Genomic DNA, 128,584 nt, shown 5'->3' with positions numbered 1-128,584 from the left:
AAGTGCATGTTCAGCTACAGCTGATTTTTCTGGCTGAAACAAGCGACAGTGTCTCTTGTGTTCGGTGAGACGGGTGTTGATACTGCGTTGAGTAGTGCCAATGTAGACTGCACCACAGGAGCAGGGTATTTTGTAGACTCCAGGGGTTGAAAGTGGCTTGTTGTTATTGTTACTTACTTCTACTACTACATTGTAATATATCAGGGGTGGCCAAGGGTAGCTCTCCAGATGTTTTTTGCCTACAACTCCCATCAGCCCCAGCCAACACAGCCAATGGCTGGGGCTGATGGGAGTTGTAGGCAAAAAAACATCTGGAGAGCTACCGTTGGCCACCCCTGTAATATATAATGAAAGAATTATGCAGCTCAAAGCCCGGTTGCTAACAGGCCGCGGACCGGTACTGGTCCACAGACCGCGGGTTGGGTATCCCTGGTTTTTAAGGCTAGGATGATCACATCAATTGGTGCCAGGGCAGGGGGAACTGGAATTGCCAGGGAAATTAGCTCTGGGCTTCTGAACCCTCCAGGGCAATGGTAGGTTAAAATCTCGAGAATTCTAGTTTTCAGTTCTTTTCACAAGGCAAGTTGATAGTCCTCATGGTTAGGGCTCTTTTGTAGCAGGACCTCCTTTGCATATTAGGCCACACCTCCCTGATGTAGCCAGTCCTCCAAGAGCTTACAGGACTCTTCCTACAGGGCCTACTGTAAGCTCCAGGAGGATTGGCTACATCAGGGGGGTATGGCTCCGACACTCTGAGATTCAGAGTATCAGGTGGGATATAAATCCCATATAATCTTCTTCTTCTTCTTCTTCTCACCGGCATAGGGGTTGAGGGGTTGGCCTTACAATGGCTTTCCTCCTTCCTCATGGGCCGGGGACAGAGGGTGGCGATTGGGGGTGAGCGATCCCAGAGGCGCGCACTAGATTGCGGGGTGCCTCAGGGAGCAGTTCTCTCCGCGATGTTATTCAACATCTATATGCGCCCCCTCGCCCAGATTGCCCGGAGATTTGGGCTGGGTTGCCATCAATATGCAGATGACACCCAGTTTTATCTACTAATGGACGGCCGGCCCGCCTCCGCCCCAGAGAACCTGGACCGGGCTCTGCAGGCTGTTGCAACGTGGCTTAGACTGAGTGGGCTGAAGCTGAACCCAGCGAAGACAGAGGTTCTCTATGTGGGTCGTGGCATTCTGGGGAAGGAAATATCTCTCCCGGCCTTTGACGGTGCGCCACTGAAGACGGCGCAGCGGGGTAAAGAGCCTGGGTGTTTTACTGGAGCCTTCATTATCAGTGGAGGCCCAGATAACAGCCACTGCCAAGTCAGCATTTTTTCATCTGAAGCGGGCAAGGCAGTTGGCCCCTTTCCTAGAGCGCCCGGACCTAGCAATGGTGATCCATGCAACGGTCACCTCAAGACTGGACTACTGTAACGCTCTCTACATGGGGCTGCCTCTGTGCCGGACCCGGAAGTTGCAGTTAGTGCAGAATGCGGCGGCCAGGCTGCTACTTGGTCTCCCAAGATGGGAGCATATACGGCCGAGGCTGCGCGGACTGCACTGGCTGCTGATTGTATACCGGATCCAGTACAAAGTGCTGGTCATTACCTTTAAAGCCCTATATGGCCGAGGACCGACCTACCTGAGGGACCGTCTCTCCCCATATGAGCCCCAGAGAGCACTGAGGTCAGTAGGAAAAAACAGATTGACTATCCCTGGGCTAAAAGAAGTTAAACTTCAAAGCACCCGCACTCGGGCCTTTTCCGCTGCGGCCCCACAACTCTGGAACCAGCTCCCAGAGGAGGTGCGGGCCCTGCGGAACTTAGACCAGTTCCGCAGGGCCTGCAATACCGCCCTCTTTAAACAGGCGTTTATCAACGACTGAATTATAGGTGCACAACAAAGGAAACGCCAAAATGGTCTGGTCTAGGGATCCACCACCATTACCTCATCTGACAGACATAGCGTCAAACAATAATGTTTACTACCAGACTTAATAGTGTTAGATTTAGAAATGTTTTAATTAATTATTGATTGGTTTTAATGTGACTTTAATGCTTTATTATTGTATTGTTCACCTTTAAATGTTGTTAGCCGCCCTGAGCCTGCTTCGGCGGGGGAGGGCGGGATACAAATAAAATTTTACTTACTTACTTCTTCTTCTTCTTCTGGGGAAGGGGAGGGTATAAAATGATGTATACAAATATGACAATTCCCACTCTTGCACGATGTGGGCAAGCAGTGCATGGAAAACACAGAAATTGCTGACTGGAATTCTGGTCTTGTTCTCGTAACACGTTTCAAGGCGTGCCTGAATGCCAGTTGGAAGAGATGCGAGTATGCTTGCTGTTTGGCCCTCCCTTACAAGACTTGGTTTGAAAGCGTTCTTGGACGGGACACAATTTTCGGCAGCTGCGGCCTGTCACGGTCCATTTATTTAATTCATTTGTACACAGCCTCTCCCCCCTGTGGGGACCCAAAGTGGCTCACGTCCTTCTCCTTTCCCCTGTTTTATCCTCACAGCGTTCCCGTGAGATAGGTTAGGCTGAGGGAATGTGACAGGCCAAAGTCACTCAGCAGTGTTCCCTCTAAGCTGAGTTAGCGTGAGCTAGCTCACAGATTTTTAGCCTCTAGCTCACACATTTTTTGTCTTAGCTCAGAAAGGATGACTCCAGAGCACGATAATTTATGCAGCAGCTCACAACTTTTAAGGCCAGTAGCTCACAATTTTAATACCAGTAGCTCACGAAGTCGGATTTTTTGCTCACAAGACTCTGCAGTTTAGAGGGAACTTTGGTGGCAGGGTAGGGGATTTGAACCCAGCTGTCCCCAGATACTAGTTTGACACTTTTAAATGTTGAAGAGTTTCCGGTTCAACATGAGGAAGAACTTGCTGACCGTTAGAGCGGTTCCTCACTGGAAGAGGCTTCCTCAGAAGGTGGTGGGCTCGCCTTCCTTAGAGGTTTTTTAAACAGAGGCTGGATGGCCAACTGACAGCAATGAGGATCCTGTGAATTTAGGGGGAGGTGTTTGTGAGTGGCGCAGAATGGTAAAGCTGCAGTACTGCAGTCGGAGCCCTCTGCTCACGACCTGAGTTCGATCCCAGCGAAAGCTGGTTCAGGTAGCCGGCTCCAGGTTTTTACCTTCCATCCTTCCGAGGTCGGTAAAATGAGGACCCAGCTTGCTGGGGGGGGAAGTGTAGATGACTGGGGGAAGGCAAATGGCAAACCACCCCGTAAAAAGTCTGCTGTGAAAACGTTATGAAAGCAACGTCACCCCAGAGTCGAAAACGACTGGTGCTTGCACAGGGGGACTACCGTTACCTTTTTATTTGTGAGTTTCCTGCATGGTGGTGGACTAGATGACCCTAGGGCGTCCCTTCCCACTCTGTGATTTTATTATTCTACGTCTTCCCCCCAAAAAAACAAAAAAAAAAACCTTGCTTACAGAGATCTAACCTAACAGAGAAGCTAGATTCAGGTGGGGTTAGGGTTGCCAATCCCCAGGTGGGGGCAGGGGATCCCCCGGTTTGAAGGCCCTCCCCCCGCTTCAGGGTCGTCAGAAAGTGGGGGGAGGGAAGGGAAATGTCTGCTGGGAACTCTTTATTCCCTATGGAGATTTATTCCCATAGAAAATTGTGGAGAATTGATCCGCAGGTATCTTGGGCTCTGGGGGGGCTGTTTTTGGGGGTAGAGGCACCAAATTTTCAGTATAGCATCTAGTGCCTCTCCCCAAAATACCCCCCAAGTTTCAAAAAGATTGGACCAGGGGGTCCAATTCTATGATCCTCAAAAGAAGGTGCCCCTATCCTTTATTATTTCCTATGGAAGGAAGGAATTAAAAATGTGTGCCATCCCTTTAAATTTGATGACCAGAACTCCCTTTGGAGTTCAATGATGCTTGTCACAGCCTTGATCTTGGCTCCACCCCTAATATCTCCTGGCTCCACCCCCAAAGTCTCCTGGCTCCACCCCCAAAGTCCCCAGATATTTCTTGAATTGGACTTGGCAACCCTAGGTGGGGTAGCCGTGATGGTCTGAAGCGGCAGAACAAAACTCAAGTCCGGGGGCTCCTTTAAGACCAGCAATACCATTTGGTTAGTCTTAAAGGTACCACTGGACTTCAACCCACGGAGAAGACTAGAACTTTCCACCCTTCCTTCCGTCTGCTCTTCAGCACGCAGAAGGTGCTTCTGATAGAGAAATATTCAGCCATGCATTCTCACCCTTCCTCCACTCTAAAACGATACATTCCCCCAATTATTTCTCTGTGTGACCCTTTATTCTGTGTTGACACTTCTTACCATTTATATGAAGCCAGCGCTGTAGGAAGATCTGTGACACGCAGGGATGTCAAACATGCGGCCCAGGGGCCAAATCAGGCCCCCAGACGGCTTCTATCAGGCCCCGGAACAACTGGCTGTCATCTGCTTCCTCCGCCCTCTCTCTTGCTTCCTTCTCCATCACAGCGCTTTGCAAGGTTTGCTCAACCGCACAGGAGCTACAGAGCGAAACCTCTATTTTCTCCATTGGCTGAGGCTCCTCCCTTGGGGAGGAAGAGGGGAAGGCAGAGCTTGTTTTTCCAGGCTCTCTCAATCACACAGCAGAGCTACTGAGCCCCCTCCAGGTCCCCTGGGGAAGGAAGGAAAGAGCCAGAGCTTCCTTTGCCCGGTTCCCTGGATCCCATGGGAGAAATACAGAGAAAACACCTTTAAGACCAATGAGTGCTAACATTTTAAGCATGTTCTAAGGATTTTTTTAAAAAATTAATTGTGTTTGTCTGTGTCCTTTATAGTTTATTTTTCTGCTACCTAATCTTAAATAGGTACACACATGGCCCGGCCCAACAAGATCTGATTTATGTCAGATCCGGCCCTCATAACAAATGAGTTTGACACCCCTAATGCATACAAAAAGGGCTTTAGTCTGACTCTGTTTGCAGCGAAGATTGTTGTGGGGGGGCAAGGGAGAGACGCGGGAAGCCTGGGAACTGTTCTTCAAGGCACAAACCCTAGATCCAATCTGGTTTCTTGGAGAGGTTTATTCTTAGAGCTCGTCTGGCGGCGTCTCGATTTCATGGTCCCGCGTCGTTCTGTAGAGATTGTGGCACGTGTTTGTGATTTTGGGAAGAGTTCTGTTTGGTTACCCTCTGGCATGTTTTGGAAAAATCAACACAAGGAGAAAGAGATGGTATGGGGGGGGCAGTCTCGGAGGACGGAGATGGATTTGAAAGGGCCATGCTAAACAGTGCAAAGTGGTGTAGTGGTTAAGTGCGCGGACTCTTATCTCGGCGAACCGGGTTTGATTCCTCACTCCTCCACTTACAGCTGCTGGAATGGCCTTGGGTCAGCCATAGCTCTCTTATCTGGGAGAACCGGGTTTGATTCCCCACTCCTCCACTTGCAGCTGCTGGAATGGCCTTGGGTCAGCCATAGCTCTCTTATCTGGGAGAACCGGGTTTGATTCCCCACTCCTCCACTTGCAGCTGCTGGAATGGCCTTGGGTCAGCCATAGCTCTCTTATCTGGGAGAACCGGGCTTGATTCCTCACTCCTCCACTTGCAGCTGCTGGAATGGCCTTGGGTCAGCCATAGCTCTCTTATCTGGGAGAACCGGGCTTGATTCCCCACTCCTCCACTTGCAGCTGCTGGAATGGCCTTGGGTCAGCCATAGCTCTCTTATCTGGGAGAACTGGGTTTGATTCCTCACTCCTCCACTTGCAGCTGCTGGAATGGCCTTGGGTCAGCCATAGCTCTCTTATCTGGGAGAACCGGGTTTGATTCCCCACTCCTCCACTTGCAGCTGCTGGAATGGCCTTGGGTCAGCCATAGCTCTCTTATCTGGGAGAACCGGGCTTGATTCCTCACTCCTCCACTTGCAGCTGCTGGAATGGCCTTGGGTCAGCCAAAGCTCTCGCAGGAGTTGTCCTTGAAAGGGCAGCTTCTGGGAGAGCTCTCTCAGCCCCACTCACCTCACAGGGTGTCTGTTGTGGGGGGAAGAAGATAAAGGAGATTTGTAAGCCACTCTGAGACTCTGATTCAGAGAGAAGGGCGGGGTGTAAAGCTGCAGTCTGCTGCTTCTTCCTCGAAGGTTCCTCTAAGAGAGTGGCTAAAATTTCCTTGAGGACGCACCTGGACAGAGGATAGCAGCACCACAAATTCTCTGGGTGACCTTGGCCACAGCACTCAGCATCCAGAAGTAGAGTTGCCAGCTCCAGGTTGGGAGATTCCTGAAGATTTGGGGAGGAGCCTGAAAAGGGTGGGTCAGCAGGGGAGGATAATGCCAGAGACTTCCCAAAGCTGCCATTTTCTCCAGAGGAATCTCTGGGTTCTACCTGGAGGTTGGCAATCATTTCAGAAAGGCTCATTATTTGTTTGCTTTTGTAGTATTCAAATTGCTGGACCGTCTTTGTCTCCCTCAGAGGTGGAATTCTAGCAGGAGCTCCTTTGTATATTCGGCCACACTCCCCTGATGTAGCCAATCCTCAAGGAGCTTAGAAAAAAAGAGCCTTATAAGCCAGGGGTGGCCAACAGTAGATCTTCAGATGTTTTTTGCCTACAGCTCCCATCAGCCTCAGCCAGCATGGCCAATGGCTGGGGCTGATGGGAGTTGTAGGCAAAAAAAGATCTGGAGAGCTACCGCTGGCCACCCCTGGCTTATAAGGCTCTTTTTTCTAAGCTCCTTGAGGATTGGCTACATCAGGGGAGTGTGGCCGAATATGCAAAGGAGCTCCTGCTAGAATTCCACCCCTGGTCTCACTCACCATTACTCAAAGCCTGGGAAGATGTTTCTTGGTTTTCCCATTTTGCCAGTAAGCCATCCCCTAGTCCAGAGGTGGCCAACGGTAGCTCTCCAGATGGTTTTTTGGCCTATAACTCCCATGAGCCCCAGCCAGCATGGCCAATGGCTGGGGCTGATGGGAGTTGTAGGCAAAAAACATCTGGAGAACTAGAAGAAGAAGATGATATTGGATTTATATCCCGCCCTCCACTCCGAAGAGTCTCAGAGCGGCTCACAATCTCCTTTCTCTTCCTCCCCCACAACAGACACCCTGTGAGGTGGGTGGGGCTGGAGAGGGCTCTCACAGCAGCTGCCCTTTCAAGGACAACCTCTGCCAGAGCTATGGCTGACCCAAGGCCATTCCAGCAGCTGCAAGTGGAGGAGTGGGGAATCAAACCCGGTTCTCCCAGATAAGAGAGCTATGGCTGACCCAAGGCCATTCCAGCAGCTGCAAGTGGAAGAGTGGGGAATCAAACCCGGTTCTCCCAGATAAGAGTCTGCCCTTTCAAGGACAACCTCTGCCAGAACTATGGCTGACCCAAGGCCATTCCAGCAGGTGCAAGTGGAGGAGTGGGGAATCAAACCCGGTTCTCCCAGATAAGAGTCCGCACACTTTACACCAAACTGGCTCTCCTATTGGCCACCCCTGCCCTAGTTTTAAGCAGGTCTCCTCAGAATCTTACTCAGGCCTCTTCAGTGCGGCTTACTCCCAGGAAAGTCTTCTTTGCATGGCATTAGATTCCGGTGGATAGCTGTATTGGTCTGAAGCAGCAGAGCAAAGTTTGAGTCGTGATGGGCCGTTGGCCTGATCCAACATGGCTTCTCTTATGTTCTTATGAGTCCAGCGGCTCCTTGAAGACCCAACAAAATTTTTATTCTGGAAAAAACAGTGGACTTGAACTTTGCTTTGGAGAGGGCACTTTAAGACTGATTTTCCCAACTGGGAATGAGGAGTCTTGTTCTTACTGGAAGAGCATTCAGTTGTGTAAATTGCCACATTCTTGTTTTATTCCCTTCTTTGAGGAGAAAGTGTACATATTTCTCCCCTGCTCTGTGGTAAAAACCGTAGCGATGGGTAAAAACGATAGCACGGGGAGGGTGTGTGTGTGAAATCCTAGAGTGTTGTGATGTCGCTTCCAGATGTAAACCAGAAGTGACATCATGCCCCCCCCCCAAATACTCCCACCAACCCGGGGGGGTGGGCAGAAGTGGGTTGACATAGGCAGAACACAGAAAAGTACCTCAGTACCACAGAAAAGAGATGAGGAGCACATAAGAGCAGTGCCCTAAATCAGTCAAGGATTGTAAACTGAGAAAGTTAAGATCTAGGAAGGAGAAGTAAAGATCTGAGGTGATATCTGGTGAAGTTCCCTTGCGGTGGGAATGGAGTGTCCTGAGGAGACCAGTGGTGACCTGAAGTGGCATTTAGTTGAACCAGAGAAATGTGTCAACATGTCCTAAACCAACCTGAGGGAATATTTTCCCCTCAGCTGATCCCACAACTCCTGGATCAGTGTTAATATTTACCTCAGTTGTGTGTTTTTCTGAATAAACCTGAGTCCAATGGCAGCTTTAAGACCAACAAAGTTTAATTCTAAGTATAAGCTTTTGTGAGTGCGCCCTCTTCTTCGAATAAATGTGCATACACATAAAAGCTTATATCTAGAGTTAAACTTTGTTAAAAGTGCCACTGCGCTCAAATTTCATTCTTTTGCTTCAGACCAACATGGCTGCCCACCCGAAATAAACTCGGTTCTTGTTCAGTTTTAAAAAGAAACCATCTTGGTGTCTGTCAGTTTTACCTGGGTTCTCATTCCAGGCTTGGGTGGGCCACACTGATGCTTTTTGAATCTATCCCCTCAAAACCAGTTTTTTTTTCCCTTTTGTATTTTTCGTGTGTGTGTGTCTGCACCTGGACGTCATGCCAACCTCTGGTGACTGATCCATACTGGGGGGGCATCGGTTTTCTTTTTTGATTTCGATCTGGGAATGCCTTGACTGTGGGATTGGCGGGAAACCGTGTTGTGAAGGAAGGGGGAAGAAGAATTCTGCGGGCGGGCCAGGAAATCCCCTCACGTAGAGATCGAATGGAAAGGAGTTTTCACTGAAATTCTGAGAAAAAGACATGGGGACAGGTGGGCCTAATTTGAGAGGGACACACTGGGCTGCTTCCCACTTCTCCTCGACAGTGTGGCCTAGAGGTTTGAAGGTCTGGGAGACCCCGGTTCAAATCCTGACTCTGCCGCGGATAAACACACAAATAAATGATTCATGCTTTGTAGATGTTTGTTGGGATCCCAGTCAGGTATCGGTGACAGATTTGTAGCCTCCAAAAAACGTCAGAAACCACTTTTGTAGTCCACAGAGATTTCAAGCAACTGGCTGTGTGTATGGAACTGTGAACGCTGCATTTTTGAACAGGCAGGGGAAGTGATCGACAATTTTTTTTCCCCAAAAATACAAATATTACAAAAGTCTTTCTAATAAGCAGTCATGGAGGCATTCAGAGTAATATTCCAACCTTGCAAACAGTTATTGAACAAGCAAGCAAACAAAGATGATGTTGTTAGCCGCCCTGAGCCTGCTCCGGCGGGGAGGGCGGGATATAAATAAAATTATAAAAAAAAAAATAAAAATAAAAAAAAATAAAATAAAACAAAGCTGCCAGACTTTACTGTCAAAAACTAACTCTTGGTTGATGGACACGCTCAGTCCCCAGTTCTCAAAGATATGTGCCTTGTCTCTCTCTTGCAGGATATGCGAAAACATGTCACCCTGACTCTCTTGGACACAGAGCAGTCGTACGTGGAGTCGCTCCGGACCCTGATGCAGGTAAGTGAGCTCTGAGACAGGAGATGATGTAGCCCAGGGGTGGCCAATCTGTGGCTCAGGAACCACATGTGGCTCTTTCAAACATACTGCGTGGCTCTTGAAGCCCTCACTGCCCATTGGCTGGCTTGAAGAAGAAGAATTGCAGATTTATACCCCGCCCTTCTCTCTGAATCAGAGTCTCAGAGTGGCTTATAAATCTCCTTTATCTTCTTCCCCCCACAGCAGACACCCTGTGAGGTGGGTGGGGCTGAGAGGGCTCTCCCAACGGCTGCCCTTTCAAGGACAACCTCTGCCAGAGCTACAGCTGACCCAAGGCCATTCCAGCAGCTGCAAGTGGAGGAGTGGGGAATCAAACTCGGTTCTCTCAGATAAGAGTCGGCACACTTAAACCACTATACCAAACTGGCATTTATCTCTTTAAATTACTTCTCCAAGCCAAGCCAGCTGGCAGAATGGAGAACACATTTAAAGTTAAAATTGTTTCTGTAATGTACTGAGTGACGAGACGTGTGGAAGGCAACATGCTTTATTAGCGACTACATCACAAGGCAAGGCAACGTGGGCTGGGTCCCGATTATATACATACCCCGGAACAACCTTCAGTCTGGCCAGGTCCAATCCTGGCCAGTTAAACTTCCTGCCACAGATCTTGATTGGCGGAGTGTATTTGCGGAGCTACATCCGGGGACCAGTGGACTTCCACTGGTCACCTCCGTAGTGTCCGCTGTGTTGTAATTTCGGGACTGAAATGCAAGACACAACAGTTTCCTTTCCACGTCTCCCTCCCCAATCTATTTTCCTTCCTTCCTGCCTGCTTGTCTTCCTGCCCTCAACATCTGATGTTCATGTTTTGTGGCTCTCAGTCATCTGATATTTATTCTATGTGGCTCTTACGTTAAGCAAGTTTGGCCACCCGTGATGTAGCCCAGATTGCTCTGAAATCTGATATGGTTTACTCGTTGCATTTCCAGCTGCTGACCATCTCCCAGAGCATCTCACATCAAATTTAAAACCAATATGAATATTATTTAAATATAACCGAAGAAAATGTGCTTGGGGAGGGGAATTGCAGTGAAGTCTGGAGGCGGGTATGATCAAGGACTGATCGGTGATGTTGGGTCTGCGTGTCAGTGATTTTTGCTGCAGTGGTTAAATGCGTGGACTCTTATCTGGACGAACCGGGTTTGATTCCCTACTCCTCTGCTTGCACCTGCTGGAATGGCCTTGGGTTAGCCAGAGCTCTCTTATCTGGGAGAACCGGGTTTGATTCCCCCACTCATCCACTTGCAGCTGCTGGAAAGGCCTTGGGTCAGCCATAGCTCTCTTATCTGGGAGAACCGGGTTTGATTCCCCCACTCCTCCACTTGCAGCTGCTGGGATGGCCTTGGGTCAGCCAGAGCTCTCTTATCTGGGAGAACCGGGTTTGATTCCCTACTCCTCTGCTTGCACCTGCTGGAATGGCCTTGGGTTAGCCATTAGCTCTGGCAGAGGTTGTCCTTGAAAGGGCAGCTGCTGTGAGAGCCCTCTCAGCCCCACGCACCTCACAGGGGGTTCTGTTGTGGGGGGAGAAAATATAGGAGATTGTAAGCCACTCTGAGTCTCTGATTCAGAGAGATGGGCGGGGTATAAATCTGCAATTCTTCTTCTTCTTGAATTCAGCAGGAGCTCACAGGAGCACAGCTCCTGAACCTTTCTAACAGCCCCCCTCCTCCTCCCCACCTACCTTGTCCATTGAATAGGAGGTGCAGCTGCATAACAATCCCTGGATTAGGAGGCCAGCCAGCCAGCCACTAGGAGCTTTGCCACACCCCCAACAGCCCTTATTAAGCCCCGGAGAAGCCCACACCACCCTTTCTACGTTTCTTATGTGATTTTGGGCGGCGGTTAGCTTGCTGACCTTTTGACTGGGGGGGGGGCGGCCAAGGAGAGCCCCAGGTGTGTGAGGCCTGCTTGGCCAGCCCAAGCAGGCCTCACTCACCGAGGGCTCTCCTTTCTTGCGTTCGGTTGCTTTTGGCTGGTGGGGGGGGGGCAGCATACGCTAAGGAGTTCTGCTAATGAGCTCCACCATCTATTTTTCTACTCAACGACCCCTGATAGTCCTTCGCATAGTAACTTGTACAAACAGATTCCCTGGTTGTGTATGGTGCTCGAGACAGTTCCTAGTCCCTGCATGGGGGAAAGGGGCTCAATTGTGGGGCACCTGCTTGGCATGCAGAAGGTCTAGGGGTTGCCAGGTTGACTTACCTGGCCAGCACGGGTCTCCTGATGCCCTTCCAGACCAGAAGTAATGTTGGGCATTTTCAGGCCTATTAGTGGCCGGGGTGACACTCTGGTTTTGGGGCAAAACTTTGTGGTAAATTTGGCTTCAAACAATAGAGTTTTGCCCAAAAACCAGAGCGTCGCCCTCACCTCCCCCCCCCGGAACTGGAAGTAGGCCTGAAATAGGCCGAAACGGGAAGTAGGCCCCAAAAGATCAATTGGGGGTGGGATTTCCCTTGGCCTGCCACTTGACTGGGGGCAGGCAAGAGCCCGGCTTCCTCCACTCCCACCAGGACGCTGGCAGCTCTAGGAAGGTCCCAGATTCAATCCCAGGCAACTCAAGAAGGTGGGAGAGGCGGGAATGAAGGGTACATGCAGTTAGGTGGGGGTAGAATAGTGTTGCCAAGTCCAAGTAAAGAAATATCCGGGGACTTTGTGGGTGGAGCCAAGAGACTTTGTGGGTGGAGCCAAGAGACTTTGTGGGTGGAGCCAAGAGACTTTGTGGGTGAAGCCAGAAGACTTTGTGGGTGGAGCCAAGAGACTTTGTGGGTGGAGCCAGGAGACGCTGGTGTGGAGCCAGGAGCGAGGGTGTGGCAAGCACAGGTGAACTCCAAAGGGAGTTCTGGCCGACACGTTTAAAGGGACCGCCTTTTAAATGCTTTCCCTCCTTTGTAAATAATGAAGGATAGGGGCACCGTCTTTTAGGGCTCATAGATTTGGAACCACCAACCCCCCCCCCCCCCCAGTCCAATCTTTTTGACACTCGGAGGGTGCTTTGAGAAGAGGCACTGGAGGCAGTGCTGAAAATTTGGTGCCGTTATCTCAGAAAAACGGTTGCCCCAGATACCCACAGACCAATTCTCCATTATCTCCTATGGAAATGGGTTGCCACAGGGAATAATGGAGTGTGCCCAGCAGATCTTTCCCTCCCCTCCCCACACAATTTCTGATCACCCTGAAGCAGGAGGAGGGTCTCCAACTGGGGGGATTCCCTGTCAACCCTAGGGTACATATGAACATATGAAGCTGCCTTATACTGAATCAGACCCTCGGTCCATCAAAGTCAGTATTGTCTACTCAGACTGGCAACGGCTCTCCAGGGTCTCAAGCTGAGGTCTTTCACACCTATTTGCCTGGACCCTTTTTAGTTGGAGATGCTGGGAATTGAACCTGGGACCTTCTGCTTACCAATCAGATGCTCTACCACTAAACCACAGCCCCTCCCTGTGTCTCTCCAGGGTCTCAAGCTGACGTTTTTCACGGCTTATTTGCCTGGACCCTTTTGAGTTGGAGATCCTGGGGATTGAACCTGGGACCTTCTGCTTACCAAGCAGATGCTCTACCACTAAGCCACAGCCCCTCCCTGTGTCTCTCCAGGGTCTCAAGCTGAAGTTTTTCACGGCTTATTTGCCTGGACCCTTTTTTAGTTGGAGGTGCTGGGGATTGAACACCTGGGACCTTCTGCTTATCAAGCAGATGCTCTACCACTGAGCCACCATCCCTCCCCTATTTTGTTCATATATATATATATATGAGTCTTTTGAATCGTTTTAAATCCTATTGTGCTAGTTGTCTCTAGGACTGTGGAGATTAGGGCTGCAAAGTTCCTGCCAGGGACGGGGGATTCCCCCGGTTTGGTGGGCCCCAACCTGCCAGCAGTGGTCACCAGGGCCATCCGCGCCCCTCTAAGAGTGCCACTACGATACGAGGCACAACGACATCACCCGGAAGTGATGTATCGCGCCAGGCACATTGCGCAGGGATGCTCTAGGAAATAGCAGGAAACTCTATGGTTTTGCATGGGGACGACGCTCTAGCAATTTGGGGGGGGGGGGACTCTGCGGTTTCCCCCAAATTGCTAGAGTGTTCCCGCGCGAAACCAAAGAATTTTCTGATATTTTTCTAGAGCAGGGGTGCCGAATGCATTTGCTATGAGGGCCGAGCCAGGCAATCAATCAATCAATCACTTTTTATTTGTATCCTGCCCTCCCCACCGAAGCAGGCTCAGGGCGGCTAACAACAAAATTCAATATACATTGTACAGTACAACATTTTAAACTACAATTAATTACAATCTATTAAAATTCTAAAACAATAAAATTAATATTTTGTGTTGGGCCGGGCTATGTGTGTACCTATTTAAGATTAGGAAGCAGAGATATAAACTTTTTAAAGGACGCAGACGAGCATGACTGAAGATTTTTTTTTAAAAAAAAACTTAAAACATGCTTAAAACGTTAGCACTCGTTGCTCTTAAAGGTGCTTTCTTTCTGTCTCTCCCATGGGATCCAGGGAACTGGGCAAAGGAAGCTCTGGCTCTTTCCCTCCCTCCCCAGGGGACCAGGAGGGGGAGGAGCCTCAACCAATGGGGGAAATCGAAGTTTTGCTCTGTAGCTCCTGTGCGATTGAGCAAGCCTTGAAAAGAAAATCGAGATGCAGAAGGAAGCAGGAGAGAGGGGAAAGGAAGCAGGCAAGGGCCAGTTGCTCGGGGCCCCATGATAGGAGCCCTCCGGGGGCCTGATTCAGCCCCCAAACTGCATGTTTGACACCCCTGTCCAAAATGAGGCCTGGTGACACTTGAGCATCTTCTGAAACGTCTATTAATCCCGTCTAGCCTCCTGTCTCACACGGTGGCCAACCAGCGATTCTGGCGGGCCAACAGTGGGGCGCAGAGACTGAGGCCTTCCCCTAAGGTTGCCTCCTGGCCAGCGTTCCCTCTTAAGCCAGGGGTGTCGAACTCATTTGTTAAGAGGGCCGGATCTGACATAAATGAGACCTTGTTGGGCCGGGCCATGTCGGGTTGGGCCCAGTCATGCTAGGGCGGGCCACGTGTGTGTACCTATTTAAGGTTAGGTAGCAGAGAAATAAATTTTATAAAGAACGCAGACAAACACAAATATATTATTAAAAAACTTAAAACATGCTTAAACACTCATTGGTCTTAAAGGTGCTTTCTTTGTATTTCTCCCCTGGGATCCAGAGAACTGGGCAAAGGAAGTGCTGGCTCTTTCCTTTTTTCCTCAGGGACTTGGAGGGGGAGGAGTCTCAGTCAACTGCAAAGAGGCTTGGCTCAGTAGCTCTGCTGTGCGATTGAGAGAGCCTGGCAAAGCAAGGTATTCCTCTCTAAGGAAGGGGCCTCAGCCAATGGAGAAAATAGACATTTTGTTCTGTAGCTCCTGTGCAAGCCTTGCAGAGCAAGCTGTTATGCAGAAGGAAGCAAGATATAAGGAGAAGGAAGCAGATGACAGCCAGTTGCTCGGGGGCCTGATAGGAGTCATCAGTGGCCTGATTCGGCCCCTGGGCCACATGTTTGACACCCCTGTTCTAGAGCAGTCCCACACGCCTTGCCCAGTGTGATAATCACTTCCGGTTGATGTCATTGCACCATGCGTGAGAAGGGACGGTGGATCAGTGGTTGAGCGTCTGCTTCATAAGCAGAAGGTCCCAGGTTCAATCTTTGGCATCTCCAATTGAAAAAGGTCCAGGCAAGTAGGCGTGAAAAACCTCAGCTGGAGAGCCATGAATGGGGCTGTGGCTCAGTGGTAGAGCATCTGCTTTGTAAGCAGAAGGTCCCAGGTTCAATCCCTGGCATCTCCAACTAAAAACGGTCCAGGCAAATAGGCGTGAAGAACCTCAGCTTGAAACCCTGGAGAGCCATGAATGGGACGGTGGATCAGTGGTAGAGCATCTGCTTGGGAAGCAAAAGGTTCCAGGTTCAATCCCCAGCATCTCCAACTAAAAAGGGTCCAGGCAAGTAGGCGTGAAGAACCTCAGCTGGAGACCCTGGAGAGCCATGAATGGGGCTGTGGCTCAGTGGTAGAGCGTCTGCTTGGTAAGCAGAAGGCCCCAGGTTCAATCCCCGGCATCTCCAACTAAAACGGGTCCAGGCAAGTAGGCGTGAATAACCTCAGCTTGAGACCCTGGAGAAACATGAATGGGGCTTTGGCTCAGTGGTAGAGCATCTGCTTGGTGAGCAGAAGGCCCCAGGTTCAATCCCCGGCATCTCCAACTAAAAAGGGTCCAGGCAAATAGGCGTGAAATACCTCCGCTTGAGACCCTGGAGAGCCACTGCCAGTCTGAGTAGACAAGACTGACTTTGTGGACTTAGGGTCTGATTCAGTATAAGGCAGCTTCATATGTTCATAAAATGTCCCTTGCTGGCAGCCAGTGGGGACTTGGCAACCCTAGTGGAGATCCGGGTTCAAAATCCTCACTTAAATGGCCACGAAGCTCATAGGGGAATGCTTGGCCCGTTCGTTTTGTCCCTAAGCATCACCTTCTCTGCAGAGTTGTGAAGATGGTTGGAGGAGCGGAGATCTATGGATGCTGCTGTGAGCTCCTGGGACCTTGGGCGTGCTCTGGTCTTTTGAGGCTTTCTCAGTTGTACCAGTAATTACGAGATTAGCTTCTCATTCCCTCTCTTCTTCTCTTCCCTCATGGTGTTTAATGTGCCCCGTGAGAGTAGGGAGCGGATCCTGCTCAGTTCTAAAGCCAATCGCTTCTTTAATTACTGCAATTACCGCTCTCCACAAAAGGTACACTTTGGGATATGAAGAAAAAAAAAACCCAGTCACAACAAAAGAATTATTTAATTTGTTTTCTGGCTTCTGTGAGAAGGGGCAAAGAGCTACACGGAGCACTGGAACCCCAATAAAACACACACATCCCCTGTCAGGATTTGGATGGGCGGCTTCCGAGGAAGTCCAGAGACTCTGGAGTCTCTGAGAGCCAGTTTAGTGTAGTGGTGAGGAGCGTGGTGTCTAATCTGGGAGAACGGGGTTTGATTCCCCACTCCTCCACATGCAGCTGCTGGAATGGCCTTGGGTCAGCCAGAGCTCTCTTATCTGGGGGAACGGGGTTTGATTCCCCGCTCCTCCACTTGCAGCTGCTGGAATGGCCTCGGGTCAGCCAGAGCTCTCTTATCTGGGAGAACCGGGTTTGATTCCCCACTCCTCCACTGGCAGCTGCTGGAATGGCCTTGGGTCAGCTAGAGCTCTCTTACCTGGGGGAACCGGGTTTGATTCCCCACTCCTCCACTTGCAGCTGCTGGAATGGCCTCGGGTCAGCTAGAGCTCTCTTACCTGGGAGAACCAGGTTTGATTCCGCACTCCTCCACTTGCAGCTGCTGGAATGGCCTCGGGTCAGCCACAGCTCTCTTATCTGGGAGAACCGGGTTTGATTCCCCCACTCCTCCACTTGCAGCTGCTGGAATGGCCTTGGGTCAGCTAGAGCTCTCTTACCTGGGAGAACCAGGTTTGATTCCCCACTCCTCCACTTGCAGCTGCTGGAATGGCCTTGGGTCAGCCGTAGCTCTCTTTTCTGGGAGAACAACATGGGCGTCAACATGGCAGATGCGGTTCAATGTGGCCAAGTGCAGAGTAATGAACATTGGGGCCAAGAATCCCAACTACAAATACAAGTTGATGGGGTGTGAACTGGCAGAGACTTACCAAGGGAGAGATCTTGGGGTCGTGGTAGATAACTCACTGAAAATGTCAAGGCAGTGTGTGTTTGCAATCAAAAAGGCCAATGCCATGCTGGGAATTATTAGGAAGGGAACTGAAAACAAATCAGCCAGTATCATAATGCCCCTGTATAAATCGATGGTGTGGTCTCATTTGGAGTACTGTGTGCAATTCTGGTCGCCGCACCTCAAAAAAGGATATTATAGCATTGGGGAAGGTGCAGAAAAGGGCAACTAGAATGATTAAAGGGCTGGAACACTTTTCCTATGAAGAAAGGTTGAAACGCTTGGGACCCTTTAGCTTGGAGAAACGTCGACTGCGGGGTGACATGATAGAGGTTTACACGATAATGCATGGGATGGAGAAAGTAGAGAAAGAAGTACTTTTCTCCCTTTCTCACAATACAAGAACGCGTGGGCATTCGATGAAATTGCTGAGCAGACAGGTTAAAACGGATAAAAGGAAGTACTTCTTCACCCAAAGGGTGATTAACATGTGGAATTCACTGCCACAGGAGGTGGTGGCGGCCACAAGCATAGCCACCTTCAAGAGGGGTTTAGATAAAAATATGGAGCAGAGGTCCATCAGTGGCTGTTAGCCACAGTGTGTGTGTGTGTGTGTGTGTGTGTGTATAGAAGATGAAGATATTGGATTTTTTTTGGCCACTGTGTGACACAGAGTGTTGGACTGGATGGGCTATTGGCCTGATCCAACATGGCTTCTCTTATGTTCTTAACCAGATTTGATTCCCCACTCCTCCACTTACACCTGCTGGAATGGCCTTGGGTCAGCCATAGCTCTGGCAGAAGTTGTCCTCGAAAGGGCAGCTGCTGTGAGAGCCCCACTCAGTCCCATCCACCTCACAGGGTATATGTTGTGGGGAGGAAGGTAAAGGAGGTTATAATCCGCTCTGAGTCTCTGGTTCAGAGAGGAGGGCGGGGTATAAATCTGCAGTTCTTCTTCTTGAGGCACGACATGGCAAACTACCGCGTATGTCTGTTGTCCTGACCTGGATGCCCCAAGCTAGGCCAGTTTCATCAGATCTAGGAAGCTAAGCAGAGTCAGTGCTGGTTCGTACTTGGATGTTGGACCACCAGGGAAGTCCAGGGCTTGCTACGCAGAGGCAGGCAGCGGCCAACCGCCTCTGAGCCTCCCTTGCTTTGAAAACTACAGCGTGGCCATCAGTTGGCAGTGGTTTGACAGCACTTTCCACCACAAATAGAATCCCTAAATAGGTCATGTCACCCCATCATGTCACGGCCAACCTTTCATCTCCGGGGCACCACTTTTTCCAAGGCAGCTCCACCTCTGTCTTGTCCAGATTCAGCTTCAGCTTTCTCCTCTCTGGCCACATGCTATGACATCATTTTTGAGGTGCGGTGACCGGAATTGTACACAGTGCTCTCCAGTTGAGGCCGCGCCATCGATTTAGACGGGCGTTATGGTACCGGCTGATTGGTTTTCAGTTCCCTTCTGAATCAGTCTCCGTTCAACAGGATGCCTTTTGAGCTGCGTGGCCAATCAGAAGCTCTGCTGAGCACACATTCCGTAAAAACACTCGATGGGCACCAGAAAACGTGTTGGCGGATATCTTGTCCCCCGTGGGCGCCGTGTTGGGGACCCCTCGCTTATGCAATCGGTGGTCTGACTCAGCATACGCCGGCCTCCTCCTCTTTTTCCAGACTGCAGCTCAACAATTCTGTTTGCTCTCCGATCTGGCGTTCGGAGCTTTGCCAGGGCAACCGAAATCTGCCTGTGTCTCTTTGGCAACTGCATCACGTTGCCGGGTGCTTCAGGAGGGAAGCACTCGGGCTGAGCGTGGCAGCCTGCAAGATTGAGATGTCAGAGGAGCACGTGCTCAGGACTTAAGCGCCTCCGCCCCCATAACGGCGGGGTGTGTGTGTGTTTCCGTCAGTCAAGAAGGTCTGTTTTTTGTCGGGCTGCATCACAAGAACTCCAAGGTGTTTTTGCTCCTTTTGCAGCAGGGATATCTTTAGAGATGTGTGTTTCCAGAGGGGCAGTCGAGCAAGAAAGGAAGACTCCCATTTGCATCATCCACCCGGTTGCTGATATCTTCCTTGGCCCCTTCTCATCTAGGAAAGAATCTCTGCATTGTAGATGTAGAGTCACAAAAGCAGAGAGTTGGAAGGGGCCTCCAGAGTCATATAGTCCAACCCCGCAGGAAATTCACAAATATCTCCCCCCCCCACTCTCAACCAGGGGTGGAATTCTAGCAGGAGCTCCTTTGCATATTAGGCCACACACCCCTGTTGTAGCCAATCCTCCTGGAGCTTACAAAAAAGAGCCTTCTAAGCTCTTGGAGGATTGGCTGCATCAGAGGAGTGTGGCTACATCAGAGGGCCTTGGGTCCGTCAGAGCTCTCTTGTGTGGGAGAACCGGGTTTGATTCCCCACTCCTCCACTGGCAGCTGCTGGAATGGCCTTGGGTCAGCCAGAGCTCTCTTATCTGGGAGAACTGGATTTGATTCCCTACTCCTCCACTTGCAGCTGCTGGAATGGCCTTGGGTCAGCCATAGTTCTCTCATCTGGGAGAACTGGATTTATTCCCCACTCCTCCACTTGCAGCTGCTGGAATGGCCTTGGGTCAGCCAGAACTCTCTTATCTGGGAGAACCAGGTTTGATTCCCCACTCCTCCACTTGCAGCTGCTGGAATGGCCTTGGGTCAGCCAGAGCTCTCTTATCTGGGAGAACCAGGTTTAATTCCCCACTCCTCCACTTGGCAGCTGCTGGAATGGCCTTGGGTCAGCCAGAGCTCTCTTATCTGGGAGAACCAGGTTTAATTCCCCACTCCTCCACTTGCAGCTGCTGGAATGGCCTTGGGTCAGCCAGAGCTCTCTTATCTGGGAGAACCAGGTTTGATTCCCACTCCTCCACTTGCACCTGCTGGAATGGCCTTGGGTCAGCCATAGCTATCGCAGGAGTTGTCCTTGAAAGGGCAGCTTCTGTCAGAGCTCTCTCAGCCCCACCCACCTCACAGGGTGTCTGTTGTGGGGGAGGAAGAGAAAGAAGATTGTGAGCCACTCTGAGACTCTGAGATTCGGAGTGGAGGGTGGGATAAAAATCCAATATCTTCCTCAGATGCGGCCTTTATCTGAACCATCGTTAGAGAGTGCATTAATTAGTGCAGAACAGTGGTGGCCAAACTTGCTTAATGTAAGAACGGCATGAAGTAAACACCAGATGTTTGAGAGCCTCAAGACATGAATGTCAGATGTTTAAGGGAGGGAGGGAAGGAAGGAAGGAAGGCAAATAGATGAAGGGGGCCGAGATGGGGAAAGAGCAACTTTATTTAAATGCATTCCCCAAGCTACTAGCTGGCTTGGCCTAGAGAAGTGATTTAAAGACAAATGCCTTCTCCAACCTGGCTAATGGGCAGCGGGGGCTTTGAGAGCCACACAATATGTGTGAAAGAGCCACACAGTTTGGCCACCCCTGGTGCAGAAAAAGCAGCACTAGGAAGCCTGATTCCAATTCTTGCTGGGGGAAAAAAGCTCTTAGAAAAAGAGTCAGTTTGGTGTAGTGGTGAAGTGCGTGGACTCATATCTGGGAGAACCGAGTTTGATTCCCTGCTTCTCCACTTGCAGCTGCTGGAATGGCCTTGGTACAGCCATAGCTCTTTTATCTGGGAGAACCGGGTTTGATTCCCCACTCCTCCACTTGCAGCTGCTGGAATGTCCTTAGGTCAACCATAGCTCTCTTATCTGGGAGAACCGGGTTTGATTCCCCACTCCTCCACTTGCAACTACTGGAATGGCCTTGGGTCAGCCATAGCTCTCTTATCTGGGAGAACCGGGTTTGATTCCCACACTCCTCCACTTGCACCTGCTAGCATGGCCTTGGGTCAGCCATAGCTCTGGCAGAGGTTGTCCTTGAAAGGGCAGCTGCTGTGAGAGCCCTCTCCAGCCCCACCCACCTCACAAGGTGTCTGTTGTGGGGGAGGAAGGTAAAGGAGATTGTGAGCCGCTCTGAGACTCTTTGGAGGGGAGGGCGGGATATAGATCCAATATCATCTTCTTCTTCTCCTTCTTAGAAGCCTATTTCAGTTTTCCACATTTATATCGGCTGGTATTCCTCTCCCGGCATTTGTCCGCTTTCCTTGATGTTTTAGGGGCACTGCCGATCCTCTGCGCCTCCAGCGCCTGTACGTTTAAGCCAGCTCCGTTTCCCAGCCCTCCCCAGAGAAACGAGAGGTTACTAACAGAAGACAAAGGCAGGCGAGGCGTCGCCCCCGCAAAGCCCAGAGCCGCTTCTGGGTTCGCGTTGAAGGACAGGAAAGCAGATGAGGATTTAGAAACATTTCATTTGGCACAGAGGAATTCCTGGAAATGCTCTTGACTTATGCACCCATGCTGTCCTTGAGAAAAGCTGGGATGGGAACACGTGCGATGAACGACCAGAGCGGCTGCGTTTGAGAGAGAGAGAGAGAGAAATCCACAGCACGGAAAATTACCCCCAGCTCTGAACAGTTTGCAGTAAGGTCGCCAAGTCCAGTTCAAGAAATATCTGGAGACTTTGGGGGTGGAGCCAGGAGACATTGGGGGCGGAGCCAGGAGCAAGGTTGCGACAAACGCAATTGAACTCCAAAGGGGAGTTCCGGCCGTCCCATTGAAAGGGACCGCACACCTTTTCAATCAATCAATCAATCACCTTTTATTTATATCCCGCCCTCCCCGCCGAAGCAGGCTCAGGGCGGCTAACAACAAAATTCAACATACATAGTACAGAACAACATTTTAAACCACAATTAATTAAAATCTATTAAAATTCTAAAACAGTAAAGTTAATATTTGTGCTATTACCTAGATGGCGAACTTACTTAGCAGTCCTAGTCAGTGAAGGCCATTCGAAACAAGATGGTCTTGTAGGCCCTGCTGAATTGCTCAAAGTCCCGCAGGGCTTGCATTTCTTCTGGACGTTGGTTCCATAACTGTGCGGCCATAACAGAGAAAGCCCGAGTACGGGTACTTTGAAGTTTTACCTCTTTTGGCCCGGGGATAGTCAGCAGGTTCTTCCTCAGTGCTCTCTGGGGTTCATGTGGGGAGAGACGGTCCCTAAGGTAGGCAGGTCCTCGGCCATATAGGGCTTTAAAGGTAATGACCAGCACTTTGTAACGAATCCGGTAAGTAACTGGTAGCCAGTGCAGTTCACGCAGCCCCGGCTGTATGCGCTCCCACTTTGGGAGCCCGCATTTCCCGCGGAAATAATGAAGGACAGGGGCCCCTTCTTTGGGGGCTCATAAAATCGGAGCCCCTGGTCCAATCTTTTTCAAACCTGGGGGATGTTTTGAAGAGAGGCAGTGGATGCTATGCTGCAAATTGGGTGCCTCTACCTCAAAAAACAGACTCCCCCCAGCCCCAGATACCTGTGGATCAATTCTCCATTATACCCTATGGGAACCGATCTCCCTAAGGAATAATGCAGTGCCCAGCAGACATTTCCCTCCCCCCCACCGCCGCTTTCTGATGACCCTGAAGTGGGGGGAGGGCCTCCAAACCAGGAGATCCCCTGCTCCCGCCTGGGGAGTGGCAACCGTAGTTTGCAGTCAAATGCAGCTTGGAAGATACAGAGCTGGGTCACACGTTGCTGCTCCAACTGCCGCTTGAAGCTTCTACCAGGTCTTTTTTTTTTTTGTAGCAGGAACTCCTTTTCATATTAGGCCACACACACCCTGATGTAGCCAATCCTCTTGGAGCTTATAGTAGGCCCTGTAGAAAAAGCCCTGTAAGCTCTTGGAGGATTGGTTACATCAGGGAAGTGTGGCCCAGGGGTGGAATTCTAGCAGAAGCTCCTTTGCATATTAGGCCACACCTCCCTGATGCAGCCAATCCTCCCAAGAGCTTACAGCAGGGGTGTTGAACATGCAGTTCGGGGCCGAATCAGGCCCCCAGAGTGCTATCAAGCCCCGAGCAACTGGCTGTCTGTCATCTGCTTCCTTCTCCCTATCTCTTGCTTCCTTCTGCATCACAGCTTGCTTTGCCAGGCTTGCTCAATCGCACAGGAGCTACAGAGCAAAGCCTCTATTTTCTCCATTGGCTCGGGCTCCTCCCTTGGGGAGGAATAGCTTGCTTTTCCAGGCTCCCTCAATTGCTGAGCCCAGCCTCTCTTCCTTCTATTGGCTGAGGCTCCTTCCCCCCCCACACACACACACACACCAGTCCCCCGGGGAAGGAAGGAAAGAGCCAGAGCTTCCTTTGCCCAGTTCCCTGGATCTCAGGGGAGAAATACAAAGAAAGCATCTTTAAAACCAATGAGTGTTAATTTTTTAAGCATGTGTTTTTTAAAAATATATATATTTGAGTTTGCCTGTGTTATTTATAAAATTTATATCTCTGCTACCTAATCTTAAATAGGTACACTTATGGCTCGGCCCGACCCAACATGGCTTGTGTCACATAAGAACATAAGAGAAGCCATGTTGGATCAGGCCGGGGATTGAACCTGGGACCTTCTGCTTACATATGAACATATGAAGTTGCCTTCTACTGAATCAGACCCTGGTTCCATTGAAGTCAGTCTTGTCTACTCAGACTGGCAGCGGCTCTCCAGGGTCTCAAGCTGAGGTTTTTCACGCCTACTTGGCTGGACCCTTTTTAGTTGGAGATGCCGGGGATTGAACCTGGGACCTTCTGCTTCCCAAGCAGATGCTCTACCGCTGAGCCACCATCCCTCCTCTTTTAGACCCTCAGTCCATCAGTGTCAGAATTGTCTACTCAGACTGACAACGGCTCTCCAGGGTCTCAAGCTAAGGTTTTTCACACCTATTTGCCTGGACCCTTTTTAGTTGGAGATGCCGGGGACTGAACCTGGGACCTTCTGCTTACATATGAACATATGAAGCTGCCTTCTACTGAATCAGACCCTGGGTCCACTGAAGTCAGTCTTGTCTACTCAGACTGGCAGCAGCTCTACAGGGTCTCAAGCTGAGGTTCTTCACGCCTACTTGCCTGGACCCTTTTTAGGTGGAGATGCCAAGGATTGAACCTGGGACTGTCTGCTTACCAAGCAGATGCTCTACCATTGAGCCACAGCCCCATTCATGGCTCTCCAGGGTCTCCAGCTGAGGTTTTTCACGCCTATTTGCCTGGGCCCTTTTTAGTTGGAGTTGCTGGGGATTGAACCTGGGACCTTCTGCTTACCAAGCAGATGCTCTAACACTAAGACACAGCCCCATTCATGGCTCTCCAGGGTCTCAAGCTGAGGTTTTTCATGCCTATTTGCCTGGACCCTTTTTAGTTGGAGTTGCTGGGGATTGAACCTGGGACCGTCTGCTTACCAAGCAGATGCTCTAGCACTGAGCCACAGCCCCATTCATGGCTCTCCAGGGTCTCAAGCTGAGGTTTTTCATGCCTATTTGCCTGGACCATTTTTAGTTGGAGATGCCAGGGATTGAACCTGGGACCTTCTGCTTACAAAGCAGATGCTCTACCTCTGAGCCACCGTCCCTCCCCAATCTGTATTTTCATATTTTTACAATTGAGGTTTATATCGATACTGCTTTTTATATGAATTTTATGGAATGTAAGCCACCCTGAGCCTGCTTCAGTGGGGGGGGGGGGGCAGGATATAAGCCAAAGAACAAAATAAATTAATAAAGCAAGCGCTTAAGCCCTGGCTTCTGCTCTGGAGAAAAATTGTTGGCAGACCCCCAAAGTGCCAAACAGTATTTCCTTTAGCTGAGAGAAACGTCGACTGAGGGGTGACATGATAGAGGTTTGCAAGGTTATGCATGGGATGGGTAAGGCATAGAAAGAAGTCCTTTTCTTTCTTTCTCTCAATACAAGAACTCCTGGGCATTCATTGAAATTGCTGAGCAGACAGGTTAAAACGGATAAAAGGAAGTCCTTCTTCACCCAAAGGGTGGTTAACATGTGGAATTCTCTGCCACTTGAGGTGGTGGCAGCTAAAAGCATAGCCAGCTTCAAGAGGGGAATCGATAAGCATATGGAGTAGAAGTCCATCAGTGGCTATTAACCGCAGCGTATCCTTGGAATTCTCTGTCTGGGGCAGTGATGCTCTGTATTCTTGTGCTGGGACAGGGGACACAGTGGAAGGGTGTGTAACCCCACTGGTGGACCTCTTGATGACACTTGGTTTGGTTTGGTTTTTTGGCCATTTTGTGACACAGAGTGTTGGACTGATGGGCCGTTGGCCTGATCCAACATGGCTTCTCTTGTGTTCTTATGTCTGGAGCAGTGATGCTATGTATTCTTGGTGCTTGGGGGGCACAGTGGGGTGGCTTCTAATGTCCTGGCTCCACTGATGGACCTCCTGATGGCACCTGGTTTATGGCCACTGCATGACACAGAGTGTTGGACTGCATGGGCCATTGGCCTGATCCAACATGGCTTCTCTTATGTCTAGGGAAGTGATGCTTTTTCTTCTTGGTGCTTGTGGGGGGGCACAGTTGGAGGGCTTCTAGTGTCCTGGCCCCACTGGTGGAGCTCTTGATGTCACCTGGGTTTTTTTGGCCCCTGTGTGACACAGAGTGTTGGACTGGATGGACCATTGGCCTGATCCAACATGGCTTCTCTTATGTTCTTATGTCTGGGGGCAGTGATGCTCTGCCTTCTTGGTGCTTGTGGGGGGCACAGTGGGAGGGCTTCTAGTGTCCTGGCCACACTGATGAACCTCCTGATGGCACCTGGTTTATGGCCACTGCGTGACACAGAGTGTTGGACTGGATGGGCCATTGGCCTGATCCAACATGGCTTCTCTTATGTCTAGGGCAGTGATGCTTTTTCTTCTTGGTGCTTGTGGGGGGGCACAGTTGGAGGGCTTCTAGGTAGGTAGGTAGTTTTATTTAGGTAGTTTTATTTATATCCCGCCCTGATCCAACAGGGCTTCTCTTATGTTCTTATGTGACACAGAGTGCTGGACTGGATGGGCCATTGGCCTGATCCAACATGGCTTCTCTGATGTTCTTATGTGACACAGAGTGTTGGACTGGAGGGGCCATTGGCCTGATCCAACATGGCTTCTCTTATGTTCTTATGTGACACAGAGTGTTCGACTGGAGGGGCCATTGGCCTGATCCAACAGGGCTTCTCTTATGTTCTTATGTGACACAGAGTGTTGGACTGGATGGGCCACTGGCCTGATCCAACATGGCTTCTCTGATGTTCTTATGTGACACAGAGTGTTGGACTGGAGGGGCCATTGGCCTGATCCAACAGGGCTTCTCTGATGTTCTTCTGTGACACAGAGTGTTGGACTGGAGGGGCCATTGGTCTGATCCAACAGGGCTTCTCTGATGTTCTTATGTGACACAGAGTGTTGGACTGGATGGGCCATTGGCCTGATCCAACATGGCTTCTCTGATGTTCTTATGTGACACAGAGTGTTGGACTGGATGGGCCATTGGCCTGATCCAACAGGGCTTCTCTTATGTAAAAGTCCACAAGAAATATGCGCTGATGCGACCCTTCCCGCCCCCCCCTCTCACGATCTGCCCAAGTTCACAGAATCAGCATGGCTGTCAGATGGCCATCTAGCCTCTCTTTAAAAACCTCTCGACGATGGAAGTATTGGTTTATATTAGTCCTTTGTATTCATCCTTGGTTTATATTAGTCCTCCAAAGAAGGAAACCTTGGTTTATATCAGTCCATCTTCTCTTTTCCCCCCTCTCTCTCTTCCAGGGTTATATGAAGCCCCTGAAGCAGCCCGAAAACTCTATCCTCTGCGACCCTTCCCTGGTCGACGAGATCTTCGATCAGATCCCCGAGCTGTTGGAACATCACGAGGAGTTCCTGGAGCAGATCAGCGAGTGCGTGCAGAAATGGCACGAGAACCAGAAAGTGGGTGACATCCTGGTACAGTCTGTAAGTACAGGCATCTGACCCCGCAAAACGCACCACCACCCCCCGTTTCCAGAACGCTGACTGCAGCGGAAGAACCAGCAATGGGGTGGGGCAAAGGGAACTTACATAAAAACCCGGATGCGGGGCCCAGGAGGGAGACAAAATGAGACTTACAGGGCAATCCGATGCAATTTATGCCCAGTGATTTCAGAAGTCTAAGGTGTCAGGTCTATGATGAGCTTCAATAACAACAACTCTCTTCAACAATAACAAACCTCATCAGGATTAGTGTTTATTGTAAAACAGGATAGTGCCACTTACAAGGCCAGTGGCGAAATTAAGGCAGGATGCAGGAGGGGAGGGAGGGTGGCTCAGTGGTAGAGCATCTGCTCGGCAAGCAGAAGGCCCCAGGTTCAATCCCCGGCATCTCCAACTAAAAAGGGTCCAGGCAAGTAGGCGTGAATAACCTCAGCTTGAGACCCTGAATGGGGCTGTGGCTCAGTGGTAGAGCATCTGCTCGGTAAGCAGAAGGTCCCAGGTTCAATCCCCGGCAGCTCCAACTAAAAAGGGTCCAGGCAAGTAGGCGTGAATAACCTCAGCTTGAGACCCTGGAGAGCCATGAATGGGGCTGTGGCTCAGTGGTAGAGCATCTGCTCGGTAAGCAGAAGGTCCCAGGTTCAATCCCCAGCATCTCCAACTGAAAAGGGTCCAGGCAAATAGGTGTTGAATGTGACCCTGGAGAGCCGCTGCCAGTCTGAGTAAACAATACTGACTTTGATGGACTGAGGGTCTGATTCAGAAGAAGGCAGCTTCATATGTTCATATGTACGCAGAAGGTCCCAGGTTGAATCTCCGGCATCTCCACCTAAAAAGGGTCCATGCAAGTTAGCATGAAAAACCTCAGCTTGAGACCCTGGAGAGTTGCTGCCAGTCTGAGTAGACAAGACTGACTTTGATGGACCCAGGGTCTGATTCAGAAGAAGGCAACTTCATGCGTTGAGACAGATTGAGACCCTGGGGAGCCATGAATGGGGCTGTGGCTCAGTGGTAGAGCATCTGCTTGGGAAGCAGAAGGTCCCAGGTTCAATCCCTGGCATCTCCAACTAAAAAGGGTCCAGGCAAGAAGGTGTGAAGAACCTCAGCTGAAGACCTTGGAGAGCCATGAATGGGGCTGTGGCTCAGAGGTAGAGCATCTGCTTGGTAAGCAGAAGGTCCCAGGTTCATTCCCTGGCATCTCCAACTAAAATTGGTCCAGGCAAGAAGGCATGAAACCCTGGCGTGAAAAACCCTGGAGAGCCGCTGCCAGTCTGAGGAGACAAGACTGACTTTGGTGGACCCAGGGTCTGATTCAGTAGAAGGCAGCTTCAGATGTTCATGTGTTGGAATTTCTGATCGCTCCGGCATAAGAATGTGTGGTTTTACCATAAAGTCAAAAGAAAAATGGTGCTACACCAAGCAATGTGCCAACAAGCCAAATAAGGAAACGTAATATAAGAAACTTAATTGCTGAGGAAAAGTTCAAAACAAAGTGAATTCTTTGATTCCCCCGACAAAAATTTTACAATGAAACGTGCAGGGGTGTTGTATAAATGTGTATAAAGCTGCCACCTGGCATCTCTCTCCCTTTTTTGGCTTGCTTACCATAAAGTTTCCAACAATTCCTAGAGCTACCCTTTGTCACTTCCAGGTAGCTCTAGGACTCACCAGGAACTCTGTGGTCAGAACTTCCTTTAGGTAGATGAAGCTTTATTTTTCTTTCTAATTTTTCTCCTGGGATGCTGCCCTTCCAACTCTCCCACTGTCAGCTAGGCAGTGCCTGGCTACTTTAACTTTGTCGGACATCACTGGAATGAAATGTCTAGTTCTCTAATCAAAATCTCTTGGTCATTCCTCTAGTTTTCCAAAGAAATCCTGGTGAACATTTACTCCGCCTACATCGATAACTTTCTCAATGCCAAAGATGCTGTAAGGATCGCCAAAGAAGCCAGGCCAGCGTTTATGAAGTTTCTGGAGGTACGGCATGATTCTTTCTCCTCAGTGCTTATTTGGAAAATAGGTTGCAACTGAGTTCCGGCCACCTTGAATCTCCAACTTCCAACTCTCCTGTTTGAGCTGGAGACCAAGTCCTATGAGGAAAGGTTGAAGGAGCTGGGCACGTTTAGCCTGGAGAGGAGGCAGCTGAGAGGTGATAGGATCACCATCTTCAAGACTTGAAGGGCTGTCCTAGAGAGGATGGTGCGGAATTGTTTTCTGTGGCCCCAGAAGGTAGGACCAGAACCGATGGGTTGAAATTAAATCAAAAGAGTCTCCGGCTCAACATTAGGAAGAAGAACTTCCTGACCGTTAGAGCGGTTCCTCAGTGGAAGAGGCTTCCTCGGAAGGTGGTGGGTTCTCCTTCCTTGGAGGTTTCGAAACAGAGGCTAGATGGCCATCTGACAGCAATGAAGATCCTGTGAATTTAGGGGGAGATGTTTGTGAGTTTCCTGCATTGTGGAGGGGATTGGACTAGATGACCCTGGAGGTCCCTTCCAACTCAGGAGGTGGTGGGCTCTCCTTCCTTGGAGGTTCTTCTACAGAGGCTAGATGGCCATCTGACAGCCATGAAGATCCTGTGAATTTAGGGGGAGGTATTTGTGAGTTTAGAGCAGTTCCTCAATGGAACAGGATTCCTCCTTGGGAGGTGGTGGGTTCTCCTTCCTTGGAGGTTTTTAAAGAGAGGCTAGATGGCCATCTGACAGCAATGAAGATCCTGTGAATTTAGGGGGAGGCATTTGTGAGTTTCCTGCATTGTGCAGGGGGTTGGACTAGATGACCCTGGAGGTCCCTTCCAACTCTATGATTCTATGATTCCTCAGGAGGTGGTGGGCTCTCCTTCCTTGGAGGTTTTGAAACAGAGGATAGATGGTCATCTGACAGCAATGTGGATCCTGTGAATTTAGGGGGAGGCGTTTGTGAGTTTCCTGCCTTGTGCAGGGGGTTGGACTAGATGACCCTGGAGCTCCCTTCCAACTCTATGATTCTATGATTCCTCAGGAGGTGGTGGGCTCTCCTTCCTTGGAGGTTTTGAAACAGAGGCTAGATGGCCATCTGTCAGCAATGAGGATCCTGTGAATTTAGGGGGAGGCGTTTTGAGTTTCCTGCATTGTGCAGGGGGTTAGGGTTTGGACTAGATCAGGGATCCCCAACCCCTGGGCCGTGGACTGGTGCCAGGCCTTAGCTTGTTAGCAACCGGGCCACAGAGTGAGGCAGAGGCACTGCACTGCCCCTTTCACCCACCCACGTCCCAGACGGACAAAAGAGGCAGCGCAGCCTCAGTCCGAAGCGCTACCTCTTTCATTTGCCTAGGTCCCGGGCAGGCGAAAGGGGCAGCACAGTGGTGACCTTTGCCTACGCCTCATTTAAAGACCCCCACGGGGAGGGCAGGGATGGGGTGTGGTCGTGGGGGCACCTCCACCCCCACCAGTCCATGGAAAAATTGTCTCCCACAAAATCGGCCCCTTGTGCCAAAAAGGTTAGGGGCCAGTGGACTAGATGACCCCGCGGCTCTGTTCCAACTCTATGATTGTAAGACTGGCAGCTCTCCTAATGTAACAGGAACGCGAGGATAACAGTGTGCAGTAAGAATAACATACGACTGAACTTATGCACTTCTCAGTAACTGCAGTGTATATTTATCAATGGTCAAAAGACCTCAAGAAACTCAAACACAATCTATAGTGCCTTTGTCGATCAATATTATTTTATAGTCTAATCAAAAATATATCGGAGGGCAGGTTCAAAAGAGCCCCTAGGGAAGAAGAAGATGAAGATATTGGATTTATATCCCGCCCTCCACTCCGAAGAGTCTCAGAGCGGCTCACAATCTCCTTTCCCTCCCCCCCCCCCACAACAGACACCCTGTGAGGTAGATGAAGATATTGGATTTATATCCCACCCTCCACTCCAAAGAGTCTCAGAGCGGCTCACAATCTCCTTTCCCTCCCCCCCCCCCCACAACAGACACCCTGTGAGGTAGATGAAGATATTGGATTTATATCCCGCCCTCCACACCGAAGAGTCTCAGAGCGGCTCACAATCTCCTTTACCTTCCTCCCGCCCCCCAAACAGACACCCTGTGAGGTAGATGAAGATATTGGATTTATATCCCGCCCTCCACTCCAAAGAGTCTCAGAGCGGCTCACAATCTCCTTTCCCTTCCTCCCCCCCAACAGACACCCTATGAGGTTGATGAAGATATTGGATTTATATCCCGCCCTCCACTCCAAAGAGTCTCAGAGCGGCTCACAATTTCCTTTCCCTTCCCCCCCCCCCAACAGACACCCTATGAGGTAGATGAAGATATTGGATTTATATCCCGCCCTCCACCCCGAAGAGTCTCAGAGCGGCTCACAATCTCCTTTACCTTCCTCCCCCCCCCCAAACAGACACCCTGTGAGGTAGATGAAGATATTGGATTTATATCCCGCCCTCCACTCTGAAGAGTCTCAGAGCGGCTCACAATCTCCTTTCCCTTCCCCCCCTCAACAGACACCCTGTGAGGTAGATGAAGATATTGGATTTATATCCCGCCCTCCACTCCGAAGAGTCTCAGAGCGGCTCATAATCTCCTTTCCCTTCCTCCCCCACAACAGACATCCTGTGAGGTGGGTGGGGCTGGAGAGGGCTCTCACAGCAACTGCCCTTCAAAGGACAACCTCTGCCAGAGCTTTGGCTGACCCAAGGCCATTCCAGCAGGTGCAAGTGGAGGAGGGGGGATATAAATCCAAAATCTTCTTCTTCTACATGGGTTAGGGCCTTCTCAGTGGCAGCACCAATGTTATGGAATGCTCTCCCAGAGGCCACGAGAGCCCTGCGAGACCTCTCCCGATTCCACAAAACCAAACTTTTTCAACAGGCCTACAACAACTAACGTGGGAGGAGGCTGCCACTGTTACGTCGCTGAAGAAAATCATCTGTAGGACCGCTAATAGAGTAACAAAGGAACAGAGAACTGCAATATTGAGAAACCGCCTTTGTTATGAAATCTTTTTATAGCGCCTAATACGTAGTTTTTGCATTGTTTATATGTCTGATTCTTTTATAATTGTAATTTGAATTGTTTTTGCCATGATTGTTAGCCGCCCAGAGTCCGCTCGCGGAGTGGGCGGCATATAAATCTAAAGTAAAACTTTAAAAGTGAAGTAAAAGAGCCCCGTGGCGCATAGTGATAAAACTGCAGTCAGAGCCCTCTGCTCGCGACCTGAGTTCGATCCCAGCGAAAGCCGGTTCAGGTAGCCGGCTCCAGGTTGACTCAGCCTTCCATCCTTCCGAAGTTGGTGAAATGAGGACCCAGCTTGCTGGGGAGAAAGTGTAGATGACTGGGGAAGGCAATGGCAAACCACCCCATAAAAAGTCTGCCATGAAAACATGAAAGCAACATCACCCCAGAGTCGAAAACGACTGGTGCTTGCACAGGGGACTACCTTTAATAAAAAATATTTTTAAAAAATAGTCCTCAGATTAGCTGCAGAGTTTGTTTGTCTCAACAGCCCCGTGGCGCAGAGTGGTAAAGCTGCAGTACTGCAGTCGGAGCCCTCTGCTCACAACCTGAGTTCAATCCCAGCGGAAGCTGGTTCAGGTAGCCGGCTCGAGGTTGATTCAGCCTTCCGTCCTTCTGAGGTTGATAAAATGAGTCCCCAGCTTGCTGGGGGGAAAGCGTAGATGACTGGGGAAGGCAATGGCAAACCACCTCGTCAAAAGTCTGCCGTGAAAACGTTGTGAAAGCAACGTCACCCCAGAGTCGGAAACGACTGGTGCTTGCACAGGGGACCTTTCCTTTCCTATCTACACTGAAGGAGCCCCGTGGCGCAGAGTGGTAAAGCTGCAGTACTGCAGTTGGAGCCCTCTGCTCACGACCTGAGTTCAATCCCAGCGGAAGCTAGTTCAGGTAGCCGGCTCAAGGTTGATTCAGCCTTCCGTCCTTCCGAGGTTGATAAAATGAGTCCCCAGCTTGCTGGAGGGAAAGCGTAGATGACTGGGGAAGGCAATGGCAAACCACCTCGTCAAAAGTCTGCCGTGAAAACATTGTGAAAGCAACGTCACCCCAGAGTCGGAAACGACTGGTGCTTGCACAGGGGACCTTTCCTTTCCTATCTATACTGAAGGAGCCCTGTGGCGCAGAGTGGTAAAGCTGCAGTACTGCAGTCGGAGCCCTCTGCTCACAACCTGAGTTCGATCCCGGCAGAAGCTGGGTTCAGGTAGCCAGCTCGAGGTTGACTCAGCCTTCCGCCCTTCCGAGGTTGATAAAATGAGTCCCCAGCTTGCTGGGAGGAAAGCGTAGAAGACTGGGGAAGGCAATGGCAAACCACCCCGTTAAAAGTCTGCCATGAAAATGTTGTGAAGGTAAAATGAGGACCCAGCTTGCTGGGGGGGAAGCGTAGATGACTGGGGAAGGCAGTGGCAAAGCACCCCGTAAAAAGTCTGCCGTGAAAACGTCATGAAAGCAACACCCCAGAGTCGGAAACGACTGGTGCTTGCACAGGGGAATAGCTTTAGGGGGTTTTTTTTATTTGTCTCACAAGACCACTGCTTCCTGTTCACTCTTGCATGCATACAGCCTCATCCCGAGACATGCAGGCACAGATGTGGGGACGGTTTTACATTTTGGTTCCGCGTTTCATGGGACGGAGACAGTGCTGGTCGCCTTAGCGGATGACCTCCAGCGGCATCTGGATCGAGGCGGTGTGGCGGTGCTGATGTTGCTAGACCTGTCGGCTGCGTTCGACACGGTCGACCATTGGCTACTGACCTGCTGCCTCACCGATGTTGGGGTTGGGGGGTTGGCCTTACAATGGCTTTCCTCCTTCCTCGAGGATCGGGGACAAAGGGTGGCAATCGGGGGAGAGCTCTCCCAGAGACGCACACTACATTGTGGGGTGCCTCAGGGAGCAGTTCTATCCCGATGCTATTTAATATCTATATGCGCCCCCTTGCCCAGATTGCCAGGAGGTATGGGCTTGGGTGTCACCAATATGCAGATGACACCCAGCTCTATTTGCTAATGGATGGCCGGCCTGGATGCGTCCCAGGGAATTTGGACCTGGCACTGCAGGCTGTGGCAACTTGGTTAAGACTGAGTGGGCTGAAACTGAATCCAGCGAAGACAGAGGTCCTTTGCTTGGGTCGAGGCGCTCTGGGAGGAGAAATATCTCTCCCGGTCTTTGACGGGGCGCCGCTGAAGGCGGCGCACCGGGTCAAGAGCCTGGGAGTTCTACTGGAGCCTTCATTATCAATGGAGGCCCAGATAGCAGCCACTGCCAAGTCAGCCTTTTTTCAACTGAGGCGGGCGAGGCAGTTGGCTCCCTTCCTAGAGCGTCGGGACCTGGCAACAGTGATCCATGCAACAGTCACCTCGAGATTGGATTACTGCAGTGCCATCTACATGGGGCTGCCTCTGTGCCGAACCCGGAAACTGCAGCTAGTGCAGAACGCGGCCGCTAGATTACTGCTGGGGCTCCCAAAGTGGGAGCACATACGGCCGGGGCTGCGTGAACTGCACTGGCTGCCAGTTACTTACTGGATTCGTTACAAAGTGCTGGTCATTACCTTTAAAGCCCTATATGGCCGAGGACCTGCCTACCTTAGGGACCGTCTCTCCCCACATGAACCCCAGAGAGCACTGAGGTCAGCAGGGAAGAACCTGCTGACTATCCCCGGGCCAAAAGAGGTAAAACTTCAAAGTACCCGTAACTGGGCTTTCTCCGTTATGGCCCCACAGTTACGGAACCAACTTCCAGAAGAAATGCGAGCCCTGCGGGACCTGGAGCAATTCCGCAGGGCCTGCAAGACTACTTTGTTTCAAATGGCCTTCACAGACTAGAACGACTAATTAAGTTCGCCATCTAGATAATAGCACAATTTATTTTTATTGTTTTAGATTTTTAATAGTTTTTAATTCACTATGGTTAAAATGTTTTTGTTCTATGTATATTGAACTTTGTTGTTAGCCGCCCTGAGCCTGCTTTGGCGGGGAGGGCGGGATATAAATAAAAGGTATTATTATTATTAAAAAGGTATTATGTTTTTGTTTCTTCTCCAGCAAAACATGAGGGAGAACAAGGAGAAACAGGCGCTCTCGGACCTCATGATCAAACCAGTGCAACGGATCCCGCGCTATGAGCTTCTGGTCAAGGTGAGCTGAGATGGGGGAGAGGATGGGTTTGTGTCGCATTTGACACTGTTGCTACCGGGATGGGCACAAAGCGGTCCGCGAATGAAAGCTCGTCATGAATTTTGGGCGGTTCGCGAAGGGATGTTTGCAAACTGAAAAACCGCCACGAATTTCCACGGATATGGATGTGGTTTGTGGCAGTTCGTGAAGATGATATTGATGATATTGCATTTATATGCCGCCCTCCACTCCGAAGAGTCTCAGAGCGGCTCACAGTCTCCTTTACCTTCCTCCCCCACAACAGACACCCTGTGAGGTAGATGAAGACGTTGGATTTATATCCCGCCCTCCACTCCGAAGAGTCTCAGAGCGGCTCACGATCTCCTTTACCTCCCCCCCCCTCCACAACAGACACCCTGTGAGGTAGATGAAGACATTGGATTTATATCCCGCCCTCTACTCCAAAGAGTCTCAGAGTGGTTCACAATCTCCTTTACCTTCCTCCCCCACAACAGACACCCTGTGAGGTAGATGAATACATTGGATTTATATCCCGCCCTCCACTCCGAAGAGTCTCAGAGCGGCTCACAATCTCCTTTACCTCCCCACCCCCACAACAGACACCCTGTGAGGTGGGTGGGGCTGGAGAGGGCTCTTTCAAGGACAACCTCTGCCAGAGCTGTGGCTGACCCAAGGCCATTCCAGCAGGTGCAAGAGGAGAAGAGGGGAATCAAACCCAGTTCTCGCAGAAAAGAGAGCTGTGGCTGACCCAAGGCCATTCCAGCAGCTGCAAGTGGAGGAGTGGGGAATCAAACCCAGTTCTCCCAGAGAAGAGAGCTCTGGCTGACCCAAGGCCATTCCAGCAGCTGCAAGTGAAGGAGTGGGGAAAGGCGGTCCTTGAGGTAGGCAGGTCCAAAGCTATATAGGGCTTTAAAGGTCACGACCAGCACTTTGAACCGGGCTCGGAACACCACAGGCAACCAGTGCAGCGTCTCCCGTGCAGGTTGGATGTAAAGGCCAACCTGTCCACAGCATTCTACACCAGTTACAGCTTCTGGGTCCGAGTCAAGGGCAGCCCCATGTAGAGGGCGTTACAGTAGTCTATTCTCTTAAAACAATTTTATTGGTAACATATGGTAATAAATCTATATCTTACATCTTTAAAAACTTCTTTTATCTACCCCATATATTACTTTCTACCCACCCCTCCCCCCGATACTTGACCCCCACCAGTGTTATTTACTTAAAAAGCAAATATTTAAAGGTACCCTTAACTATTAAAACAAAAATTTATATTCTTCTTCTTTTTAACACTTAATTATTATCAAAAATTGTCCAGTGTCCTTTTATTTTCCACTCTTTTTCTGCATATCTTCTAAACTTTTTCCACGCCGTCTTAAAAACTTCCAAATCGTACTCTCTTAATAGTCTTGTTAATTTGTCCGTCTCACTCCATGTCATAGCTTTTATAATCCAATCCCATTTCTCTGGTATTTTTTCTTGCTCCCGCAGCTGCGCATACAATGTCCTACCAGCTGAGAGCAAGTACCAGATTAAAGTTCTATCTTCTTTTGGAAATGTTTCCATTTGTAATCCCGACAGAAAAGTCTCTGCAACTTTATTAAACTCATATCCCAAGATCTTAGAAAGCTCTTGCTGAATCATCTGCCAAAACAACTGCCAAAACATTCTCTATTCTCTTTACAGTAGTCTATTCTTGAGCTGACCGTAGCATGAATTACTGTAGCCAAGTTGCTGCGTTCCAGCTATGGAGCCAACTGTCTTATTTGCTTAAGATTAGATTTCAGAACCTAAGCAAGGTTGTCCCTGGTTACTACTTGGATGAGAGACTACCAAGGAAGTCTACGCAGAGGCAACAAGTGGCCAACCACCCCTATACGTATTTAGCCCTGACCTGGATAGAACCTATGAAGCTGCCTTCTACTGAATCAGACCTTTGGTCCATCAAAGTCAGTATTATCTTCTCAGACTGGCAGCGGCTCTCCAGGGTCTCAAGCTGAGGTTTTTTCACACCTATTTGCCTGGACCCTTTTTTGGAGAAGCCGGGGATTGAACCTGGGACCTTCTGCTTCCCAAGCAGATGCTCTACCACTGAGCCACAGCCCCATTCATGGCTCTCCAGGGTCTCAAGCTGAGGTTCTTCACGCCTACTTGCCTGGACCCTTTTTTGGAGAAGCCGGGGATTGAACCTGGGACCTTCTGCTTCCCAAGCAGATGCTCTACCACTGAGCCACAGCCCCATTCACGGCTCTCCAGGGTCTCAAGCTGAGGTTCTTCACGCCTACTTGCCTGGACCCTTTTTTGGAGAAGCCGGGGATTGAACCTGGGACCTTCTGCTTCCCAAGCAGATGCTCTACCACTGAGCCACAGCCCCATTCACGGCTCTCCAGGGTCTCAAGCTGAGGTTCTTCACGCCTACTTGCCTGGACCCTTTTTTGGAGAAGCCGGGGATTGAACCTGGGACCTTCTGCTTCCCAAGCAGATGCTCTACCACTGAGCCACAGCCCCATTCACGGCTCTCCAGGGTCTCAAGCTGAGGTTCTTCACGCCTACTTGCCTGGACCCTTTTTTGGAGAAGCCGGGGATTGAACCTGGGACCTTCTGCTTCCCAAGCAGATGCTCTACCACTGAGCCACAGCCCCATTCACGGCTCTCCAGGGTCTCAAGCTGAGGTTCTTCACGCCTACTTGCCTGGACCCTTTTTTGGAGAAGCCGGGGATTGAACCTGGGACCTTCTGCTTCCCAAGCAGATGCTCTACCACTGAGCCACAGCCCCATTCACGGCTCTCCAGGGTCTCAAGCTGAGGTTCTTCACGCCTACTTGCCTGGACCCTTTTTTGGAGAAGCCGGGGATTGAACCTGGGACCTTCTGCTTCCCAAGCAGATGCTCTACCACTGAGCCACAGCCCCATTCACGGCTCTCCAGGGTCTCAAGCTGAGGTTCTTCACGCCTACTTGCCTGGACCCTTTTTTGGAGAAGCCGGGGATTGAACCTGGGACCTTCTGCTTCCCAAGCAGATGCTCTACCACTGAGCCACAGCCCCATTCACGGCTCTCCAGGGTCTCAAGCTGAGGTTCTTCACGCCTACTTGCCTGGACCCTTTTTTGGAGAAGCCGGGGATTGAACCTGGGACCTTCTGCTTCCCAAGCAGATGCTCTACCACTGAGCCACAGCCCCATTCACGGCTTTCCAGGGAATCAAGCTGAGGTTATTCACGCCTACTTGCCTGGACCCTTTTTTGGAGATGCCAGGGATTGAACCTGGGACCTTCTGCTTCCCAAGCAGATGCTCTACCACTGAGCCACCATCCTTCCCCAGGCTAGATCTGGGAAATGGTTTTGTGTTTGGATGGGAGACCACCAAGGAAGTCCAGGTTCGCTATGCAGAGGCAGGCAATGACAAACCATCTCAGTTCGTCTTTCGCCCTGACTTGGATGGCCCAGGCGAGATCCGGGAAACTAAGCGGTGTTGAGTGTCGTGGAATAGAACATAAGAACATAAGAGAAGCCATGTTAGATCAGGCCAATGGCCCATCCAGTCCAACATTCTGTGTCACACAGCGGCCAAATATATATATATATATATATATATATATATATATATATATATATATATATATATATACACACACACACACACACACTGTGGCTAATAGCCACTGATGGACCTCTGCTCCATAGAGGGAATGCTTATGAAATTTGCAGCTGATACTAAATCGGGAGGGGTTGCAAATACAGTAGAAGACAAAAACAAGACACAGCATGATCTTGAAAGGCTGGGAAACTGGGCTAAAACCAGTAAAATGAATTTTAACACGGAAAAATGTAAAGTTGTGCATTTAGGTAGGAAAAATCCAATGCATGGTTATAGGATGGGGGAGACTTGTCTTAGGAGTAGTCTGTGCGAAAAGGATCTAGGGGTCTTAGTGGACCATACGCTTAACATGAGTCAGCAGTGTGATGCGGTGGCTAAAAAGGCCAATGCAATTCTGGGCTGTATCAACAGAAATATAGCGTCCAGATCACATGATGTGATGGTATCACTTTACTCTGCTCTGGTAAGACCTCACCTGGAGTATTGTGTTCAGTTTTGGGTGCCACATTTTAAGAAGGCTATAGACAAGCTGGAACGGGTCCAGAGGAGGGTAACAAAGATGGTGAGGGGTCTGGAGACCAAGTTCTACGAACAAAGGTTGAAGGAGCTGAGGATGTCTAGCCTGGAGGCAGCTGTGCTATGATCAGCATCTTCAAGTACTTGAAGGGCTGTCATCTAGAGGATGGTGCAGAATTGTTTTCTGTGGCCCCGGAAGGTGGGACCAGAACCAATGGGTTGAAATCAAAAGAGTGTCTGGCTCAGAGCGGTTCCTCAGTGGAACAGGCTTCCTCGGGAGTTGGTGGGCTCTCCTTCCTTGGAGGTTTTAAACAGAGGCTAGATGGCCATCTGACAGCAATGAGGGTGCTGTGAATTTAGGGGGAGGTATTTGTGAGTCAAAGCGATGGTATTCCCAGTAGTAATGTATGACTGTGAGAGCTGGACCATAAGGAAGAATGAGTGCAGAAGAATAATGAGTGCAGAAGAATAGATGCTTATGAGCTGTGGTGCTGGAGAAGACTCTTGAGAGTCCCTTGGACTGCAAGAAGATCCAGCCAGTCAGTCCTAAGGGAGATCAACCCAGACTGTTCCCTGGAAGATCAGATGCTGAAGCTGAAGCTCAAATACTTTGGCCACCCAATGAGAAGGGAGCACTCCCTGGAGAAGACTCTTGAGAGCCCCTTGGACTGCAAGAAGATCCAACTAGTCAGTCCTAAGGGAGATCAACCCAGACTGTTCCTTGGAAGGTCAGATGCTGAAGCTGAAGCTCAAATACTTTGGCCACCAAATGAGAAGGGAGCCCTCACTGGAGAAGATCCTGATGCTCGGAAAGACAGAAGGCAAAAGAAGAAGGAGACGGCAAAAGATGTGATGGCTGGACAGCGTGACTGATGTAACAATCACGAATCTGAGCAGATTTCGGAGGATGGTGGAAGACAGGAGGGCCTGGGGTGATTTGGCCCATGGGGTCATAAAGAGTCGGACTCGACTGTGCGACTGAACAACAGCAACAATTTGTGAGTTCCCTGCATTGTGCAGGGGGTTGGACTAGATGGCCCTGGAAGTCCCTTCCGACTCTATGATCCTGGTTTGTGTTTGGATGGGAGACCAGCAAAAGAAGTCCAGGGTCACTACGCAGAGGCAGGCAATGACAACCCACCTCTGCACATTTCTTGCCTTGAAAAATCTGATGGGGTTGCCAGCATTCGGCTGTGACTTTGGCAGAACTTTGCCCCACTAGATCTCACAGACATTGGGATGGGTGCATTCACACTACGCGAAACGATTTGTTTTGCAACTGGATTTTTACAGTGTAAGGATAGCAAAAATCCAGTGGCAAAACGCATTATTGAAGTGTAGTGTGAACCAGCGTTCCCTCTAAGCTGAGTTAGCGTGAGTTAGCTCACAGGTTTTTAGCCTCCAGGTCACACAGTTTTGTCTTAGCTGAGGAAAAATGGCCCCGGAGCACACTAATTTAGGCAGTACCTTACAACTTCAATGCCAGTTTGTTGTTGTTCAGTCACACAGTCACATCCGACTGTCTGCGACCCCGTGGACAAAGTCACACCAGGCCCTCCTGTCTTCCACCATCCTCAGAAGTCTGCTCAAATTCATGTTAGTTACATCAGTAACGCTGTCCAGCCATCTCATCTTTTGCCGTCCCCTTCTTCTTTCGCCTTCTGTCTTTCCCAGCATCAGGGTCTTCTCCAGGGAGTGCTCCCTTCTCATTGGGTGGCCAAAGTATTTGAGCTTCAGCTTCAGCATCTGACCTTCCAGGGAGCAGTCTGGGTTGATTTCCCTGAGGACTGACTGATTGGATCTTCTTGCAGTCAAGGGACTCTCAAGAGTCTTCTCCAGCACCACAGCTCGAAAGCATCTATTCTTCTGCGCTCGGCCTTCCTTATGGTCCAGCTCTCACAGCCATACATTACTACTGGAAATATCATCGGTTTGACTCACAAATACCTCCCCCTAAATTCACAGCAACCTTAATTGCTGTCAGATGGCCATCTAGCCTCTGTTTAAAACCTTCTCATTTAAATCCTTCTCATTTGGTGGCCAAAGTCTTTGAGCTTCAGCTTCAGCATCTGACCTTCCAGGGAACAGTCTGGGTTGATTTCCCTTAGGACTGACTGATTGGAGCTTCTTGCAGTCCAAGGGACTCTCAAGAGTCTTCTCCAGTGGGTGCTCCCTTCTCCTTTAGTGGCCAAAGTATTTGAGCTTCAGCTTCAGCTTCAGCATCTATCATAAGAACATATAAGAACATAAGAGAAGCCATGTTGGATCAGGCCAATGGCCCATCCAGTCCAACACTCTGTGTCACACAGTGGCCAAAAAAAAGTTATAATTTCTTTTTGGCCACTGTGTGACACAGAGTGTTGGACTGGATGGGCCATTGGCCTGATCCAACATGGCTTCTCTTATGTTCTGATGTAACTAACATGAATTTGAGCAGACTTCTGAGGATGGTGGAAGACAGGAGAGCCAGTTTGGTGTAGTGGTTAAGTGTGCGGACTCTTATCTGGGAGAACCGGGTTTGATTCCCCACTCCTCCACTTGCACCTGCTGGAATGGCCTTGGGTCAGCCATATCTCTGGCAGAGGTTCTCCTTGAAATGGCAGCTGCTGTAAGAGCCCTCTCCAGCCCCACCCACTTCACAGGGTGTCTGTTGTGGGGGGGAAGGTAAAGGAGATTGTGAGCTGCTCTGAGACTCTTCAGAGTGGAGGACGGGATATAAATCCAATATCTTCTTCATCTTCTATATATATATATACACACACACTGTGGCTAATAGCCACTGATGGACCTCTGCTCCATATTTTTATCTAAACACCTCTTGAAGGTGGCTATGCTCGTGGCCGCCACCACCTCCTGTGACAGTGAATTCCACATGTTAATCACCCTTTGGGTGAAGAACAGGGAACAGTCTGGGTTGATTTCCCTTAGGACTGACTGATTGGACCTTCTTGCAGTCCAAGGGACTCTCAAGAGTCTTCTCCAGGGAGTGCTCCCTTCTCATTTGGTGGTCAAAGTATTTGAGCTTCAGCTTCTGCATCTGACCTTCCAGGGAACAATCTGGATTGATTTCCCTTAGGACTGACAGACTGGATCTTCTTGCAGTCCAAGGGACTCTCAAGAGTCTTCTCCAGCACCACAGCTCAAAAGCATCTGTTCTTCTGCTCTCGGCCTTCCTTATGGTCCAGCTCTCACAACCATACATTACTACTGGAAATATCATCGCTTTGACTCTTCTCCAGTGAGTGCTCCCTTCTCCTTTGCTGGCCAAAGTATTTGAGCTTCAGCTTCAGCATCTGTCCTTCCAGGGAACAGTCCGGGTTGATTTCCCTTAGGACTGACTGATTGGATCTTCTTGCAGTTCAAGTTTACAACTTTAATACCACTAGCTCAGAAAGTAGAATTTTTGCTCGCAAGTCTGCAGCTTAGAGGGAACATAGGTGTGAATGCACCCCATGAATGCATTTTTTCCTCCTTGTGATGGAACATCCTCACACACACACACCGCCCAACACATCTCCTTCCTCAAACATAATGAAATTAGCACCAATTACCCGAGGTCACCGTGTTCTTTGCTCATTTTCCGTCTTCTCCCCAGTACTTGGAGCTTCGTCACAGGGAGCTTTCCCCAAGTAATCCAGTCCTGTTGCGTGGAGCACCCAGGAACGGAGCCAGCTGCTCATCTCCAGCTCGGGATTAGTGGGCCGCACGGACAGCTTGCTGCTCCAGCAGGCTGCATTCTTGGGATGACTCACATTTCTGAGTCAGAGCAATTGGGTTTGCATGGGATTCCAGGAAGGAGCTGTCACTCATGCCGGAACAATTGAGATGCCCGGAAGCCGAGAAGGGAAACTTCATTTGTGGAGTGGGCTGTTCTGCAAAGTACATACCATCCGGGGAATCAACTGCACCAGTTTGGTGTAGTGGTTAAGTGTGCGGACTCTTATCTGGGAGAACCGGGTTTGATTCCCCACTCCTCTACTTGCAGCTGCTGGAATGGCCTTGGGTCAGCCAGAGCTCTCTTATCTGGGAGAACCGGGTTTGATTCCCCCCTCCTCCACTTGCAGCTGCTGGAATGGCCTTGGGTCAGCCAGAGCTCTCTTATCTGGGAGAACCGAGTTTGATTCCCCACTCCTCCATTTGCAGCTGCTGGAAGAGCCTTGGGTCAGCCAGAGCTCTCTTATCTGGGAGAACCGGGTTTGATTCACCACTCCTCCACTTGCAGCTGCTGGAATGGCTTTGGGTCAGCCAGAGCTCTCTTATCTGGGAGAAGCGGGTTTGATTCCCCACTCCTCCACTTGCAGTTGCTGGAATGGCCTTGGGTCAGCCAGAGCTCTCTTATCTGGGAGAAGCGGGTTTGATTCCCCACTCCTCCATTTGCAGCTGCTGGAAGAGCCTTGGGTCATCCAGAGCTCTCTTCTCTGGGAGAACCGGGTTTGATTCCCCCACTCCTCCACTTGCAGCTGCTGGAATGCCCTCGGGTCAGCCAGAGCTCTCTTATCTGGGAGAACCGGGTTTGATTCCCCACTCCTCCACTTGCAGCTGCTGGAATGGCCTTGGGTCACCCATAGCTCTCTTATATGGGAGAACCGAGTTTGATTCCCCACTTCTCCACTTGCAGCTGCTGGTATGGCCTTGGGTCACCCATAGCTCTCTTATCTGGGAGAACCCAGTTTGATTCCCCACTCCTCCACTTGCACCTGCTGGAATGGCCTTGGGTCACCCATAGCTCTATTATCTGGTAGAACCGAGTTTGATTCCCCACTCCTCCATTTGCAGCTGCTGGCAGAGCCTTGGCAGAGCCTTGGGTCAGCCATAGCTCTCTTATCTGGCAGAACCGGGTTTGATTCCCCACTCTGCAGGGTGCGGATTTGAACCCTGGTCCCCAGATCCAATTTAGCACCCCAAGCCACGAAGCCACACTGTCTCCCTTCGGCCCACAGCCATTGCTTCTTGCCCCTTCCACTTCTGTACCCATAAGAACATAAGAGAAGCCATGTTGGATCAGGCCAGTGACCCATCCAGTCTAACATTCTGTGTCACATGAGAACATAAGAGAAGCCATGTTGGATCAGGCCAATGGCCCATCCAGTCCAACACTCTGTGTCACATAAGAGAAGCCCTTTTGGATCAGGCCAATGGCCCATCCAGTCCAACATTCTGTGTCACATAAGAACAGAAGAGAAGCCCTGTTGGATCAGGCCAATGGCCCATCCAGTCCAACACTCTGAGTCACATAAGAGAAGCCCTGTTGGATCAGGCCAATGGCCCATCCAGTCCAACACTCTGTGTCACATAACAACATAAGAGAAGCCCTGTTGGATCAGGCCAATGGCCCCTCCAGTCCAACACTCTGTGTCACATAACAACATAAGAGAAGCCCTGTTGGATCAGGCCAATGGCCCATCCACTCCAACACTCTGTGTCACATAAGAACACAAGAGAAGCCCTGTTGGATCAGGCCAATGGCCCCTCCAGTCCAACACTCTGTGTCACATAAGAACATAAGAGAAGCCCTGTTGGATCAGGCCAGTGACCCATCCAGTCCAACATTCTGTGTCACATAAGAACATAAGAGAAGCCCTGTTGGATCAGGCCAATGGCCCATCTAGTCCAACACTCTGTGTCACATAACAACATAAGAGAAGCCCTGTTGGATCAGGCCAATGGCCCATCCACTCCAACACTCTGTGTCACATAAGAACACAAGAGAAGCCCTGTTGGATCAGGCCAATGGCCCCTCCAGTCCAACACTCTGTGTCACATAAGAACATAAGAGAAGCCCTGTTGGATCAGGCCAGTGACCCATCCAGTCCAACATTCTGTGTCACATAAGAACACAAGAGAAGCCATGTTGGATCAGGCCAATGGCCCATCCAGTCCAACACTCTGTGTCACATAACAACATAAGAGAAGCCCTGTTGGATCAGGCCAATGGCCCATCCACTCCAACACTCTGTGTCACATAAGAACACAAGAGAAGCCCTGTTGGATCAGGCCAATGGCCCATCTAGTCCAACACTCTGTGTCACATAACAACATAAGAGAAGCCCTGTTGGATCAGGCCAATGGCCCATCCACTCCAACACTCTGTGTCACATAAGAACACAAGAGAAGCCCTGTTGGATCAGGCCAATGGCCCCTCCAGTCCAACACTCTGTGTCACATAAGAACATAAGAGAAGCCCTGTTGGATCAGGCCAGTGACCCATCCAGTCCAACACTCTGTGTCACATAAGAACATAAGAGAAGCCCTGTTGGATCAGGCCAATGGCCCCTCCAGTCCAACACTCTGTGTCACATAACAACATAAGAGAAGCCCTGTTGGATCAGGCCAATGGCCCATCCACTCCAACACTCTGTGTCACACAGTGGTCAAAAAACCCAGGTGCCATCAGGAGGTCCATCAGGGGACCAGGACACTAAAAGCCCCTCAGGCACCAAGAAGACAGCATCACTGCCCCAGACAGAGAGTTCCATTAATACCCTGCAGCTAATAGCCACTGATGGACTTCTGCTCCAGATGTTTCTCCAACCCCCTCTTGAAGCTGGCTATGCTTGTAGCCGCCATCACCTCCTGTGGTAGTGAATTCCATGGATTAATCACTCTGTCCGTGAAGAAGTACCCACAATTCCTTGCATCCGTGCCTTGCTTTCTGGCTACCCAGAGCCAAAATCATGCAAACTGAGCGCCAGTTTGGTGTAGTGGTTAAGTGCGTGGACTGGGAGAACCAAGTTTGATTCCCCACTCCTGTACTTAGAATTATAGAGTTGGAAGGGTCCTCTAGGATCATCTAGTCCAACCCCCTGCACAATGCAGGAAGCTCACAAACACTTACCCTAAATTCACAGTATCTTCATTGCTGTCAGATGGCCATCCAGCCTGTTTAAAACCTCCAAGGAAGGAGAGCCCACCACCTCCCAAGGAAGCCTGTTCCACTGAGGAATCACTCTAACGGTCAGGAAGTTCTTCCTAATGTTGAGCCAGAAACTCTTTTGATTTAATTTCAACCCATTGGTTCTGGTCCTACCTTCCAGGGCCACATAAAACAATTCCACCCCATCCTCTATAGGAAAGCCCTTCAAGGACTTGAAGATGGTGATCCTATCACCTCTCAGCCGCCTCCTCTCCAGGCTAAACATCCCCAGCTCTTTCAACCTTTCCTCATAGGACTTGGTCTCCAGACCCCTCACCATCTTCGTCGCCCTCCTCTGGACCCGTTCCAGCTTGTCTAGATCCTTCTTAAAATGTGGTGCCCAAAACTGAACACAATACTCCAGGTGAGGTCTTACCAGAGCAGAGTAAAGCGATACCAACACATCACATGATCTGGACACTATACTTCTGTTGATACAGCCCAAAATTGCATTTGCCTTTTTAGCCACCGCATCACACTGTTGACTCATGTTCAGCGTATGCTTCACTAAGGCCCCTAGATTCTTTTTGCACATACTACTCCTAAGACAAGTCTCCCCCATCATATAACAATGCATTGGATTTTTCCTACCTAAATGCAGAACTTTACATTTATCCCTGTTAAAATTCATTTTATTGATTTTAGCCCAGCTTTCCAACCTATCAAGGTCATCCTGAATCCTGTTTCTGTCTTCTTCTGTGTTTGCAACGCCTCCCAATTTAGTATCATCGGCAAATTTAATTCCCTCTATTCCTTCATCCAAATCATTGATAAAGATGTTGAACAAAACAGGTCCCAGGAGAGATCCTTGAGGCACTCCACTTGTCACTTCTCTCCAAGAGGATGAGGAACCATTCACAAGCACTCTTGGGGTGTGATCTGTCAACCGGTTACAGATCCACCTAACGGTAAGAGGACCCAAACCACATTTTACCAGTTTGTCAACAAGGATAGTATGTGGAACTTTATCAAAAGCCTTACTGAAATCAAGATAAACAATGTCTACAGCATTCCCCTGATCCAGCAAGGTAGTCACTTTCTCAAAAAAAGAGATCAGGTTAGTCTGACATGACTTGTTCTTGAGAAACCCATGCTGGCTCTTAGTAATCACATCCATTCTTTCTAAATGTTCCAGGACCGACTGTTTGTCAGTCAGTCAGTCAATTTAATACGGCTCTAGGCCAATCAACAACAACAACACAACACATCGATAACAATACAACAACAACACAACACCAAGCTAAAATATCACAAAACAATATAATAACTATGTACAACCATCAAAGTAGTAATAAAATTATCTGATATAGGCAATACTTAACTAAGGGCAACTTTCTTTCAAATACAAGCAGTGTTAAATTTCTTCCTGTCAAGGTCGGAAACATATAGGAACTTAGCAAGATCCAGGGAAAGTTGATCACACCCGTCCCCTAGGAGGAAGTGCAAGACTTGGGCCAGATTTAAAGATTCAGCTAACATTAAGTGGTTCCGCAGAAGTTTGTACCTTACCTCTGTATGGAAAAGACAGTTCAGAATAAGATGGGGAACAGTATCAACCTCCTCCAGGCCGCACGGACAGATCCTGTCTTCTAGCGGAATCTTATGAAAACGGCCCATCAGAACTGCTGTGTCCAGAATGTTCAAGCGTGCCAAGGACAGCATCCGCCTGATCTTAATTGGCTGTATCATTCCTAGATACCTGGCACTTTTAAGATCACTTGTAAAGAGGGTTGGGATACGTCCCCCCAACTTTGGCCAGAGATTGTTTCAACTCCAATTTCAGTAATCGGTCTCTGATAATTGCTTTTGCCCCGTTCTTAAACATGAGGGCTAGAGAATCAATATTCAGATCACTTTCCTCTAATTTAGAATTTAATTTCATCAACCAATTGCTAACGAATGATTCATAGAAAATTTGATGTGCAATATCATCCGGGTTCGCCAGCACCCTTAAAAGGACCGACTGTTTGATGATTTGTTCTAAAACTTTTCCAGGTATAGACATCAAGCTGATGGGTCGGTAGTTACCCGGATCATCTTTTTTCCCCTTCTTGAAGATGAGGACAACATTCGCCTGCCTCCAATCTACCGGCACCTCTCCTGATAAGAGAACATAAGAGAAGCCATGTTAGATCAGGCCAATGGCCCATCCAGTCCAACATTCTTTGTCACACAGCGGCCAAAAAATATATATATATACACACGCACACACGCACACACACACACACACACACACTGTGGCTAATAGCCACTGATGGACCTCTGCTCCATATTTTTATCTAAACCCCTCTTGAAGGTGGCTATACTTGTGGCCGCCACCACCTCCTGTGGCAGTGAATTCCACATGTTAATCACCCTTTGGGTGAAGAAGGGCTTCCTTTTATCCGTTTTAACCTTTCTGCTCAGCAATTTCATCGAATGCCCACAAGTTCTTGTATTGTGAGAAAGGGAGAAAAGTATTTCTTTCTCTACTTTCTCCAACCCATGCATTATCTTGTAATGTTTGCCAAGAATTCTTAAAAATAATAGCCAGAGGCTCAGAAATTACATCCGCAAGCTCTTTTAGAACCCTTGGATGCAATTCATCTGGCCCTGAGGACTTTGTTTCATTTAAAGAAACTAGGTGTTTATGTACTACCCCTATGCTGATCGTGAACTTCATACCCTCCTTATATGTTCTGTTTTTGCCACGCTGAGCACCGTTTCCCTCAAAAGAGAAGACTGAGGAAAAGTAGGAATTGAGCAGTTCCGCCCTCTCTTCATGACCTGTTACAATTTCACTTTCTTGCCCTCGCAATGGGCCTACCATGTCCTTGCTCTTTTTCTTACTCTGAACATAAGAAAAGAACCCTTTTTTGTTGTTTTTAGCATCTTTGTTCTTATCCCCAGTTTCTGGCATCATACGAGGCTTTGAATTATTGTCTCGCTTCCCCCATACAATTTAGTTTAAAGCCCTCTTTATTAGGTTAGCAAGGCACCTGCTGCAATGGCCTTGGGTCAGCCAGAGCTCTGGCAGAGGTTGTCCTTGAAAGGGCAGCTGCTGTGAGAGCCCTCTCCAGCCCCACCCACCTCACAGGGTGTCTGTTGTGGGGGGGAGAAGATATAGGAGGTTGTAAGCCGCTCTGAGTCTCTGATTCAGAGAGAAGGGCGGGGTATAAATCTGCAATTCTTCTTCTTCTTCATTGTTTGGCGAAACAGCCTGACTGAAAGGGGCCTTTGCACCCACAAATCCTCCATCCCAGTCTTTGTTTCTGTGACGATCGCTTGCGAGGTTAGAAAGCTGGAAGCTCTTGTGCTTATTCATGCAGCCAGAAGAAGAAACAGGAGGCATCTGCGTCTGGTTTGGATCGAGTCCAGTAGATTCTTCTTCTTCTTTAAGCAGTCGATGCTCTGATGCTGTGCAGAGCCAAGCGTGAAAGGCATCGGTTACCTTACCCACGAGAAGGGAAGTTTCCAGTGTCAAGGGCCAAAGGCTGGGGGAAGGGCGGGTTCCCCTTTCAAGGCTGCGGGAAGCTTTCTTCTCGTTGCAACAATCACAAGAGATGGGTGGGCGGGAACGTCTCGCGTTTTTCTGTTTCCATCCCAGACATTCCTTAGTGGGGTTGTCAGCTTGCTTCTGGCCACGATCCTGAAACTTGAACAGCAGCCTGAAGTGCAGACTTCAGAGCACTTTCCTGGAATGGATACCGGCTATGGGGAAAGCAACATTTTTGTGCTGGGGGAGCTGGAACGGTAAAAGGAGGCGGCCGCTCGTCTGTGGACCTGGCTGGCTCTCCGGTTGCGCGGGAGGAATTGATCTGGATCATGTTGGCATCTCCCATCCTGGGAAATCTCAGCGTTTGTTTCCTGACCAGCTCACCCTACTCTGTCTGTGCACTTGGCTGGGCTGTGCACCAAAGATGGTGGACCTCTGGACGGCCCCTGGGTTTTGGCCGCTGTGTGACACGGAGTATGGATTGGACGGGCCATTAACCTGATCCAACATGGCTTCTCTTATGTTCTTATGTGACACAGAATGTTGGATTGGATGGGCCACTGGCCTGATCCAACAGGGCTTCTCTTATGTTCTTATGTGACACAGAGTGTTGGACTGGAGGGGCGACTGGCCTGATCCAACATGGCTTCTCTTATGTTCTTATGTGACACAGAATGTTGGACTGGATGGGCCATTAGCCTGATCCAACATGGCTTCTCTTATGTTCTTATGTGACACAGAGTGTGGACTGGATGGGCCATTAGCCTGATCCAGCATGGCTTCTCTTATGTTCTTATGTGACACAGAGTGTGGACTGGATGGGCCATTAGCCTGATCCAACATGGCTTCTCTTATGTTCTTATGTGACACAGAGTGTGGACTGGATGGGCCATTAGCCTGATCCAGCATGGCTTCTCTTATGTTCTTATGTGACACAGAGTGGGGACTGGATGGGCCATTAGCCTGATCCAACATGGCTTCTCTTATGTTCTTATGTGACACAGAGTGTGGACTGGATGGGCCATTAGCCTGATCCAGCATGGCTTCTCTTATGTCTGGAGTAGTGAGACTCTGTCTTCTTGGAATTTTTTTGGTGGGGGGGCTTCTGAAGTTCTGACCCTGCTGGTGGACCTCCTGATGGCATGGGGTTTTGGACACTGTATGACACAGAGTGTGGACTGGATGGGCCATTAGCCTGATCCACCATGGCTTCTCTTATGTTCTTTTATCTGGGGCAATGAGAGTCTGTCTTCTTGGTGCTTGGGGAGGCACAGTGGGGGGGGGGGGGCTTTTATAGAACGGGTCCAGAGGCGGGTGACAAAGATGGTGAGGGGTCTGGAGAACAAGTCCTATGAAGAATGGTTGAAGGAGCTGGGCATGTTTAGCCTGGAGAGGAGGTGGCTGAGAGGTGATAGGATCACCATCTTCAAGGACTTGAAGGAATGTCCTATAGAGGATGGTGTGGAATTATTTTCTGTGGCCCCAGAAGGTAGGATCAGAAACAACAGGTTGAAATTAAATCAGAGAGAGTTTCCGGCTCAACATTAGGAAGAACTTTCTGACCGTTAAAGTGATTCGTCAGTGGAACAGGCTTCCTCGGGAGGTGGCGGGCTCTCCTTCCTTGGAGGTTTTTAAGCAGAGGCTAGATGGCTATCTGACAGCAATGAGGATCCTGTGAATTTAGGGGGAGGTATTTGTGAGTTTCCTGCATGATGCAGGGGGTTGGACTAGATGACTCTGGAGGTCCCTTCCAACTCTAGGATTCTATTCTGGAGTTGTGGCCCCACTGATGGACCTCCTGATGGCACCCGTTTTGGTTTAGCCACTGTGTGACACAGAGTATTGGACTGGATGGGCTATTGGTCTGATCCAACATGGCTTCTCTTATATTCTCATGCTTCTTAACTCTACATCCTGGGGACAGATATCTGAGGAAGTCTGTCTCCATGCTTCCAAAACACTCCCCAAAGATTACTGACTGACAATTATTAGGCCAGGATGCTGGCATAATTGTACTTTGGACCAGTACTTTTGACTGACTTTTATCTGCTCCTCTCTTATTTCCTGAGAACGCTGGGTTTTAGAGACTTACCAGTAAATGTCAGGACGTTCTTTCGTTTCCCTCTGGACCTCTTAAGAGTCCCCAGTAAATACCAACATTCACTAAATTTCTGACATCGACCGTAACACAGACACACCTAAAGTAGGCTTTTATGAACCCAACTCCCCCAGCGGTTGGGAAATTGGGAGGGGAGAGAGAAGTTTCCGTCCAGCGATGTTTGTTTAGCGAGAGACAGATCCCAGAACGACAGGATGAAAGCGGATGAGGGAACCACGTGGCAGCTCTGAGAAAAGACAGAGGGGCTTCTGGAGGGAGCGCTAATGTACAGTAGCAGACAATCAGGGACCTCCTAAAACGTTAGAGACGGAAGGGAGAAAACCGGCTGGCTGGCGCAGGTCTTCTGTGTCGGCCTCTGAATTAACAGTCCCCGGCTCAAATAAGGGATATGGGCTGTTTATCTCATTACATATATTAACCCATCTCCCACTATATGGTACCCTTTTTTCCTAATGGCAAGCTAGAATGTACATATGAACGTATGAAGCTGCCTTCTACTGAATCAGACCCTCGGTCCATCAAAGTCAGTCTTGTTTTCTCAGACAGGCAGCGGCTCTCCAGGGTCTCAAGCTGAGGGTTTTCACGCCTGTTTGCCTGGACCCTTTTGAGTTGGAGATGCCAGGGATTGAACCTGGGACCTTCTGCTTACCAAGCAGATGCTCTACCACTGAGCCACTGTCCCTCCCCTTAACATATGAACTTATGAAGCTGCCTTCTACTGAATCAGACCCTCGGTCCTTTCAAAGTCAGTATTGTCTACTCAGACTGGCAGCAGCTCTCCAGGGTCTCAAGCTGAGGTTTTTCACGCCTATTTGCCTGGACCCTTTCCAGTTGGAGATGCCGGGGATTGAACCTGGGACCTTCTGCTTCCCAAGCAGGTGCTCTATCACTGAGCCACAGCCCCATTCATGGCTCTCCAGGGTCTCAAGCTGAGGTTTTTCATGCCTACTTGCCTGGACCCTTTTTAGTTGGAGATTCCGGGGATTGAACCTGGGACCTTCTGCTTACCGAGCAGACGCTCTACCACTGAGCCACAGCCCCATTCATGGCTCTCCAGGGTCTCAAGCTGAGATTTTTTATGCCTACTTGCCTGGACCCTTTTTAGTTGGAGATGCCGGGAATTGAACCTGGGACCTTCTGCTTACCGAGCAGATGCTCTACCACTGAGCCACCGTCCCTCCCCAATGTATTTCTCTTTTAGAACAGTGTATCAGAATATTTTGGGTTTTTGTATTGAGATACTCAAATAGGGATATTGGCTGTTTATCTTATTACATATACTAACCTCTCTCTCATTATATTTTAATGTATTCTTTTTCTTCTAATGGCAAACTGTATGATGTTATAACCCCTTGAGATACTATGCCCTCCATTTAAACCCACGACTGAGGAAGCCAGAATGACACCCAGATTTAAGGCACTTCACACCTATGACGTGTCTGCTTTTCATCACCCTCCACTGTTGTTACAGCTCAGTTAGCAACACTAACAAACAAACAAACAAACAGACCTCAATTTGTGATTCTTCTAATCTGCTAAAAACATTCCCATGATTCTACATACCAGCTCGCTGCCCGCTTATATTAAGAACTGCTGTTTGCCGTTCCAGTTTTGTCTGATGAAGTCTGCTTAAGAGCATACGAAAGCTGACATTCTGAATAAAACTTGGTTGGTGTTAAAGGTGCGACTTGTCTCCTGCTTTGTTCTATTGCTCAGCTGTTTAACAATCACCGGGTGTTGGCTCGGTGTTGGTTTCTTCTGATTGATGCTCACTATGTACCACGGGAGCTGGCACTAAATTATGTCGATTACCCAAGAGCTCAGGCTGTTTTGCACTTGCTGCCGGCCAATTAACCAGCCAGTCTTGTTTGCTTTTTCGTGATGGATGGTCCAAGAGCTGGTAATAGGAAAGTCTCAGACAGCTCCCACGCCCAGCTCAAAATCCCTATCACTTTGAGAGTCTTTTTGAGTTTCTCAGAAACCCGTTTCCCTGGCACCGGTGAAAGCAGGGGAGGGTATGAGGTCCCCGCACTGCCTGATGCAAGGGAGGCTGGGAAAGGATCAATGGAGATTTATGTTCATGAAAGCAGCGGGCTTTTCTATAGCTCCTTGGCAGAACACATGCTTGGCGCACTGAAGGGGTCCTGGGTTCAGTCTCTGGCATCTCTAAGTTTAAAAAATGTGTCCAGTAGCAGGGTTGGGTAGGCCAGCGTCTGGTCTCACACAGTGGCCAGCCAGTTCCTCTGGAGGTCCAATAACAGGGCAGAGAGGCTGAGGCCTTCCCCTGAGAAGAACCTCAGAAGAGCCCTGCTGGATCAGACCAGTGAGGGTCCATCTAGTCCAGCCTCCTGTCTCACACAGTGGCCAAGCAGTTCCTCCGGAGGGCCTATAACAGGGCAGAGAGGCTGAGGCCTTCCCCTAAGAAGAACCTCAGAAGAGCCCTGCTGGATCGGACCAGTGAGGGTCCCTCTAGTCCAGCCCTCCTGCCTCAGTGGCCAACCAGTTCCTCTGGAGGGCCAAGAACAGGGCAGAGAGGCTGAGGCCTTCCCCTGAGAAGAACATAAGAAGAGCCCTGCTGGATCAGACCAGTGAGGGTCCATCTAGTCCAGCCTCCTGCCTCACACAGTGGCCAACCAGTTCCTCTGGAGAGCCAACTACAGGGCACAGAGGCCGAAGCCTTCCCCTGAAAAGAACATCAGAAGAGCCCTGCTAAATCAGACCAGTGGTCCATCAAGTTCTCCGACAGTGGCCAACCAGTTCCTCTGGAGAGCCAACAACAGGGCAGAGAGCCTGAGGCCTTCCCCTAAGAACCTCAGAAGAGCCCTACTGGATCAGACCAGTGAGGGTCCATCTAGTCCAGCCCTCCTGCCTCAGTGGCCAACCAGTTCCTCTGGAGGGCCAAGAACAGGGCAGAGAGGCTGAGGCCTTCCCCTGAGAAGAACATAAGAAGAGCCCTGCTGGATCAGACCAGGGAGGGTCCATCTAGTCCAGCCTCCTGCCTCACACAGTGGCCAACCAGTTCCTCTGGGGGGAGTCAACAACAGGTCAGAGAGGCCGAGGCCTTCCCCTAAGAACCTCAGAAGAGCCCTGCTGGATCAGACCATGGAGGGTCCATCTAGTCCAGCCCTCCAGCAGAATTGGTTGGCCACTGTTTGAGACAGGAGGCTGGATGAGATGGATCCTCCCTGGTCTGATCCAGCAGGGCTCTTGTGATGTTCTTGGGGAAGGTATCAGCTTCTGTGCCCTGTAGTTGGCCCTCCAAAGGAACTGGTTGGCCACTGGGTGAGACAGGAGGCTGAATTAGAGGGACCCTCACACTGATCAAGCAGGGCTCTTCTGTTGTTCTGCCGTGAAAACGTTGTGAAAGCAACGTCACCCCAGAGTCGGAAAGAATTTGTGCTTGCACAGGGATCCTTTCCTTGCCCCATTCAGTCCTAAAAGCTGGCTTGGTGTGAGAGCCAGTTTGGTGTTGTGGTGAAGTATGTGGACTCTTATTTGGGAGAACCAGGTTTGATTCCCCACTCCTCCACTTGCAGCTGCTGGAATGGCCTTGGGTCAGCCATAGTTATCACAGGAGTTGTCCTTGAAAGGGCAGCTGCTGTGAGAGCCCTCTCAGCCCCACCTACCTCATAGGGTGTCTGTTGTGGGGGAAGAAGATAAAGGCGATTGTAAGCTGCTCTGAGACTCTAATTCGGAGAGAAGGGCGGGGTATAAGTCTATGGTCTCCTCTGCTAGAAACATTTACTGAGTCTCTCTTGGTGCAGCCTCACCACCCGAAGTAACTTGGGCGGCTGCTAGAGAAAGCGTCTTTTCTGTAGCGGTCGCTTAAATTAGATCTTTCTCCCCATTGCTTTCTCCCAGTTTCACACAACACTATATTCCCCGCCGAAATCCATCCCAATACGCAGGATCCTGCTATATATAACTTGGAAGAAAACCGTGCTCAGCAAAATTCTTGTGTCTTGTCTCTGCCGTTTCGTTTGTGCTACTTTCTTTTCAGATTAATTAATTGCTTCCTCTTCTCTCCGTGCTCATTTATCAAAGGTTAATGATCAGGTTTTACTCCCTTGAGTAAAACAAGAGAAGGCTTGTTTTCTAACAGACGCAAATCACTGCTCCGTATTTTTATAAATTGATCATAACGGTTCGAGTATGAAATCTCTCTCTCTCTCTCGGCTTGACTTCGCGAACGAAGATTTAAGAAGGGTGCAGCAGTCCACGTCTGCTGCAGGCTCGCTGGTGGCTGACAAGACCAATGCGGGACAGGCAGGTCCGGCCACAGTGGCTGCAGGGAAAAGTCTGATTTGGGGTTGGGGCTGTAGCAGTGCGATTCTTCCTCGAGTATGAAATAGTACATATACATACATATACCAGGGCTTTCTTGTGGCAGGAATGCCTTTGCATATTAGGCCACACACCCCTGATGTAGCCAATCCCCCAAGACCCATATCAGGGACGTGTGGCGTAATATCAGGGCTTTTTGGTAGCAGGAACTCTTGCTCAGTTCCGCAGGGCCTGTAAGACAACCCTCTTCCGGTTAGCCTATGCCTGATTAGATAATGTAGCTACCAGATTTCTGTGATTATACTGTATAGTTTTAATGTTATAATTTTAAGGTTTTTAGGTTTTAATTGTCTGATTTTAAATGTAATAACTTGCTTTGATTTTACTGTTTTATTGTCGTTGTAAGCCGCCCTGAGCCACTTGTGGGAAGGGCGGGATAGAAGTCACCAAATAAATAAAATAAATAAATAAACTCCTTTACATATCAGGAAACACCCCTGATGTAGCCACTCCTCCTGGAGCTTACAGTAGGCCCTGTACTAAGAGCCCCGTAAGCTCTCGGAGGATTGGCTACATCAGGGGTGTGTGGCCCAGGGGTGGAATTCTAGCAGAAGCTCCTTTGCATATCAGGCCACACACCCCTGATGTAGCCAATCCTCCAAGACCCACATCAGGGGTGTGTGGCCTAATATGCAAAGGAGTTCCTGCTACAAAAAAAGCGCTGTAATTTATGATGGATTCATGAGAACCAGGCAGTCCACTGAAGAACGGGAAGTGAGGATGAGAGGGCCTTCTACTCAGGTTCGCAGTAGCTCCTCAAGGGCTCAGGTAGACATCTTCCACATCACCTATTATGAATCAGATCCTTGGTCCTACAAGGTCAGTAGGTTCTGCTCAGGTTGGCTGTGGCTTTAGAGATAAAGAGGTGTTCCACATCACCTAAGACGAATCAGACCTTTGGCCCATCAAGGTCAGTATGGTCTGTTCAAAGTGGCATGAATACAAACAGAGAATGTGTTGAATAACACAGCGAATGGACTGCGAAACACCACATAAAAGGCAGTCTGGCTATATTCTGTAAGCTAGCAATATCCATATTTCGTGAGAAGGAAGATTATTGTTAAAAAGTGCATTGTGAAGAGTGAACGGTAACAAAGAAGTGTACCAAAATATCCGCATTGATGTCACATATTCTATAGCTTCTTGATGAAGATTCTTTACATGAGTGACTTGTCCATTTGAGATTTGTACATCAGAGGTCTTTCAGTGGCCACAAGGTATATTGGAACTCTCTGTCTGGGGCAGAGATGCTCTGTATCCTTGGTTCTTGGAGCGGCGGGGGGGGCAACAGTGAGAGGGCTTCTAGTATCCTGGCCCAACTGATGGACCTCCTGATGGCACCTGGGGATTTTGGCCACTGTGTGACACAGAATGTTGGACTGGATGGGCCACTGGCCTAATCCAACATGGCTTCTCTTATGTTCTTATGTCTGGGGCAACTGATGCTCTGTATTCTTGGTGCTTGGGAGGGGGAAGTGAGAAGACTTCTAGTATCCTGGCCCCACCTGGGTTTTTTGGCCACTGTGTGACACAGAGAGTTGGACTGGATGGGCCATTGGCCTGATCCAACATGGCTTCTCTTATGTTCTTATGTGACACAGAGTGTTGGACTGGAGGGGTTGGCCTGATCCAACAGGGCTTCTCTTATGTGACACAGAGTGTTGGACTGGATGGGCCACTGGCCTGATCCAGCATGGCTTCTCTTATGTTCTTACGTGACACAGAATGCTGGACTGGATGGGCCATTGGCCTGATCCAACATGGCTTCTCTTATGTTCTTATGTGACACAGGGTGTTGGACTGGAGGGGCCACTGGCCTGATCCAGCATGGCTTCTCTTATGTTCTTATGTGACACAGAGTGTTGGACTGGATGGGCCATTGGCCTGATCCAACATGGCTTCTCTTATGTTCTTACGTTGTTTAAATGACACGTGTATGAATTTATAGCCTCTAACAGTTCAGGCATTCTTTTTAACGCAGTGTTCTTTTCATCGTAGTCAAACTGGCAGCGACTCTCCAGGGTCTCAGGTAGAGGTCTTCTGCGTCACCTGTCACCAACTCCTTGTTTTTAATTATTGGCAACGTCAGGCTTTGAACCGGAGACCTTCTCGTGGAGCAGATGCTCTATTCCCGAGCCGTCGGTCCCAGCGCCACGTTGCGGCGACTGTTCAGCGTGCGATTCCCAGCATGCACCCTGGTGCTCTTAATTCCTGCCGCAATCTCTCCCCGCAGGACCTCCTGAAACACACGCCGGAGGAGCATCCCGACCACCCCTTCTTGATGGAAGCGCAGAGGAGCATCAAGCAAGTGGCCGAGAGAATCAACAAGGGGATGAAGAGCGCCGAGGAGGTGGAGCGCAACGCCCGGATCGTGCAGGAGATCGAATCGCACATCGAAGGGATGGAGGATGTAGGTTCTGCTCTTACGTTCTTATGCACGCGCGCAAACGTATGTCAAGAGATTTATGAGAGGGGAGCTTTGACTCCCAAGAGCTTCTACCCGAAAACGTTGCTTGTCTCAAAGGTGGTGATAGACCAACATAACCGACGTGTTCCCTCTAAGCGTGCGAGGCCTGTTTGGGCGGGCTGGCCTTTTGACTGTGGGGAGAGCCCCAGGTGAGCGAGGTCTGCTGGGGGTGGCTGGATCTCTAGCCAGCCCAAGCAGGCCTCGCTCGCCTGGGGCTCTCGTTTCTCGCGTTGGGTGGCTGGATCTCTAGCCAGCCCAAGCAGGCCTCGCTCGCCTGGGGCTCTCGTTTCTCATTTCTCGCGTTGGGTGGCTGGATCTCTAGCCAGCCCAAGCAGGCCTCGCTCGCCCGCGGCTCTCGTTTCTTAGGTCGGGTGGCTTTTTGGCTTGGGGGGGCAGCAAATGCTAATGAGTTCTGCTAATGAGCTCCACCACCTATTTTTCTACAAAACCACCCCTGGGGACCTCTAATCCAGTGTATCTCTGTATTCTACTTACCTCCATGCGCTCCAGTGTTACGTGTCCATGCACTGTGTTAGTGTGTAAATCTTTTAATGCAGCTGGATTGTAGCCAGAGTCCATTGAAGAAGAGGCAGAGAGAGAGACACTTTACATCGGTGCCGAGGCAGGGAGCTCTCGGCTCTTTAATGTGAGACAACCTGTTGAGACCATGGCAGGGCTAAAACTGAAGAGCCGTTTTGGTGTAGTGGTTAAGTGCGCGGACTCTTATCTGGGAGAACCAGGTTTGATTTCCCACTCCTCCGCTTGCAGCTGCTGGAATGGCCTTGGGTGAGCCAGAGTTCCCAAATCTGGGAGAACGGGGTTTGATTCCCCACTCCTCCACTTGCAGCTGCTGGAATGGCCTTGGGTCAGCCAGTGCTCTCTTATCTGGGAGAACCAAGTTTGATTCCCCCACCCCTCCACTTGCAACTGCTGGAATGGCCTTGGGTCAGCCAGAGCTCTCTTTTCTGGGAGAACCGCGTTTGATTCCCCACTCCTCCACTTGCAGCTGCTGGAATGGCCTTGGGTCAGCCATGGCTCTTTTATCTGGGAGAACCGGGTTTGATTACCCACTCCTCCTCCTGCAGCTGCTGGAATGGCCTTGGGTCAGCCATGGCTCTCTTATCTGGGAGAACCGGGTTTGATTCGCCCACTCCTTCACTTGCAGCTGCTGGAATGGCCTTGGGTCAGCCATAGCTCTCTTATCTGGGAGAACCGGGTTTGATTCCCCCACTCCTCCACTTGCAGCTGCTGGAATGGCCTTGAGTCAGCCATAGCTCTCTTATCTGGGAGAACCAGGTTTTATTCCCCACTCCTCCACTTGCGGCTGCTGGAATGGCCTTGGGTCAGCCATGGCTGTCTTATCTGGGAGAACCGGGTTTGATTAGTCACTCCTCCACTTGCAGCTGCTGGAATGGCCTTGGGTCAGCCAGAGCTCTCTTCTCTGGGAGAACCAGGTTTGATTCCCCACTCCTCCACTTGCAGCTGCTGGAATGGCCTTGGGTCAGCCATAGCTCTCTTCTCTGGGAGAACCGGGTTTGATTCCCCACTCCTCCACTTGCAGCTGCTGGAATGGCCTTGGGTCAGCCAGAGCTCTCTTATCTGGGAGAACTGGGTTTGATTCCCCACTCCTCCACTTGCGGCTGCTGGAATGGCCTTGGGTCAGCCATGGCTTTCTTATCTGGGAGAACTGGGTTTGATTCCCCACTCCTCCACTTGCAGCTGTTGGAATGGGCTTGGAAAGGGCAGTTGCTGTGAGAGCCCTCTCAGCCCCACGTACCTGAGGGGGTCTGTTGTGGGGGAGATTGGGAAATTCCTGCAGATTTGGGGACAGAACCTGGAAAAAGTGGGGGTGAGGGGGGAAGAGATCTACAGGGTGTCATACCACAGAGAGAGCTTGGTGTTGTGATTAAGAGCAGCAGACTCTAATCTGGGAGAACCGGGTTCGATTCCCCACTCCTCCACTTGCAGCTGCTGGTTGACCTTGGGTCAGCCCCAGTTCTGTTAGGGCTGTTCCTCTGAAGAGCAGTTCTCTCAGAGCTCTCTCAGGCCCACTTACCTTACAGAGTGTCTGTTGTGGGGAGAGGAAGGGAAGGAGATTGTAAACTGCTCTGAGATTCCTCCTCTTCCTCCCTCTCCCCTCCCCGCTTCTCCCTCCCAAGTAGCCATTTTCTCCTGGGGAACTAATCTCTGTAGGCTGGAAATCAGTTTTCAGTCCGGGATGTCTCCAGGCTGCACCTGGAGGTTGGCAACCCTAGGTCCTGAAGAAATGGATCTGGGACAGTGATTGTAAGCAGGGGTGGAATTCTAGCAGGAGCTCCTTTGCATATTAGGCCACACACCCCTGATGTAGCCAATCCTCCTGGAGCTCACAAAAAAGAGCCCTATAAGCCCTGTAAGCTTAAGAGCCCCGTGGCGCAGAGTGGTAAAGCTGCAGTACTGCAGTCAGAGCCCTCTGCTCACGACCTGAGTTCGATCCCGGCGGAAGCTGGTTCAGGTAGCCGGTTCCGGGTTGACTCAGCCTTCCATCCTTCCGAAGTCGATCAAATGAGGACCCAGCGGTCTGTAAATACATTTTTAGTTCCATCCAGAAGATATTCTCATTGTCAGTTAGATGTTACAGGCCTGCCGGAAGAGGGCTGTCTTACAGGGCAGTTCCGCAGGGCCTGTAAGACAGCCCTCTTCCGGCAGGCCTATAACATCTAACTGACAATGAGAATATCTTCTGGATGGAACTAAAAATGTATTTACAGACCGCTGGTCTTTATTCTTACTTTTGTTCTGTTTTATTAATTATGGTTTTAACTTTATTATGTAAATGTTTTTAAGCTGAATTTATGTGAATTACAATGTTGTAAGCCGCCCTGAGACACTTCGGTGAGAAGGGCGGGATATAAGTCTAAATATAAATAAATATAAATAAATAGGGGGGAAATGTAGATGACTGGGGAAGGCAATGGCAAACCACCCTGTAAAAAGTCTGCCGTGAAAACGTTGTGAAAGCAACGTCACCCCAGAGTCGGAAACGACCGGTGCTTGCACAGGGGACTACCTTTTTTTTTAAGCTCTTGGAGGATTGGCTACATCGGGGTGTGTGGCCTAATACACAAAGGAGCTCCTGCTAGAATTCCACCCCTGGTTGTAAGAATGTAGAAGTGAACGCTACGGCACCAGTCAAGCCTTTAGTGGCGTCTCTAACTGTCTCCTCTCCCTCTCCAGCTTCAGGCCCCATTGAGGAAGTTTCTGCGCCAAGAGATGGTGGTGGAACTGGTAAGTATGACTTGTTCAGTCTACAAGCAATGGGGGTAGAGGGGGGTGCTAAAATGGAGGGGAGCGTTAGCAGCATCCTGACACACTGGCGTCACTCCCCACCCTCCCAGAAGTGGGCAAACTGGTGACGTGCTGACATCACTTCCAGTGTACACAGAAAGTGATGTCAGTGCATCGCCGGTGAGGGTTCCCACGACTCGGTAAATCTCTTCTCCCCCTCCCCGGTTTGTTGCCGGGGCAACATGGCAACCTTACCTCAGACCCTGTCAACATATATTTAAAGTTAGGCTTCCCTCCCCCTACCCCCGTTTTACATTACCTTATAATTAATTTGTCACATTGTTGTCCACTCCCTCAATTAGAGAGATCCTGGTTACAGTTCACTTTGGGCTTTCAATATAAGGTTGGCGAGTCCACTCCCAGAAATATTTGGGGACTTTGAAGGTGGAGCCAAGAGACATTGGGGGTGGAGCCAGGTTATGACAACCATCACTGAACTCCAAAGGGAGTTCTGGCTATCACGTTTAAAGGGACTGCACACCTTTTAAGTGCCTTCCCTCCGCTGGAAATGATGAAGGAGAGGGGCACCTTCTTTGGGGGCTCATAGATTTGGACTCCCTGGTCCAACCTTTTTGAAACTTGGAGGCTCTTTTGAGGAGAGGCATCGGATGCTGTGCTGAAAATTCAGTGCCTCTACCTCAAAAAACAGCCCCCCCTAGAGCCCCAGATACCCGCAGATCCGTTCTCCACAATACTCCATGGGAATCAGTCTCCATAGGGAATAATGGAGTGCCCAGCAGACATTTCCCTCCCCCCATCTAATGACCCTGAAGTGGAAGAAGAAGAAGATATTGGATTTATATCCCGCTCTCCACTCCGAAGAGAGAGTGGCTCACAATCTCCTTTCCCTCCCCCCCCCCCCACAACAGACACCCTGTGAGGTAGATGAAGATATTGGATTTATAATCCACCTTCCACTCCGAAGAGTCTCAGAGCGGCTCACAATCTCCTTTACCTTCCCCCCGACAACAGACCCCTGTGAGGTAGATGAAGATATTGGATTTATATTCCACCTTCCACTCCGAAGAGTCTCAAAGCGGCTCACAATCTCCTTTACCTTTTCCCCCACAACAGACACCCTGTGAGGTAGATGAAGATATTGGATTTATATCCCGCCCTCCACTCCGAAGAGTCTCAGAGCGGCTCACAATCTCCTTTACCTTCCTCCCCGACAACAGGCACCCTGTGAGGTAGATGAAGATATTGGATTTATATCCCGCCCTCCACTCCGAAGAGTCTCAGAGCGGCTCACAATCTCCTTTACCTTCCTCCCCCACAACGGACACCCTGTGAGGTAGATGAAGATATTGGATTTATATCCCGCCCTCCACTCCGAAGAGTCTCAGAGTGGCTCACAATCTCCTTTCCCTCCCCCCCCCCCACAACAGACACCCTGTGAGGTAGATGAAGATACTGGATTTATATCCCGCCCTCCACTCCAAAGAGTCTCAGAGCAGCTCACAATCTCCTTTACCTTCCCCCCGACAACAGACCCCTGTGAGGTAGATGAAGATATTGGATTTATATTCCACCTTCCACTCCGAAGAGTCTCAAAGCGGCTCGCAATCTCCTTTACCTTTTCCCCCACAACAGACACCCTGTGAGGTAGATGAAGGTATTGGATTTATATCCCGCCCTCCACTCCGAAGAGTCTCAGAGCGGCTCACAATCTCCTTTACCTTCCTCCCCGACAACAGGCACCCTGTGAGGTGGATGGGGCTGCAAGTGGAGGAGTGGGCAATCAAGCCCGGTTCTCCCAGATAAGAATCCGCACACTTAACCACTACACCAAACTGGCTCTCCAAACCAGGGGATTCCCTGCCCCCACCTGGGGATTGGCAACCCCATTTCGCCATCCTTGAATACTTTGCTCTCTTCCGCAAACGCGACTGCTTCTGCCTAACGTGCACAGTGAGATTTTGTTTGGGGGGGGCACCCTTTAAAACAACCTTCTCTCCTCCCTTCCAAGCAAGCCCGTGCATTCGATATGGTACAGCCCCCTGAACAGACTGTACCACATTCCCCTTCCCCCTCCCGGGGATGTAAAATGGCTCTTGGCGGGCTCCAAAGAGGAGATAACCATCCGCATACCCTCAGCCAAGCGTGTGGTGTCTGGCGTTTCCATGACTACCAGAGAGCAGGCCAGGCAAATAAATAGGCCCTTTTCCACACAAAAGGCCTCCCCCCCTTGGTCTTCCCGGCTCACACTGGATTTTCAATGTTGTTGTCAGCACTGTCTTCTCCCCACACACACACACAACACTCGATCTGCCAATCCTGCCCTTTCTTGGGTGTTTTGTGCTTCAACTTACAGAGCCTCAGGTGGCGAAAAATAGCCAGTAATTGCAAACTTAAGACAGATTAAAAACCAGAAACGGCACAGTGAAGGCGTACCTGCCTCTGTGGTTGGGGCTTTCGTGTTGTGCCACTGAGGTGGGCGTGGGGGGGGGGGGTGTTAAAGCCCGCTTAACTGGAGGCTGAGTTAAAAGATAATTTAATGGCATCGCCGTTCATAAAGCCTGTGGTACTTCGGCGTTCGCCTTCTGTATCGGTCGCACGGATATGGGCTGAGTTAAATGCGTTTGAACAAAGTAGGAGTCAAGGGAATGCTTATTAAATTTGCCGATGATACTAAATTGGGAGGGGGTCGCAAATGCAGTAGGAGACAGAAACAGGATACGGGATGACCTTGACAGGCTGGAAAGCTGGGCTAAAATCAATAAAATGAATTTTAACAGGGATAAATGTAAAGTTTGATGTGGAGAGCCAGTTTGGTGTAGTGGTTAAGTGTGCCGACTCTTATCTGGGAGAACCGAGTTTGATTCCTCACTCCTCCACTTGCACCTGCTAGCAGGGCCTTGGGTCAGCCATAGCTCTGGCAGAGGTTGTCCTTGAAAAGGCAGCTGCTGTGAGAGCCCTCTCCAGCCCCACCCACCTCACAGGGTGTCTGTTGTGGGGGAAGAAGATAAAGGAGATTGTGAGCCGCTCTGAGACTCTTTGGAGTGGAGGGCGGGATATAAATCCAATATCTTCATCTACCTCACAGGGTGTCTGTTGTGGGGGAGGAAGGTAAAGGAGATTGTGAGCCGCTCTGAGACTCTTTGGAGTGGAGGGCGGGATATAAATCCAATATCTTCATCTACCTCACAGGGTGTCTGTTGTGGGGGAGGAAGGTAAAGGAGGTCGTGAGCCGCTCTGAGACTCTTCGGAGTGGAGGGCGGGATATAAATCCACTATCTTCATCTACCTCACAGGGTGTCTGTTGTGGGGGAGGAAGGTAAAGGAGATTGTGAGCCGCTCTGAGACTCTTCGGAGGGGAGGGGCGGGATATAAATCCAATATCTTCATCTTCATCTAAAGTTCTACATTTAGGTAGGAAAAATCCAATGCACGGTTATAGGATAGGGGAGACTTATTTTAGCAGTCGTATGTGCGAAAAGGATCTAGGGGGCTTAGTGGATCATACGCTGAACATGATTCAACAGTGTGATGCGGTGGCTAAAAAGGCAATGCAATTTTGGACTGTATCAAAAGAAGTATGGTGTCCACGTGATGTGATGGTATCACTTTGCTCTGCTCTGGTAAGACCTCACCTGGAGTCTTGTGTTCAGTTTTGGGCACCACATTTTAAGAAGGATCCAGACAAGCTGGAAGGGGTCCAGAGGAGGACGACAAAAATGGTGAGGGGGTCTGGAGACTGAATCCTATGAGGAAAGGTTGAAGGAGCTGGGGATGTTTAGCCTGGAGAGGAGGCGGCTGAGAGGTGATAGGATCACCATGTTCAAGTACTTGAAGGGCTGTCATAGAGAAGATGGGGTGGAATTGTTTTCTGTGGCCCCAGAAGGTGGGACTAGAACCAATGGGTTGAAATTAAATCAAAAGAGTTTCTGGCTCAACATTAGGAAGAACTTCCTGACCGTTAGAGCGATTTCTCAGTGGAACAGGCTTCCTCCTTGGGAGGTGGTGGGCTCTCCTTCCTTGAAGGTTTTTAAACAAAGGCTGGATGGCCATCTGACAGCGATGAAGATCCTGTGAATTTAGGGGGAGGTGTTTGTGAGTTTCCAGCATTGTGCAGGGGGTTGGAATAGATGACCCTGGAGGTCCCTTCCAACTCTATGATTCCTCAGGAGGTGGTGGGCTCTCCTTCTTGAGGTTTTTAAACAGATGCTAGATGGCCATCTGACAGCAATGAGGATCCTGTGAATTTAGGGGGAGGTAGTTGTGAGTTTCCTGCATTGTGCAGGGGGTTGGACTAGAAGATCCTGGAGATCCCTTCCAGCTCTAGGATTTGATGATTCCTCAGGAGATGGTGGGCTCTCCTTCCTTGGAGGTTTTTAAACAGATGCTAGATGGCCATCTGACAGCAATGAGGATCCTGTGAATTTAGGGGGAGGTATTTGTGAGTTTCCTGCATTGTGCAGGTTGTTGGACTAGATGACCCTGGAGGTCCCTTCCAACTCTAGGATTCTATGATTCTATGACTGTTAAGAGCAGTTCCTCAGTGGAACAGGCTTCCTCGGGAGGTGGTGGGCTCTCCTTCCTTGGAGGCTTTTCGACAGAGGCTAGAAGACCATCAGACAGCAATGAAGATCCTGTGAATTTAGGGGGAGGTGTTTGTGAGTTTCCTGCATTGTGCAGAGGGTTGGACTAGATGACCCTTGTGGTCCCTTCCGACTCTTATGATTCTTAGTGCACCTTTAAGCTGATAGGCAGTGGTTTAGAATGCAAAATGGTACAAATTTAAGATCCAATGACAGAATGTCTGTCAAACGCTCTATTATATATATTATATTATATAAGACCCCGGCTTATATAATGGAGTGATTAACAGACATTCTCACGTTTTGGCATATTACTGTTTTATTGCTTTCTCACGCTCATGCGACCCAGATCAAAGGTTCGCTCAATTTGTTAATTTTACTCTTCTGTCACTGGATCTTAAATTTGTACCATTTTGCATTCTCAACCACTGCCTAACAGCTCTATGTAGCTCTGCTCATTGTACCCGATCCCTCATCCGATGAAGTGGCTTGGAACACACGAAAGCTTACGTTGGGAATAAAACCTGGTTGGTCTTAAAGGTGCCACTTGACTTCTGCTTTGTTCTACCGCTTCAGACCAACACAGCCGTCCGCTTGGATCTGTTTAAATGCGTTTGGCTTGCTTTTGCATTCTCTGGAGCGATTAGCCAGTTTTATTGCCTTATAATTATGCATTAAGCAAACAAATGGGCACCCCCCCTAGCAAACGCACAGATCTAGCTGGGTTTGCGGCAATATTCTGGGCTGCTTGCAAACAGGCCAAAGGGAGAGGTTCGGTCATGGAATGTTGAGAGACGGTACAGTTACAGTGAAAGAGGGGAAGAAGATAAAGGCTGCTGCCGGTAGGGGAGTTGAGGACAAGGCAAGGAAGGAGTTAAGGTGCGTGGGAAAAGGGCCAAGATTCAGGTTATCACTGCCCCAGACCTAAGAAGAGAAGAGAAGCCATGTTGGATCAGGCCAGTGGCCCCTTCAGTCCAACACTCTGTGTCACATAAGAACGTAAGAGAAGCCATGTTGGATCAGGCCAATGGCCCATCCAGTCCAACACTCTGTGTCACACAGGGGCCAAAAAACCCCAGGTGCCATCAGGAGGTCCAACAGTGGGGCCAGGACTCCAGAAGCCTCCTCCCACTCTTGCCTCCCACAAGCACCAAGAATACAAAGCATCACTACCCCAAAGATAAGAACATAAGGGAAGACATGTTAGATCAGGCCAATGGCCCATCCAGGCTAATACGCTGTGTCACGCAGTGGCCAAAACCCAGATGCCGTCAGGATGTCCACCAATAGAGCCAGGACTCCAGAAGCTTCCACCCACTCTTCCCCCCACCAAGCACCAAGAATACAGAGCATCACTGCCCCAGACATAAGAACATAAGAGAAGAAGCCCTGTTGGATCAGGCCAATGGCCCATCCAGTCCAACACTCTGTGTCGAACAGTGGCCAAAAAAAACCCAGGTGCCACCAGGAGGTCCATCAGTGGGGCCAGGACACTAGACGCCCTCCTACTGTTGTGCCCCCCAAGCACCAAGAAGACAGAGCACCACTGCCCCAGACATAAGAACATAAGAGAAGCCCTGTTGGATCAGGCCAATGCCCCCCCCCCCCAGTCCAACACTCTGTGTCGCACAGTGGCCAAAAAAACCCCAGGTGCCATCAGGAGGTCCATCAGTGGAGCCAGGACACAGGAAGCTCTCCCACTGTGCCCCCCACCAAGCATCAAGAAGACAGTGCACCACTGCCCCAGACATAAGAACATAAGAGAAGCCCTGTTGGATCAGGCCAATGGCTCCCCCCCAGTCCAAAACTCTGTGTCACACAGTGGCCAAAAAAACCCAGGTGCCATCAGCTGGGCCAGAACTCCAGAAGCCTTCCCACTGTAGCCACCCCCCAAAGCACCAAGAGCATCACTGCCCCAGCCAGTGTGTTCCAGCTATACCAGTGATGCTCTGTCTTCTTTATGCTTGTGGGGAGCAAGAGTGGGAGGGCTTCTAGTGTCCTGGCTCCACTGGTAGACCTCCTGGTGGCACCTGGGTTTTAGCCATACAGAGTGTTGGACAAGGTAGGTGAGGAGGAAGAGTGTTGGAGGTAGGTGAGGAGGAAGAGTAAGAACATAAGAGAAGCCATGTTGGATCAGGCCAGTGGCCCATTCAGTTCAACACTCTGTGTCACAAAAGAACATAAGAGAAGCCATGTTGGATCAGGCCAGTGGCCCATCCAGTCCAACACTCTGTGTCACATAAGAACATAAGAGAAGCCATGTTGGATCAGGCCAGCGACCCATCCAGTCCAACACTCTGTGTCATACAGTGGCCAATATATGTGTGTGTGCATACACACAGACAGACAGACAGATAGATAGATAGATAGATAGATAGATAGATAGATAGATAGATAGATAGATAGATAGATAGATAGATAGATAGATAGATAGATAGATAGATAGACAGACAGACAGACAGACAGACAGACAGACAGACAGACAGACATACATACATACATACTGTGGCTAATAGCCACTGATGGACCTCTGCTCCATATTTTTTATCCAGAGTGTTGGACAAGGTAGGTGAGGAGGAAGAGGCTGTGCTCCTGTGAGCTGCTGCTGAATCCGAGGCCTCCGTGTAGCTCTCAGACATCTGATCTTCATGCCTTATATCTCAAACCTCTGGTGTTTGTTCAGTGTGGCTCTTTAGTTAAGCAAGTTTGCTCCCCACCCCCGGCTCTAGGCTGATCCGGCATTGAGCACAGAGGGTTGAACTAGATGGCCTCGAAAGACCTTTCCAGCTCTGGGATTCTCTGATAGAAACGGGCTCCTGAGTTTGTACCCTTCCCTGATGCCTCTTTTGCAGAAAGCCGTCGGTGGCAAGAAGGAGCGTTCCCTGTTCCTCTTCACGGACCTGCTGGTTTGCACCACGCTCAAGCGGAAGTCTGGGTCTCTGCGGCGAAGTTCCATGAGCCTGTGAGTGAGCCGTCTTCAATACATTATTTAAGGGTGGTGAGGAGGGATTTTTTTTCAGGCAAAACGAAAATATCCCTTGAAGCAGCCCTTCGGGTGTGTAAGTCCCAACAGGTCGCACAAAGACTGCAGGTAGACGTGGGAGAGGAAAAGGGAAATGAAGTGTTCAGAAATATGCCAGCAATGCCACCCAGTGGTCACATTTAGTGTTGCAAGGCGTCTCTGAAGAAATGAACAGAAAGAACGTAAGAACATAAGAGAAGCCATGTTGGATCAGGCCAGTGGCCCATCCAGTCCAACACTCTGTCACACAGTGGCCAAAACAATTATATATATATGCTTGTAATCACCACCACCTCCTGTGGCAGTGAATTCCACATGTTAATCACCCTTTGGGTGAAGAAGGACTTCCTTTTATCCGTTTTAACCTGACTGCTCAGCAATTTCATCGAATGCCCGCGAGTTCTTGTATTGTGAGAAAGGGAGAAAAGTACTTCTTTCTCTACTTTCTCCATCCCATGCATTATCTTGTAAACCTCTATCATGTCACCCCGCAGTCGACGTTTCTCCAAGCTAAAGAGCCCCAAGCATTTTAACCTTTCTTCATAGGAAAAGTGTTTCAACCCTTTAATCATTCTAGTTGCCCTTTTGCTGGACTTTTTTCCAATGCTATAATATCCTTTTTGAGGTGCGGTATTGCACCAGAATTGTACACAGTATTCCAAATGAGACCGCACCATCGATTTGTACAGGGGCATTATGATACAGGGGCAGTTGACATTTTTTCCAAGCTAAAGAGCCCCAAGTGTTTTAACCTTTCCCCATCGGGAAAGTGTTTCAACCCTCGAATCATTCTAGTTGCCCTTTCCTGTACCCAAAGATGCCTCTGTTCTCAATGTGCTGATGAAGTGTGCGTGCACACAATATCTAGAATCAGGGCCTTTTTTTTGTAGCAGGAAAAAAACTCCTTTACATATTAGGCCACACCTCCCTGATGTAGCCAGTCCTCCTGGAGCTTGCAGTAGGCCCTGTATGAAGAGCCCTGTAAGCTCCAGGAGGATTGGCTACATCAGGGAGGTGTAGCCCAGGGGTGGAATTCTAGCAGAAGCGCCTTTGCATATTAGGCCACACACCCCCATGATGCAGCCAATCCTCCTGGAGCTTACAGTAGGCCCTGTTCTAAGAGCCCTGTAAGCTCCAGGAGGATTGGCTACATCAGGGAGGTGTGGCCCAGGGGTGGAATTCTAGCAGAAGCGCCTTTGCATATTAGGCCACACCCCCATGATGCAGCCAATCCTCCTGGAGCTTACAGTAGGCCCTGTTCTAAGAGCCCTGTAAGCTCCAGGAGGATTGGCTACATCAGGGAGGTGTGGCCCAGGGGTGGAATTCTAGCAGAAGCGCCTTTGCATATTAGGCCACACCCCCATGATGCAGCCAATCCTCCTGGAGCTTTCAGTAGGCCCTGTACGAAGAGCCCTGTAAGCTCCAAGAGGATTGGCTACATCAGGGAGGTGTGGCCCAGGGGTGGAATTCTAGCAGAAGCGCCTTTGCATATTAGGCCACACCCCCATGATGCTGCCAATCATCCTGGAGCTTACAGTAGGCCCTGTACGAAGAGCCCTGTAAGCTCCAAGAGGATTGGCTACATCAGGGAGGTGTGGCCCAGGGGTGGAATTCTAGCAGAAGTGCCTTTGCATATTAGGCCACGCCCCCTGATGCAGCCAATCATCCTGGAGGTTACAGTAGGCCCGGTACTAAGAGCCCTGCAAGCATTTGGAGGATCAGCTACATCGGAGGGTGTGGCCTTATATGCAAAGGAGTTCCTGCTACAGAAAAAGCCCAGAATAAACCTCGGTCTTGAAAGGTGCCCCCGGACTCAAACTTGGTTCTGTTGCTTCGGACCAACAGAGCTGACCCACCCGAATCTGTTTCTTTCCAGTTACACGGCAGCCAGTGTGATCGACACCACCAGCAAGTACAAATTGATCTGGAAAGTGCCCCTGGAGGATGTGGACATTGCGAAAGGTTTGTGAAGCCGCTGGGCCGCGTAACTCAGAGCGGTGAGCGACGTCCCCTCTAAGCTGTGGAGCCTTGTGAGCAAAATTTCTACTTTGTGAGCTCCCGGCGTTGAAGTTGTGAGCTGCTGCAGCAATTAGTGTGCTCTGAGGGCCATTTCTCCTGAGCTAAGACAAAAATGCGTGAGCCGGAGGCGAAAAATCCGTGAGCTAAGCTAACTCAGCTTAGAGGGAAACGGTGGAAGTGAGTCGGGAGCGACGTTTTCTCGAAGCTGCAAAGTCTTGTGAGCAAAAATTCGACTTTTGCGATCAGGTGGCATGAAAGTTGTGAGCTATTGCATAAATTAGTGTGCTCTGGGGGCCGTTTCTCCTGAGCTAAGGCGACAGTGTGTGAGCTGGAGGCTAAAAACCTGTGGTCTAGCTCACGCTAACTCAGCATAGAGGGAACACTGGTTGGGAGTCAGATGTTTAGGAGCACCTCTGATTCACCCAAAGTGGTCTAAATCGGGTATGGCACCAGGCAGAATATACCTTAACGAACCTCAACGTTGGTGGTGGGAGATGCCATCAAGTTGCAGCTGACTTCTGGGGACCCCCGTAGGGCAGGGGTGGCCAGCGGTAGCTCTCCAGATGTTTTCTGCCTACAACTCCCATCAGCCCCAGCCAGCACGGCCAATGGCTGGGACTGATGGAAGTTGTAGGCAAAAAAACATCTGGAGAGCTACCGTGGGCCACCCCTGCCGTAGGGTTTTTGAGGCAAGAGGACCTGCCTACCTTAGGGACCATCTCTCCCCACATGTTCTCCAGAGGCTACTTCGATCTGGATCTCAAAATCTATTCGTAATCCCCGGGCCGAAGGAGGCCAGATTGAAGATCACCAGAGACAGGGCCTTCTCGATTGCAGCCCCCTACTGGTGGAATCTACTACCGGAGGAAGTGAGGGCCTTGCGAAACCTTGTCAAGTAGTTTCGCGAGGCCTGTAAGACCGCTCCCTTCTGGTTGGCTTTCCATTTGACGCTGAGCCTGTATCTTAGGGAAACTGAAAACATATAATAGCAAAGAGATAAGCACCAAATTACTCTGAGGGTTTTAACTGTTGAGTGCGTAATTTATAATGTGTATCGTTTTTTAAACTGTTAGTTGTGATTTTATGCTGTGAGCCGCCCTGAGCCTGCTTCGGCGGGGAGAGGCGGGATATAAATCAAATCAATCAGTCGGTAAAAGACAAGCCAAAGTAGTTTTCCGTTGCCTGCCTCTGCGTAGCAACCTTGGACTTCCTTGGTGGTCTCCCGTCCCAAGTGCTAACCAGGGTCACCCCTACTTAGCTCCATGGTCTGAGAAGATCAGGCTAGTCTGGACCACCCAGGTCAAGGCTAATAACATACAGAGGTGGTTTGCCGTTGCCTGCCTCTGCGTAGCAACCTTGGGCTTCCTTGGTGGTCTCCCGTCCAAGTGCTAACCAGGGCCACCCCTACTTAGCTCCATGATCTAATAAGATCAGGCTAGTCTGGACCATCGAGGTCAAGGCTAATAACATACAGAGGTGGTTTGCCGTTGCCTGCCTCTGTGTAGCAGCCTTGGACTTCCTTGGTGGTCTCCCGTCCCAAGTGCTAACCAGGGTCACCCCTACTTAGCTCCATGATCTGATAAGATCAGGCTAGTCTGGACCATCGAGGTCAAGGCTAATAACATACAGAGGTGGTTTGCCGTTGCCTGCCTCTGCGTAGCAACCTTGGACTTCCTTGGTGGTCTCCCGTCCCAAGTGCTAACCAGGGTCACCCCTACTTAGCTCCATGATCTGATAAGATCAGGCTAGTCTGGACCATCCAGGTCAAGGCTAATAACATACAGAGGTGGTTTGCCGTTGCCTGCCTCTGCGTAGCAACCTTGGGCTTCCTTGGTGGTCTCCCGTCCCAAGTGCTAACCAAGGTCACCCCTACTTAGCTCCATGATCTGATAAGATCAGGCTAGCTTGGACCATCGAGGTCAAGGCTAATAACATACAGAGGTGGTTTGCCGTTGCCTGCCTCTGCGTAGCAACCTTGGGCTTCCTTGGTGGTCTCCCGTCCCAAGTGCTAACCAAGGTCACCCCTACTTAGCTCCATGATCTGATAAGATCAGGCTAGCTTGGACCATCGAGGTCAAGGCTAATAACATACAGAGGTGGTTTGCCGTTGCCCGCCTCTGCGTAGCAAGCTTGGACTTCCTTGGTGGTCTCCCGTCCCAAGTGCTAACCAGGGTCACCCCTACTTAGCTCCATGATCTGATAAGATCAGGCTAGTCTGGACCATCGAGGTCAAGGCTATTAACATACAGAGGTGGTTTGCCGTTGCCTGCCTCTGCGTAGCAACCTTGGACTTCCTTGGTGGACTCCCGTCCAAGTGCTAACCAGGGCCACCCCTACTTAGCTCCATGATCTAATAAGATCAGGCTAGTCTGGACCATCCAGGTCAAGGCTAATAACATACAGAGGTGGTTTGCCGTTGCCTGCCTCTGCGTAGCAACCTTGGGCTTCCTTGGTGGTCTCCCGTCCCAAGTGCTAACCAAGGTCACCCCTACTTAGCTCCATGATCTGATAAGATCAGGCTAGCCTGGACCATCGAGGTCAAGGCTAATAACATACAGAGGTGGTTTGCCGTTGCCCGCCTCTGCGTAGCAAGCTTGGACTTCCTTGGTGGTCTCCCGTCCCAAGTGCTAACCAGGGTCACCCCTACTTAGCTCCATGATCTGATAAGATCAGGCTAGTCTGGACCATCGAGGTCAAGGCTATTAACATACAGAGGTGGTTTGCCGTTGCCTGCCTCTGCGTAGCAACCTTGGACTTCCTTGGTGGTCTCCCGTCCAAGTGCTAACCAGGGCCACCCCTACTTAGCTCCATGATCTAATAAGATCAGGCTAGTCTGGACCATCCAGGTCAAGGCTAATAACATACAGAGGTGGTTTGCCGTTGCCTGCCTCTGCGTAGCAACCTTGGGCTTCCTTGGTGGTCTCCCGTCCCAAGTGCTAACCAAGGTCACCCCTACTTAGCTCCATGATCTGATAAGATCAGGCTAGCTTGGACCATCGAGGTCAAGGCTAATAACATACAGAGGTGGTTTGCCGTTGCCCGCCTCTGCGTAGCAACCTTGGACTTCCTTGGTGGTCTCCCGTCCCAAGTGCTAACCAGGGTCACTCCTACTTAGCTCCATGATCTGATAAGATCAGGCTAGTCTGGACCATCGAGGTCAAGGCTATTAACATACAGAGGTGGTTTGCCGTTGCCTGCCTCTGCGTAGCAACCTTGGACTTCCTTGGTGGTCTCCCGTCCAAGTGCTAACCAGGGTCACCCCTACTTAGCTCCATGATCTGATAAGATCAGGCTAGTCTGGACCATCCAGGTCAAGGCTAATAACATACAGAGGTGGTTTGCCGTTGCCTGCCACTGCGTAGCAACCTTGGGCTTCCTTGGTGGTCTCCCGTCCCAAGTGCTAACCAAGGTCACCCCTACTTAGCTCCATGATCTGATAAGATCAGGCTAGCTTGGACCATCGAGGTCAAGGCTAATAACATACAGAGGTGGTTTGCCGTTGCCCGCCTCTGCGTAGCAAGCTTGGACTTCCTTGGTGGTCTCCCGTCCCAAGTGCTAACCAGGGCCACCCCTACTTAGCTCCATGATCTGATAAGATCAGGCTAGTCTGGACCATCGAGGTCAAGGCTATTAACATACAGAGGTGGTTTGCCGTTGCCTGCCTCTGCGTAGCAACCTTGGACTTCCTTGGTGGTCTCCCGTCCAAGTGCTAACCAGGGCCACCCCTACTTAGCTCCATGATCTAATAAGATCAGGCTAGTCTGGACCATCCAGGTCAAGGCTAATAACATACAGAGGTGGTTTGCCGTTGCCTGCCTCTGCGTAGCAACCTTGGGCTTCCTTGGTGGTCTCCCGTCCCAAGTGCTAACCAAGGTCACCCCTACTTAGCTCCATGATCTGATAAGATCAGGCTAGTCTGGACCATCGAGGTCAAGGCTATTAACATACAGAGGTGGTTTGCCGTTGCCTGCCTCTGCGTAGCAACCTTGGACTTCCTTGGTGGTCTCCCGTCCCAAGTGCTAACCAGGGTCACCCCTACTTAGCTCCATGATCTGATAAGATCAAGCTAGTCTGGACCATCGAGGTCAAGGCTAATAACATACAGAGGTGGGTTTGCCGTTGCCCGCCTCTGCGTAGCAACTGTGGTCTTTCTGAGTAGTCTCCCATCCAAGTCCTAACCACAGCTGACCCTGCTTAGCTTCCAAGATCATGCAATCCTGGGCCATCCAGGTCAAGTCAGGAGATGCTCGGAGGTGGTTTCCCATTGCCTGCCTCTGCATAGCAACCGTGAACCTCCTAGAAGAAGAAGAAGAATTGCAGATTTATACCCCACCCTTCTCTCTGAATCAGAGTCTCAGAGCGGCTTACAATCTCCTGTATCTTCTCCCCCTGCAACAGACACCCTGTGATGTTGGTGGGGCTGAGACGGCTCTCACAGCAGCTGCTCTTTCAAGGACAACCTCTGCCAGAGCTATGGCTGATCCAAGGCCATTCCAGCAGCTGCAAGTGGAGGAGAGGGGAATCAAACCCGGTTCTCCCAGATAAGAGAGCTGTGGCTGACCCAAGGCCATTCCAGCAGCTGCAAGTGGAGGAGTGGGGGAATCAAACCCGGTTCTCCCAGATAAGAGAGCTCTGGCTGACCCAAGGACATTCCAGCACGTGCAAGTGGAGAAGTGGGGAATCAAACCCGGTTCTCCCAGATAAGAGAGCTATGGCTGACCCAAGGCCATTCCAGCAGCTGCAAGTGGAGGAGTGGGGAATCAAACCCGGTTCTCCCAGATAAGAGAGCTATGGCTGACCCAAGGCCATTCCAGCAGCTGCAAGTGGAGGAGTGGGGAATCAAACCCGGTTCTCCCAGATAAGAGAGCTCTGGCTGACCCAAGGCCATTCCAGCAGCTGCAAGTGGAGGAGTGGGGAATCAAACCCGGTTCTCCCAGATAAGAGAGCTATGGCTGACCCAAGGCCATTCCAGCAGCTGCAAGTGGAGGAGAGGGGAATCAAACCCGGTTCTCCCAGATAAGAGAGCTGTGGCTGACCCAAGGCCATTCCAGCAGCTGCAAGTGGAGGAGTGGGGAATCAAACCCGGTTCTCCCAGATAAGAGAGCTATGGCTGACCCAAGGCCATTCCAGCAGCTGCAAGTGGAGGAGAGGGGAATCAAACCCGGTTCTCCCAGATAAGAGAGCTCTGGCTGACCCAAGGCCATTCCAGCAGCTGCAAGTGGAGGAGTGGGGAATCAAACCCGGTTCTCCCAGATAAGAGAGCTATGGCTGACCCAAGGCCATTCCAGCAGCTGCAAGTGGAGGAGAGGGGAATCAAACCCGGTTCTCCCAGATAAGAGAGCTCTGGCTGACCCAAGGCCATTCCAGCAGCTGCAAGTGGAGGAGAGGGGAATCAAACCCGGTTCTCCCAGATAAGAGTCCCCACACTTCACCACTACACCAAACTGAGTGTCTTGGTGGTCCCCAGGGGTGGGATTCTAGCAGGAGCTCCTTTGCATATTAGGCCACACACTCCTGATATCGCCAATCCTCCAAGAGCTGACAAAAATTTTAAACGTTTGGAGGATTGGCGACATCAGGGGTGTGCGGCCTAATATGCAAAGGAGCTCCTGCTAGAATCCCACCCCTGGTGGTCTCCCATCCGAGTCCTTACCAGGGCTGAGCCTATTTCGCTTCTGAGATCTGGCAAGATCGGTCTAGCCTGGGACTTCCGAGGCAGGGCGTTGCAAACGCCAATCAAAATCCGTATATTCCTGCCCACCGCCTCGTCTTACGTGCTGCCGCGTGACGCGCAATTCCGCTCTGGTTTCAGGGGCCTCTCAGTCCACCAACCGCGAGAGCATCCAGAAGGCCATCTGCCGCCTGGACGAAGACCTCAGCACCCTCGGCCAAGTCAGCAAGCTCTCCGAGACCCTCAGCTTTCCCCATCAGGTGAGAACGGACCCCCCGCGGGTGGCGCAGAAGAGTTAGGGGCAAAGTGGTTTGAGTCCCAGGGACTAGAGATCTACAGCTTTGCCAGGCCCATAGCCACGGGGGGGAGGGGGGCCTCCCCATCAAAAACCCCCTTTGACCTGTATGGCCCCTCCTGGCAGTCCTGCTCTCGTGGCCCCCCCTCCGTGGCATCTCTCCCCTCCCTCCCACCCACCTGGTGAAGCGCCAGCTCCAGGGGCTCTTTCAAGACCCGCCTCCCGTCGATCAGCTGATCAGCGGGAAAAGCTGCGCTGAGGCCAGTGCTCCTATACTGGCCTTTGGGCACTCTCCAGATCAGCAAGCTACTTTTATTGAATTCATTACAGCAAACGACATTCGACCACACAGACCAGAATTTCTTGATCTTCTTTATTTATAAGTTATTACTATACAGTATATATATACATATCTTTTTAATTATTATTTTCTCTCTCTCTTATATTTCTTTTCTTACCTTCATTTGACCTTACTGCGCTAGTCGTGTGGATCATACCTAATAGTAATTACCTTATAATAATTACCTAATAATAATTTTTGGTTTAACCTGCATAGTATGTATAAAATATAGTTAGGCAGTTAGGAATTCATATCTGTGAATTATTAATATTTTTTTACACAACATTATAATTTATTTTGGATTGATCGTATCTTGTTAAAAGGTCTATCTATCTGTCTATCTATCTGTCTGTCTGTCTGTCTATCTATCCATCCAACCATCCATCCATCCATCCATCCATCCATCCATGGGCTGTTTCAAGACTCCGCAGTGCCGATCAGCTGATCTATCTCTCTATCTATCTATCTATCTATCTATCTCTCTATCTATCTATCTATCTATCTATCTATCTATCTATCTATCTATCTATCATCTAATTTTATATTAATTTTGACCTCTCTTAGAATCATAGAGTTGGAAGGGACCTCTAGGGCAGGGGTGGCCCACGGTAGCTCTCCAGATTTTTTTTTTGCCTACAACACCCATCAGCCCCAGCCATTGGCCATGCTGCCTAGGGCTGATGGGAGTTGTAGGCAAAAAAACATCTGGAGAGCTACCGCTGGCCACCCCTGCTGTAGGGTCATCTAGTCCAACTCCCTGCACGATGCAGGAAACTCACAAATACTTGAATAAGCAACGGTTCGTCTTGAATAAACAACAGCTGGCACGCCTAGTTACACTTCTGTAACTTAATATCCTTCCTCGGTATTTTATTATAGGTATTTGAGTATTTGTGCTAGTTTATACCTTGTCTTTTATAAGATTAACTAATTGTATATACATATTAATATTTACTTGTTTGTTTCAAAAATTAATTAAAAAAATATTAATGTCAGATTGGCCAGCCCCTGAAAAAATGCCCTCCGCTCTCTCCCTCCTGGGGAGAAAACAGTGGAGATGGCGGGGGCTTTTTCAGCAGCTTGCTGGTCTGGAGAGAGCCTGAAGGTCGGCATAGGAGCTCCGGCCTCGGTGTGGCTTCTCCCGCTGATCAGCTGGGGGGGGGGGGCATGAAGGAGCCCCAGGAGCCAGCGATTCACCGGGTGGGTGAGAGGGAGGGAGGAGAGGGGGCTGCCAGAGCAGTGGGGCGATCAGAACAGTGTCGCCTTTCCGGCTACGGGCCCGAGCTTTCCCCTCCCGTGTGGGACCCCCCCTCCCCGCTAACCCCAGAACCGGTGTGTCCCTTGTCTCCGCAGACCCTGGACGATGTCATCAAGGACCTGATGGCCTCCATCCACCGGGAGCTGGCCGAGAAGCAGTCGCTCTCCTTCACCATGTCCTTCCCGCCCAACAAAATGGAGCTCACCGTCTCCAAGGCCGACGGCAACGAGTCCTGCGTCTTCGAGTTCCCCAACCCTGATGCCCGCCAGAGCTTCGAGCAAGCCTTCGAGGACACCAAGAAGAAGCTGGGTGGGTAGCTTGGAGAACAGGACGCAGCCCTTGCCCGCGAGGATTCAGGAAGCCCCGAGAAAAGGTGATGCCTGCAAAGGCCGCGGGCTGTGGGCCGGAGGTCAGAGGTCTTCAGCCTTTTTGAGCCTCACCTGGCCCTGCCTGCTTTCTGAAAAGACTTGGAGAGCACTGGGGGAAGGGTCATCGGGCACCATGCACGCGCCTTGGGGACACCGGCTTTATTTATTTAGTTAATTGTTAATTTAATTTATTTTTTTAGATTTACACCCTGCCCTATCCCGCAGGCGGGCTCAGGGCGGCTCACAATAAAACAACAGAGTTAAAACAATATCATAAAAACAGACATTACAGAACTGGAGCAGCGCAGTATTTATCTGTCTGTCTGTCTGTCATCTATCTATCATCTATCTTAAATCAAAAGAGTTTCCGGCTCAACATGAGGAAGAACTTCCTGACTGTTAGAGCAGTTCCTCAGTGGAACAGGCTTCCTCGGGAGGTGGTGGGCTCTCCTTCCTTGGAGGTTTTTAAACAGAGGCTAGATGGCCATCTGACAGCGATGAAGATCCTGTGAATTCAGGGGGAGGCATTTGTGAGTTTCCTGCATTGTGTAGGGGGTTGGACTAGACGACTCTAGAGGTACCTTCCAACTCTGTGATTCTGTCTGTCTGTCTATCTATCATCTATCTATCTATCTATCTATCTATCTATCTATCTATCTATCTATCTATCTATCTATCTATCTATCTATCTATCTATCTATCTATCTATCTATCTATCTATCTATCTATAAGAACATAAGAGAAGCCATGTTGCATCAGGCCAACGGCCCATCAAGTCCAACCCTCTGTGTCACACAGTGGCAAAAAATGTTATATACACACATACACTGTGGCTAATAGCCACTGATGGACCTGTGCTCCATATTTTTATCTAAACCCCTCTTGAAGGTGGCCATGCTTGTGGCCGCCACCACCTCCTGTGGCAGTGAATTCCACATGTTAATCACCCTTTGGGTGAAGAAGTACTTCCTTTTATCCGTTTTAACCTGTCTGCTCAGCAATTTCATCGAATGCCCACGAGTTCTTGTATTGTGAGAAAGGGAGAAAAGTACTTCTTTCTCTACTTTCTCCATTCCATGCATTATCTTGTAAACCTCTATCATGTCACCCCGCAGTCGACGTTTCTCCAAGCTAAAGAGTCCCAAGCGTTTCAACCTTTCTTCATAGGGAAAGTGCTCCAGCCCTTTAATCATTCTAGTTGCCCTTCTCTGCACCTTCTCTAATGCTATAATATCCTTTTTGAGGTGCGGCGACCAGAACTGCACACAGTACTCCAAATGAGACTGCACCATCGATTTATACAGGGGCATTATGATACTGGCTGATTTGTTTTCAATTCCCTTCCTAATAATTCCCAGCATGGCGTTGGCCTTTTTTATTGCAAGCGCACACTGTCTTGACACTTTCAGTGAGTTATCTATCATGACCCCAAGATCTCTCTCTTGGTCAGTCTCTGCCAGTTCACACCCCATCAACTTGTATTTGTAGCTGGGATTCTTAGCCCCAATGTGCATTACTTTGCACTTGGCCACATTGAACCGCATCTGCCACGTTGACGCCCACTCACCCAGCCTCAACAGATCCCTTTGGAGTTCCTCACAATCCTCTCTGGTTCTCACCACCCTGAACAATTTAGTGTCATCCGCAAACTTGGCCACTTCACTGCTCACTCCCAACTCTAAATCATTTATGAACAAGTTAAAGAGCATGGGACCCAGTACCGAGCCCTGCGGCACCCCACTGCTTACCGTCCTCCACTGCGAAGACTGCCCATTTATACTCACTCTCTGCTTCCTATTACTCAGCCAGTTTTTGATCCACAAGAGGACCTGTCCTTTTACTCCATGATTCTCAAGCTTTCTAAGGAGCCTTTGATGAGGAACTTTATCAAAAGCTTTCTGGAAGTCAAGGTAAACAACATCTATCGGGTCTCCTTTGTCCACATGTTTGTTCACCCCCTCAAAGAAATGCAACAGGTTAGTGAGGCAAGATCTTCCCTTGCAGAACCCATGCTGAGTCTTCCTCAATAACCCGTGTTCATCAATGTGCCTACTCATTCTGTCCTTGATAATGGTTTCTACCAACTTTCCCGGTATTGAAGTCAGACTGACTGGCCTGTAATTTCCCGGATCTCCTCTGGAACCTTTTTTAAAGATGGGGGTGACATTTGCTACCTTCCAGTCGTCAGGAACGGAGGCAGATTTCAGTGAAAGATTACAGATTTTTGTTAGAAGATCCACAAGTTCAACTTTGAGTTCTTTCAGAACTCTCGGATGTATGCCATCCGGACCCGGTGACTTATTAGTTTTTAATTTGTCTATCAGTTGTAGGACCTCCTCATTTGTCACCTCAATCTGACTCAGGTCTTTCAACACCCCTTCCAAAATTAGTGGTTCTGGGGCGGGCAAAAAGTTCTCGTCTTCCACAGTGAAGACGGAGGCAAAAAATTCATTTAGCTTCTCAGCCATTTCCCTATCCTCCTTCAGTAATCCTTTTACCCCATGGTCATCCAAGGGCCCCACTGCCTCCCTGGCTGGTTTCCTACTTCTAATATATTTGAAGAAAGTTTTATTGTTGGTCTTTATGTTTTTTGCAATATGCTCCTCATAGTCCCTTTTTGCCTGCCTGATCACAGTCTTGCATTTGATTTGCCACAGCCTGTGTTCCCTTTTACTAATGTCACTTGGACTGGTTTTCCACCGCTTAAAGGAGTCCTTCTTACCTTTTACAGCTTCCATTACTTTGTTTGTTAACCACGCAGGCCTTTTCTTATGCCTGTTTGTGCCTTTCCTAACTTGTGGTATGTATTTTATCTGAGCTTCTAGGATTATAGTTTTAAATAGCATCCAAGCTTCCCCAAGGGTTTTGACCGTATGTACCTTTCCTTTCAGTTTCCTCCTCACATGCCTCCTCATCTCAGTGTATTTACCCCTTTTAAAGTTAAATGTGGTTGTGGCGGTCTTTTTGGACAACTCCCTATTTATACAAACGGTGAAATCAATAACATTATGGTCACTGCTCCCAAGCGGCGCAATCACTTTTACATCTCTCACCAAGTCTTGGGCATTACTTAGGACCAAATCCAGGATCGCCCCACCCCTGGTAGGTTCTGAGACCATCTGCTCCATAGCACAGTCATTGAGAGCATCAAGAAACTCAATCTCTTTCTCTCGACCAGAACACATATTGACCCAATCAATCTGCGGGTAGTTAAAATCACCTATTACGACACAGTTTTTACGTTTAGCCGCTATCTTTAAGCCTTCCATCATATTATAATCGTCCTCTCTCTTTTGATTTGGTGGGCGATAACAAACTCCCATAGTTAAATTTCCTTTTGGGCCCTCTATTTCAACCCAAAGCATTTCTAAAAATGAATCTAATTCTCTGATCTCAGTCTTACTGGACCGTATATCCTCTCTGACATACAGAGCCACCCCACCTCCAACCCTTCCCTCCCTATCCTTCCGATATAACTTATATCCAGGAATCACCGTGTCCCACTGATTCTCCTCATTCCACCAAGTTTCTGAAATTCCCACAATGTCTATGTTTTCTCCCAACACTAAACATTCCAATTCACCAATTTTACTTTGAACACTTCTAGCATTTGCATACAAACATCTATAATTTCCCAGGCGAGCTAGGCCCGCCACCTTCCTATCTATCTATCTACTATCTATCTATCTACTATCTTCTATCTATCATCCATCTGTCTGTCTGTCTGTCTAGCTGTCTGACTGTCTGTCTAGCTATCTTAGTAGATTTATAGTCCGCATTTCTCCATAATGGGCTCACAAGCACAATACAACAGTAAAACAGTAAAAAAAATCCAACAATAAGAACATAAGAGAAGCCATGTTGGATCAGGCCAATGGCCCATCCAGTCCAACACTCTGTGTCACACAGTGGCCAATATATGTGTGTGTATGTATACACACACACACACACACACACATATATGTACTGTAACTAATAGCCACTGATGGACCTCTCCTCCATATATCCATCCAGTCCCCTCTTAAAGCTGGCTATGCTTGTAGCCGCCACCACCTCCTGTGGCAGTGAGTTCCACATGTTAATCCCCCTTTGGGTGAAGAAGTACTTCCTTTTATCCGTTTTAACCTGACTGCTCAGCAATTTCATTCAATGCCCACGAGTTCTTGTATTGTGAGAAAGGGAGAAAAGTACCTCTTTCTCTACTTTCTCCATCCCATGCATCATCTTGCCAACCTCTCTCATGTCACCCCGCAGTCGACGTTTCTCCAAGCTAAAGAGCCCTTTCTTCATAGGGAAAGTGTTCCAACCCTTTAATCATTCAATTTGCCCTTTTCTGCACTTTCCCCAATGTTATAATATCCTTTTTGACCGTTTGCTCCTCTGTAGCATGCATTTCCCTCCATGTAGAAAAGTTGGCTCGGGGAGAAGAATTCTAACCTAGTCAGTTTTCTCTGAGCAGAGAATCTTTATACCAGGGGTGTCAAACTCATTTGTTCATGAGGGCCAGATCTGATATAAATAAGACCTTGTCAGACCAGGCCGAGCTGTGTTGGGCCAGGCCATGCGTGTACCTATTGAAGATTAGGGAGCAGGGATATAAACTTTTTAAAGGACGCAGACAAACACGACTAAAGATTTTTTTTTTAAAACTTAAAATAAAACATGCCTGGAGAGGAGGCGGCTGAGAGGTGATAGGATCACCATCTTCAAGTCCTCGAAGGGCTGTCCTACAGAGGATGGGGTGGAATTGTTACCTGTGGCCCCAGAAGGTAGGACCAGAACCAGTGAGTTGAAATTAAATCAAAAGAGTTTCCGGCTCAACATGAGGAAGAACTTCCTGACCGTTAGAGCGGTTCCTCAGTGGAACAGGCTTCCTCGGGAGGTGGTGGGCTCTCCTTCCTTGGAGGTTTTTAAGCAGAGGCTAGGTGGCTATCTGACAGCGATGAAGATCCTGTGAATTTAGGGGGAGGTGTTTGTGAGTTTCCTGCATTGCGCAGGGGGTTGAGACTAGATGACCCTGGAGGTCCCTTCCAACTCAGGAGGTGGTGGACTCTCCTTCCTTGGAGGTTTTTCAGCAGAGGCTAGAGGGCCATTTGACAGCAATGAAGATCCTGTGAATGTAGGGGGAGGTGTTTGTGAGTTTCCTGCATTGCGCAGGGGGTTGAGACTAGATGACCCTGGGGGTCCCTTCCAACTCTATGACTCTATGATTCCTCAGGATGTGGTGGGCTCTCCTTCCTTGAAGGTTTTTCAGCAGAGGCTAGATGGCCCTCTGACAGCAATGAAGATCCTGTGAATGTAGGGGGAGGTGTTTGTGAGTTTCCTGCGTTGTGCAGGGGGTGGGACTAGATGACCCTGGAGGTCCCTTCCTCTATGGTTCTCTGTTTAAAACATTAGCACTCGTTGGTCTTTAAGGTCCTTTCTTTGTATTTCTCCCATGGGATCCAGAGAAGTGGGCCAAGGAAGCTCTGGCTCTTTCCCTCCCTCCCTGGGGGACAAGGAGGGGAGGAGCCTCAGCCAATGGAGAAAATAGAGGCTTTGCTCTGCAGCTTCTGTGGGACTAAGCAAGCCTGGCAAAGCAAGCTGAGATGCAGAAGGAAGCAGGAGAGGGGGAGAAGGAAACAGACAAGAGCCAGTTGCTCAGGGGGCTGATAGGAGCCCTCTGGGGGGCTAATTTGGCCCCCAGGCCATGTCTGACACCCCTACTTTATACAGTAGAGCACTTAGATCCTTAACCTGCAGGCCCTGTCTGCTGTTTCTGAGGTTTTAGCGGTGGCTCAGATTACAAAGACTTTGACTGAAACTGCAAAATTCTCTCCCAGAATTCTGACCCTGCCCAGCTGAGAGCTCGTATTGGAGCGTATGCTGCTCCTTGTTCCTGCCTCAGTGCGAAAGGTCCAAGCAGAGGTTCCCTTTCCTTCCCCATAAGGACCACTGGTGTCTGAGCGACCGCATTTTAATCCCAGTTCAAGCAAACTTTCGCTTCAGTCCCTTGAACCGTCCGGTCACATGCTATCGCTGAGCCTCTCACTTTCAACGGACCATCTGTGAACATTCCATGATGTCATCGCAGGTTGGGCAGCGTCAGCCGGATTTTGGTGTACGTGGAAAAACCCCAGATGGTGCGGTCTCATTTGGAGTACTGTGTGCAATTCTGGTCACTGCACCTCAAAAAGGATATTTCTCTCTCTCTCTTCTCTCTTCTCTTGGCTTGGCTTCGCATTGGGAAAAGTGCAGAAAAGGGCAACTAGAATGATTCAAGGTTTGGAACACTTTCCCTATGAAGAAAGGGCTCTTTAGCTTGGAGAAACGTCGACTGCGGGGTGACATGAGAGAGGTTTACAAGATTATGCATGGGATGGAGAAAGTAGAAGATATTGGATTTATATCCCGCCCTCCACTCCGAAGAGTCTCAGAGCGGCTCACAATCTCCTTTCCCTTCCTCCCCCACAACAGACACCCTGTGAGGTGGGTGGGGCTGGAGAGGGCTCTCACAGCAGCTGCCCTTTCAAGGACAACCTCTGCCAGAGCTATGGCTGACCCAAGGCCATGCTAGCAGGTGCAAGTGGAGGAGTGGGGAATCAAACCCGGTTCTCCCAGATAAGAGTCCGCACACTTAACCATTACACCAAACTGGCTCTCCTTTTCTCCCTTTCTCACAATACAGGAACTCGTGGGCATTCAATGAAATTGCTGAGCAGTCAGGTTAAAATGGATAAAAGAAAGTCCTTCTTCACCCAAAGGGTGATTAACATGTAGAATTCACTGCCACAGGAGGTGGTGGCGGCCACAAGCATAGCCACCTTCAAGAGGGGATTGGATCAACATCTGGAGCAGAGGTCCATCAGTGGCTATTAGCCACAGTGTGTGTGTGTATATATTGGCCACTGTGTGACACAGAGTGTTGGACTGGATGGGCCACTGGCCTGATCCAACATGGCTTCTCTTATGTTCTTATGAGACACAGAGTGTTGGACTGGATGGGCCATTGGCCTGATCCAACATGGCTTCTCTTATGTTCTTGGCACATTGGCTCTGACCTTACACCTACCTTGATCAGTTCTGGACCTTGTGGTGAGGCATACAAGAAGACACTGGACGCCCTTGATTAGGACATAAGGCTGTAGAATAAGAGGCCTCAAGACGATCTGTTAGCCTTCGTCACTTCGTTAAATTTCCTTGTGGTCCAGCATTGTCCTGTGGTTCTATTGTATTCTGTATGATGAGCCTATATGTGTACTTCCTTTTCTGCACTCTGAAGAAGACCAACCTAGGTCGAAATGTGTCAGGTCAAGTTAAGTTAAGTGGGTTCCCGTTGTGGTTTTATGATACTATAAAGGACAGAGGCTCATGATGGCCCCCTTAATGGTTTTAAAGGTAAAGGTCATTTCCGACTCTGGGTTGACGTTGCTTTCACGTTTTCACAGCGGACTTTTTAGGGGGTGGTTTGCCATTTCCTTCCCCAGTCCTCTACGCTTCCCCCCCAGCAAGCTGGGGACTCATTTGACCGACCTCGGAAGGATGGAAGGTTGAGTCAACCTCGAGCCGGCTACCTGAAAACCCAGCTTCCGCGGGGGATCGAACTCAGGTCGTGAGCAGAGCTTAGGACTGCAGTACTGCAGCTTTACCACTCTGCGCCACAGGGCTCCTTCAGTATAGATAGGAAAGGAAAGGTGCCCTGTGCAAGCACCAGTCGTTTCCAACTCTGGGGTGACGTTTCTTTCACAACTTTTTCACGGCAGACTTTTTACGGGGTGGTTTGCCCATTTCCTTCCCCAGTCCTCTACGCTTTCCCCCCAGCAAGCTGGGGACTCATTTCACCGACCTCGGAAGGATGGAAGGCTCGAGCCAGCTACCTGAAAACCCAGCTTCCGCGGGGGATCGAACTCAGGTCGTGAGCAGAGCTTAGGACTGCAGTACTGCAGCTTTAACACTCTGCGCCACAGGGCTCCTTCAGCATACATAGGAGGTCCCTTGTGCAAGCACCAGTCATTTCTGACTCTGGGGTGACGTTGGTTTCACAACGTTTTCACAGCAGACTTTTTAGTGGGTGGTTTGCCGTTGCCTTCCCCAGTCCTCTACACTTTCCCCCCAGCAAGCTGGGGACTCATTTTACCGACCTCGGAAGGATGGAAGGCTGAGTCAACCTCGAGCCGGCGACCTGAAAACCCAGCTTCCGCCGGGGATCGAACTCAGGTGGTGAGCAGAGCTTAGGACTGCAGTCCTGCAGCTTTACCCCTCTGCGCCACGGGGCTCTCAAACGGTTTTAGCTTTCTATAATAAACGCATGTACGTTCGCTTATGGTTTTATTATACAGTTGGCTTTTAACCTTTAATTGCATATCGACCTTTTAGGTGCGTAAAAAGCTGCCACTGGCTTTTGTTCGCCCGCCAGCACTCGAAGGAGTCTGGGTGACGTTTGTCTTTTTCTCCCTCTCCCTCACTAGCTTCCAACAAAAACTGCCTGGATCCTGAGTTCCTGAAGGCAATTCCCATCATGAAAACGAGGAGTGGGATGCAGGTATGCTCAGGCGTTGTCGATCGAGCAGCTCTCGTTGACTGCCCCTTTTGGAGTAGGCATCATAAATCAAAACCTTGGAAATAGGGAAGCTCATTGCCATGAGTCGTTTTGTAGAAAAATAGGGGGTGGAGCTCATTAGCATAATCATTAGCATATGCCACCCCACCCCCAGCCAAAAGCAACCCGATGCAAGAAAAGAGAGCCCTGGACGAGCGAGGCCTGCTTGGACCGGCTAGACATCCAGCCAGCCCAAGAAGGCCTCGCTCACCTGGGGCTCTCCTGAGCCATTGCCCCGTCCCCCAGTCAAAAGGCCAGGAAGCCACCCGTTGCCCAAAATCACATCAGAAGTGGAGAAAGGGTGGTGTGGGCTTCTCCAGGGGTTAACGAGGGCTGCTGGGGGTGTGGCAAAGCCTCTGGTGGCTGGCTGGCTGCCTGCTCTCCTCATCCAGGGATTGTTATGCAGCTGCACCTCCTATTCAAAGGATGAGGGAGGTGGGGAGGAAGAGGGGGAGCCCTCAGAAAGGTTCAGGAGCTGCGCAAGTGATGTCATCGTGTCAGCCGCTGTAGGAGCTTCTGGGGAAAACTCTTATGGTTTTCCTGGACGCTCTAGCAATTTGAGAGGGAAAACTCTATGGTACGGCCCGGGCGCTTGGGGGCCGTATCCCTGACCAATGTCAACCAAGCCTTTCTCGTCCCTTGCCTCCTCTCCAGTTCTCCTGCGCCTCTCCCAGCCACAGCAGCCTGGAGAACGCCTACGAGGTGTGGGTGTGCAACAGCGACGGCTACGTGGGGCAGGTCTGCCTCCTCAGCATCCGGAAGGAGCCCATCGTGGAAGCCTGCATCGCCGTCTGCTCCGCCCGGATCCTGTGCATTGCCTCCGTGCCCGGCCTGAAGAGGACGTTCAGGTGAGCTCCCTGGTGCCTCTTAAGAACCCCAGCCCTTTTTGTGTCCGCAGGCACCTTTGGAATTCTGACCCACAAAATGGCTGCCGCAGGAGGCGGAGACAGGCACAAAATGGCTGCCTGGGGCTTACTTTCGGGCCCACAGTGAATGAAGATCCCTGTGCTGGGGTGGCAGCTGCTGCCAGTGGCCCATCCAGTCCAGCACTCTGTGTCACATAAGAACATAAGAGAAGCCATGTTGGATCAGGCCAATGGCCCCTCCAGTCCAACACTCTGTGTCACATAAGAACATAAGAGAAGCCATGTTGGATCAGGCCAGTGGCCCCTCCAGTCCAACACTCTGTGTCACATAAGAACATAAGAGAAGCCCTGTTGGATCAGGCCAGTGGCCCATCCAGTCCAACACTCTGTGTCACAGAAGAACATAAGAGAAGCCATGTTGGATCAGGCCAGTGGCCCATCCAGTCCAACACTCTGTGTCACATAAGAACATAAGAGAAGCCATGTTGGATCAGGCCAATGGCCCCTCCAGTCCAGCACTCTGTGTCACGTAAGAACATAAGAGAAGCCATGGTGGATCAGGCCAGTGGCCCCTCCAGTCCAACACTCTGTGTCACATAAGAACATAAGAGAAGCCATGTTGGATCAGGCCAATGGCCCCTCCAGTCCAACACTCTGTGTCACATAAGAACATAAGATAAGCCATGTTGGATCAGGCCAATGGCCCATCCAGTCCAGCACTCTGTGTCACATAAGAACATAAGAGAAGCCATGGTGGATCAGGCCAGTGGCTCATCCAGTCCAACACTCTGTGTCTCATAAGAACATAAGAGAAGCCATGTTGGATCAGGCCAGTGGCCCCTCCAGTCCAACACTCTGTGTCACATAAGAACATAAGAGAAGCCATGTTGGATCAGGCCAATGGCCCATCCAGTCCAGCACTCTGTGTCACATAAGAACATAAGAGAAGCCATGGTGGATCAGGCCAGTGGCTCATCCAGTCCAACACTCTGTGTCTCATAAGAACATAAGAGAAGCCATGTTGGATCAGGCCAGTGGCCCCTCCAGTCCAACACTCTATGTCACACAGTGGCCAATATGTGTGTGTGTATATATATACACCCTGTGGCTAATAGCGACTGGTGGACCTCTGCTCCATATTTTTATCCAATCCCCTCTTAAAGCTGGCAATGCTTGTAGCCGCCACCACTTCCTGTGGCAGTGAATTCCACATGTTAATCACCCTTTGGGTGAAGAAGTACTTCCTTTAATCCGTTCTAACCCAACTGCTCAGCAATTTTATCGAATGCCCACGAGTTCTTGTATTGTGAGAAAGGGAAAAAAGGACTTCTTTCTCTACTTTCTCCATCCCATGCATAATCTTGTCAACCTCTCTCATGTCACCCCGCAGTCAACGTTTCTCCAAGCTAAAAAGCCCCAAGCGTTCTAACTTTTCTTCATAGGGGAAGTGTTCCAAACCTTGAATCATTCTAGTTGCCCTTTTCTGCACTTTTTCCAATGCTATAATATCCTTTTTGAGGTGCAGTGACCAGAATTGCACACAGTATTCCAAATGAGACCGCACCATCGATTTATACAGGAGCATTATGATACTGGCTGATTTGTTTTCAGTTCCCTTTCGAATAATTCCCAGCATGGCGTTGGCCTTTTTTATTGCAATCGCACACTGTCTTGACAGTTTCAGTGAGTTATCTAAATAACTCACTAAAATTAATGTATATATATATTTTAGTAATTACAGTATGCCTATATTGTACATATTACTGGCAGTATGCAGTAGATACTAAATGTAAATACAGATTGCATTTTCTCCAGGGGAGCTGATCTCTGCCGGATGGAGATCAGTTGGAAAGGAGGGAGATCACCTGGAGGCTGCCAACCCTAAATACAATGTCACTTTTAGCTGCATGGCAGTAATAATACTGGGACTTCTATTATTTTTTTCAAGCTACTACAAACATCATTAACATTTTTAACTTATCTTCAAATGTCTTATCTGGGAGAACCAGGTTTGATTCCCCACTCCTCCACTTGCAGCTGCTGGAATGGCCTTGGGTCAGCCATAGCTCTCTTATCTGGGAGAACCGGGTTTGATTCCCCACTCTTCCACTTGCAGCTGCTGGAATGGCCTTGGGTCACCCATAGCTCTCTTCTCTGGGAGAACCGGGTTTGATTCCCCACTCCTCCACTTGCAGCTGCTGGAATGGCCTTGGGTCAGACAGAGCTCTCTTATCTGGGAGACCCGGGTTTGATTCCCCACTCCTCCACTTGCAGCTGCTGGAATGGCCTTGGGTCAGCCATAGCTCTCTTCTCTGGGAGAACCGGGTTTGATTCCCCACTCCTCCACTTGCAGCTGCTGGAATTGCCTTGGGTCAGAGAGAGCTCTCTTATCTGGGAGACCCGGGTTTGATTCCCCACTCCTCCACTTGCAGCTGCTGGAATGGCCTTGGGTCAGCCAGAGCTCTCTTATCTGAGAGAACCGGGTTTGATTCCCCGCTCTTCCACTTGCACCTGCTGGAATGGCCTTGGGTCAGCCATAGCTCTCTTCTCTGGAAGAACCGGGTTTGATTCCCCACTCCTCCACTTGCATCTGCTGGAATGGCCTTGGGTCAGCCAGAGCTCTGGCAGAGGTTGTCCTTGAAAGGGCAGCTGCTGTGAGAGCCCTCTCCAGCCCCATCCACCTCACAGGATGTCTGTTGTGGGGGAGAAAGGGAAAGGAGATTGTAGGCCGCTCTGAGACTCTGTCCTTGAAAGGGCAGCTGCTGGGAGAGCCCTCTCCAGCCCCACCCACCTGACAGGGTGTCTGTTGTGGGGGAGGGAGATAAAGGAGATTGTGAGCTACTCTGAGACTCTTGAGTGGACGGCAGAATATAAATCCAATGTCTTCTTCTTCTAGTGGCCAATCAGAAGCCCTCCTGGGCAAAAGCCCTTTCCAGCCACGCCCACTTTCTAAAAACGCTTAGCTGGTGCTTGGAAAGGTGTTGGCAAGCGCTGTCTACCCAAGGGCACCGTTTTGGGGACCCCGTGAGCGACACAGTCCATTGGGGGGGGGCGCATGGTGGTGAGGGAAGTAAACAGAGAAGGAGATTGTTCTCTCGTTCCCCCAATACTAAATCTCAGGGTTAACTGAAGATATCGTCTGACTGGCTGGTTGTGTATCCGTATCTGCCAGTAGAGGTTCCTTCTCTGTTAATTTTTCTCTGACTGTTTTGTTTTCTACTTACACAATACCGGAACTTTCTTTGGTAGCAAGAGCTCCTTTGCAGATTAGGCCACACACACACACACACACACCCCGACGCAGCCAGTCCTCCTGGAGTTTACGGAAGGCCCTGTATGAAGATAGCCCTGGAAGCTCTCGGAGGATTGGCTACGTCAGGGGCGTGTGGCCTGATCCGCAAAGGAGTTCCTTCTACCAAAAAAAGCCTCGCGCGATACCTTTTTCCTGCATTGTTTTAACATACGACGTTTAATGCTCTGCTTCGTTTTCCGATTTCTGTAATCCTTGCCCTACGGCAGCGGCGGCCAATGGCAGCTCTCTGGCTGGGGCTGATGGGAGTTGTAGGCAAAAAAAAAACATCTGGAGAGCTACCGTTGGCCACTCCTGCCCTATCATATTGCTTATTAGGGGTCTCAGTCCGTTGACTGCATTGACGTACACCAGGGGTCCTCAAACTTTTTAAATAGGGGGCCAGTTCACTGTCCCTCAGACTGTTGGCGGGCCGGACTGCCGTTACTGTACAAGGCCGTGGGCCGTCAGTTCTCCGTCTTCTGCATCTCTCTCCCTTCCCCACACCACACACCCCGGCCTGGGAACTCACTTCACCTCGGTATCACCTCACACTCCGTCTCCGCCGCCTCAGCCCAGTGCCGGAAGTGTTCGTTGCTAACGCGAGTTTAGGTCGAACATCACTTCCGGTCTGATTTTGCCATAACCCGGCGGGCCGCATAAACGTCCTCAGCGGGCCGCATCTGGCCCGCGGGCCGTAGTTTGAGGACCCCTGACGTCCATCTTGGCTCCCAGTGAGAAAGGCAGGCTATAAAGTCAATAAATCAAAATGATTGAAAGCAAGGAATTTTTTGGGGGGAGAGGTGGTACATCAGCTGTTGAACTGTTTCCCCTCAGCCTTCAGCCTACTGAATTTTCAGCAGGGGGTGGAAACGTTCTTCCTCCATTCCGCCTTTTTGCTAATTTTCAGTTCCGCTCGGTTCCCTTCCCCTTTTGAAGTTTCTAGGTGGATTGCGTTGTGTCCAGCCGCTTCGCGCGACCGACTGATTTATTGGTTGTTATACGCAGGGAGCGTCCGGAGTCGTTAACCAGCCCGTCCTCTGAACCAGCCCATGCTCCACCGGATGAGGCCGGACCACAGCAGTGTTTGCATATCTCCATTTCTGGGTCTTCGCTGGAGCTCTCGGAGCCCATGGACAGCGCCAATCGAGAACTGGTGCCCTTTGACAGCGACGACACAGATGACGAATCTTCGCCAAGTCCTTCCGGAACCCTCCAAAGCCAGGCCAGCCATTCCACCATCTCCTCAAGCTTTGGAAGTGAGTTCCAAGCCTTCCCGTGAACCTACCAGTTTGCTGTAGTGGTTAAATGCGCGGACTCTTCTCTGGGAGAACCGGGTTTGATTCTCCACTCCTCCACTTGCAGCTGCTGGAAGGGCCTTGGGTCAGCCATAGCTCTCGCACAGCTGTCCTTGAAAGGGCAGCTTCTGGGAGAGCTCTCTCAGCCCCACCCACCTCACAGGGTGTCTGTTGTGTGGGGAGAAGATAGAGAAGATTATGAGCCGCTTTGAGTATCTGATTCAGAGAGAAGGTAAAGATAAAGGGTAGTGCAAGCACCAGTCGTTTCCGATTCTGGGGTGACGTTGCTTTCATGACGTTTTCACGGCAGACTTTTTACGGGGTGGTTTTGCCATTGCCTTCCCCAGTCATCTACGCTTTCCCCCCAGCTGGAGACCCTGGAGAGCCATGAATGGGGCTGTGGCTCAGTGGTAGAGCATCTGCTTGGTAACCAAAAGGTCCCAGGTTAAATCCCCGGCATCTCCAACTAAAAAGGGTCCAGGCAAGTAGGCGTGAAGAACCTCAGCTTGAGACCCTGGAGAGCCATGAATGGGGCTGTGGCTCAGTGGTGGAGCATCTGCTTGGTAACCAAAAGGTCCCAGGTTCAATCCCCAGCATCTCAAACTAAAAAGGGTCCAGGCAAGTAGGCGTGAAGAACCTCAGCTTGAGACCCTGGAGAGCCATGAATGGGACTGTGGCTCAGTGGTAGAGCATCCGCTCGGTAAGCAGAAGGTCTCGGGTTCAATCCCTGGCATCTCCAACAAAAAGGGTCCAGGCAAATAGGCGGCTGCAAAGGTAAAGGTAGTCCCCTGTGCAAGCACCAGTTGTTTCCAACTCTGGGGTGAAGTCACATCACAATGTTTTCACGGCAGACTTTTTACAGTGTGGTTTGCCATTGCCTTCCTCAGTCATCGACACTTTCCCCCCAGCAAACTGGGTACTCATTCTACCAACCCGGGAAGGATGGAAGGCTGAGTCAACCTGGAGCCAGCCACCTGAACTCAACTTCCGCCGGGATTTAACTCAGGTCGAGAGCAGAGCAGGACTGCAGCTTTACCACTCTGTGCCATGGGGCGTCCTAAATATATAGAAATATAAATAAAACTTTGCTGGTCCTAAAGGTGCCACTTGACTCTTGCTTTGTTCTGCCCACCTGGATCAGTTCTGTATGCTGTGAGGAGAAAAGGAAAGGAAAAGGAAAGGTCCCCTATGCAAGCACCGGTCGTTTCCGACTCTGGGGTGACGTTGCTTTCACAACGTTTCCACGGCAGACTTTTTACGGGGTGGCTTGCCATTGCCTTCCCCAGTCCTCTACACCAGGGGTGGCCAACGGTAGCTCTCCAGATGTTTTTTTTTTGCCTACAGCTCCCATCAGCCCCAGACATTGGCCATGCTGGCTGGGGCTGATGGGAGTCGTAGGCAAAAAACATCTGGAGAGCTACCGTTGGCCACCCCTGATCTACACTTCCCCCCCAGCAAGCTGGGTCCTCATTTGACTGACCTCGGAAGGATGGAAGGCTGAGTCAACCTGGAGCCGGCGACCTGAAAACCCAGCTTCCGCCGGGGATCGAACTCAGGTCGTGAGCAGAAAGTTCAGACTGCAGTACTGCAGCTTTACCACTCTGCGCCACGGGGCTCTTTTTCCCGTCTAATTACTTTTGTTAAATTTGTTTCCCCAGAAAGCTATTGAAGTAACTTTCTGGCATAAAAATATCTGTTTAAAACACGTTACAGTACGGCTGAATGTGTAGAGTCAACGTGATCTTAATAATTTCCTATTTTGTGTGCAACTGAAAGTATACGCTCCACAATAACTGCCTTTCAATTTTGAGTAAGTTTTAGGTCTTTGTCTGCTACAGATGCTAAGATGGCTATTGCCGGGATCGAACTCGGGTCGTGAGCAGAGCTTAGGATTGCGGCACTGCAGCTTTAACGCTCTGCGCCACGGGGCTCTTGCCGCGAGGAGAAAAGGCAGGGTAGAAATAAAGGCAGGGGGATGCACGTACGCACCAGAGGATGTGACTCGCTCATTGCCTTTCAGAAGTATGAATGACTAATGCCTGTCTTTCTGTCGCCTCCCATCGGCCAGATGAGGAGATCCCCAGCTCGAAAGACATGACGGCAGAAACCACCAGCTCGGAAGAGGAGCAGGATCCGGCCGCCTTCCTCCCCATCGCCAGCACTTTTGTCCAGAACCGGAACAGCGAGAGTCCCGTGGACGGCCGGGCCATGAGGCGCTCGAGTCGGGGGTCGTTCACCCGGGGGAGCCTGGAAGACCTGTTGAGCATCGACCCAGAGGCGTACCAGAGTTCTATGTGGCTGGGGACTGAGGATGGCTGGTAGGAACAGAATTGGGTTTGCGGGGGGGGCGGCATTGGTTTCATGAAAGCAATCAGCTGCCTTTTAACAAAGATTCCTGTAGTCGTTTCAGCGCAGGGCGTCTGTTGCTGTACGATTTTATCTTGATTTTGCTGCAGGATATTTCCACTTAGGCAACGCCCTTTCGCATCGATTAATAGTTGATGTCCAAATCCGAATACCTTTATTAAGCCAGTTTGGTGTAGTGGTTAAGTGTGCGGACTCTTATCTGGGAGAACCGGGTTTGATTCCCCACTCCTCCACTTGCAGCTGCTGGAATGGCCTTGGGTCAGCCAGAGCTCTCTTATCTGGGAGAACCGGGTTTGATTCCCCACTCCTCCACTTGCAGCTGCTGGAATGGCCTTGGGTCAGCCAGAGCTCTCTTATCTGGGAGAACCAGGTTTGATTCCCCACTCCTCCACTTGCACCTGCTAGCATGGCCTTGGGTCAGCCAGAGTTCTCTTATCTGGGAGAACCGGGTTTGATTCCCCACTCCTCCACTTGCACCTGCTAGCATGGCCTTGGGTCAGCCATAGCTCTGGCAGAGGTTGTCCTCGGAAGGGCAGCTGCTGTGAGAGCCCTCTCCAGCCCCACCTACCTCACAGGGTGTCTGTTGTGGGAGGGAGAAGATATAGGAGATTGTAAGCCGCTCTGAGTCTCTGATTCAGAGAGAAGGGCGGGATATAAATCTGCAGTCTTCTTCTTATTCTTAAGAACATAAGAGAACCTTTATTAAGAACATAAGAGAAGCCCTGTTGGATTAGGCCAATGGCCCTTCGGAGTTCCATGATGCTTTTCAAACCCTGGCTCCGGGCTCCGCCCCCAATGTCTCTTGGCTCCACCCCCAAAGTCTCCTGGCTCCACCCCCAAAGTCCCCAGATATTTCTTGAGTTGGACTTGGCAACCCTAACAGAGAGGGAGAGGCTCAGTCATGGAACAGTGAAAATCACTGAGCCCGTCTGGGGAAGGGCAGGATATCAATTTGCCAAAATAAATAACATAAAAAAATAAAATCAGTACAGCCGCTCAGACGGGAGGGGAAGCTCCGTTAGGCCTGTCCCTCTGAGCCAGAGTTGAAGCTTTTGACTGAAGTCAGTCAGTCAGACCGAGTTCGCAGTCACCTTACGCCGCTCTCACGTTCATCTTCTCAGCGCGGCTCCAGTTTGGTGGCTCCAGAGAGCCAGTTTGGCGTAGAGAGCCAGTTTGGTATAGTGGTTAAGTGTGCGAACTCTTATCTGGAAGAACCGGGTTTGATTCCCCACTCCTCCACTTGCACCTGCTGAAATGGCCTTGGGTCAGCCATAGCTCTGGCAGAGGTTGTCCTTGGAAGGGCAGCTGCTGTGAGAGCCCTCTCCAGCCCCACCCACCTCACAGGGTGTCTGTTGTGGGGGAGGAAGGTAAAGGAGATTGTGAGCCGCTCTGAGACTCTTCGGAGTGGAGGGCGGGATATCATTCCAATATCTTCATCTACCTCACAGGGTGTCTGTTGTGGGGGAGAAGCGAAAGGAGATTGTGAGCTGCTCTGAGACTCTTTGGAGTGGAGGGCGGGATATAAATCCAATGTCTTCATCTACCTCACGGGGTGTCTGTTGTGGGGGAGGAAGGTAAAAGAGATTGTGAGCCACTCTGAGACTCTTCAGAGTGGAGGCGGGATATAAATCCAATATCTTCATCTACCTCACAGGGTGTCTGTTGTGGGGGAGGAAGGGGAAGGAGATCGTCAGCCGCTCTGAGACTCTTCAGAGGGGAGGGCAGGATATAAATCCAATGTCTTCATCTTCTTCTCTCTTTCCGTCCACAGCATCCACGTCTACCAGTCCTCCGACAACATCCGCAACCGGAAGAACAGCATGAAAATGCAACACGGAGCTTCCGTGACGTGCATCTTGTAAGTGTCAAGCGACTCTTTACTCAGAACAGTGCAAGGAAAAGTGCTCGATTGGGCGACTGGACAATCTCAGCTTCCAGAGAATCTCAGCTTGTGTTTGGGTGGGAGGAGAAAAACTTCCTTGGGTTTCTAGGACTGCAGAGTGGGAAATAAGATCTTCTGAAGTGCACGAAAGCCCAGCACAGTGTTGAATAAGTTTATTTTGGGGGTGCAGAGCTTAACACCACCCTCCCATCCTATCTGGTGACAGGCCCCACCTGAGCCTTTCAGAGGCATCTCACTTTCTCTGAGACAAGTCATACCCAACTGGCAATAGAAGACAGGCCAGTATACACACAGAGTAAGGCGGTTTGGTGTAGTGGTGAAGTGTGTGGACTCTTATCCGCGAGAACCGGGTTTGCTTCCCCACTCTTTCACTGGCAGCTGCTGGAATGGCCTTGGGTCAGCCATAACTCTCACAGAGCTGTCCTTGAAAGGGCAGCTTCTGGGAGAGCTCTCTCAGCCCCACCTGCCTCACAGGGTGTCTGTTGTTGGGGAGGAAGATAAAGGCGATTGTAAGCCACTCTGAGTCTCTGGTTCAGAGAGAAGGGCAGGGTATAAATCTGCAGTCTTCTGCTTCTTCCATAGCTATCTCAGAAGTTGTCCTTGAAAGGGCAGCTTCTGGGAGAGCTCTCTCAGCCCCACCTGCCTCACAGGGTGTCTGTTGTGGGGGAGGAAGATAAAGGAGATTGTAAGCCGCTCTGATTCAGAGAGACAGGCGGGGTATAAATCTGCGTTCTTCTGTCTATCAATCATCTATCTATCTATCATCATCGTCCGTCCGTCCATCCATCCATCCATCCATCCATCCATCCATCCATCCATCCATCCATCTATCTATCTATCTATCTATCTATCTATCTATCTATCTATCTATCTATCTATCTATCTATCTATCTATCTATCTATCTATCATCTATCTATCTATCTATCATCTATCTATCATCTATCTATCATCTATCTATCATCTTGAGAGCCAGTTTGGTGTAGAGGTTAGGTGCGTGGACTCTTATCTGGGAGAGCCGGATTGGTTTCCCCACTCTTCCACTTGGAGCTGCTGGCACGGCCTTGGGTCAACCATAGCTCTGGCAAGAGCTGTCCTTGAAAGGGCAGCTTTTGTCAGAGCTCTCAGCCCCATCCTCCTCACAGGGTGTCTGTTGTGGGGGGGCGGGGGGAGGTAAAGGAGATTGTGAGCCTCTGTGCAACTCCCAAGATTCAGAGTGGAGGGCAGGATATAAATCCAGCATCCTACTCTGAGTGGAGTGATAGAATTTGGTCGCCAGGTGGCGCTAGTCCCATCATCAAGCCTTACCCGAGGGAGGGACCAACGCAGGAGGCAGCTGCAGCTGAGACAAGGACCGGTTTCCCACTCTCCTTACGCCGCTCTCCCCTTCGTCTTCTCAGCGGGGCCTCCTCCCGACTTCACACTATCAGTTTCCTAACTTGTGAGTTGCCCCTCGGTCCACAGAGTACTGCAGCCGTAGACGCCAACCGGGTTCTGTGCGTTCCCATATCTGTGTGTTCTCTCTCTCGCCGCAGGTATCTCGATAACCAGGTCTTTGTGTCCCTGGCCAACGGCGAGCTCGTTGCCTATCAAAGAGAAGCAGGTAACGACATTTCACCGTAAAGTAGGGTTGCCAAGTCCAATCCAAGAAATATCTGGGGACTTCGGGGGTGGAGCCAGGAGACTTTGGGGGTGGAGCCAGGAGACACTGGGGGTGGAGCCAGGAGACTTTGGGGGTGGAGCCAGGTGACTTTGGGGGTGGAGCCAGGCGATATTAGGGGTGGAGCCAGGAGACTTTGGGGGTGGAGCCAGGAGACACTGGGGGTGGAGCCAGGAGACTTTGGGGTGGAGCCAGGAGATATTAGGGATGGAACCAGGAGACTTTGGGGGTGGAGCCAGGAGATATTAGGGGTGGAGCCAGGAAACACTGGGGGTGGAGCCAGGAGACTTTGGGGTGGAGCCAGGAGATATTAGGGGTGGAGCCAGGAGACTTTGGGGGTGGAGCCAGGAGACATTGGGGGTGGAGCCACGAGACTTTGGGGGTGGAGCCAGGAGATATTAGGGGTGGAGCCAGGAGACACTGGGGTGGTGCCAGGAGATTTTGGGGGTGGAGCCAGGTGACTTTGGGGGTGAGCCAGGAGACACTGGGGGTGGAGCCAGGAGACACTGGGGGTGGAGCCAGGGGACTTTGGGGTGGAGCCAGGAGATATTAGGGATGGAACCAGGAGACTTTGGGGGTGGAGCCAGGAGATATTAGGGGTGGAGCCAGGAAACACTGGGGGTGGAGCCAGGAGACTTTGGGGTGGAGCCAGGAGATATTAGGGGTGGAGCCAGGAGATACTGGGGGTGGAGCCAGGAGACTTTGGGGTGGAGCCAAGATCAAGGCTGTGACAAGCATAATTGAACTCCAAAGGGAGTTCTGGCTATCACATTTAAAGGGACGGCACACCTTTTCAATTCCTTCCTTCCATAGGAAATAATGAAGGATAGGGGCACCTTCTTTCAGGGCTCATAGAATTGGACCCCCTGGTCCAATCTTTTTGAAACTTGGGGGTGTAATTTGGGGAGAGGCACTAGATGATATAGAAAATTTGGTGCCTCTACCCCAAAAACAGCCCCCCCAGAGCCCCAGATACCCGTGGATCAATCCTCCATGATTTTCTATGGAATAAATCTCCATAGGGAATAATAGAGTGCCCAGCAGACATTTCCCTCCTCTCCCTCCGCTTTCTGACGACCCTGAAGCGGGAGGAGGGCCTCCAACCCAGGGGATCCCCTGCCCCCACCTGGGCATTGGCAACGCTACCGTAAAGGCATTTTGAGGAAGGGTTTACCCTGAGGGGGGGGGGCAAACCAGTGAAGCAGTGTGGTGTAATGGCGGGAGGGTTGGGTTAGAACAGGGGTGGGGAACCTCCATCCCGAGGGCCGTACACGGCCCTCGAGGTGACTTGGTGTGGCCCTAGGGGTTTGGTGGGCCGAATCGAGCCATGTGGCAGCCTCCCTGGGGCCTGGCTGGCCAGCGAGGATCACGGGGCCCAGCCGCACTGTTCAGCAGCCTCCCCGGGGCCAGGCAGGGATCACGGAGCCCAGATGTACTGTGTGGCAGCCTCCCTGGGGCCTGACTGGCCGGCCAGAATTGCTGCAGGGCCTGGAGAAGTTACTGTCACCGTTCAGTTTGCACTTGATTATCCCAGATGGTGTGGCCTCATATGCTAACATTAGGGGATGTGGTCTAATATGCTACTGAGTTCCTGCTGGGCTTTTTCTACAAAAATGCCCTGCACAATGCAGGAAACTCAGAAATCCCTCCCACTAAATCCGCAGGAGAACAGCCCCATGGCGCAGAGTGGTAAAGCTGCAGTACTGCAGTATGAACTCTCTGCTCATGACCTGAGTTCGATCCCGGCGGAAGCTGGGTTTTCAGGTAGCCGGCTCGAGGTTGACCCAGGCTTCCATCCTTCAGAGGTCGGTAAAAACGAGTCCCCAGCTTGCTGGGGGGAAAGCGTAGATGACTGGGGAAGGCAATGGCAAACCACCCTGTCAAAAGTCTGCCGTGAAAATCTTGTGAAAGCAACGGCACCCCAGAGTTGGAAACGACTGGTGCTTGCACAGGGGACTACCATTACCTTTAAATTCACAGGATCCCCATTGCTGTCAGATGGCCATCCAGCCTCTGTCATCACGCCTCCTCCTTGAGCCCTTTCTTCTCTTTGCAGGCCGTTTCTGGGACTCTCAGAACTCCAAATCCTCGCCTTGGGCTCTCCGGGCAGCCCCGTGACGAAGATGGTGGCCGTGGCTGGGAAGCTGTGGTGCGGCTGCCAGAACCGAGTCGTCATCTTGAGCACGTCCACCCTCCAGCAGGAGGTACAAAGGGCACCAGGCTCCCTTTCTCTTGCCCTTTTCCCACGACAGCCTTGTAGGGAAAGTCAGACCTTCCGGTTTCCAAAGCTGGCACCAAAGCTCGCTATTTTGTAAGAGCTCTCTCTGCCCCACCCACCGCACAGGGTGTCTGTTGTGGGGGAGGAAGATAAAGGAGATTGTGAGCTGCTCTAGGACTCCTAGATTCAGAGTGAAGGGCTGGATATAGATCCAATATCATCATCATTTCTCACATTAAATTACTTCCCCAGCCAAGCCTGCCAATGGTTTGGGAAATGCATTTAAAGTTGCTTTCTTTCCACCCTCCTTCCCTTATTTTCCTTCCCTCCCTCCCTCCTTCCTCCCTCCTTCCTTCCCCCTTCCCCTCCTACCTTCCTTCCCTCCCACCCTTTCTTCCCTCCCCTCCTTCCTTCCCCTCCCTCCATTCCTCCCTCCCTCCCTTCCCTTTTTCCTTCCCTCCCTCCCTCCTTCCCTTCCTTCCTTCCCTCCATTCTCCCACCCTCCTTTCCCTCCTTCCTTTCCCTCCCTCCATCCCTTCTCTTCCTCCTTCCCTTCCTTCCTTCCCTTCCTCCCTCCCCCCTTCCTTCCCTCCAACCTCTTCCTCCTCCCTCCTTCCTTCCATCCACCCTCCCACCATCCCTCCCTACATTCCTTTCTCCCTTCATCCCTCCTCTCCCTTCCCTCCCTTCCATCCTTCCCTCTCTCCCTTCCCTTCCTCCTTTTCCCCCTTCCTTCCTTCCTTCCTTCCTTCCTTCCTTCCTTCCTTCCTTCCTTCCTCCTTCCTTCCTTCCTTCCTTCCTTCCTTCCTTCCTTCCCTTCCCTCCCTCCTCCCTTCCTTCTTCCTTCCTTCCTTCCTTCCTTCCTTCCTTCCTTCCTTCCTTCCTTCCTTCCTTCCTTCCTTCCTTCCTCCTCCCTCCCTTCCTTCTTTCTTTCCTTCCTTCCCACCCTTCCTCCCTCCCTTCCCTCCTTCTTCCCCTCCCTCCATTCCTCCCTCCCTTCCTCCCCTCCCTCCCTCCCTCCTTTCCTCCCTTTCCACCCTTCCTCCCACCCTTCCCTCCTTCTTTCCCCTCCCTCCATTCCTCCCTTCCTCCCCTCCCTCCCTTCTCCCCTCCCTCCCTTCATTCCTTCCCTCTCTCCCTTCCCTTCCTCCTTTCCCCCTTCCTTCCTTCCTCCCTTTTTCCTTCCCTCCTCTCCTTCCTTCCCCCTCCCTCCTTCCTTCCTTCCTTCCTTCCTTCCTTCCTTCCTTCCTTCCTTCCTTCCTCCCTCCCTCCCTCCTTCCTTCCTTCTTTCATTCCTCCTTCCTTCCTTCCTTTTCCTTCCTTCCTTCTTCATTCATTCCTCCCTCCCTCCTTCCTCCCTCCCTCCCTCCTTCCCTTCCTTCCTTCCTTCCTTCCTTCCTTCCTTCTTTCATTCCTCCTCCCTTCCTTCCTTCCTTCCTTCCTTCCTTCCTTCTTTCATTCATTCCTCCCTCCCTCCCTCCCTCCTTCCTTCCTTCCTTCCTTCCTTCTTTCATTCCTCCCTCCCTCCTTCCTTCCTTCCCTTCCCTTCCCTCCTCCCTTCCTTTCCTTTCCTTTCCTTTCCTTCCTTCCTTCCTTCCTTCCTTCCTTCCTTCCTTCCCCTCCCTCCCTTCCTTCTTTCTTTCCTTCCTTCCACCCTTCCTCCCTCCCTTCCCTCTTCTTTCCCCTCCCTCCATTCCTCCCTCCCTTCCCTTCCTCCCTCCCTCCCTTCCTCCCCTCCCTCCCTTCATTCCTTCCCTCTCTCCCTTCCCTTTCCTCCTTTCCCCCTTCCTTCCTCCCTCCCTTTTCCTTCCCTCCTCTCCTTCCTTCCCCTCCCTCCCTCCCTCCTTTCCTTCCTTCCTTCCTTCCTTCCTTCCTCCCTCCCTCCCTCCCTCCCTTCCTCCCTCCCTTCCCTCCTTCCCTCCCTCCCTTTTCCTTCCCTCCTCTCCTTCCTTCCTTCCTTCCTTCCTTCCTTCCTTCCTTCCTTCCTTCCTTCCTTCCTTCCTTCCTCCTCCCTCCTTCCTTCCTTCCTTCCTTTTTTCATTCCTCCCTCCTTCCTTCCTTCCTTTTCCTTCCTTCTTTCATTCATTCCTCCCTCCCTCCTTCCTCCCTCCCTCCCTTCCTTCCTTCCTTCCTTCCTTCCTTCTTTCATTCCTCCCTCCCTCCCTCCTCCCTCCCTTCCTTCCTTCCTTCCTTCCTTCTTTCATTCATTCCTCCCTCCTTCCTTCCTTCCTTCCTTCCTTCCTTCCTTCCTTCCTTCCTTCCTTCCTTCCTTCCTTCCTCCCTCCCTCCCTCCCTCCCTCCCTCCAACTCCCCAACACCTGTCGTTTATTCCGTGTGGCTCTTTCGTTAAGCAAGTGTGGCTCCCCCGGGCTAGAGGGCTTGGTTTCCCCTTGGAGAAGCGCTGGGCTCGTTCCCGAGCTCTCCTCCCTCGGCAGCTACAGCCTGGTCTCTTCCCTCCCTTGTGCAGCACTCGTTCCACGTGGGCCCGGACAGCAGCCGCAGCGTGACCTCCCTGGTGAGCTCCAGCGTGGGCGTCTGGGTGACCCTCCAGGGCAGCGCCCAGGTGAGGCTCTACCATCCTGCCAGCTATGAACAACTAGCGGAAGTGGATGTCACCCCGCCCGTCCACAAGATGTTGGCAGGTAGGATTCTGAGCCAGGAACAAGCAGCCTGAACTTGCAGGTGCAAAGTTTGGGGAAGCTCCAGTTAGAGCTGGAATTGCTGTGTTTGATGCTGGGTGCCTCTGAAGAACTCCATCAGAAGGCAGCGTCTGAGGAAGGCCGGGGCCTCTCTGCTCTGTTGTTGGCGTCCAGAGGCACTGGCTGGCCGCTGTGTGAGACAGGAGGCTGCACTAGATGGACCCTCCCTGGTCTGACCCAGCAGGGCTCTTCTGAGGTTCTTCTCAAGGAAAGGCCTCAGCCTCTCTGCCCTGTTGTTGGCCCTCCAGAGGAACTGGCTGGCCGCTGTGTGAGGCAGGAGGCTGGACTAGAGGGACCCTCACTGGTCTGATCCAGCAGGGCTCTTCTGAGGTTCTTCTCAGGGGAAGGCCTCGGCCTCTCTGCCCTGTTGTTGGCCCTCCAGAGGAACTGGCTGGCCGCTGTGTGAGACAGGAGGCTGGACTAGATGGACCCTCCCTGGTCTGATCCAGCAGGGCTCTTCTGAGGTTCTTCTCAGGGGAAGGCCTCGGCCTCTCTGCCCTGTTGTTGGCCCTCCAGAGGAACTGGCTGGCCGCTGTGTGAGGCAGGAGGCTGGACTAGAGGGACCCTCACTGGTCTGATCCAGCAGGGCTCTTCTGAGTTTCTTCTCAGGGGAAGGCCTCGGCCTCTCTGCCCTGTTGTTGGCCCTCCAGAGGAACTGGCTGGCTGCTGTGTGAGACAGGAGGCTGGACTAGAGGGGCCCTCACTGGTCTGATCCAGCAGGGCTCTTCTGAGGTTCTTCTCAGGGGAAGGCCTCGGCCTCTCTGCCCTGTTGTTGGCCCTCCAGAGGAACTGGCTGGCCGCTGTGTGAGGCAGGAGGCTGGACTAGAGGGACCCTCACTGGTCTGATCCAGCAGGGCTCTTCTGAGGTTCTTTTCAGGGAAAGGCCTCGGCCTCTCTGCCCTGTTGTTGGCCCTCCAGAGGAACTGGTTGGCCACTGTGTGAGACAGGAGGCTGGACTAGAGGGACCCTCACTGGTCTGATCCAGCAGGGCTCTTCTGAGGTTCTTCTCAGGGGAAGGCCTCAGCCTCTCTGCCCTGTGGTTGGCCCTCCAGAGGAACTGGCTGGCCACTGTGTGAGACAGTTCTCAAAGATTTCAGGTTTTCACGGCTGGTAACATCATTAGGGTTTGTAGAATCTTTCGGGATGCAACGCCACTGAGGATGTTCTCCGCAGCTGAGAACGAAACGTCTGGAAGGAAAACTTTCTCCAGTAGAACACGGCACTTGATCCCGAAAGATTCTACAAACCCTAATGAGACAGTTCTTCTCAGGGGAAGGCCTCGACCTCTCTGCCCTGTTGTTGGCACTCCAGAGGAACTGGCTGGCCGCTGTGTGAGGCAGGAGGCTGGACTAGATGGGCCCTCCCTGGTCTGACCCAGCAGGGCTCTTCTGAGGTTCTTCTCAGGGGAAGGCCTTGGCCTCTCTGCCCTGTTGTTGGCCCTCCAGAGGAACTGACTGGCCGCTATATAAGACAGGAGGTTCTTCTCAGGGAAAGGCCTCAGCCTCTCTGCCCTATTGTTGGCTGTCTAGAGAAAATGGTTAGCCACTGTGTGGCCAGGAAGAAGAGGGGAAGAAAAACTCCATCCCACTTTTGCCCATCTTGCATACAATTAGGTTGTTTGCCCCCTCCCTTGACTCCCGATTAATCACTCTTCATCTGTGGCCCACAGGGTCAGACGCCATCATCCGCCAGCATAAGGCGGCGTGTTTGCGCATCACCGCCCTCCTGGCGTGCAAGGACCTGCTGTGGATTGGCACCAGCGCAGGGGTGGTGCTAACGCTCTCCATGACGGCCAACGCCGCCTCCTCAAAGACTCCGCCGTTGCCGGTGGGCCTCTCGCAGGGACACACCGGCCACGTTCGATTCCTCACTGCCATCGAGCTACCGGAAGGTTTCGATGTCCTTTTCCCGTTGCCCAGAGACGCAGGTAGGTTCGAGCACAAGACCAAAAGACAATCTGAAAGGGAAACTGGGGCAGGGGCTAATGTTTCCTGTAAGCCAGTGGTCCCCAACCTTTTTGGCACCAGGGACCAGTTTTGTGGAAGATAGTTTTTCCACGGACCGGGGTGGGTGGGGGGAGACATGGTTTCAGGATGATACAATTGTGCACTTTATTTTCGTGTGGTGGTTAAGTGTACGGACTCTTATCTGGGAGAACTGGATTTGATTCTCCACACCTCCACTTGCAGCTGCTGGAATGGCCTTGGGTCAGCCAGAGCTCTCTTATCTGGGAGAACCGGGTTTGATTCCCCACTCCTCCACTTGCACCTGCTGGAATTGCCTTGGGTCAGCCAGAGCTCTCTTATCTGGGAGAACTGGGTTTGATTCCCCACTCCTCCACTTGCAGCTGCTGGAATGGTCTTGGGTCAGCCAGAGCTCTCTTATCTGGGAGAACTGGGTTTGATTCCCCACTCCTCCACTTGCAGCTGCTGGAATGGCCTTGGATCAGCTAGAGCTCTCTTATCTGGGAGAACCGGGTTTGATTCCCCACTCTTCCACTTGCAGCTGCTGGAATGGCCTTGGGTCAGCCAGAGCTCTCTTATCTGGGTCAGCCAGAGTTCTCGCAAAGTTGTCCTTGAATGGGCAGCTTTTGGGTAGCTCTCTCAGCCCCACCCACCTCACAGGGTATCTGTTGTGGGGGAGGAAGATAAAGGAGATTGTGAGCCAATCTGAGATTTGGAGCGGAGGGCAGGATATAAACCCAATGTCGTCGTCTTCTTCTTGTTGTTATTCTTACTACATTGTAATATATAATAAAATAATTATACAACTCCCAGCCCGGTTGCTAACAGGCCATGGCCCTGGCAAAGCAAGCTGTGATGCAGAAGTGAGCAAGAGAGAGGGAGAAGGAAGCAGATGACAGCTAATTGCTTGGGGGTCTGATAGGAGCCCTCCGGGGGCCTGATTAGGCCCCCCATCCACATGTTTGACACCCCTGCTGTAGGGGGTACAATGCCACCAATGCTCCCTCTAAGCTGTGGAGTCTTGTGAGTACAAATTAGTTAGTGTGAGCTAGCTCCCAGATTTTTAGCCTCCGGCTCACACATTTTTTGCCTTAGCTCAGGAAAAATGGCCCCAGAGCACAATAATTTAGGCAGTCGCTCACAACTTAAATGCCAGTATCTCACAAAGTAGAATTTTTGCTCACAAGGCTCCACAGCTTTGAGGGAATATTGCTTGATAGCGCTTAACACACAAACATATTTGGCAAAGGGTGCCTTGGGCAACTCTAGCAGCAAATATAACTTTCCCGTTTGGTTCTGGCCAGACAACTTGGGTCATTTCGGTGCAGAAAGCAGCTTTCACTTTTCTCTCCTCCCGCTTCTTCCCCCCTTTCCTAGGTACCGAGAAGTCCAACGATGTGGAGAAACGTGACTCCACGAGACACAGGCCTCCCAAGTCAAAGATGCTCGTGATCAGCGGCGGAGACGGTTACGAAGACTTCCGGCTCACCAACAGCAGCGAGACGGTTGGACGAGACGACAGCACGAACCACTTGCTGCTGTGGAGGGTCTGAGCGTCCGAATGGGGTTTGGGCCCCCCTCTGGGGACAGCGAGAGAGCGCTTCAGTCCCGTCCTCGCCTGTTCACACATGCACACGTAACCGCTCGTCTCCGTGTCTCATCTCCCATCTTGGCTGTCTCGAATGGGTGCACGCGGCTGCCTTCCGGAGCCTCTGCACGGAGAGAGCGACGCCCCAAGGCGCGTTGTGTACAGATTTCCCCAGATCCCTGCTCCCCTCTCTGGAACACAGATCCATGTTGCACAATTCGCGCTCGCTGCCATGTTTTGAGTCTAAGCGCATGTGTGAGAGACAGGAGGGAGAACACAGGGTAGGTACGGGGCGCTCTTAATACCTTGGGCCCACTTGAAGGTCCCAAGAGAGGAAGAGCAAGAGAGGGATAATTTAGAAAGACAGCCCTGCTTGGAAAAGGATTGTTTGCTTCTTGTGTTTTGCTTGGTAAGAAACCTCCCGATTCAACCAGCCAACCAGGAGCCGTTGGGTGTTTTGGCACCTGCACTTCGAGGCCAACGGTGGATTGTGTCAATGGAATACCCCTTGGACAACCACCCCTATTAGCTCGTTCACCCCATGGATTGGACGCTGCGTCCCCCGTCTTTTGGTTGCCTCACATCATCTTCCTCGGACATTAATGTCGACACCTCTGCTCAACACCACCATAATATGCCATCCATATAGCCAGCACCAGCCAACCTTCCCCGGGATTCCTACAAGAACCACTCCGCACCATCACCGTGCCAACATTATAGACGCTGTCCCTCGTCGCCGGTTTACAGATAACTTTGGGGGAGGGGATATGTTTGTGTGTGTGTGTTTTTAAAATATATATATATGTATAAACTTTATTTATTGTTGATTGAGGAGAGGAGATGGAAGGAGAAGCTTCAGATCGATGAGCCTGTGTGGTTTCTGAAAAACTGACTGAGACCGGGGAAGGTAGAACTGTGTGCGGCCCGTATCACAATAAGAGCAGGCCACGAGCGTTTGTCGCAATCCATGATCCGTTTATATGGCTTGTATCGTTCTGCAGTTCAAATTATGGTCATTGCTCAAGTATGCATGTTGAGTGTCTGAAGAGATGAAGCGGGACACAGCAGGTGAACAGGAGGTAAGGTAGACCCCCCCTTTCAGTGTTCTGGACAAGAGATGAGGGACAAAGACACAGGTATGAACAGAATAATTGTGCAATACTGCGCGGAATTGCCCCCTGACGGGCAGGCACAAAGGTCCCACGTGGACGGAAGAGGGTGTGCTGTGGAAACTAGTCAAGGCTGGTCTTCTTTGGGCCTTCTGGGTTACCGGGGCAACCGAGCTCCATATTGTCAAGGGAGGGAAGGAGGGTGTTAGAATCACCCATGCGCTCTCCCACCTTGTACAGTATTTATATTATGTTTGGGGAGGAGGGACTGTTAGTGGCACTGAATTTATACGTTTTGTTTTCTTTAAAAAAATTTTTGAGCGTGGCCGAGAAAAAAAGAGATGCTGATTTTTTGTTGTTGGTTATCTCCGGCTGCGAGAAAGAGGAATCTGCCACGAGAAGGGAAGACAAACGATGCAGAAATCTGCCAGTTCTGTACAAACCTCCCGTTCGAGGGTTCTGTCAACCGGAGGCCCCCAGTCTTTCTGGGCCAATGGGCAGTTTTGGACTTTGGACACAGCACGGTGGGCGCAGCGGCAAAATGGCCGCCTTGGGAGGCGGAGCCGGCCACAACGTGGCCGCCCCGGTCTACCCTTCCATTACATAGTGAAGATCCTCACATTGTGACGGCAGCCGCTGCCAAAGCAATGGTCGTAAAAATCTGCAAAGCAAATCAGAAGGTTGCCGGGCAAAATCTCCCACTGGCCCCGACTGCTTGCTAAATCCGCTTGGTGGGCGCCAGAAAAAGTAACAGAGGTTGCCCGCGTTGGGGACTCCTGCCGTAAATTATCAGACCAATTTGCGTGTTTTCACCCCCTCTCCCGTTTACCCAACTCTTAGCTGCTCTCGGTTGTCTGTGCTGCCAGCGCCTGCTCGGTCCTCACCAGGCCTTTTACTGGCAGAGAGCACGGTGACCTTCCTCCTTTTCTTAATTTACAAATATGTCCCCTCACACGCACAATTCCGTGGAGTCCTCTGGGTATGCAGAAACCTTACCTCATCTGTGGGTAGTGCTGGTTTGTGACTTGAGTGACAGACGTGCGCCACTCCGTTTCCTCTTCTGTAGAGTGCCGAGTGGTTTGGGAATGGGGTTGCCAATTCCCAGGCAGCTCCTGGCGAGCTTCAGCTATTAACAATCCATCTCCAGGCTATAGAGATCAGTTCCCCTGGAGAAAATGGCTGCTGTCGAGGGTGGAATGCGGCGAGCACTGACATATACCGCGCTCTAGCAAGGGACCACTGATTGCTTGTAATCTGCTTGCTTTTTGTTTGGTTTGGGGGGGGGGGCCTTTTGTCACAAAGAATGCAAGATTTAGAAGGACCTTTGGCGCGATCCAGCAAAGGACTCTGTTTTCTTAAGCGATGCTTGAGACCGCTTCACACAGCTTATTTTGGACTTGGGACAATCCCGAGGATTCACTCGCTTTGTACATTTAAAACACTTCGGGGGGGCCACGCGGGCTTCTGATTCCGAAACAACTATATAAATATGGAGGTCGTAGAAGGGTTCGAAGCCCCGAGTAGCCACGCCAAAGTGATCGGTCCCCAAACATCGCCCCTCCCGCTCTGAAACGGATGTATCTTGTAAATGTTTCCACTTTAGTTTCCCTGGAACCGTAAAATAGGAATGCCTCTGATGCTTCTGGTTGACATTAAAAGCCCCCAAGTATGTAAACGGAAGAGTTTGTTTTCGATTTCAAGTCCTGAAACGTTGACCTGAACTGGTGGTAGGAAAGTGCCATCCAGGCATAGCTGATTTGGGGTGATCCCATAGAGTTTTCAAGGCAAGAAACGCTCAGGGGTGGTTGGCCGTTGCTTGCCTCTGCATAGCTACCCTGGACTTGAGAGCATAAGAGAAGCCATGTTGGATCAGGCCAATGGCCCATCCAGTCCAACACTCTGTGTCACATAAGAACATAAGAGAAGCCATGTTGGATCAGGCCAGTGGCCCCTCCAGTCCAACACTCTGTGTCACATAAGAACATAAGAGAAGCCCTGTTGGATCAGGCCAGTGGCCCCTCCAGTCCAACACTCTGTGTCACATAAGAACATAAGAGAAGCCATGTTGGATCAGGCCAATGGCCCATCCAGTCCAACACTCTGTGTCACATAAGAACATAAGAAAAGCCATGTTGGATCAGGCGAATGGCCCCTCCAGTCCAACACTCTGTGTCACGTAAGAACATAAGAGAAGCCACGTTGGATCAGGCCAGTGGCCCCTCCAGTCCAACACTCTATGTCACATAAGAACATAAGAGAAGCCATATTGGATAAGGCCAGTGGCTCATCCAGTCCAACACTCTGTGTCACATAAGAACATCAGAGAAGCCATGTTGGATCAGGCCAATGGCCCCTCCAGTCCAACACTCTGTGTCACATAAGAGAAGCCATGTTGGATCACACCAGTGGCCCCTTCAGTCCAACACTCTGTGTCACACAGTGGCCAAAAAACCCAGGTGCCGTCAGGAGGTCCACCAGTGGGGCCAGGACACTAGAAGCCCTCCCACTGTGCCCCCCAAGCACCAAGAATACAGAGCTTCACTGTCCCAGACAGAGAGTTCCATCAATACCCTGTGGCTAAGAACCACTGATGGACCTCTGCTCCATATGTCTATCCAAGCCACTGATAGACCTCTGCTCCATATGTCTATCCTTGTGTGGTCTGCCATCCAGGTACTAGCTGGGACCGAACCCTCCTTAGCTTCTGAGATCTGATGTTGGGTAGCCTAAACCAAACCATTAGGTCAAGTCAAACGACACCCAGAGGAGGTTTACCATTACCTACGTCTGCTTAGCAACCTAGACTTCCTCGGTGGTCTCCCGTTCCAGTCCAACGGAGGCCGCGACCCTGCTTGGCTTCTGAGATCTTTCAATCCTGGGCCATCCAGAATCGGAGTTTGACATGAGCTCCTAAATCTGATTCCTTTACAGAATTTCTGATCCTTTCACTCTGCCTTGCCAAATTCGTTAAAGCGTATCACTGAATTTCAGCATCGAAGTTGTTAGAATTTGAAAATTCAGCGAAGCAATCAGGCCTCGGATTCAGGGGGAGCTCATAGGAGCGCAGCTCCTGAACCTTTCTGAGAGTTCCACCTCCAGAGAGTTAAATAAGAACGTGAGAGAAGCCATGTTGGATCAGGCCAGTGGCCCATCAAGTCCAACACTCTGTGTCACACAGTGACCAAAAACAAAACAAAAACCCAAGTGCCATCAGGGGGCTAGAAACGCTTCCACTTTGCCGCCCCCCCCCCCCCAAGCACCAAGAATACAGAGCATCACTGCCCCAGACCGTTCCAATAATAAGCTGTGACTAATAGCCGCTAATGGACCTCTGCTCCATATTATTATCCAAACCCCTCTTGAAGCTGGCTATGCTTGTAGTCGCCACCACCTCCTGTGGCAGTGAATTCCACATGTCAATCACCCTTTGGGTGAAGAAGGACTTCCCTTTATCCATTCTAACCCGACTGCTCAGCAATTTCATTGAATGCCCACGAGTTCTTGTATTGTGAGAAAAGGAGAAAAGAACTTTCTCTATTTTCTCCATCCCATGCATAATCTTGTAAACCTCTGTCATGTCACACCACAGTCGACGTTTCTCCAAGCTAAAGAGCCCCAAGCGTTAGGAACATATGAAGCTGCCTTATACTGAATCAGACCCTCGGTCCATCAAAGTCAGTATTTTCTTCTCAGACTGGCAGTGGCTCTCCAGGGTCTCAAGCGGAGGTTTTTCACACCTATTTGCCTGGAGCCTTCTTTTGGAGATGCCGGGGATTGAACCTGGGACCTTCTGCTTCCCAAGTAGATGCTCTACCACTGAGCCACCGTCCCTCCCCGTTTTAACCTTTCTTCATAGGGAAAATATTCCAAACCTGTAATCATTCTAGTTGCCCTTTTCTGCACTGTTCCCAATGCTATAACATCCTTTTTTGAGGTGCGGAGACCAGAATTGCACACAGTATTCCAAATAAGACCGCACCATCGATAACTGCACCTGGATGAGCTCCACCACCTATTTTTCTACAAAATGACTTCTGGAAGCAATCAATGATCCTGCATAGACCGGAGGGGGGGGGGACGTTGGACTAGTAGGCCTGTATGTCCCCTTCCAACTCTGTGATTCTTTGACTCTAAAACATAAACCACATTTAAAGAGCTGGAGTTCTGCTTGGAAGCTGGTCCCAACACCATGCCTAAAGGCAGCAGAATTCATAATAAACTCCTTTACCCTCATCGCAACATTTTGGAAGCCATTATTTAGAAATCTGTAGACAGAAACTGAGACTGGTGCAAATCCCACCCACCCAGCCTGTGTTTTTCCTTGACTTAGAAGAAGAAGAAGAAGAAGAAGAAGATGATGATGATGATGATGATGATGATGATGATGATATTGGATTTATATGCCACCCTATACACTGAATCTGAGAGCGGTCACAATCTCCTTTACCTTCCCTCCCCACCAACAGACACCCTGTGAGGTAGGTGGGGCTGAGAGAGCTCTTACAGCAGCTGCCCTTTCAAGGACAACTCCTGCGAGAGCTCTGGCTGACCCCTGGCCATTCCAGCAGGTGCAAGTGGAGGAGTGGGGAATCAAACCCAGTTCTCCCAGATAAGAGAGCTCTGGCGGACCCAAGGCCATTCCAGCAGCTGCAAGTGGAGGAGTGGGGAATCAAACTCGGTTCTCCCAGATAAGAGAGCTCTGGCTGACCCAAGGCCATTCCAGCAGCTGCCAGTGGAGGAGTGGGGAATCAAACCCAGTTCTCCCAGATAAGAGAGCTCTGGCTGACCCAAGGCCATTCCAGCAGCTGCAAGTGGAGGAGTGGGGAATCAAACTCGGTTCTCCCAGATAAGAGAGCTCTGGCTGACCCAAGGCCATTCCAGCAGCTGCAAGTGGAGGAGGGGGGAATCAAACCCGGTTCTCCCAGATAACAGAGCTTTGGCTGACCCAAGGCCATTCCAGCAGCTGCAAGTGGAGGAGTGGAGAATCCAACCCGGTTCTCCCAGATAAGAGAGCTATGGCTGACCCTAGGCCATTCCAGCAGCTGCAAGTGGAGGAGTGGGGAATCAAACGCGGTTCTCCCAGATAAGAGAGCTCTGGCTGACCCAAGGCCATTCCAGCAGCTGCAAGTGGAGGAATGGGGAATCAAACCCGGTTCTCCCAGAGAAGAGAGCTATGGCTGACCCAAGGCCATTCCAGCAGCTTCAAGTGGAGGAGCGGGGAATCAAACCCGGTTCTCCCAGATAAGAGAGCTCTGGCTGACCCAAGGCCCTTCCAGCAGCTACAAGTGGAGGAGTGGGGAATCAAACCCAGTTCTCCCAGAGAAGAGAGGTATGGCTGACCCAAGGCCATGCCAGCAGGTGCAAGTGGAGGAGTGGGGAATCAAGCCCGGTTCTCCCAGATAAGAGAGCTGTGGCTGACCCAAGGCCATTCCAGCGGGTGCAAGTGAAGAGGGAATCAAACTCGGTTCTCGCAAATAAGAGTCCACACACTTAACCACTGCGCCAAACTGTCTCTCCTTGGAAGGATACTGTGCTTTGCATGAAAGTCCATGTCAGAAATAAAAATTGACGGGCCTATTTCATTTCTAAGTCTCGACAGAGGAGTGTAGTTGTAGTTGACTTCAGACGCACGCAGTGTGCTTTGACTCAGAAGTCCTTTCCAGAAGTCCCGTTTCAAAAGGTCCAAAAGTAGCTTCTTTCAAACAACAGTCTTTTTACTACTTCTCGATCACCCATTTTCCAGGCTTAGCTCTGAAACCATCCGGGCTAGGAGCTTGAGAGAGTCTCTTTGAATTGGGGAATTGACGTAGATCCTGTAGAGGGCAGGAAATTTATTAACGCGATTCCTTAAGAATGCAGATGGGCAGGGCAAAGTGAAAAGCTACATTTCCGAAATCAGAACCCTTTCCTGGAAGTAAGCCCCACTAACAGATCTTTGGTTAGAACCATTTTATTTGGTAACATGCGGTAACAATTGTATTTCTTGCGTCAGTAATAACTTCTTTTATCTATCCCATATATTACTTTCTAGCCACCCCTCCCCCCGTTACTTGACCCCCGCCGGTGTTATTTACTTAAAGTAATGTTTAAAGGTACCCTTAACTAATAAAAACAAAAATTAATATTCTTTTTTCTAAGACTTAATCGTTATCAAAAATTGTCCCATGTCCTTTTCTTTTCCACTCTTTTTCTACAGCCCCGCTAATAGATCTGAGTAGACCTTCATAAAATTGCTCTCTTAAAAGTCCTTATTTTGACGGGTCAGCAAGCATAAAGTAATAGCTAGCAGACAATGAATCAGGACATTTCACTAGTGTGTCATGGATTCGCTAGGTGGTTTTATGTCAGCTTTCTCTTTCCCCGCTCGCCACGACAATAACAGACATAACAACACTGCCCTACTTTCCAAGGCTGTTGAAAGGGAATCCTACAATAACGTCAGCAAAGTCCTTTTAGTATTAGCAAGTGCTCTATAAATGTCCAGTATTAATAGGTGTTTGAATGTAATCAGTTTTTTTTTTAGCAGGAACGCACAGGAACACAGTTCCAGCTGGCTTGGCATATGGGGTGTGGCCTAATATGCAAATGCGTTCCTGCATGAAACAATGGTGCCATCAGGGGGTGTGGCCTAGTATGCAAATGAGTTCCTGCTGGGCTTTTTCTACAAAAAGCCCTGTGTGAAACAATGGTGAAATCAGGGGTGTGGCCTAGTATGCAAATGAGTTCCTGCTGGGCTTTTCCCACAAAAAGCGCTGTGTGAAACAATGGTGACATCAAGGGGTGTGGCCTAGCATGCAAATGAGTTCCTGCTGGGCTTTTTCCTACAAAAGAGCCCTGCGTGAAACAATGGTGACATCGGGGTGTGTGGCCTAGCATGCAAATGAATTCCTGCTGGGCTTTTTCCTACAAAAAAGCCCTATGTGAAACCATGGTGACATTAGGGGGTGTGGCCTAGCATGCAAATAAGTTCCTGCTGTGCTTTCTCTACAAAGAAAGCCTTGCGCGTAATGAAAAATCCACCCAAACTGGCCATGTGAACCAAGCATTAGGGACTCCGCAAAGTCTTCACACTGGAGAACGTTGGCGCTGGCTGGTGAATATGAAGACAGGCAGGTCAATGTTAAATATTTCCCAGGGGGTTATGCATATTATCCAAGTAGAATTGATTGGTGGTGTGCATTTCATGTGATCGATGTGTACAACATCCCTGATCAGTCCACATCTGCTGCATTTCATTGGTGCTGCTCAACAATGACCAGGCAGCGTTCGAAAAACCCCCTTCTCTCTGCTGTCAGAGTCCTCCACGCTATGCAAAGGTGAGTCGTCCTCGTTGTTGGTGCACATTCACAAGTCAAATTGTGCCAACCCCAACGGATGCACGAGAATTGGCCGAGACCTTCTTTTAAGTGCTTTGTCTTACCTGGTCTCCTGAAGTCTCAAGATAATTTAAAAATCAAATTCCCAGAAGTTGTTTCCATAAACCTAAGGCACTCCGAATGCAGTGTACAATCCGATGAGATTGCTGTAATGAACGTCAATAAGTCAAAAGTATGTTTGCAACTTAACAGACACACACCCCTGAAGGGCATACTCAAGACTGCTACAGCACAGACTTTGTCTCCAGATTCTGATGCCGTAATTCAGAGCAAAAGGTGTCAGTTATCAGAAACGGTTAAATAAACAAAATATTGCAAGAGTAAGAACATAAGAGAAGCCATGTTGGATCAGGCCAATGGCCCATCCAGTCCAACACTCTGTGTCACATAAGAACATAAGAGAAGACACATTGGATCAGGCCAGTGGCCCCTCCAGTCCAACATTCTGTGTCACATAAGAGAAGCCCTGTTGGATCAGGCCAAGGGCCTGTCCAGTCCAGCACTCTGTGTCACATAAGAACATCAGAGAAGCCATGTTGGATCAGGCCAATGGCCCATCCAGTCCAACACTCTGTGTCGCACAGTGGCCAATATATGTGTGTGTATACACACACACACACACATATATATACTGTAGCTAATAGCCACTGATGGACCTCTGCTCCATATTTTTATCCAATCCCCTCTTAAAGCTGGCTATGCTTGTAGCTGCCGCCACCTCCTGTGGCAGTGAATTCCACATGTTAATCCCCCTTTGGGTGAAGAAGGACTTCCTTTTATCCGTTTTAACCCGACTGCTCAGCAATTTCATCGAATGCCCACAAGTTCTTGTATTGTGAGAAAGAGAGAAAAGGACCTCTTTCTCTACTTTCTCCATCCCATGCATCACCTTGTAAACCTCTCTCATGTGACCCCGCAGTCGACGTTTCTCCAAGCTAAAGAGCCCCAAGCGTTTTAACCTTTCTTCATAGGGAAAGTGTTCCAAACCTTGAATCATTCTAGTTGCCCTTTTCGGCACTTTCCCCAATGCGATAATAGAAGAGTGCTAACCTTTTAAGCATATTTTATTTTAATTTAAAAAAAAAAACCCTTTAATTGTGTTTGTCTGTGTCCTTTATAAAGTTTCTCTCTCTGCTACCTGGCATTGCGTTTTATGACTCACCTGGCCCTGATCGGCAAGGTCTCGTTTATGTCCGATCCGGCCCTCATAGCAGATAAGTTTGACTCCCCTGGAGTATGCCATTCCACCTTCTGCAAATGGAAACAGGTGTGCTCCATCTCTCCCTTGCTGCTTCAGTTTCCAGCAACATTGAGCCTTCGGGATTCTGAGCCTTATCCAAATAGCTACGTCATCCCCAGTTCTGTGTCGTTCCCAACCTGAGGGTGGCATCGAAAGTGCTGCGGTGAGGGACGATTATTCATAATTGTGTGACTAGCAGGGATGAATTAATGCTTCATACATTCTCAGAAATGACTCCGTTCGCTAGGGCCTTGTGAGCGAAGAGGATTAGGGGCCGTTTTGGCCACACCGCTTTGCCGGCCGGCATTTTAAGATCTGTGTCATTAAAAGAATGTGGGTGTTCACGTGCGTCTCTTTATCTTCTGTGATGTGCAGGAGGAGACCCGGTTTGGTGCAGTGGTTAACTGTGCGGACTCTTATCTGGGAGAACCGGGTTTGACTCCCCACTCCTCCACTTGCAGCTGCTGGAATGGCTTGGGTCAGCCAGAGCTCTCTTATCTGGGAGAACCGGGTTTGATTCCCCACTCCTCCACAGCTGCTGGAATGGCCTTGGGTCAGCCAGAGCTCTCTTATCTGGGAGAACTGGGTTTGATTCCCCACTCCTCCACTTGTAGCTGCTGGAATGGCTTTGGGTCAGCCAGAGCTCTCTTCTCTGGGAGAACCGGGTTTGATTCCCCACTCCTCCACTTGTAGCTGCTGGAATGGCCTTGGGTCAGCCAGAGCTCTCTTATCTGGGAGAACTGGGTTTGATTCCCCACTCCTCCACTTGTAGCTGCTGGAATGGCTTTGGGTCAGCCAGAGCTCTCTTCTCTGGGAGAACCGGGTTTGATTCCCCACTCCTCCACTTGCAGCTGCTGGAATAGCCTTGGGTCAGCCAGAGCTCCCTTATCTGGGAGAACCGGGTTTGATTCCCCACTCCTCCACTTGCACCTGCTGGAATGGCTTGGGTCAGCCAGAGCTCTCTTATCTGGGAGAACAGGGTTTGATTCTCCTCTCCTCCACTTGCACCTGCTGGAATGGCCTTGGGTCAGCCAGAGCTCTCTTATCTGGGAGAATAGGGTTTGATTCCCCACTCCTCCACTTGCACCTGCTGGAATGGCTTGGGTCAGCCAGAGCTCTCTTATCTGGGAGAACAGGGTTTGATTCTCCTCTCCTCCACTTGCACCTGCTGGAATGCCCTTGGGTCAGCCAGAGCTCTCTTATCTGGGAGAACAGGGTTTGACTCCCCACTCCTCCACTTGCACCTGCAGGAATGGCCTTGGGTCAGCCAGAGCTCTCTTATCTGGGAGAACTGGGTTTGATTCCCCACTCCTCCACTTGCACCTGCTGGAATGGCTTGGGTCAGCCAGAGCTCTCTTATCTGGGAGAACAGGGTTTGATTCTCCTCTCCTCCACTTGCACCTGCTGGAATGGCCTTGGGTCAGCCAGAGCTCTCTTATCTGGGAGAATAGGGTTTGATTCCCCACTCCTCCACTTGCACCTGCTGGAATGGCTTGGGTCAGCCAGAGCTCTCTTATCTGGGAGAACAGGGTTTGATTCTCCTCTCCTCCACTTGCACCTGCTGGAATGGCCTTGGGTCAGCCAGAGCTCTCTTATCTGGGAGAACAGGGTTTGACTCCCCACTCCTCCACTTGCACCTGCAGGAATGGCCTTGGGTCAGCCAGAGCTCTCTTATCTGGGAGAACCGGGTTTGATTCCCCACTCCTCCACTTGCAACTGCTGGAATGGCCTTGGGTCAGCCAGAACTCTTATCTTGGAGAACCGGGTTTGATTCCCCACTCCTCCACTTGGAGCTGCTGGAATGGCCTTGGGTCAGCCAGAGCTCTCTTATCTGGGAGAACTGGGTTTGATTCCCCACTCCTCCACTTGCACCTGCTGGAATGGCTTGGGTCAGCCAGAGCTCTCTTATCTGGGAGAACAGGGTTTGATTCTCCTCTCCTCCACTTGCACCTGCTGGAATGGCCTTGGGTCAGCCAGAGCTCTCTTATCTGGGAGAACAGGGTTTGATTCCCCACTCCTCCACTTGCACCTGCTGGAATGGCTTGGGTCAGCCAGAGCTCTCTTATCTGGGAGAACAGGGTTTGATTCTCCTCTCCTCCTCTTGCACCTGCTGGAATGGCCTTGGGTCAGCCAGAGCTCTCTTATCTGGGAGAACAGGGTTTGACTCCCCATTCCTCCACTTGCACCTGCAGGAATGGCCTTGGGTCAGCCAGAGCTCTCTTATCTGGGAGAACCGGGTTTGATTCCCCACTCCTCCACTTGCACCTGCTGGAATGGCTTGGGTCAGCCAGAGCTCTCTTATCTGGGAGAACAGGGTTTGATTCTACTCTCCTCCACTTGCACCTGCTGGAATGGCCTTGGGTCAGCCAGAGCTCTCTTATCTGGGAGAACCAGGTTTGATTCTCCTCTCCTCCACTTGCACCTGCTGGAATGGCCTTGGGTCAGCCAGAGCTCTCTTATCTGGGGGAACAGGGTTTGATTTCCCACTCCTCCACTTGCACCTGCTGGAATGGCTTGGGTCAGCCAGAGCTCTCTTATCTGGGAGAACCAGGTTTGATTCTCCTCTCCTCCACTTGCACCTGCTGGAATGGCCTTGGGTCAGCCAGAGCTCTCTTATCTGGGAGAACAGGGTTTGATTCCCCACTCGTCCACTTGCACCTGCAGGAATGGCCTTGGGTCAGCCATAGCTCTCTTATCTGGGAGAACCGGGTTTGATTCCCCACTCCTCCACTTGCAGCTGCTGGAATGGCCTTGGGTCAGCCAAAGTTTCTTCTCTGGGAGAACCGGGTTTGATTCCCCACTCCTCCACTTGCAACTACTGGAATGGCCTTGGGTCAACCAGAGCTATTACAAAGCTTGTCCTTGAAAGGGCAACTGCTGTAAGAGCTCTCTCAGCCCCATCCACCTCACAGGGTGTCCGTTTTGGGGGGGGAGGGTAGAGGGGATTGTGACCGCTCTTAGATTCAGGGTATAGGGCGGGGTATAAATCCAATATTGTCGTCGTCTTCTCCACTTCTTATGTGATTTTGGGCAGTGGATGGCTTGCCGGCCTTTTGATGGGGGGGGCGGCCCAGGGGAGCGAGGCCTGCTTGGGCTGGCTGGATCTCTAGCCAGCCCAAGCAGGCCTCACTCACCCGGAGGTCTCCTTTCTTGCCTCAGGTTGCTTTTGGCGGGGTAGGGGGGGTTCAGCATACGCTAAAGAGTCCTGCTAACCAGCTCCGCCGCCTATTTTTCTACAAAACGACCCCTGGGTTCCCGGACTCCACCCCACGAGTCCCAAAAACATTTTGTTGTTCAAATCACCAGAATGTGGTTCCGATGTCATCAGTAAACACCGATGGTGTCATGACGGAGACTCCCTGTGTGTCTGCCTTTGGCTGGGCGCCCTTGCTGTTGTTTTGTTGGCGGCTCCGGCGTGCATAACACTGAAGCACATGACTGCAGTGCGGACAAGTCGATGCCTGAGGAATTGCTTTTGTGGTGACTCCCCTCCCCCCCGCGCCCCGTTGATTCTCTCTCTTTCTTGAGGGTAGTCCTTCCTTTGAGCTCTGCAGGTGGACTGTAAATAATGGTATATATTGCCTCCTGAAGGCGATGGCAAACCACCCCGTAAAAATGTCTACCGTGAAAACGTCGTGAAAGCAACGTCACCCCTGAGTCGGAAATGACTGGTGCTTGCACAGGGGACCTTTCCAGTTTGGTGTAGTGGTTAAGTGTGTGGACTCTTATCCGGACCCTTATTGATTCCCCACTCCTCCACTTGCACCTGCTAGCATGGCCTTGGGTCAGCCATAGCTCTGGCAGAGGTTGTCCTTGAAAGGGCAGCTGCTGGGAGACCCCTCTCAGCCCCACCCACCTCACAGGGTGTCTGTTGTGGGGGAGGAAAGGAAAGGAGATTGTGAGCCGCTCTGAGACTCTTCGGAGTGGAGGGCGGGATATAAATCCAGTATCTTCATCTACCTCACAGGGTGTCTGTTGTGGGGGAGGAAGGGAAAGGAGATTGTGAGCCGCTCTGAGACTCTTCGGAGTGGAGGGCGGGATATAAATCCAGTATCTTCATCTACCTCACAGGGTGTCTGTTGTGGGGGAGGAAGGGAAAGGAGATTGTGAGCCGCTCTGAGAGTCTTCGGAGTGGAGGGCGAGATATATATCCAATATCTTCTTCTTTACTGTACCTCAGGTCGCCCGTTTGTCGATATGAATTTAACGCAAAGCGGATTGAATGCCACTGAAAAACAATCAGGATACTTCAGTCCTTATATATAATTTATCCTATTTTTGTTGTTGTTCAGTCGCACAGTCGAGTCCGACTCTTTGCGACCCTGTGGACCAAGTCACGCCAGGCCCTCCTGTCTTCCACCATCCTCCGAAGTCTGCTGAAATGTGGGTTAGTCACATCAGTAACGCTGTCCAGCCATCTCCTCTTTTGCCGTCCCCTTCTTCTTTCGCCTTCTGTCTTTCCCAGCATCAGGGTCTTCTCCAGGGAGTGCTCCCTTCTCATTTGGGGGCCAAAGTATTTGAGCTGCAGCTTCTGCATCTGACTTTCCAGGGAACAGTCTGGGTTGATTTCCCTTAGGACTGACTGATTGTATCTTCTTGCAGTCCAAGGGGCTCTCAAGAGTCTTCTCCAGGGAGTGCTCCCTTCTCATTGGGTGGCCAAAGGATTTGAGCTTCAGCTTCAGCACCTGACCTTCCGGGAACAGTCTGGGTTGATTTCCCTTAGGACTGACTGATTGGATCTTCTTGCAGTCCAAGGGGCTCTCAAGAGTCTTCTCCAGGGAGTGCTCCCTTCTCATTTGGGGGCCAAAGTCTTTGAGCTTTAGCTTCAGCACCTGACCTTCCAGGGAACAGTCTGGGTTGATTTCCCTTAGGACTGACTGATTGTATCTTCTTGCAGTCCAAGGGGCTCTCAAGAGTCTTCGCCAGTGAGTGCTCCCTTCTCATTGGGTGGCCAAAGGATTTGAGCTTCAGCTTCAGCACCTGACCTTCCGGGAACAGTCTGGGTTGATTTCCCTTAGGACTGACTGATTGGATCTTCTTGCAGTCCAAGGGACTCTCAAGAGTCTTCTCCAGGGAGTGCTACCTTCTCATTGGGTGGCCAAAGGATTTGAGCTTCAGCTTCAGCATCTGACCTTCCAGGGAACAATCTGGGTTGATTTCCCTTAGGACTGACTGACTGGATCTTCTTGCAGTCCAAGGGACTCTCAAGAGTCTTCTCCAGCACCACAGCTCAAAAGCATCTATTCTTCTGTGCTCGGCCTTCCTTATGGTCCAGTTCTCACAGTCATACATTACTACTGGGAATATCATTGCTTTGACTATATGGACTTTTTTTGGCAGGCTGATGTCTCTACTTTTTATTATACTGCCCAGGTTCACCATAGCTGTCCTCCCAAGGAGCAAACGTCTTATATACAACTTGAAACCAGTGTATACAAATATCAACATCAATTTCCAATTTTTTCCCTCCATAAAAAAACAACAAATTATTAACAAACAACAATTGGTTCCAATACTTCCCAGTAGAGGGATTTTCAGAAATCCTTCCTCCAGTAAACCAAGTTCATAGCGTAGTCCATAACTTCTTCTGAAATGCGTTCAAACGGAGGGGCCAGGAAACCTTCGCAGCCTTCGAAAGATGTCTCCTCTAGCCAGTTTGGTGTAGTGGTTAAGAGTGCGGATTCTTATCTGGGAGAACCAGGTTTGATTCCCCACTCCTCCACTTGCAGCTGCTGGAATGGCCTGGGGTCAGCCATAGCTCTCTTATCTGGGAGAAGCGGGTTTGATTCCCCACTCCTCCACTTGCAGCTGCTGGAATGGCCTGGGGTCAGCCATAGCTCTCTTATCTGGAAGAACCGGGTTTGATTCCCCACTCTTCCACTTGCACCTGCTGGAATGGCCTTCGGTCAGCCATAGCTCTGGCAGAGGTTGTCCTTGAAAGGGCAGCTGTTGTGAGAGCCCTCTCCAGCCCCATCCACCTCACAGGGTGTCTGTTGTGGGGGAGGAAGGTAAAGGAGATTGTGAGCTGCTCTGAGACTCTTTGGAGTGAAGGGCGGGATATAAATCCAATATCATCTTCTCTAGATTTATTTATTTATTTTATGATTGTATCCCGCCCTTCCCACCAAGGTGGCTCAGGGCGGCTTACAACAGATAAAAATATCAATTTCAAGACGTTTCAATACTGGTCTTCTTCAGTTAATCAGGCTGTTAAAATGGAACCAGATTTCAATTATTTCTCACACAGGCTCAACGTTCAAAGCTCAAAAGGAATCATTGGGAAGTATTGGAACTAATTGTTCTTTGTTAATAATCTGTAAATTTTTCCGGAGGGAAGAAATTGGAAATCGATGTTGATATTTGCGTACACTGGTTTAAAGTTGCATATAGGATAAATTATATATAAGGATTGAAGTATTGTTCTTCAGTGGTGTTTTGTCTGCTTTTACACTGAAACCCCTTCTCCTGCGACATGAATTTAACGGCATATTTTTATATTCTCGTTGAAGTTTCCACCGGCGTCCCTGAGGCTGCCTCAAACGCTGTTGTTAAGTTATCAGCTCATTGCATTAAAGATGACAAGAAAAATAAGGAAGAGCAAAAACACTTCCTCCATCCAATTGTTACCTGTCTAGGCAAGACGTTACGGTGATTATTCCTGGGGTTTGGTTTTTATTTTAATTTTCTTTCCCCTCATCAGCATGGCAGGTTCTTTGTCATTTAAGGTCACCTGGAGTCATTTTGCCGAAAAGGAGGTGCCGAAGCTTGGGTCAGCCATAGCTCTGGCAGAGGTAGTCCAGAACGCAGCAGCCAGGCTGCTAATGGGACTACCACGGTGGGAACATGCGCGGCCTGGGCTGCGGGATCTGCATTGGCTACCTGTTGTGTACCATGTTCGCTATAAAGTGCTGGTTATCACCTTTAAAGCCCTATATGGCCGAGGACCTGCCTACCTAAGGGACCGCCTCTCCCCATATGTTCCCCAGAGAGCACTGAGATCTAGCTCTCAGAATCTTCTAACAATCCCTGGGCCAAGAGAGGCTAGACTGAAGACAACCAGGGAGCAAGCCTTCTCGGTAATGGCCCCTCGATGGTGGAATCATCTTCCAGAGATGGTACGAGCCCTGCGGGACCTGAATCAATTCCACAGGGCTTGTAAAACATTTCTTTTCCAGCTTGCCTTTGAGACAGAACCTGGCTAATCTGATGTGTAGCCATTTAGCCATCTTGTGGATATTACAACTTACAGTATTTTTATAGCACCTATTTTTATCTATTTTATTCATTTTAAATTATTATGTAATTAACTATATCTAATAATTGTTATTTATATTGTTTTATCTAATTCATGGAATTTCCATGTCTGTGAGCCGCCCTGAGCCCGCCTCTGGCGGGGGAGGGCGGGATATAAAAATAAATTTATTATTATTTATTATTATTATTATTAGAGGTTGTCCTTGAAAGGGCAGCTGCAGTGATAGCCCTCTCAGCCCCACCCACCTCACAGGGTGTCTGTTGTGGGGGAGGAAGGTAAAGAAGATTGTGAGCCGCTCTGAGACTCTTCGAAGTGGAGGGCGGGATATAAATCCAAAATCTTCATCTACCTCACAGGGTGTCTGTTGTGGGGGGAGAAGGTAAAGGAGATCGTGAACCGTTCTAAGACTCTTCGGAGTGGAGGGCGGGATATAAATCCAATATCTTCATTTACCTCACAGGGTGTCTGTTGTGGGGGGCGGGGAAGGTAAAGAAGATTGTGAGCCGCTCTGAGACTCTTCGGAGTGGAGGGCGGGATATAAATCCAATATCTTCATCTACCTCACAGGGTGTCTGTTGTGGGGGGGGGGGGAAGGTAAAGGAGATTGTGAGCCACTCTGAGACTCTGAGGGCTGGATATAAATCTGAGGGCTGGATATAAATCCAATATCTTCATCTACCTCAGAGGGTGTCTGTTGTGGGGGAGGAAGGGAAAGGAGATTGTGAGCCGCTCTGAGACTCTTTGTAGTAGAGGGCGGGATATAAATCCAATATCTTCATCTACCTCACAGGGTGTCTGTTGTGGGGGAGGAAGGGAAAGGAGATTGTGAGCTGCTCTGAGACTCTTCGGAGTGGAGGGCGGGATATAAATCCAATATCTTCATCTACCTCACAGGGTGTCTGTTGTGGGGGGGGGGGGGGAAGGTAAAGGAGATTGTGAGCCGCTCTGAGACTCTGAGGGCTGGATATAAATCTGAGGGCTGGATATAAATCCAATATCTTCCTCTACCTCACAGGGTGTCTGTTGTGGGGGGGGGGGGAAGGTAAAGGAGATTGTGAGCCGCTCTGAGACTCTTCGGAGTGGAGGGTGGGGTATAAATCCAATATCTTCATCTACCTCACAGGGTGTCTATTGAGGGGGGGAAGGTAAAGGAGATTGTGAGCTGCTCTGAGACTCTTCGGAGTGGAGGGCGGGGTATAAATCCAATATCTTCATCTACCTCACAGGGTGTCTGTTGAGGGGGGGGGGAAGGTAAAGGAGATTGTGAGCTGCTCTGAGACTCTTCGGAGTGGAGGGTGGGATATAAATCCAATATCATCATCTTCTTCTTCTTAGCACAACTCATTTGCATATGCCACCCCCCCCCCCGCCCCTGACATCACCGGAAGGCGTACTCAGTCATATCAGCTCAGCATCTTACATTAAAATGCTTCTTGAATTGGAATTGCCATAATAAAACCTGACTCCCATCGTACTTTCTAAATTGCTTTCTCCTATGCGGCCCCAGTGGCACGAGGAAGATTTCTGTCTGGCTGCTTTCTACATTTGGGTTCTTTCCCCATTTTTTGTGGGGGGAAATAGCAGAATGTTTCAAATCTTCAGAGTTCAGCAAAATTCTCACGGGGGGGTTGAACAGTGGAGCCCAGAAGCAGGTATGGGAGGGGGTGGGGATAAGAAAAAAAGAGCACAATCAAACTTAGAGGTACCGGAGCACTGCTCCGGTGCGTTCCTGCTCAAAATGAGGCCTGAAGGCCACTGAGATCAGAACCCAGCTTTGGTGTGGGAGCTTTTTGCTCATTTGTTGGTCTGTTTCAGAAGAGTGATGTGCCGCCAATTCAGAGACCTGCTCAGTGTCAGTGGCACCCAATCAGGGGACAGAAAGAACCTGTTTGACAAAGGGGGCTTTGACATGTGGGAAGTTTATATCCCAGGGGTGGCAAACTGTGGCTCGGAAGCCATATGTGGTTCTTTCACACATATTGTGTGGCTCTCAAAGCCCCCACCACCCCGTTGGCCAGCTTGGAGAAGGTATTTGTCTCTTTAGATCATTTATCCAAGTCAAGCCATCCAGTGGCTTGCAGAATACATTTTAAGTTAAAGTTGCTTTCTTTCCATTTCTCCTTCCCTCTCTCTCTGTCTATCTATCACTCCCTTCCTTCCTTCTTTCCCTCCCTCCTTCCTTCCTTCCATCCCTCCTTCCTTCCTTCTTTCCCTCCCTCCTTCCTTCCTTCCATCCCTCCTTCCTTCTTTCCCTCCATCCTTCCCTCCCTCCTTCATTCCCTCTTTCTTTCCCTCCGTCCTTCCCTCCCTCCTTCATTCCTTCCTTCTTTCCCTCCTTTCCCTCCCACCTTCCTTCCTTCTTTCCCTCCTTCCTTCCTTCCATCCCTCCTTCCTTCCTTCTTTCCCTCCTTCCTTCCTTCCATCCCTCCTTCCTTTCCCTCCGTCCTTCCTTCCTTCCTTCTTTCCCTACTTCCTTCCTTCCATCCCTCCCTCCTTCCTTCCTTCCTTCCTTCCTTCCTTCCTTCCTTCCTTCCTTCCTCCCTCCCTCCCTCCCTCCTTCCTTCCTTCCTTCTGACGGTCAGGAAGTTCTTCCTAATGTTGAGCCGGAAACTCTTTTGATTTAATTTCAACCCACTGGTTCTGGTCCTGCCTTCTGGGGGCACAGAAAACAATTCCACGCCATCCTCTCTAGGACAGCCCTTCAAGGACTTGAAGATGGCGATCCTATCACCTCTCAGATGCCTCCTCTCCAGGGTGAACATCCCCAGCTCCCAGGACATAGGAAAAACCCTGCAGAATCAGGCGAAAGCTTTAGCATCCTGTCACAAGCAGCGCCCTACCAGATGATTTGGGGAGGTCCATAATCCAGGTACCACAAAGCCACCAGGAAAATATTTGCCTCGGGATTCCATCCTGCCAATTAAGTGCCAAGCGGTTTAGTGGGTAGGTTGTCTCAACCGCTTGCTGAAGGAGGGAGGGGCAGAGAGTCAGGTTCTTCGAGGTAGGCCTCCAAAGGCAGGTGGTCAAAGAACCCCACAATGCTTTTGAATAGGCAATAACAACTCCGCTAGAGGAAAACACCGGGGCGGGGGGGAATCGCATTGTGAAGGGCCCAATAATCACAGGCTGGTTTTCTACAAAATGTGGGTTAGCTATGCAGTCTCGATTGGAGGTTTGGTTGTCTAGAGAGGAGCCCGGCTTCTGTTGACAAACACCTGGCTCGTGGAGGTAGGATGGCTTCTTTCCCAAAAAATTCAAGCCGCTTGGCATGTCATGGTCGGATCTGGATGGCACAGTCCGGATAAGAAACTTGAGGGAGAACTCCCTCTATAACAGAGAGTCGGTTTGGTGCGTGGACTGTTAAGGGCGGCCAAATCCAATTCAAGAAATATCTGGGGGCTTTGGGGGTGGAGGCAGGAGACATTGGGGGTGGAGCCAGGAGCAAGGTTGCGACAAGCATCATTGAATTCCAAAGGGAGTCCTGGCATCACATTTAAAGGGACCACGCACCTTTTCAATGCCTTCCCTCCATTGGAAATAATGCATAGGGGGCACCTTCTTTGGGGGCTCATAGAATTGGACCCCCT

General features: G+C 50.3%; 1 protein-coding gene and 2 non-coding genes across 3 annotated transcripts; 2 read left to right on the top strand and 1 right to left on the bottom strand.

The window, feature by feature from the left end:
* Window positions 1-9,526: 9,526 nt before the first annotated feature.
* On the top strand, window positions 9,527-108,828 carry LOC132590948 (rho guanine nucleotide exchange factor 17-like). Its single transcript, XM_060263860.1, is given in 21 exon segments — window positions 9,527-9,606; window positions 26,988-27,170; window positions 29,046-29,162; window positions 35,227-35,319; window positions 58,515-58,691; window positions 61,965-62,015; window positions 69,469-69,578; window positions 71,515-71,600; window positions 77,470-77,588; window positions 79,317-79,530; window positions 88,037-88,110; window positions 88,822-89,015; window positions 93,331-93,581; window positions 95,689-95,938; window positions 97,759-97,845; window positions 99,424-99,491; window positions 101,605-101,634; window positions 101,637-101,752; window positions 104,234-104,408; window positions 106,135-106,392; window positions 107,807-108,828. Coding segments are annotated over 21 exon segments (2,904 nt in total). The 5' UTR covers window positions 9,527-9,531; the 3' UTR covers window positions 107,983-108,828.
* Window positions 15,391-15,462, top strand: TRNAT-UGU (transfer RNA threonine (anticodon UGU)). The gene has a single exon. It is a non-coding gene; the product is annotated as a tRNA-Thr (tRNA).
* Window positions 24,723-24,789, bottom strand: TRNAT-UGU (transfer RNA threonine (anticodon UGU)). The gene has a single exon. It is a non-coding gene; the product is annotated as a tRNA-Thr (tRNA).
* Window positions 108,829-128,584: the final 19,756 nt, after the last annotated feature.

Source organism: Heteronotia binoei, unplaced genomic scaffold (genome assembly GCF_032191835.1).
Source record: "Heteronotia binoei isolate CCM8104 ecotype False Entrance Well unplaced genomic scaffold, APGP_CSIRO_Hbin_v1 ptg001203l, whole genome shotgun sequence".
NCBI classification, from domain to species: Eukaryota; Metazoa; Chordata; class Lepidosauria; order Squamata; family Gekkonidae; genus Heteronotia; species Heteronotia binoei.
The sequence above is the reverse complement of the archived record's forward strand: the minus strand, read 5'-3'. Positions and strand labels throughout refer to the sequence as shown.